This window comes from Miniopterus natalensis, chromosome 9 (assembly GCF_054644295.1).
Source record: "Miniopterus natalensis isolate mMinNat1 chromosome 9, mMinNat1.hap1, whole genome shotgun sequence".
Taxonomy (NCBI): Eukaryota; Metazoa; Chordata; class Mammalia; order Chiroptera; family Miniopteridae; genus Miniopterus; species Miniopterus natalensis.
The window spans coordinates 38,457,726-38,588,356 of NC_142089.1; the positions used below are offsets into that span (position 1 = coordinate 38,457,726).

Sequence of the window (130,631 nt, forward strand, 5' to 3'; positions counted from 1 at the left end):
CTCACACATCTGGAGGCTAGAAGTCTGAGATCAAGGTGTCGATAGGGTTGGTTTCTTCTGAGACCTCTTTCCTTGGCTTGTAGACAGTTTTCTTCTCCGTTTCTTCGTATGGCCTTTGCTCTGTGCATGGGCAGGTCTCTGTACAAATTTCTTCTTCTTATAAGGATATCAGTCATATTAGACTAGGGTCTACCCTAATGAACTCATTCAAAATGCATTTGCTGAGTATGTGTTACGGATAGGCATTGGACATTCAGAGATGATGGTACCTAATGGAAGGAAAGAGCATTTTAAGCACCAACTTTGTTAATACTGGGCCAGAAAGGAGAGACTGATACCCACTTTCACCATTTGAAGATTTTTCACATATTAATACTTCTGAAATATGTTTTACAATCATAAGTAGTTTAAGTGGTAACATTTTTTTCTTTCTTAGTGGTACATAAAATACAGGTGCTTCTTACAATTGAAAGAGCCAATTAGATTCGATGAAACATGATTTTTGGTCTGCCAAACATGGTTCTTGTTCGCAAGACACTTAACATTTATGATCGTGCAATACATTGGATTTCCCCCTACACTTGTCACCATGTAACATTCTTCATCAATTTGCCTTTTTCTTCTTCACCTTAAACATGTGTTTACTCAGGTATGGTTGTCTATTTTCCTAGGATACTGCATCCCTCATTCTCCAGCCTTCATGTCTCTATCTTCAGTTCCAACTTCTCTCCTTCCATTGATCTCTTCTTCTCTTCTAGTTCTACGATTACCATCTCAGTCCAGGCCCTTGTCTAATCATGCAGAGGCTACTGTGATGATTTCTACCTTTTCCTCCTATTCATCTTATGCATTATCACATTAAATTTTCCCTAAACTGTACCATACACTTGATTCCTTGCTAAAAGTCATTCACTGGCCTCTTACTGATCATTGAATAAATCCCAAACACTACAGCCTGGTATTTAAGGTTCTCCATAATTATTGCTCTCCAGCTCATCACCCACCATCTAAACTGGAGAAACTGTTTTGCAGTTTTTGGCTGCCACAGATTTGGCCTGAACCGTTTCCTTTGTCTAGAGTCCCATCACCGTCCTCTTTGCTTATTGTAAGCCCAGACTTTCCTTCAAATCTCAGCGAACCCTCCAGGGAGAGCACTTCCTGATAGTTTTTAGCTCACAGTGAACTCTCTTCTCTGAACTCCTGTAGTGCTTAGTGCACATACCAATAACGTGTGTTTAGCATGTGGTTTCTGTTGCTTTCTATCCTTATTGGGAAAATGTCTTCCCAATAAGAATTAACTATCTTGAGGGTAGGAACTTGTCCATATTTTCAGTGCCCATGGTCCTTTAAATAGAAAGTAAAATTTTAGAGTTTACCTAGCCCCACTCACTCATTTCACAGACGAAGAGCCCAAGATCCAGAGAGTTGATCAGACCTGCATAGTATAGAGCCATAGCCAAATATTTACTGATACTTATGGATTACAAATTAGAGGGGTGGGCTCATACAGAATGGCCAGATTCCAGAAGGGAGGAATGAGAGCATTCTCCGAAGAAAGAAGGGAATGCAGTTACTTCTGGCCGCAGGGAAAAGGTGATCCAAGCTGTCCGATGGGGACCGTGTAGCGGCTACTGGAAGCCTGGGCTGTTCTTCTGCAGAACAGGCTCTCGAGAGCGGTGGGACGTTCAGTGACGTTTCTCAGAGGAAGCGCCTTCCCAGCCTCCACCCCTCCGCGGGCAGGTAGCCTGAAGAAAGCGAAGCCGGTTGGCTTTTTGATTTCTCGAGGGCACAGGCCCGGAGGAAGCCCTGCTGCCGGGGATGAGACGCAGCCTTGGGCTCTCCGCTCCGCGGGGCGAGCCAGGCCGCGCCCCTGGCAGGAATCTGTGGACTAAGCAGCAGCTCATGCCTTGGCCACGGGCCCGGGAAAGAGGAGCGAGGGGCTTTCCACCTGCCCCGCGCGTAACCCGGGCCCGCGGCCTCTCGGATTCCAGCCGCTCGTGCCACGCCTCCTCCGCGCGCCCCGCGCGCCGCCTCCCCGCCCCGCGCGCCGCCTCCCCGCCCCGCGCGCCGCCTCCCCGCCCCGCGCGCCGACGGGCTCGCTCCCGCGCAGGGCGCCCGGGCGGGGCGAGCGGGGAAGGCGGAAGCCCCAGGGGCCCCCCGCCGCGGGCGCGAGCGCGCAGGCGGCTTCTCGGAACCCGCCGCGGGCGCGAATCTCCACGTGCGGTGGGCGGCGGGGTAAGGCCGGGCTCCCGGGTTCCCTCGGCCCGGCCCGGGGGGAGGGGCTGGGCGCCCGCGCCGCCGCGAGCCTGCGCGCCGCCGGCGGCCGGGCTCCCCGCGCCTTTCCCCCCGGCGGGGCGGCGTCCAGGCCTCCGCACGGCAGCCTGCAGCGCGCCCGGGCGCGGGGTGGGGACGCGGGCATGGTGGTGGGCCCCCTTGGCTGGAGCGGCGTGCCCCCCGCATTCCCGTGGTCCCGAGGGTCTGGCCCGCTGGAGAAAGGGGGGCGGGGAATGTCAGGAGGGGTCCCTTCTGCAAAACGAGCTCACCTGCGGTAGCAGCGCTCGCGCGGCGATGTCCGCCTGGAGGAAAGGACTTTCGGAGGAAAGGGGCACAGTCGCCCCTGGGCGGTGCGCGGCCGGCTTCTCCCGAGTGGACGCCCGCTCTCAGCGCGAAGCGGGGTGGACACCGCCGCCGGCGTGGCAACTTCCTGGCCCAGGGGGTGCGTTGGGAAGTTACTGTATTTTGCTTTACGGATGGAAAAAGTAAAAGGACCCTTTTTACTCTTCAAGGAGAAGAGTCCGCATAACATCTCAAACCGTTAAGGACTCAGTAAAACTAGGTATCTCCCCATTTCACACGTGAAGATCGACAGTCAGCAAATACAGGACCTCCTCCTATGGGATGTGGTTACATCCAGATACACTCATCGTTAAACCCATCCTAAGCTGAAAATATTACTAAGTTGAAAGTACATTTAATACACCTAAACTACCCAACATCATAGTCTGGCCTATCTTAAACTTGCTCAGAACACTTACATTGGACTAACGTTGGGCCATTATCTTGAGTTTCATCTCAAGAGTAATTGTCTTCCCCTTCCCACCCGAAGCAAGAGACAAATAGGCGGTTTTGTAGACACGATGGGACGTGGAACACAAAATCCAAGACACTGGCAACGGGCTGTGCGTTCCTTACCCTTGTGATGGTGTGGCTGCCAGGGAGCTGTGGGCCGGCTACAATGGTAGAGTTGTAGAGCCTATCACTCGCCCAGGAAAAGACTGAAATTCAAAATTCGAAGTATGGTTTCTACTGAATGGGTATTGGTTCCTCACCAGGGTGAAGCTGAACATCCTCAGTTGAACCATGGTAAATCGGGGTCGGCCTGTACCTTATGAGCACCTGCCTTCTGTAAACATTTTTCTAAGCGCAGGGAAGAAAGCACCTGAGACAGGAGGATCCCTGCTTGCATGGAGCTTATTCATATTCTAGTTGACAAAAAAAGTAATTTCCTTTTATACTTTTTTATTGGAATGTAACATGGACAAGATAATATTGTATAATACTGTACACAGATCATACGGTTAACTTGTTGATTTATCATAAACACATTTTTATTCACCACTCAAATCAGGAAACAGGACATTCAAAACTTTTTCTCAGAAGACGTCCCTGGGGACCTCTTCTAATTACCATCCCCCTTTTTCTCCCCAAAGGTAATCTCTGTCCTGATTTCTGCCACCATAGATTAGTTTTACTGATTTAAGAGGCTTTCATAGGTGAAACCAAATATATTCTTTGGGATCTAGCTTTTCTTAGAATTATGTTTGTGAGATTGTTCCATGTTGTAAGAAAATATAATTCCCGATGGTGAAAAGAATTAGGAAGAAAATTGAAGAAGGGAATGACAGTAAGGGCTGGAAACCTTCGTAGAGTGGGCAGGGATCTTTTGAGAGGATGACTTGAGGTACAAGGTAAAGAACAAAAGATTGTCCAGTGAGTTGTGTTAAGAGCATTTCAAGCAGAGGGAATAGAAATGGAAAGGAACTGAGGTGTGAATGAACCTGACAGGTTCTAGGAAGAGAGGAAATACTTGTGGGAAAGGGGAAGTGGATGGCACTGGGAAGGCAGGCAGAGGTCAGATCACAGAGCGCCTTATGGTTGGGATATTTGAATTTTATTCTAGGTTTAGCAGATGTCAGGAAGAGATGTTTTTTATTTCCTTCAGTTTCTAACATGAGCTGCTTGTGGAGGATGGGAAGGCCTATCCATTTCACTCAGAGAAGCCCTATAAATGTGGTAATATTGGGCAACTATTGGGAATTAGGAGAAACATTAACATGTTGAGAGACTAAATCTTTTTTGTATTGTCAGGATATATATTAATTCAGGCACATAATATGCCTTCAAAATCAGATTTAGAAGGCACTGTATAAATTAGTCATCTATTCTATATTCTAAAAATATTCTTGTCAAATAGTTGCTCAGTTTCTGTTTGAAACCATTAAAGAGGAACTCCTGTCTCAAAAAGAAGCCCATTTCATGTTTGGACAGCTATTATTGTTAGAAAAGATTTCCTAATAATCCAAATACTTGTAACATTGGTTATCAGTTCTGGGTCCAAACAGAGCTGATAATTATCATCTGTTATCTGTTGCCTCCCTTTCAGCTCTCATGCAGTTGATTTTTCTTGGTTTGTTTTTCACGTTTAAGTACAGGACTATTGAAGTTATTTGAATGTGTCATGATTTCTGGAGTTAGATTCAGTTCTGCATATTTGTTGTCTATGCCTCTTTGGATGTGATTGTTTAGTGCATCAGTTCTCTATCCCTTCCATCACTGTGTGATTAACAAACCCGATCAGCATGATATTGAGCGTTATGTTCTTTAAATTCATTATGATTATTAAGTGGTATTGGTAGTTTATTTTTGTTACTTAAGGTACCTGGGGAAGTACTTAAATATGATTATCTGCAACTGTGGATAATTGACTTAACTTGGTCATATTGGTGATTTAAATTTACAAGATAGAATATTAGTTAAGCTATATTTTTAAATCCAGGAATTAGCTTTTGTAAAATCAATTTTAAACATGATGTCTAAGCAAAAAGTAGAGTGTTGTATTGCAATTTTGGAATATAGTATATAATGGAAAATGTTGATAAAAGGGGCTTTTTGAATTAGACTAAGAGAGAATTTGAGTAGTTTATAATGGCCTATAACTTTGTCAAACCCAGAATCAACATCAAAAAGTGATTTAGTTTTAAATTTTCCTCTTACTTTGCCCCTGTGATAAAAGTTCCAGTGAACAGTAAAATGATCAGAGATGGTTGCAGTAGGGGGGAGGAAAGAGGGAATTTATATAACCCAAATTTAAATAATATAGTTACATAGCCTTACTAAATGCTTTGTGTCATTCTACTTACTCGAGATGCTAGACTTCATTATTCTAGAGTTGTCCCTTGCTATTTTTTTAAAATAAGTTTTTATTGATTTCAGAGAAAGGAAGTGAGAGGGGGAGAGATAGAAACATAAATGATGAGAGAGAGAGTCATTGATCAGCTGCCTCCTGCATGCCCCCTACTGGGGATTGAGCCTGAAACCCCTGCATGTGCCCTGATTGGGAATGGAACCGTGACCTCCTGGTTCATGAGTTGACGCTCAACCACTGAGCCAAGCCGGCCGGGTGTCCCTTGCTATTTTTATTTTAAGTAAGAAAATAATTTTTGCCCAATAGGTGGAATGTGCCAATTTTTCCCTAAAACTTTCAGTTGATTTATTTAATTGTATTTTAACAATATATTTAAATTAAAGTATATTCTGTGGTTAAAATGGACCACAGTTGTTTTTTTGTTTGTTTGTTTTTAGATCCTGATTTATGGGTTGAAAATATTCTTTTTACTAAAAATGGAATAGACAGTGTTGACTGGAGATGTTCAGAAGCAGGGAAGAAAGCTTTGGGAATGATCAGGGAGGTCTTTACTAAGGAAGTGAACTTAAACTGAACTTTGAAGAATGGCTAGGATTTCCATAGACAAAAGGAATTTGTTCCAAAAGTTTTCATAGAAAGGTTGCGTTTGGAGAATCAGTTTGAAGATAGGTGAAAATGTCTTAGTGATCAAGGTGCGTTAGCCTGCATTGTTTCAAAGCTAATTTTAAAAGCCCCATGGGAAAAAGTGAAAAAAATGAAATATGTAAGTGGTTAATTGCGTTTTACTGCTTTTCATTTGTTGTTGTTTTAAGAGTTGGGGCTATTCTTATGGATTCTTGCAAAGGTTCATTCTATAAGATGGAAAGTTGGTGTAGTTAATGCAGGTATACTTTGGAAGAAAAGAAGTAAAAAATCAAACTACATAAATTACTTTAGTGGAAGACTTTCTCAAACTAAATAGGAAGATAAAATTCCTCTTTCTCTCTGTACCAAAGATAAATCACCCTTTGTTTACCCTTGTGGTCTTATTTTTACCTGTAGGTGAATATGCTTTAGATAGAATCGAATGTTCTACTATCTACGTATCTCTGTTGTTTTTCTTCACTCAGAAATATTCGCTTGTAAGGGCAGATCCTTACTTTAGATATATTGAGTCCCATTTAACAGGTAGAACTACCTTTTGAGGTATATTTTCCAACTAGGGGGCTAGGGAATCAGGAACTTAAAACTGCCTCCTTTCCTCTGCCCCCCACTCCCCTAATTCTCCATCTTTCTACTTGGTTCAATGAGTTCATTATTAAAAGTACTATTGTCAGCTAAATCTTGGTATTCTTTTTTTTTCCCCTCCCTCTTGCAGGCTACTTCTTCATAGCTATAAAAAAATCAATATTTGTTTGGAAACGGAGCATCACTTAAAATCCTCTCAAACTCCTAATTCCAAAGAATTGGTAACAGTCTCTGATCAAGAAAAGAAGTGACTGACAACGTGTTAACAGTATTCTAGCACTGGTCCTGTTATTTTCCTCCCTAAACTTGAAGAAACATGGAGAAATGGTACTTGATGACAACTGTGGTCTTAATAGGACTAACAGTACGGTGGACAGTTTCTCTCAATTCTTATTCAGGTAACACATTTTTACTGTTTAAAAGACTGGTAAATATTCCTTTGAATAGTTTTTGTTTGTTTATTTGATTTTTGGTAATAGTTTACAGTTTTCTGAATGGGACAGAGAAGAATTTCAGGTTTTATTGGTGTGGTCAAGAAAATACATTTAAACATATAATTCTAATAAGAATTTGTATAAGAGCTAAATAGAGGCATGGGCTTGGAAGTGGATTCTTTCCCCGGACCTTCAGAGTCCAGAATGGTTGATATATTATTTTGGCCTTGTGAGACCCTGAGCAGAGAACTGGGTTAAGTCCACACAGACATCTGACCTACAGAACTGTGAGATTAGAAAAGAATATTGTTTAAACCTGCTAAGTTTGTATCAATTATTATACAACAATAGAAAGCTAATATGCACATATATGTCTTTCTAAAAAAATCAGGCCCTGGCCAGTTTAGTTCAGTGGTTAGAGTGTAGTCCCACTAACGGAAGGGTCCTGAGTTGGATTCCAGCCAAGGGCATGTACCTCAGTTGCAGGCTCGGCCTGGTTGGGGTGCATGTGGGAGGCAACCAATCGATGTGTCTCTCTCACATGGATGTTTCTCTCTTTCCCTCTCTCTCTCTCCGAAAAGCAATGGAAAAAATATCCTCGGGTGAGGATTTAAAAAAACCAACACATAAAAATCAAATCATTGCCCTGGTCAGTGTGGGTTAGTGGTTAGAGCATCAGCCCATTCATCAAAGGGCTGAGGGTTCGATTCCTGGTCAAGGGCATGTACCTGGGGTGCGTGCAGAAGGCAATCAGTCAGTGCAGAAACATTGATGTTTCTCTCTCTCTTTCCCCTCCTTCCCTTTCACTCTCTCTAAAAAATAGTGGAAAAATATCCTCAGGTCAGAGTTAACAAAAATAAATAAATAAAAATAAAAAAGTAAACATTATCAGATTGTCAAAGTCTAGTGAAAAACCTTGTTGAGATTTTGACTGGAATTATATTCTTCAATACTTTTGATTAATGTGAGAGGAATTGGCAATCATTACCATAGTGGGAATTCTAATTTATTTAGATGGTATATTTCTCCATTTATTTAAGTCTTCTTTAATACCTTTTAATAAAATTTTATAATTTTCTGTATAAAAGTCTTATACATCCTGGCCCGGGCCAAATAGCTCAGTTGGTTAGAGCCTTGTCCCCATACACCAAGGTTGCTGGTTTTATCTTCAGTCAAGGCACATACAAGAAGCAACCAATGAATGCATAATAAGTGGAACAACAAACCGATGTTTTTCTCTCTCTCCCTCTCTCCCACTTCCACTCCCTCTGCCTTCCTCTCTCTAAAATCACTCACTCACTCACTCACTCACTCACTCACTCTCTCTCTCTCTCACTCACTCAATCAGTCAATCAATGAAAGTCTTATATACCCTTTTTTAGATGTATTCTTAGGTATTTATATATATATATATATATATATATATATATATATATATATATATTTTCACCATTGTAGATGCTACCTTTTTAAAATTTGCTTTTCGAAATTCCTGCTGTCGGGGTATAAAAATGTGGTTGACTTCTTATGTTTGGCAACCTTTCTAAACTCTTGTAATTCTAATAACTTATCTGAAGAATCTTTTGGATTTTCTATGTAAAAAAAAATGATCTGGGACTAATGACAGTTTTATTTCTTACTATCTTCTACTTATATTTTTAGTATCTTATTTATTTTTTTATTGCTATGACCTTATTATAGTATTGAACAGAAGTAGTGGTTCAGACATCTTTATCTTGTTTCTAATTTTAATGGGTGCTTTTAATTCATGATTGAGTATGTTTTTGTTCTTTCTAGCACTGAGCCAACCTTGCATTCCTAAAATAACCATATATGTACACTAGCACCTGTTTTCCCAATCAGAAAGAAATCTGAAGATTTTTGATTTTACAAAAAAAGCTGCTTACCGTTCTAATGTAGGTCTTTTGTAAAAGCAAAGTGGGGTAACATGAACTTTTGGAAAGTGGGGGATATTCTTCACTTTATACCATTTCAGCTTATGAAAGTTTTCATAGGAATGCTCTACTTTTAGATACTGTGAAAAACCAATATTTTCTTTTTTTTTTTTTTAAGACTATTCCTAGATTTTAGCATCTATGCTCTTAAATTGTCCCATAAGAAAGTCAACAGAACAAGATTACTTTTGGATTACTATATAAGAAAAGTAGTGTTCTTACACATTAGTGGAATATTTATAGGCATCTTGTGGTTCTTTCAAAATTCTCCACTCTATTATAAAGAATATAAGATTTAGCATTCACATGTGAAGAACTTCTGTATCATGGGAGGCTGGGAGAAGTAATGAATACGTATAACATCTGTGATTCCACTTAGATTTTTTCTCTCTGTTAAATACAGTACTTTTGGGGGGTTATAATTTGTTTTTTAACATGCTTATTTTAGTTTGCTTCTTGTTTATCTAGTTTTCAGATTGTAATTAGGAAACACAGGAGTGGGGAAGCTTAGCATTAGTTTATATATCTTCTTTGGAAATCCACAGATTGGATAGGGAAACTACTTATATATATTGTAATTTAAGTTTTTCTAAAATTTATACCTCTTACATATTTACATATACCCGTTACGTAAGTGCTGCTTATGTAATTAGTTTTTATAGACACAGACATATTGAATAAATATTGCTTGTTGCTTTTCTTTATTTATTTTACTTTTGCTTGTTGCTTTTAAACAAGTCATGGGGAGGAGACAAGTTTTGATCTTAGTATTGACTGTAGAGATTCACAGTTCCTCTGTACTTAATCTATAGTGTTACCAATGTATTTAGAACAAAAAGGAGCACTTAAACCAATTTTAATAATCTTTTTTTCCAAGTTCTATTGGCTGTTTAGAAAGAGAAAGTCAGAGAAAATAATTTTTTGCAAAATATTAATTATTGTTAAAGTATGTCTCTGTTCTGTTTAGTTGGTTAGTTTCTCTCAGCTTGCCCATGGCTATTTGTAATGTTTCTTCTTACTTACCAGGAACACATAAAAGGGGATTTTATTCTGGAAAATTTTAGCTCAGTTTTCTTTTCTTAGAATGTTTAAAATTTGAATGTAAAGACAAGTAGTATGTATTGTTTTCAAAGAAACGACTTGTTTTTTAAAATTCTAACATAAAATTGAATGATTGAATGATTCAGCAGTTAATAAAATGAATATTTAAGTGGTGCTTAAGCCCGTTTTCCTGAGAATGAGACAAAAATTGAAGCTTTGTAATACACATTAATGTGTTTTCTTTATGTAATTCTGAATCCATGTAAATGAATTTGTGGAATTAATCACAGTGGAAGGAATCCTTTTTGCCCTTCCCAAGCGAAGCTCCCATAGGTACAGTTGGGTTGTCCTTCTGGGTTTCTTTAAGGGCACTTTAACAGTTTTAAAAACTTAAGTACTAATTTCATAGCCAGTGTCAGCTGAATTTATTGAAGTAGGTCAGACTCTGGATAGAAACTTGTTTCTCAACCCTAAGGAGAGTCATTATCCATTCTTCTATTTGTTAGAGAATGGTAATAAATTCTTCCACATTGACCACAGTCTAGAGCAATTTCAGAAAATCTAGAAGCTGTGTTTTTCCAGGTACAGGAAATTACTTAAGATTATCTCTGACTTTTATTATCCCAGTGAACCAAAAATAAGCAAATAAAAACAAAACAAAAATAAAAACCAACTTCTTTCCCCTATAGACAGTGGCTGTATTTCTAAAAACAGGAACACACATACACATCTATAAAATACACATGCAAAAATGTAATTAATTCAATAGGGAATTACTTTACCTTTAAAAAATAAATTGTATGTTATTCTCCCCCTACTGCTCAGTTGATTAAGGAAATTTTTAATGAAAGTGTGTACTGTCTTTCTAGCAATATGTTTCCTTTGAATGCTGGAGAATCATAGAAACTAAAATTCGTATTTGGGTAGCAATTAGGAAATAGTATAGTCATGTTACAAAATACATAATACTAAAAATACAAGTATTATGAGAAGTCATTAATTAATGATCAATATGATTTTAATTTATAAGGGAAGATTTCACCGAGAATTTGGAAATTTAAGATGATTTTTAAATGTTGGATATGAGATGTATGGGTAGGGAGTTGGCAGCATGAACAGAGGCTTGGAATTTCAATGTTAGATAGTAACTTAAAGATGTGTTTGGGCAAGAACCAATATATGGGCAAAGTAGCCATGGCATAATTAATTAGTCTGCCATCGCAAATTACTTAACGTTGCACATTCAGTAGATGGAAAATCAGGAGCTCAGATCTTTTGAACTTAAAATCTTTGCTATATCACATCGTTTATATCAGTATCCTTACTTTATCATCATTCACTGAGCATCTACCAGGTGCCATTATATCCTGAGAATACCAAAATGGACAAGACAGTACTTTTTGAGAGATAGAGGTGTGTGTGTGTGTGTGTGTGTGTGTGTGTGTGTACATACATGTGTCTATGCACTGTGGGTAATTCCTTGTGACAGTCACTCAGAGCATATGCTTTGAAGATGTTAATCTGCTTTTCCCATGATTATCTCATAGTGGGAGTATCTCCTTGGGTGGAGATGCTAGCATTTAAAGAATATTGGTATAATATAGCCATTAGATGCAAAAAAAAAAAAAAATCTACTTAATATAGTGTTTCAAAGCTGGAAAAAATCTAGGTTGGATTTCAATGAGCAGTAATATGCCATTCTCCAATATGGCACACCTTCCCTAGGGATTAATGAGTATACTTGACTATATGTGTTTTTCACTTGCTGATTTAAAAATCTGTGCTTGTACTGTACCTCTTTGGGCCTTGTCACAATTTTGCGGTCAACTGCTAGTTAAATAGTGGGTGTTTACTATTTACTAAATGGAATTACCTTTTGTCATTTTAAATGATTTTAAGATTAATAATCTACTTAGCCAAGTTGTGAGGCAATACAGAGTAGAAGCTAAGGGCATAGATATGGAACCAGTCTTCCTGGGTTCAGATCCAGACTCTGCTACTTATTACCTGGGTGACCATTGCCTTTGTTTTTCCAGCTGTAAAGTGACGATCGTAATACTTAGTTCATTGTTGTATTTGGAGTGCAGTAGGCACTATCAATTGTTAGTTATTAAAGATCCATTATCACTTCATTTGAAATTTTGAAATAAAAAAAGCTATTAAGCACCAGTTTCTATATAACTCATTGACAGCAAAGCCTGACCTATCTAGTGTCTTTGTAATATATATCTGTTCTTGGTTCTATACTTGGCTTTAAATGATTTATGTTTAGTTTATAAAAGCCCTCTTTCAAATACAGATATGTATTATTATTATTATTTTATGATACTTGTTGGATAGTATGTTGATAGTCTCATGAAATAAAAATAAACTTGGATATATTATATTAGTATTATCAACTAATTAATAACTAATTAACATTAATAACTAAGATTAACAATATTTATTGAATGTTTACTGTGTACCAGGTACTATACTGTGCACTATGGTCCTCTAGGTAGGTAGTGTTGATCCCGTCTTTAATGTGCTAAGGCTTATGGAGGTTATATAATTTGCCCAAGGCCACACGGTCACTCAGGGTGCCAGCAGTGCTGGGATTCAGACCTCATCTCGCTGACTTTTTTGGCAACTTCTGTGTTCTTTTCCTTTACCTACTCTGCCTCTATAATTTAGAAAAATTTCATAAGGGAATAAAAATCATTGATACACTAAAGTACGTTGTTGTTTTGCTCTTTTTACTTTTCCTCTTAGGTGCTGGAAAACCCCCTATGTTTGGTGATTATGAAGCTCAGAGGCACTGGCAAGAAATTACTTTTAATTTACCGATCAAACAATGGTATGGACAATTTTACCTTGATTCTATTGTTTATCATAGTCAATTAAAATAGATTATTTGAAGATATTTAAAAAGAAAATAATGCTATTTTTTTTACCTTGAGCACCCTCATCTCGCTGTGTACTGATGTCACGTCTGTTCCCTTGCATACTGTAGGCCCCTTTGGAAATACCATACCCAGGAAAGTTACCCCTATACTAGCTACCAGCTGGAATAAGGTACTGAGCTAGAACTTTGATGATAGAACATTCTATGCCTCAGAAGCTCCTCTGGACATAAACTGTGGAAGTTTATGGGCTAAAAATATTTCCTCTGGAGGTTTCGCCAAGTTTTTGTTAGAAACATATGAGATGCAGAAAAGGAGTAGCTGAGGGGTGAAAAGTGTAGTTGCTACAGTCAGACCTCCTGTGTTCAGATCCTGGCTCTACTATTTACTTACTAGCAGTGTGACCTTTGGAATTATTTAACTTTCTCTGCTACAATTTCATCACTTGTAGAATGGAAGTAATGGAATGCATCTTTCACTGGGTTATTATAAGGATTGAATAAAATAACACAGAAATTCATGCCTGTGTCATTTTTATTGAACATGTTCTGGTAATAATTGATGGCATTATTATTGATGTCATTGGATGGCTGGTAGATTATTTTATTAGAGCTTGTCTCTACAAAGCCTTCATAATGCTCTGTTGATTGCTTTGGTCACTGCTTTTCTGTAACTCCTTTATGAGAGAGTTTCATACAAGAACTTCATATTGAGCCCTCTATTAATAGGTCGGCTGTGCCCTAGTCAGAGTTTGGAGTATTTAAAATAGAAGCCAGCTAAATATTCAGTGCTAATCTTTTAAAAAAATTATTTATTGATTTTTAGAGAGAGAGAGGGAGGGAGATACACACACATCTATTTCGTTGTTCCACTTACTTATGCACTCATTGGTTGATTCTTGTATGTGCTGTGACCGGGGATTGAACCCACAACCTTAATGAATGGGGATGATGCTCTAACCAGCTGAGCGACCTGGCCGGGGCTGGCACTCATCTTTATTGTTCTATTTTGAGCATCTTTGAGATCCTCAGACATTGATTTATCAGTGACTATCACTGTTCAGATTATTAGTACATTGATAATGTTTTTGTCTTGCTTGGCTAATAGAATAAGGCAATATTTGCCACTACAAACCAGACCACTGCTTTTGAGCTTTGTAATTCTTTTCTATTCTTCTGTTATTACACAGAGAAAATAATTGTATTCTTGGCTGTTCTTTGGTAAGTAGTTCTCAACAAAGATGTTACTAGAAATTAAATGTAATATTTAGTATTTAAAGATGGGAGAAAATTGATAAATTGCAGCTTTTGGCTTAACGGCTAGATGGGGACAACATTGATTCCAGGAGTGAGAATATAGTCTTAATTCAGTAAAATGGATAGGTTACTCTAATACTGATCTACTTCAGTTTTCAGTTTTCTGTGCCAGTGGTCTCCGACTTTGGCCCAGATAGTCAAGAATTGACTATGTATACATTTTCATTCTTTTTCTTTGTTAAAAACCAGAGATGTATAACTCAAAGAGTATGATTAGGTTTTTACTATCATCTGTGAGGTTTTTTTTAAATTATGAAATGCCTGAAGTGATCTTGGTGGTAAATTTCATAGTTTTGAAATCTTTATCAAGGTATAGAATGAGAATTCTGAGTGGTCGGCTCAGAAACAGAGATATATATAGTATAAAGAAATGTGATTTATCATCAGTTGATCATGCACTACTTCAGGAAGCACATAAGAAACTTAAGAAATATGATTTACTATAATAAATGTCAGAGAACTTTTCTTTATGAGTGGCTAGACTAGAGAAACCAAAAATGTACACTTGGCAGTTATGAGAGAAAGGCATCTGTTTCAGATTCGTGTGTAAATGATTTTTTTCTTTCTAGTTTGAAGTTCAGTTTATTTGATGTATAATTTATAATGACCATCATTGTAAAAAAACATATCACAATGGCACCATATATAAAATAGAAAATATATACTTGGGACAGGCTTGCCATTATCAACACTGGATATAAATCTATATTGAAATAACATTTCTAATATTTGGGATTTTTGACTAATTTTGTCAAATCTGATTAGTTTGCTATATTGTTACCTAGTCATGTGGCTGAGGAATGATTTCTTAGTTTTTAATTTCAATTTTCCAAGCATAAAGTCTTTCTGCCTTCATCTAGAAAATTAGCTATAGTATAATTAAAAACTCTTTCAAATGACATAGTTATCTAAATATGAAATCAGCATTGATCAGGCTAACTGAAAAAATGTCAGTTTTATAATTCTGAATCAAAAGAAAACTTATTTATTCCATTTCAATATGTAGAGTGGTAAGTAATAGAGGAAAATTGATGTTTTTCTTGAATTTTATAATGAAAATTTCTAATGTGAAATCAGGAGTACTTTTAGCATCAAGTAATAAAAACCCTGAGGAATAGTAGCTTAAGAAAGAAAATAAATTATCTCAAGAAGTAAGAAGCAGGTCTTTGCAGGGCTGGTGAAGTAGCTCAGCGATAGGACTCAGGCTTTTTCTTTTTTCCCCTGTTCTTCCATCTTGGCATGTTAACTTCTCACCCCGTGGTCAGTAGGTGACTGCCAGGGCTACAACCAGTGTAACTTTTATACAATTGTATTCAAGGCAGGAATAATAGGAATACCTTCTTTTTACCTCTTTTTGTTGAGGAGCAAAATCTTTTCCACACTTAAAGCAATCATTAGTAAAAGGAAACACTGACTCAGAGCAGGCATGGTTTATATATCTGGGACTAGGGCAAGAGCCCACTTACCTTGAGCATGTTGTTGTTTTTGTTTTTTTAAATTTTATTTTATTAATTTTATTGATGAGAGAGAGAGAAACATCAATGTTAGAGAGAAATGCCAATCAGCTGCCTCTTGCTTGAGCCCCAACAGGGGATCAAACCCACAACCCGGACATGTGCTTAGATGGGAAATTGAACCTGCCACCTCTTGGTACATAGGACAGTGGCTCTGCCCAACTGAGCCACACCAGCCGGGGCACTTGAAACACTGTTAACTATCTTTTCCATGCACTTACATAAGAATAGGGAGCATAGTTGTTAACCCTGTTATTCTGTCTTCCCAGTCCAACCAGTTAGAGTATATCTGTTAATCATTTTTACTGTTAATCGTATATACTGTTAGTGTATATTTGTATGCTTACAGCTTACTGTCAGCACCTCTTTTACTTAGCTGCAGTGGATCTCAAGGTTAAAGTAAATGAAAAATAGCTCTTGCCTTGTAAGAAGCTGAAAACCAAATCAAATTGTGGTGGTCGGAATGTGACTCTTGAATTTTTTGATGGTTTTCCATTGCTCTATCCACCCAGTCGTTTTGAGGCTAATAACCAATGAGAACTATTTTGTACTCACTTTGTGGCAGATAGTAACTTAACAGCTTTAGGTGTTTAAATCCTTCGACAATTCTATGTGGTAGATATAATAAAATTTTGTGCTAATGTGCTCTGTAGTAACATGAATTTGGAAATAACACAGTTGGTGTCCGACTTCAGGCAGCCCTGTTTAGAGAAGTGGATCCTCTGGTCTCGATTGTTGGCTGGCCCAATTTCCCAGATTTAAGCTGTCAAAAGGGGCTTCAACTAATGTGGAGATTCTTGGATTCACTGCCCCTTGGCTTCAGGTCCCAGCCAGATCCAGGATCCAGGATTATTCACTGGGATGTTGCTGCTGGAGTGGACAACCGCTGCCAGATAGTACTGCACCGAAGTACCTACGCACAGATCTCTTGGCTCTCTAGCATACTTTTATCATTTTATTAATCCCAGTTCCCTTCATTTAGACCTACATTTTATGTGACTGACATTACAAAAATGAGTATTAACAGGCTTGGGATCATGATGAATGCTAACTTAAACTTTTTTAAAAAAATCCCAAAGTAAGAGATTGTGATGCTGAGAAATTGTTACCGATTTGAAACAGGCTTATGAATGACAGTTATTTGTGAGTTGTATAGTTTGTTCTCCATTATTGTAAATTCTTATGACTGAGAAAATAAATTGTATAGAAGAAGCTGACTAGTTATAAAGGATATAATTAAGAAACCTGTTTTATGTAAACTTCATTTTCATTTCTTGAGTCATAGTAATTGCGTATAGTTTCTTCCCGTTCTGGCCAACTGGAGGAGTCTATTAGTTTATGAATGTTAGATCTAGGTTTCTTCCTTAATTCACAGAATCTTGCAAAACAGGCTCTCATTACATCTTGATTGAATTGTTTTCAAAATCTTCTACCTGTTTCATGAAGTATTTCTCTTTCCATAAACTAAATCTTTATGTGTTCTTTGATACTCATTTTTTACTTTTTGAGATTGTGATTTTATATTGTATCTTTAATGTGTTAGACTATAAGAAGCAATTTATCTTTTTGCGTATTTTCTTTTATATAAGTGTTAATCATCAATTAAGCCTACTAATAGAGTAATAATAAGTTATGGTTTGTCTAGGACAATCTTGGTTTGCATCTATTGTTCTAGCTTAATTATTAGCTTCCTCTTTCACTCTTATTCTCTTGGTTTAGAGAATAAGTTATTTAGTCACTCTACTCAATAGCAACTTTTAATTGTGAATTCACAAAACTTTTTAGAAGGGGGAAAAAAACAAAAAAGTTTAGATGAATTTTTTTAACTTGTCTAACATATCTTTTAATTTTTATTAAGTTAAATGAGATGTTTAATATGTCTATGTCCTGAATATTGATTAATGGAATGGTGCTTTTTCTTTTCTTTTTTCCAGGTATTTTAACACCAGTGATAACAATTTACTGTATTGGGGATTGGATTATCCACCTCTTACAGCTTATCATAGTCTTTTATGTGCATACGTGTAAGTTTTTCTTCCTTCATGTCACTAAATATTTATGTCCTTAGCAGATATAGTAGAAACTGTGTGACCTGGCTGTGTTGAATAGAGGAGAGACTGTTTGTAGCTCCTATTGTATAGTGGTTTGTAAAGAAAGCGCTATACCTTTTTATGATCGGGTTGTAAGAAAGTTAGCTCTCAGAGTTTGAAGATTTCCATAATTCCTTTGGAGGACAGACTAGAAAAGCAAAAATTAGCTCTGTTTTGAAGCAGAATTGTTACCCATTATGCATGGACAACTGAGAAATATACCTAATATGGTGAGTTGTGCATAGGAAACCTTTTTTTCTGAAATGGCCCAAAGTAAATGAAAAATATGGGTCCAAATTGTGTTCTGACTAACCTGTCAGATTAGAAACTAGAATTCCTGTAGTGTTTCACTTGTCATTTACGGTCGGGATTGGAATTCCTTTTGCAGAAACGGAGTGGTTTACAGGTTAGCAACTTCTTTTTGGTGGAGACCCAGTTCTACTCTGTAGCATTATTCCATTTCAGACTTGAAGTGTGTCAGCAGAAATTTGAGGGACTTCTTCACAGTATCTTCCAAACTCACCTTTTTGCTTCCACTGTTTCATATTTTGTAAAAATTAGTTTCCTGGATTAAAAACGAGTTCCTGAACTACATGATAATCAATTATATTTTGCAGTGTTCAGGCTAACGTAATATGATCGAAGACCTAATTTATCTTTAACAGTTATGTTTAGTTCTGTGCAATCATTTGTGATTAATAGCTAATTATTATAGCTGATTGTTATGATAACTGAAAAGGTTATAAATTATAAAACTCTGGTCAATACTAGCATGTTGTTCTTTATAAAATAGGTGCTTAATAAGTGAAATAGGACACATCAGATTGTTTTACACTGGAAGCACGGTGAAGGTAGGGTTCTCAGTGACATGTGCAAGGCTTTGCTGGAAGGTGAGCAAGGCAGACTCTGTGTTATAGCTTCAGTCAGTCAGCTTCACATGACTAAATAAAAAGACTCAAGCTTAAACCTGGACTTGACTGCTTTGTAAGAGCAGTGGCCACTTCTCAAAGTAGATTCAGATGTCCTCAGGTGTCCTTATTGCTAAAAGTGATGGGGAATGAAGGACATGTATATGTGCTTTGATTTGCAGGGCAAAGATTATAAATCCAGACTGGATTGCTCTCCATACCTCACGTGGATATGAGAGTCAGGCCCACAAGCTCTTCATGCGTGCAACAGGTAAAAGAACGATAGGTACCGAGTGCAAAATTTGACTTTCAAACATTTTTTGGACAAACTGATAAAAGGTTCTATTATTGTTCCTACTGACTTTTAAAATTGTACAACTATACGTACACATATGTATGTAGATTGCATGACCAAGATGTATTTGTAAACTAAAAGAGGTAAAAGTAGAAAGGAATAATTCTGGGTGCTTTACATTGATTATATCACTTAATAATTTGAACACACAAATGAGTTAAATACTATTATTATCCTTATTTTAAGGTGAGGAAACTGAGGCACAGGTAAGTGAAATTAATAGCTCATTTGAGCCCGGCCGGGCGTGGCTCAGCTGTTGAGCATCGACCTAGGATCCGGAAGATCGCAGTTCGATTCCTGGTCAGGGCACATGCCTGGGTTGCGGGCTCGATCCCCAGTCGGGGGCGTGCAGGAGGCGTTGATCAATGACTCTCTCATCATTGATGTTTCTATCTCTCTCTGTCCCTCTCCCTTCCTCTCTTTGAAATCAATAAAGATATATTAAAAAAAAAAAAACCTTTAAAAAAAATAGCTCACTTGAGGTCAAATAGCTATAAATTGAAGTTTTAGTTGTTTAGACTGTTGTTTTAATATCCTAATTCCAAATCCCTTTAGCTTTTTCTTAAACTTTACAGTTGTATCTCATTCATTGTATAGCTGTTCATTGTTGCTGAATTAAATAATCCACTCATCAGATGGTTATTGAGCATTTATTGTGTTCTGTTCTAAGTGCTGAAAGTAAAGAGCTTAGATTTCTTTAAAAGCTTTACATGACTTAGATTTCAGTGTCAGCCTGGTCCTTTTGCTCAATGAGCCTAAATTTAGTAGACTTTGTTCTCTTTACTCTTCTTTCAGGCATAGGATCTCAGGCCCAAGAGATATCTGTCTAGCCTGTCTTTCCCTCTCCCACACCATCCCCCTTTCCCCACAGTGCTTTAATCTTCTCCAAACTGCATACTCACCACATGATTATTTAACTTCTGAACCAATACCTGTATCTGCAGGGAACTCACAATCTTTAGAGACTATTTTATTTTTAGACAGCCCCAATCATTAAACATTTCCTTCTTATATTGAACCTCCACTAGTTATTTTAGGGTCTCTTTCCTTGGGCTACATAGAACAGGTCTGATTCTTTATATACTTACTACCCTAAAGACATTTGAAGTCACCTTTTCCCCAGGTTAGACATCCTCAGACACTTTAGTTATTTCTCAGATGACCCATTTGTTGAATGCGATTATGATTTTGAGGCCTCTGGTTGTGCTCCCTGGAATATGTTTCAGTCTGTTAGTCAGTGTCATCTTAAATGTGGCATCCAGAGCAGAAAATAGATTGCACGCATCTAACACTGACAGTTTTCTATCATTACCTTATTCTGGATGCTGTATTTAGTGTAGTCCAGGAAGAAATAGGCTCTTTGGATAGCTAGGTTGTACTGTTGAAGAACTTAATGTACAGTATTTGTTTTTCTTCGTTCTACAAGGATTGGACATTCAGAATTATGAGTTGCTTTTTTTTAAAAAAAAAACCTTTTTTCAGTTTTCTCCTCACCTGGGCCTCTCAAGTTTTTTATGTGCATTAATTAGTAAAAGTTTGTGTATTTTTAAATAATACGTTTAAAAAGATTCTCCTGTGCATTGATCGCCACAGTTGAGGTATTCACACCAGAAAGTTTGGAGTGTACAGATATTTTTTTTTCAAAAAAAGTTGTCTTCCTTTGCTTTGAGTATTTTTAATTTTTAAGTTCGTGTCAGAGTAGAGAGAATTAATTTTAGATACATTTAATTGATTTAATATGTGAATTTGTTAGAGAAAATTAAGAGAAGAGACTGTGTAGTACCATGTCAGTTGAAATCTGGCAAAAGCCCTGGTTGGTGTTCCTCATTTGGTTGGAGTGTCCTCCCAAACACCAAAAGGCCATGGGTTCAATTCCTGGTCAGCGCATATACCTAGGTTGTGGGGTTCAGTCCCAGTTGGGGTGCAAAGGAGAGGATACCAGTCGATGTTTCTCTCTCCTCGGGTGAGGGATAAAAAAAAATTGGCGGAGGTGAAGGCAATAGAAAGGACTCACATGTAAAGGACTTGTCCAGAGTGGGTAGGAACCTGTGTTAATAGAATTCCCACTCAGGGTTGGAGGGAAGGAGACAATAAATACATTATTTTAGATCCTGATGGTCTACAATTGAAATCATTTGCTTGTTTTTTCCCCCAGTGTTAATTGCTGATTTACTGATTTACATACCTGCAGTGATTTCATACTGTTTTTGTTTAAAAGAAATATCAACTAAGAAAAAGGTAAGTTTTAAAGCAAACTGGCATCTCATCTCTGAAATATTTTATTAGCTTAAATATTGAGTATGGAGCTTAAGGAAGCCATGCTTTTGGGACTAGATACTAATAGGAAATACTAGATCTTTGTCAGTTAATTTTCATTTAAAAACATTAATGTACCTTAATTGTTTTAATGCCCACCTATAATATAAGATGCATCAAATTCTAGAAGTTATATATACACTGCTGAGTTACACAGCATGTTGAATTTATTGTTTAACTGGTAAACCTGAATTTTGAGTCAGCTTGTGAGTCTGACTAAACTGAGAGGCATTTTGAAAAGTTGCTATATAGTCTCATAGTCATGGTCGACAAATTCTCTTTTTGGTGATTTTATGTAGGTTCATCATTAAATTAACTTCTCTGATCTATATCTCTGACAAACACCCTTTAGTGATTTCCTTTTTACTGAAGTATCTTATCCATGAAGCATCACCTCCATGAAAACTGTAGTGTTTAAAGAGTTGTTTTATAAAAATGCAATTTTTTTGATAACTAGAAGGTAAGGGGGAACATTTGCTACTGTGTTAAGTGCAACTACACTTTTACCCTGTTTGATTCAAGTAACAGATTACTCTCTTAATTCACAATAGTTTTCTTTACAGGTTGCTAATGCGTTATGCATATTGCTGTATCCAGGCCTTATTCTTATCGACTATGGACACTTTCAGTATCCTTTACTAATTTAGAAATGAAGTCAGATGTATACATATTAGGAAATCTAGGCTCAATGCGTATAATGTTATCATTCAGTAATATCTTATTTGCTAGGGTACTTGCTTATATAAACTATTTTCACAATGATATATAAGAATCTCTTTATGAAGCTTTTACTTAAATGGTAAAATAAAGATTTTTTTTAAAGAATGGAATTGCTGCCTGGCCAATGTGGCTCAGTGGTTGAGCATCAACCCATGAACCAGGAGGTTGCGGTTCGATTCCCAATCAGGGCACATGCCCGGGTTTCAGGCTCGATCCCCAGTAGGGGGCGTGCGGAAGGCAGCTGATCAATGACTCTCTCATCATTGATGTTTCTATCTTTCCCTCTCCCTTCCTCTCTCTGAAATCAATAAAAACATTAAAAAAACAAACTTGAATTGCTTTTTCACACCCTTTTGGCTTGGTTACTGACTAGCTCTTCTGGAGAGCTGAAAAAAAAGTGCCCAGTACAGTTATACTCTCCTAACTGGAAAAGGTGTAACATACCTTCTGTCTTCTGTAAATGTTATCTGACACTGTCAAAGGAAAAACAATCTTGTTGTTTTTTTGAGTTTTAAAAACAAGATGTTTTTCTAACAGTGGTAGCTGGAAGCTTTAGGAAACTGAACCTGAATAATTAAAATTTACTGTGTGGATTTTGTGTGTAACTTTGATACCTAAAATAAGAAACATTCAAATAAGGAACACAGAAATCTTAGAGAAAAGTTGATAAAATCTGTACATGGCTCTCCAGTTTGTCTTCTAATGTATGAAATGTTACTCTCTGTTCTAAAAGGAAAACAAAAAGACATATTTCACAGCGACATGATTGCCTACCTAATAGCTTTTCCTTTTGGTACCAGTCCATTTTAGTTGTAATAAAATTAATATGTGTATACCTATCAAAGGACTTGCAAAAGATACTCAAATCTGTAGTTGTTTTTATCATATTTTTTAATCTGATCAGGGCTATCAGATACAAAATTCTGATATAAGGAAAAGAAAAAAAAGTTGTTTGCAAGATTTTTAAAGCTCTAGTTACTTAGAAACATAGCACCAATACAGAAAAGTGCACCAAATGTAAACATGCAGTTTGGTGAGTTGGCAAACTCTAACCTATGTGAAGAAATAGCACTTTGCCGGTGTCTCCAAACTACACCCATACACCTCCCAAGCACTCCTCCCTCCTCCTTTCCCCCCTTTCTTGAACTTTTTATAAAAGAGGCAGCACACTACGTATTCCTTTGTGGTTGGTGTTTGGGTTTCAGCGTTTTGTTTGTAAGAGTTATTCATGTAGTTGTCTGTAGCTGCAGTTTGTTCACTTACACTGCTTTATAATATTCCCCTGCAAGAATAGCATGTGCCATCACCGACGGACATTTGGATTGCCTCCAGGTTGGGCTGTGATGACTATGCGGCTATGAATATTCTTGTAAATGTCTCTGTGCACATATAAATACATTTTTTATGAGTGGAATTGCTGAGTTACAGGCTGTGCACATGTTTAATATTAGATATTCCCAAGTGGTTTTTCAGCATGGCATCCAGTGAACACTTCCACTAGCTGTGGTATAAAAGTTCTAGGTGCTCCCCTTCACCAGTTGTCATTCCTTTTCCTTTTCACCTTCTGGTAAATAGGTAGTGGCATCTCCTCTGTGATTTGAATCAAACACTTGAAGCTTTTGGGATTATGTCAGTTTATAGTGACACATTTTTTAACTATGTACTTTACTTTCCTTATTTGTAAAATGGGCATAAGAATAACCCTTGTAAACTTTTTGAGAATGGAGTGAATGAATATTTGTAAAGCATTTAAGGCAGTACCTGGGAAATACGAAATACTGTATAAGTTTTTATTGCTGTTATTACCTGTCATTGCCGCTGCTGCTACTATTACTATTTTTTATTTTTTGGGTTCTGAGATTTTACAATGATTTCTTTAGGCATAGGTGTTTTTGACAATTGTTTTGGACACTATGGGTCATTCATTTTGAAGACTCATGCTCTTCAGTTCTGGGGAATTCTCATTTCTTTGATAATTTTCTCACTTCATTCTTGAGTTTATTAGACAGATGTTAGATCTTTCATCTCCATCTTGAGCATCCCTTTGTCTTTTTATGGTTTGGAAGATTATCGTTAACTTTATCTCTAACACTTCTATTAAATTTCATTTGTTTTGTTAAGCATAACTTAACTTTCAATTCACTCTTTTTTCTCCTTACTGTTTTCTAAATTATTTCTGTTTTTCCAGGGTCAGTTTTTCCCCCTTTTCATTTTGGTCTTAGGCTTTTCTTCAATGTCTATTTGATCCAAGAGTATTCTTATTTTAGAGTAAGAAGAAAAAGCCACATGTGAGCTCTTTATTTATTTGATCCACTGTAGGTTAAGTGGGCAGGGAGCTGGCCAGTACACTGTGGGATCCTTAAATTTCAGGGTGGAGGGCTTTGCACTATAGTGTTAACTTCTCCACTAGCTGTCCCAGATGGTTTATTCCATTTCTTTGGAGAAATACTCCTTTTGTTGCTTGGGGGCAGTTAAGGATTTGGCTTCCAGATAATCTTTTCACAGGAGTGAAGTGGGGTTTGATCTCTTCATCTAGGGATTTTCAGTTAATCCTCTTGTTTTCTTTTCAAAATATTGCTCAAGCCCTCTCACCTACTTGGTGTTTCTGGAGTTCTCTAGGGGCTGGCAGGGGAGGTTGCTCTTTGCTTGCCTAAGCTTCCTCCATGCTGTGGCTCCTTCCACGATCAACTGTTCTATTTGCTACCACTTCTCTGCCCTCTTTCTGTCTTCTAGACATGTGTTGAAATCCTGATCTACTGCAACCCATCTTCCTGTTCGCTTTATGGCTGTGAATTTATACTTTTAAAAATTCTCTATCATCTTAAGGGGGTCTAGGGAAGGAGAGGAGGTAGACATGAGTGCCTAGCTCACCATTTCAGACTGAAAATTTAATTGTGATGTTGTTTTAATATAACTGTTATTAATATAACTGTTTATAATCAAGCATATATATTAATTTAAATTGATGCATATTATAGAGGAAGTATAGTGATATCAGTAAATTTTGTGTGTTTTTTTTTAACTTTTTTTTAAACCTCACCCTAGGATATGTTTATTGATTTTAGAGAGAGAGGAAGGGAGAGAGAGAGAGAAACATGGATGTGAGTGAGAAACACTGATCAGCTGCCTCCTGTACTTGCCCCGACCGGGGATTGAACCCACAACCTTTTTGGTGTAGGGGGCAGTGCTCCAGCCAGCTGAGCCACTGGCCAGGGCGTTTTTTTAAACTTCTGAAGCGTCATTTTGTTCTCTAGATTTTGCTGTTGTCATAGTGATAGGTGTGAGATAGTCTAGCAGGAACAAAGCTACCTGTTAACTATGTAGAGCTCTTTTAATGCTGAGCAAATCAGCTGCTCTGTGTAACAGTAGATTTCATGTATTTGAGGCCATTATTTATCATTTCGAACGTTTATCACTTCAGTACGTTCAACTTCTATTTAGAAATAGCTTTCATTGTATATTATTTTAAAACTGTGTAAGCAATACACTCTGTAAAGTGCAAGATCTACCTCTTTTAATCTTTGAGATAATCTCCTTGACACAGGCACAGATACAATTCTGTGAGTCTTGGCTTTGCTCTGTGGGGTGTTCTTGGAGTATCTTGTCACTGGGACCTGCTAGGATCACTGGCATTTTGCTTGGCTATAAATTATAAACAGATGGAACTCTACCACTCCTTGCCGTTTTTTTGCTTTTTACTTGGCAAATGTTTTAAAAAAGGCCTCAAAGGGAAAGGGTGAGTGGCTTTTAAAAAATTTTTAAAAATTACTTCAGAGAATTTATGTGGCATACTTACCAGGAGGAAGGTGGTCTTTCACCTAGCCCTTTGGTGATTTCTTACTAATGTGTCGGCTGTGGGGTGAGTGGGAAGAGAGATTAAGTCATGTTCTGTACTAATTTATTTTAATTCTTCCTAACTAGAAAACTATTTGGATAAATGTATATTTCCTGGAGGTGATGTGGGTTGGTTTGTTAGAGCATTGCCGTAGGCTTGCATCCCTTTAAGAGCATGTTAGATCATGTACTTACTAGAAATACATCTGATTTAACATTTGTCTTCATGGCTGCATAGGAATGGCACCTTAAGTTTAATGTTAATGAGGACGGTGATAGTTTTTTTGTTGGAGAAGTGCACATTTTAATGGTTTTGAATTTCTTAACTCTGATTTGAGGAGACCCCCCCACCTTAAACCTGTATTGGTGGCATGGACTTATCATTATTATACATTTGCATTTATAATATTTAGCGAGATTCAGATTTTCTCCAAAGTATTAACCTCTCCTTGTCTTACGGGTTACCTCTGCTTTTGTTCTAGGTTTGTGTTGCTGATTAAGCTGGCTTGCACTGTTGTAGCTTCCTTTGCTCTCTGCTGGCTGCCATTCGTTACAGAAAAGGAACAAACCCTGCAGGTTCTAAGGCGGCTCTTCCCAGTTGATCGTGGATTATTTGAGGCACGTTTACAAACTCTCCTCTCCTTTCTGTTCCCTTTTCTGTGGCCTCTGGGATTTCCCGTAGAAGACACACAGGGAATAGTAATGTCAGCTGCTCTCCCCTTGCAATCATTCCTTGCCAATTATTTAATCCAGGATAGAACCTCTAGCTCACCTGGCCTTTCTAGTACATTACATGCAAAGGTAATATTTATGCCATCATGAGATCCATAATCCACTTATACATTTTTATAGTGAAGTAGGGTCCAGAATGAAAGACAGCATGGGAAGTTGCAGCTACAAAGTTAAGAGATCTGTAATTTTTTGGTTTATATTCTCTTTTTAGTCCAAGGGAATTATTTATTAAAGTAATAATCATGTTTGCTTCAGAAAGATCTCATACTTCCTTACGAGATATATAAATGTAACCTTCATCCATAGTAATTTTTAATGAGATCTTTCATTTCATTTAATGCTAGCTTAATTACTCTTGTTAAACTTTAATTACATGGATAATTTGATGATTTAGATTTAGTAATTAAATTAAACAAACCATTTTTCTGAAACAAAAAGACCTTTTAATAAAGTTAGACAGAGACAACATATTTATAGATAATTTGCTTTTCAGTAAACATTTCTTTTAAAAAGAACTAGAAAAGCATATATATCTTTCTATTTTTCAAATATATAAATTGGATCTGGAAGGAGATGGAACCAGCATTTTGAAAGAGACTGAGTTTGGTTTTGTGAAGGAACAGGAGTGTGTGACTTGTGTGTCGATGGAGATGCTGCTGCTGCTGATACTGATAATCATAAATAACCACTATCATTACCACCACTTACCAGGTGCCAGATACCTCACATAATTTTATTTGATCCTTACAGTAGTGCTGAGGTACCTATTATACCCACTTTACAGATCAGAAAACTGAGGTCATGTAGCTAGTGCGTGGCAGTGCTGAGATTCGAATTTTGAAAATTGTGCTGCTAACTTCTTTATATTTTTCTAACCTTAACACTTACATAAGGAAAAGTTTAATTCTCTGTGTAAGCTGCCTGGTTACTTGCCTTGCCTTTCATTTCAGAAATGGTACTTATCATGATAATGATAAAAATGAACATTACATATGTTTGATGGTGCTGCTGGTCACCTCCATTCCCTTGTTGCTCCCAGGATCTGAAGAGCATTCCCTTTGATCTGACAGGAAGTAGGGTGGTACAGCTGTCAGTGATAGTTACTTTCTTGATGTTTTGCCTACACAGCTGTGTCAAGCAGCTGTGCAGAGGATGGGTTTCACGAGCAGAGAGCTGTAGTTACAAATTTAATTTTGAAAGTGATCCTAGCACAACTGCTAATGCCTTTAAATTTCTTAATTTATTAGCAATTAACTCTTGTCATTCTAGTAGCTAGAAAGTTATATTAGATAATTTCACATGTGTGATAAAACGGGTCACATAATATGCGTTCTACAAATTAGGAAAACAAAAATTTTCTAGAAAAATTTTCAAAGATGAATAACCTCATTGTTTTGGGATAGTGTGCTGTGCTTTGAAAAATATTAAGTATTTCTTGGCAGGGTCTAGAGTATGGTTGGGTAGTGATTTAGATCAACTCCCATTGCAAAAAAATGAAAAATGCTTGTCTGTGTATGTACATACTCATTACTTGGAGAGTTTAATCAACTTAGTTATAAAATTGTGAACAAAAGCTTCTCGTCTCACAAGTTTATTTAGAGGTTATGGACTGTATTTTGTGGAGTTTATTTCCATCATTCATATCAGAATGTAAAACTAACAACTCTTTTTTAAGGATAAAGTAGCCAATATTTGGTGCAGCTTAAGTGTCTTTCTGAAGATCAAGGATATTTTGCCACATCACATCCAGATAAAAATCAGGTAAGACACAGAGGTTGTATGCAGTGTTTCATGTGCTTTTCTCTAAAAGTGCTATGGTGATACCTCATTCAGCTGGCATCGTTAGGGAATGAGCTGCTCTTCGTTGTGAGTCTTCCACATAATGTAAACCTATCCCTCTATACAACAACTCTTTCATTTGAAATATTTGAAGTGCAGATCTTCCTGGGTTGTTACCTGCTTCCCTCCTCCTTAGTCAGAGAGTTTGCTCACCGTGAGTGAACATGATGCTGAAGAGCCATGGGTTTCAGTGGTGTATCAGTCAGGGCTCAACCAGAGAGGAAGCATGGGTAGGGATCGGGTGTGTGTGCGTGTGTGTGTGTGTGTGTGTGTCCCCACGTGTATGAATTTGCTATGAGGAATTGGCTTCTACAATTGTGGGGGCTGGCTAGGCAAACTGGAAGTCCACAGGGCATTCAGGAAGGAATCTTTAAGGGGAAGGAAGAGAGATTCAGACCAGCTGCTGTTAAGAATCCCTGAGCTTAGGGAAGGCCTAAGCCCTTTTACACGGCTTCCAACTGATTGCCTCAGGGGCACCCAGACTGTCTTCCTAAAGGTTAACTTAAAATCAGCTGATTAGGGACTTTTTTTAGATCTGCAAAATCTCTTCCCAGCAGCACCAAGATTCGTGCTTGAGTGACTGGGTGAGGGAGTGTGTGCTGCAGCAGGGGTGCTGCCTCCCGCCGTCCGCTTCCCATGGCACACGGAGCGGGAGTGCGGCCCAGCCACGCGGCCCCACCCCAAAGCCCCCCCAGCCGGACGTCGGTTACTGCACTGCGCTGGGGCCCTTGCTTTCAGGGCTGTTCACCATGGTGCTGCATGGCTCCGGATGGCTCTGCCGATGGGGTTCTTTTCACCTGCCCAGCCACCATCACTAGAGGCAGCTCTAGCAGCTTCTAACCTGTTGTTGTTTTAAATTTACCATGGGCTTGAAAATCAGATAATCAACTTTTGTGAAATAAGGACCAGAGAGATTCTCTTACGAGTACATTTTATGAATGTTTCTGTTACAAATACAACATTGTCTCTTTATACGTGATTATGCTTTCTTATTTTGAGTGTTTATAATTGACGTTTAGCTATCTGTCTTTGTCTTTCCTATAAATGATACTAAATAGTAAAGTAACATAAGCAACATTTACTGCTATGATGTTTTGTTCTGTGTTATACAATCATACATATATTAAAGAGCATACATATTTCAGTGTATGGATTTTATTGAAATGTTACTTAGTCTTAAATTTTAAAAATAAAAATAAACTTTAATTTGAAATCAATTTGATAAGTAATGTGATCCTTATATTTAAAAAAGTCTTTGTTTTGGCTATATACCTTTACAAAGAAAACAAATATTTTATTTTTATTCATTTTTAGCTCTTGTTTTACCTTTCTAAGCCTGCTTCCTGCATGTATAAAATTAATACTTCAGCCCTCTCCCAAAGGATTCAGATTTACTCTGGTAAGTTTTTCATTTTTTAGATACGTAATTCTTGCTGCAACTGATCTTTTAAAAATAGAGATAATTATTTTCTTGCTTTATTGGATCGGGACATTCATTTATTTGATGAACATTTATTGAGTGTCTGACATACTTAGGCGCTGTGTTGGGCACTAGGTTGAGCAATCAGAATCTTTCAGTTTAATTCAACAGTTATTGTTCTGCTTTGTATTGGTCAATGAGGGAATGCAAAGAAGAAAACAATGGCGATAGGCAGATGCTTAAATAATTCTGTGATAAAGCAGGTGGTATTAAGTTCTATTTGGTACTGATTAGGCGTTATGACTGTGGGGGAAAAGGAGATAGTACTTGGGGGGCAGATGTTGGACAGCCTCTTAGAGCAAGTGGGGTTGGAGCTAAAGTTTGACAGCTGGGCAAGATTTGGAATTGGGGTTTATACAGCAGAAGAGAATTCAAGGCAGGAGGAGGAGCTTGAAGGTAGAGAGGTGAGAAACGATAGGGGATGCTCTGGGAACAGCTATTGAACGGCGAAATTCGTGTGACGTGTGCGTGTGTGTGTGTGTGTTGAGAGGATATAGTGAGAGATAAGAGTCAAACCGGATCAGATTGTATAAGAGCTCGAATGTCGGGTTGGATAAGTTGGAGCTGGATTTGTGTGCAAGAGGAGCCAGAAAAAAACTTTTCAGATGACTTGTGTCGGTTTGAAGATGCATTGGTTCCATTTCCTACAGTTTAGGGTTTCTCCGAGTGGGTTTACAAATCCCTCCAGGTTGTATTTCTGTGGTACTTTTACAATTTTGTTCCTGTGTGCCTTGGCCTATAAAATGACATTTTAAAAATATCTTTTATTATGTCAAGAAAATTTGGTTTATGAAAACAGTAAGTCAGTGGACTTTATAAGGGGACATTTTAGGAATTAGGGTTTCAACCCTGGGACTGCCACATACTTACGTTACATTCCAAAGGCAAGCGGTGACATAGCATACCGGTGAAATACTTGCGAAGTGCCTGTCAGTACCACAGTGTACAATAGATAGTTTCATGTTCTTCTTCTCTTTTTATCGCCTTTTTATTGATGCTTTCTGCTGTTTCATTCTGTGAATGAACTCTGAGCACACTGTCATCTATGGTTAATATTCTATAAGACTTTTAGAACCGGAGGGATATGGTTAATAATGCTCTGATGTCTTCAGTGGGCCTAACTGGAAATATCGGCACGCTTATATAAGATGATGCTATTTTTCTAGGAAATAGCATGCTAAATAAAGGTAGATTTCAAAGATAATGGAATGCAATTTCAGAGTCTGAGTAAATGTGGTCGTGCTAGAGATGATTACTTTCAAGGATTATAAGCCAGAAAGAACATTTTCTCTCTCCGAGTTTCCTAATTTTATTCTGTTTTAATACAAACCGCTGTGTTTAAAAAACAAAAAACAAAAAAGACTTATATTAATGACTTTTGTTATTTTATTTTTGTTGGTAATGTTTTGAATTCTTACTGAGTACCTCTGAGAGCTTTAAAAACATTTCTCATTTTAATTAAAGTGTTTTCCTTTCCATGAAGATTGAATTACTCTCAATTCAATGCTCAATGTAAGTCTATGATTGAGGTAATTGGTAGTATGAACACTAATATATTTATAGCAGCAGAGTACTTGATATTTAATTTATTCGAGTACTAACTATTGAGTGCTCTCTAATGTGTCAGGCCCTTTTCTAGGTACGGGCATGTAAGTGAATGGCAGCTGACATCCCTGCTTTCTTAATTGGGGCCTTTCATGCTCAAGGCAGAAGAATTACAATAAACAAAATAAACCAGTTAAGAAGAAAATATCTGGGAGTAATGAGGGCTATGAAGGAAATAGTGTTAGCCCGGCCGGCATGGCTCAGCGGTTGAGCGTCAACCTAAGACCCAGGAGTTCGTGGTTCGGTTCCCCGTCAGGGCACATGCCCAGGTTGCAGCTCCATCCCCAGTCGGGGGCGTGCAGGAGGCAGCCGATCAATGACTCTCATCATTGATGTTTCTCTCTCTCCCTCTCGCTTCCTCTCTCTGAAATCAATAAAGATATATTTAAAAAAGAAAATAGTGTTATATGAAAAGACTGCTGGTGGGCTTGGTTAGGGGGCACTACTTTAGATTGAGGAAGGGAAGGCCTTTCTAGGGAAGTGACATTGAGCCTAGAACTGAAGGGCCAACAAGAAAGAGCCAATCACAAGATCTGGGCTCTGACTTGATAAAAGCAAGTTTTTCCCTAAGGCAGGAACACGTTTGGCATGTTGAGGCATAAAGGCACCGGTGTGAGCGCTCGTGTGCGATGAGTGAGGGAGACAGTATTGGACAGGACCCAGACAGCACAGGAGTGCGGATTTTATTCTAAGTGAAGTGACAAGGGCCTCTGTGTGATCTGACATGGTGGCTGAGTGGAGAATGGATTGGAAGGAGGCAAGTGTTACCAATTAGGAGGTTACGGCAGTAGTTCAGGAGAAAGGGGGTGGCTCAGAGCACCCTTCCACCACCGTCAGCAGAGGGGAAGGACAGAAGCGGGGGAACATTATTTAGGAGGCGGTGTAGGTAGGAATTGCCAATGGATTGGATGTGTAGCACGTACAAGGTAGTGACCCACGTTTTTTGCTTGAACTAGATTGGATGTATATAGATGTCTAAGACTCAGAATATAAACTTCTGAAAATGGAGCTATTTAATTTTTTATTTAAAACCCCAAATGGCAAATAATTACTTTATAAAACATTTAGTATATTTTATTGAAGTGCACGTTTTCTTTTTCTTTTTCTTTTAAAATTAAATGTATTGGGGTAGCATTGATTAATAACATAATTTTCAGGTGGACAAGATTATAATTCAACATTTTACTTTATTGTGTGCTCACCACCTGAAGTCTGGTGTGCGTCCGTCACCATATATTTGACCCCTTTACCCAGTTCCCCCTCCCCCAGCCCTCTTCCCCTCTGTAACCACCACTCTGTTGTCTGTGTCTATGAGTTTGTTTTTGTTTGTTTCATTAGTTCATTTGTTACTTTTTGTTTTATATTCCACATATGGGTGAAATTATATGAAATTATAAAATTTAACATATTTTATTGAAAGGCATGTTTTAAAAACGCTGAAATAGATTGTTTTGCCAGTTTTAGATTTTGACCTTGTCTTTCATGCTTTTTAATTTAAATTGTCAGAGATCCCAAGGGAAGGTGAAGGTGTGATTGTTGTGTCTGAAGTATTTAGTAGTTTTGTTTATTAATAACTGAGTCTCAATGAACTTATTTTACATGGTTAGTATAGTATTATAATCAGCTTTTAAAAAATATTTTGATTATATATTTGAATAAAATATGCATATTAGTGTTATGTATATATTTTCTTTCTAGATGGAAGCCACATTAAACTTTAAAGTTTTATTTGAAATGATTTTTATTCAGGTTCATAATGAAATTGCAATCATACTTTATAAGTTGTTATATCTCATTTTCCCTCTCTTTCCCTTAAAGGTTACCTGTGCACTGTCATTCTTTTTATTTTCTTTCCAAGTACATGAGAAGTCCATTCTCTTAGTATCATTGTAAGTAAAATATTTTAGTGTTTTATTTACTTATTTACTGTTATGCACTTATAACATATAAGTTTATTACTTACATATAATTACCTAAGTGCAAAACACAGCTATGCAGGTGTTATATAGTTGCATAAAATTATTTCATAAAATTATATATTTTTCAGAATGATGATCTTTTACAGTTTTACTTTATATTTTAAACTGAAAGAAGTCATAGAATTATTACCAAAATACTTATTTCTTCCTGTTTCTTCCTATATATTTTCTATATGCTAATAAAAAATGTCTCCCAAAGAGGCCTTCCTCAGATTGGAGTCTGTGATCTTTGCCTTTTTCATTTCCATGTCTATTCGGTAGCCTTTTTCACCCCTTTAGGGGCTTTCATACGTTGCCTCATTTCTCTTTATCAAAACCTTTGGCTAGACCCTATTGGCAGTCTCTAACCAGACTACTTTGTTTTAGGAGCATTACATTTTCCCCCCTGGTCTCCATAGAAATTGGATGACTGTTGGGGGTATATTATCCCAATATTAAAATAGTATTTGCCTAGAACACACTGGAATACTTGAATCTCAACCCACAAGGTTCCTGTGGAAGATACTGTACAGAGTGACCAATGGCAAATGGGAGGTGGAACTTTGGACTAAAACTGCAGTTCGTAGCTTTATAGCTGGGCTGGCCTATGTGGAAGGCTTCTTTGCTCTGAACAAAATAGTCTCATATCATTGCAGCCTGAGAGGACAGCTTGATTTCACCCTCCAAAGTCTAAACCTGAGTCATCACTATTATATTTTATGAGGCTAGGCTGACCCTGCACAAATACCTAATGTGAGGGGGACAGAACTGTGGAGAGGTATTGCTTTCAAACATGTATATGTTCCCCAGAATTTCTACCCCATAGAAAGCAGCCCATTCAGTGACCTGTAATCTGACCATTCAGGTTAGCTCTAGGGCCCTGAATAGTAGATAATACTTGTGTTTTTCAACTACTTAACAATACAGGATATTATTATTTTTTCAATTACACCTAAGAAAAAAGGTTAAATCAATCATTATTCAAGGACATATGGTAAGTAAGTGGCAGAAACAAGACTGGGACTCAGGTCTTCTGGCTTAGCCCCTTTCTTGAGCATTACTGCCACAGTTGAATCCAGAAGGTAGTGGGACTAGGCGTTGGTGTTAAGGTCAGAATTTGCACTTGTGACCCTAAACAGCTCCTAGGTAAAGTCAGTGGCTCCATTTATTGGCATTGCACTTCCTGTTCCGATACTATTGCTCTTCTCATGTAGCTTCTTCCTATTGATTCTTTCCTCTTTTCTTTTACTCTACCATCGTAAATGTTTCTCTTTGTAGTTCTTTGCCTCTGTTGTCCTCTCTTCAGTGGCAGGTGATGATCCTATCTGTTACAACTTTAGCTGGTTAACTAAGCTGAGTAATACGTAACATGCGGGATCATAAAAAAGAAAATTGAAAACCGCTATACTGGGAATTCATTTCATATTTACCAAGTATGGTGAAATATGTATATATGAAGCAGCTCTCTTTCTCTGTTTAGATCTGTTATATGATTCTTTTTTTAAGCTATTGTATGACAGAAGAAATATTCCATTGGGGGATTGAATTCTGGAAGCAGCACTGGAAAGTTATTTTGAGGAGTTGACACCTCCTCTGTGTTTACTCACTTAGTTTGGATTGATATATATATATATATATGAATCAGTAGTCCATATGAAGACCTTGCTGGCTGTTTTACGTGTTTTTTTTTTTAGCTACCCTGACAATAAGACATAAAATGTTTATATTTTTTTACAAGTAAGTGTTGAAATTATATTCTATAAGATTAAAGATTTTTTTGTTTTGTTTTGTTTTGATCATTTTAGACCCGTCTGCTTAGTTTTAAGTGAAATTCCTTTTATGTCTACTTGGTTTTTACTTGTGTCAACATTTAGGTGAGTCAAACCAATTTCCATATAATATTTTCAGTGTAGTTCCTATAAACTCATGTAAAACGTTTTTACAAAGTGATTATGGTTTGTTTTCCCTTACAGTATGCTACCTCTTCTGTTGAAGGATGGCCTCCTAATGCCCACAGTTGTGACAGTGATGGCATTTTTTATAGCTTGTGCAACTTCCTTTTCAATATTTGAAAAGACTTCGGAAGAAGATCTACAGTTGAAATCCTTTTCCGTTTCTGTTAGGAAATATCTTCCATGTTTTACATTTCTTCCCAGAGTTATACAGCATTTGGTAAGTGGGTCAGTTTTTAGGGAGTGATGCTTAGCTTATGCTGGTACCACACTGTCTCAATGACTGTAGCTTTGTAGTTAGTTTTAAAATTGAAAACGAGTCCTCCAATTTTGTTCTTTTTCAAGATTGTTTTAGCTTTCTGCATTCCTATTCTATTTCCACATTATTTTTAGGACTAACTCATTAATTTCTAACAAAAACCACATTAACTGTGATGTTAACTGTGGGTTTTTTATAGATGGCCTTTATTTGGTTAGGAAGGCCTTCCAGTCCTAATTCATTGAGTGTTTTTGCCATGAAAAGGTATTGGGTATCATCTGTCCTAGGTAACTTTCTTCAGTGCCCGGGTGGTATGAAGTATAAGACAGGGGTTCTCAGGCTTTTGTTACATACAGGAATCACTCAGAGAACTTTAAAAAATACTGAGGCCTAGTCCAGAAACTCATTTAATTGGTCTTGGGTGTAGTGTGGGCATTGAGATATATAACCGTAACTGATTCTAACTTGCAGCCTAGATTGAGAGCCACCATGAAGAGATTGTACCGCCCCCAATTCTCCCTCCTTCCGCTTCAGTTCTGCTGATTTACAGCTGTAAATCAGTGTGACCAGTACATTTAAAATTTCTTTTATGTTATTTAATACTTCTTTCCTGGCCAGCGTGCCTCAGTGGTTGAGCATCCACCTATGATCCAGTAGATCACAGTTTGATTCCTGCTTCGGGCATGTACCTGGGCTGCGATTGATGATTCTCTCATCATTGATGTTTCTATCTCTCTCTCTGAAATCAATAAAATCATATTAAAAAAATAATACTTCTTTTTCCTCCTTACAGTTTCATATGTCAGTAATCACTATGGTCCTCCTGACACTGATGACTGTAACACTGGATCCTCCTCAGAAATACCCGGACTTGTTTTCTGTATTGGTGTGTTTTGTGTCCTGCTTAAAATTCCTGTTCTTCTTGGTATACTTTAACATTATAGTCATGTGGGATTCAAAAAGTGCAAGAAATCAGAAGAAAATCGACTAGCTGTATCCACAAATGTGAAAACGTTAACAGTGCTAAAAGGTTTGGTGAATTTTTTGCGGTGTGTAAATGAAATGATCGTTTGAGTGTTATGGAATTATAGGGGAGGAGGTGGTGGTGGTCATTGTTCTCTACACAAATAAAAGTATTTGGGCCAGTATGGCTCAGCAGTTGAGCATTGACCCAGGAACCAAGAGTTCCCTGGTTCAATTCCCAGTCAGGGCACATGCCCAGGTTGTGGGCTCGATCCCCACTAGGGGGCGTGCAAGAGGCAGCCGATCGATGATGTTTCTCTCTCATCGATGTTTTTATCTCCGTCTCTCTTCCTTCCTCTCTCTAAAAACCAATAAAAAGATATTTTTAAAAAAAGTATTTGGGGACCAAAGCCCAACGGAGGTTTTTATTTTCTAACTATTGACTGGCCAAGACATTGGAGTTTTGTTAATATGCAGTTATTCAAGTGGGAAAACAAAAAGTGTCCTTCATCCCAGTATTTACTTAGGAAATGTACTCCATTATTTGTCGTCTTGAAACAATCTGCAAATACGGTGAGTTTAATGGGGGAACTTAGCCCCTTATTTTTAAAGGAAATTACTAATTTTGGTATTTAAATGTTTTCTTGCCCTGGCTGGGTAGCTCAGTTGGTTAGAGCGTCATTTCGAAACACCAAGGTTGTAGGTTTGATTCCCAGACAGGGCACATACAAGAATCAATAGGTAATGCATAAATAAGTGGGACAATAAATTGATGTTTCTCTCTCTCCCTTCTCTCTCTAAAATCAATCAATAAAAAATATTTTAAAAATGTCGTTTTCTTACATTTTAGAATGGAAGTAATATGTACTCCATTCTTTAGAAATTATATCTCCGGTATTAAACTTGTGATCATCTTTTAAATTACTATGAGAAGGCAATTTAAACTGCTTGAAGTTTTAACATGCCTTATTATATGTGCAAATTTGAATTTTTTTAACAAGGCAGAGACTAAACTGTGTTTTTTCCAAGAATGCCGATTTACTTGACTGTAATTAAACAATGAATTTTCCTGAATTTAAGTCTAAGTGGTATGAGTGAAGTCTCTTTATTACTCATGAGCACTAGGTTCTAAACTTCCAGGATCACTTTAAGTTAAATTCCCTTATGCAGGATGTCATCCTTCTTTTATATTCTAGGATGGTTCAAGGTTACCAGCGCCATGAGACTTGCATCACGCCTCATGTTAACTTGGCCCTGTTAATCCTGGACCACTCTATCTTAGCAGAAGCCCATCTTTACTCTATAATTCAAATGGTAAAAATAATGTATTATACCAGTGCTATAGTTTCTCATGGGAAGATGTGCTTTCTGTAGTCTGTGATAAAAATAAAACAGTCATTGTCCCATCAACATATATTTTTAACGAATATATTTCTTTTCTAAGACAGCCATTAAAGCAAATTAAGTGGTGGTGTATTTTTAAAAAAGGCAAGCCAAACACATACATACAAAGAAAATCTGGTTTTAGACATGGACAGCCACAGGCCGATGCAAGAAGGTATGTGTTTCTCAGTCTGAGAAAGGGAGAGGGCTTAGACAAAGCGAAAATCAAGAAGTATTTCTTTTTCCAAGTAAATGTGCATAAAGACTCAAAGGCCAGGTCCGCAGAGAAAAGCAGCCTTGAATCACTGCCGAATCAGCAGGAACATCGCTGTCCATGGTCACCATCTGTAATCAGTGTGCCCAAATGTCAGCCTCTTGGCTGGCTGGTGGGGTCTTATTTTTTTTATTTTTTGTATTAGTATAGTTCTGTTTAGCACAGGATGTTGATTTAAATCAATGATAAGGAAGTTCTAACTCCTGAATAACTGTAACAGAGAAATGTTACTTGAAAATAAAAGTATTATATAAACATTAATAAAAAAGAATGCACCCATATTCAAGGAATCTTACAGGTAAGTCCTGTAAATAAAGTATTTTCCAGAGGATTTAATCTAATATTGTTGAGTTACATTGTAGTTTTTATGGAGACTCATAGCAATTATCTTAAGTATTGCTTATATCTGTTAGAAACCAGTTTAAGAAGAGTCCACGTAGAACTTTGAGAGATTAAGTTCCAAAATATTGAAAATGTCGAGTGAGGAATTAAGATCACAGAAACAGGCAATTCTGTCAGCTCTACCCAGGACTATTGGGATGTTTTAATACAAAATATTTAGGTTTTATAAAAATTTTGAAGATTTCTCACTTTCTTCACTAATATACCTGTCAAAAATGAACCCTTCTAAGTTATTTTCAAGTTCATTTTAGAGGGAAGGATTGTTTCTGAAATGCAGTTTTCTCTGTTGCCAATAAACTTAGGTTTGCTTCTTAAAATGAAGAGAATAGGGTGTATGTTCATGTATCAAATATGAGGTTCTGAAGTCATTTTCCCTTGAGCCCTTAGGGAGGGGAGAAAAATCCCCGATGTAGCATTCTGTCCAAATGATAAACCACAACTAAGTGAGTGAAACATTTACAAAAGTCAAGGCAGCCCAAGGAGCCTCTCTGTTCAATAGAAAGAGAGTAAGAGATGGATAGGATGTAACTAAATAATGGTTGGAGTAACACAATGGTTTCAAGTCTCAATTGGTCTTTCTTCTGTTATGTTCACTGGAAAATCAGGGCCAAGTGTATCCACCCCCTACCCCATATAAACATTAGTTTTGTGTGTGGATCTTTCTGCTTTGTCCTTCATGTGGCCTCCAAGGGTGATAAACCGAGAGTCATCTGATCTACAATGAAGAGAACTGAGAAATGATTCTTAGCAGCCCCAGCTGTTCTGAAAGGCAAAAGCTTAGTATATCAAGAGGTCAAATATACAGTAACTGATTTAATAGCATTAAGCACATACCTACATAACTTGGATTACATATGAAACAAATCTTCTTAACCCTTTATTTCCTTACTAATGTAGGTTTCTTTAGATGTTTTGACTTACATTCTAAGGTTTTCAGTGCTAAGGACACAAAGGAATTATCCTTTTTGGTACATTTTAGGTAATGTTCTATTATGAGGGCTGTATCACAAAGTGTTCTTAATATTTAGTAGATTATCTCAAAAATCTTATTTAAATAGTACCAATAAAATCATCAGAGAAGGCAATTAGATTTAATAGTTAATTGGGCTACTGTTTAGTATCTATGTCACTTAATAGTTTTTAAAAAATAACTTATTTTCATTTTAAGAGGTGAATTTTAAATTTCTCTAAATGGAAATTGTTATTTTCAACCTTAATTTATTAAATTTTGTTTCAGATTTTCAAATAGTATTTTTATTTTTGTGATACACTGAATTAAGTGACCTGGTAATATCTTATATAAATTTTAAGACTTAGAGCAAGTACTAAGGAGTAACATTTATTCCCTATAGAAAAACAATGTTATCAAGTTATAACACATTCTGTGATTCTCTCTTCCCCTTTATTTTGTGACAGCACCAACAGATGATATAAAACAACACCATAGTAAAACAGAAATCTAAATTAGTGCTTTAAAATAATTTGGAGGGAATTACACACTGTCCCATAAGAAAAATTCTCTTCTTTAAATTCAGTAATCTGTGTAGTTCAGTTTAAAAACAATTTAAGGGGAGGGGGGCGGGAAGAGATTAACTAAAGAATTTATATGCACATATGCATAACCCATGGACACAGACAATAGTGTGGTGAAGGCCAGGGGAGGGAGTGAGGAGGAGGGGTTTTATGGGGGGAAAAAAGGGGGACATCTGTAATACTTTCAACAATAAAGATAAATTTTAAAAAAACTATTTTAATATCTTAATGCATCCCAGTATTTTATGAAAGGGGTAAAAATTTTAAAACTTTGAAAATATTCTCTACAATAGAAATAACTAGAGTATAATAAAAATTCATCCCTGAGATAGTAGCTACAAAATAAAATTCTAGATAAATTTTTAAAGTTTTTAACAAATCTAATTAATACACATCTGGGGCTTTAAATGGAAAAACTGGTACCGAATTCCACTCACCATTAGATTTAATGAGTTTTAAAATATATAGCTTTACCAAAGGTGCCATTTTCATAAATGCTTTATTAAGTCTATCCACAAATGCTACAAGTATACAGAAGTATACATGATATAGAATATAAGTCAAGATCCTTGTCTACATGTTGGCTTATTCATTAAAGGGTCAAGAAGAAATGTATTATTTACATTGAGATTATCTACTGGTGTGTGTAGAAAGTTTAAATTAGCTGCAAGAAATTTTATCTAGACATGCACCTGCCTAGTGCTGTGATCTGGTATTTACTGGGCAGATTAATTACAAACATTTCTTCTGTTCCTTTAAATATGATCAGGCAGATGCAGAGGTTGGTGGTCATAGTGCATTTCTTCTGAATGCCTAGAGGATATAAAAGATGATGATTATTAAATCATCAAGAATTAGTTTCCAAATTAACATGCATCTCATACATAAGAAATGATTTAAACACCCATTTGCCGTGTCATTTCATACCTTGTTTAGATACTGGTAATCTCATTTGCTTGTTTTTGAGTCTTCTAAGCAAGATTCACCTTCAGAAATAATTGTCAGTATGACTACTCTGACATAGCACTCCTCACTTTATGTGAATATGGATTTTGACATACTTCTGAGAGTGTTCTAAAACTACAACAGGACCTACTGAAAATACCAAAATCTACATGCCTTTTGTCTATGAGCCTTAAGGGCCATTCAGCAGGTGTTTCCTCCAACAGCTGCCCCCCAAAAAAGACAGTATTTACTGACATTCCTATCACAGTGTGTCCCTCTGGGGACTCCTAGTGGTGGTAGAAGCTCTTATCTGTTTGGCCTTAGGACCCTTGTGTGAAAGGAAGGTTTTAAAGAAAGCAGTCATTGGCAACTGATGGCACATATTCCCCTAGGGCATGTGGACCATTCACTTCTGAAATACCCTTTCCTTGGCTACATCGGAGTTCTGAAGAAGTAATGCATGATGGCCTGCTATTCTTGAGTCTACATATATTCTTATCCTATAAGACAGGTTGCCAACTAGACTTGCCAATCAACTTCCACTAACTCTAGTTTGAGTCTGGTCTGAACCTCCATAGGAATTTTAAGCACTCTAGTGTTCACTTAATATCCTTGTAAGTTACTGATACACAGTTATAAGAACTAATGATAATATTATAGAAGAAAGGAAGACTGATTTATTAGTTACTATGGGGGAGGCACTAATTATTTTGTACCATCCCACAGGTAAATGTTATCGGTCCCATTTTTTAATCAAGGTTTAAGGGAATTAAGTATCTTGTTTAAGGCCACACAGCTAAGTAAGTAATATAGCTGGTGCTGTTTGAAAGTTAAATGGGGTATATCTAAAGCACTTATAACAGTGCCTGGCATACTGAAAGTGCTCAATAAATGTTAGCTGTTATTATAAGCTATTATTTTGTGTGTGCAACAGAACAAACATTTTAATGAATGAAGTGACATGATTTTCTATATAAGATGCTTTGCAGATATTTTAAGAAGAGCTAGTTTGTTAGGAAGCTGATATTAATCACTTAAGGACACCATTTCTAAAGAAATGTATTTTCAGGATAGAACAGAATTCTTCCATTTTGCATTATTTCTAAGAGATAGCAGATAACATCTGGTTAGCTTCTAAGAGGATGAATACTGATGCCACTAAGTTTCGGATAATGTTGGTTCTTCATGTGGCCCTTCAGTTACAGGTACCGTAAACACTAACATCACATCATGACTCATACTGCTTCTAGCTAGCTAAGTTATAATAAGGTGTTTATAAATATATCATATTTTACTTGTATTGCCAAATGCACAGGAACTGTTTTGAAGAACAACTATTAATATATAATTATTTAATCAATTTAGCACATTTGCAAATTCATAGACTTGTATCTTGCTCAGTCAGAGGTGCCCTCTAACCCACCTCAGTATCTAATTAGCTATTTACACTAAAGGTGGTCAATTAAGGGTCCTCTTTACACTTACGTATAAATATGCTCCCTCTGACTTTGTCTTAATCTTCACCCGAGGATATTTTTTCCATTGCTTTTCACCGAGAGTCGAAGGGAGGGAGAGAAACGTTGATGTGAGAGAGACACATCGATTGGTTGCCTCCTGCACACACCCTGACCGGTGCCGGGATGGAGCCAGCAACTGAGGTATGTGCCCTTGACCGGAACCGAACCCGAGACCCTTCAGTCCACTGGCCGACACTCTAACCACTGAGCAGCCAGCTGGGGCCCGCTGACTTTTAAAGCTAGCCTAGTCAGTTCAACAGTGTTCTTTTTAATCAGTCTCTAACAGATTTTGTCAGACTGCCCTCCTATTATTTATAAGAACAGATTAAATATAATCAACTAAAGCTCCAAAGCACAAGGCCTATTTTCTTTGTAGACAGAACCAAATTTGATAATATAAGTAAAATGTTTCCACCTGAACAAGACAGTGAAATTTAACAAGGCTATACTCAATTAGAAAGGTGAAGCATTACCTCAATTTAAAATGGCTTGAAGGAATTCATAGCTGTCAAGATGACGTAACTCTATATGAAAGAAAAAAAAATTTATTTTTTCAGAAAACAGTTCAGCATAAGTTGTCACAGTATATGATACAGAATAAATGCTGAATCAAAATGAAATTAAAGACCCCAAACATAAAGTTTTACTTTATAATTAGCAGCTTTGGGGCTATAAATTCTCATTTCAATAGCCTACTGATTCACCTGATTCTGTTTCAGAATGTATATTTAAAAATTTAGGATGAAAACTGCCAAGAGATTTATTATAAGGTATGGTTATGGTTTATTATAATTACTTGTCTTTTGTGCCAGATTCTGTGATCCCTGTCTTGTTCATTAGTGTATCCCCAATGCTGGAACAGTGCCTGGCTCATAGTAGGTATTCAATAAATGTTAAATGAATGAGGCATTAAGAAGACAGCAATTTGTAAGTATTTGAACATATTTCAGTAATTTAAAAATTCTTAGAGTGACCATTTGTTTTTATTCATTCACTGAACATGCATGTGGACCTTCTATCTGGGCTTTATAGTAGGTTGTGGGGCTACAATATAGAGATGACTTTTTGTAACCAGACAATCACAATACACTACAACACTGCAACATGATACATTTATAAACATTCAGACAAGTGTAGAAGTCTAGAAGATGAAGCAATTTAGCTTTACCTAGGTGAGCTGGGGAGAGTCTCACAGAGGATGTGACATCTGAGACTGGCTTTAAAGAATGAGCAGAAGTTTACTAGACAGAGAAGAAAGAAAGAGCAATCCAGGTAGAGAAAGAAGCAGTAGAGAGGCCTGGAGTCCCAAAAGAGAGATTCTAGCATATGGTGGGAATAGTATGAATTGAAATGATTACTTTCCTCCTATGTGAGGTCTGAGCTAAAGGGAAATCACTTAACATTTACTTATTATACAGGTCCTGCTTTAAACTATATATATAGTTAGCTATATTAACACTATACATATCTACTTTATTATTATGTATGTATTTAAAATATATGAACCACTTAGAAAATTTAATTAACTCTTTTTTTGAAGAGCTTTTCTCACTAAGAGTTAAAATGGAAAAAAAAAAAAGTGTTCACCTGTCAGGTAACATAAAACCAATTTCTACTAAATGTGCCAGAAGAATTTTTCTCCACCTCAAGAACAGTTAGTCTTCAGTCTGTTCATTACTGTCTTTTTATAGTATTTTTATTTAATAAAACCTATTAAGACTACCATACAAATCTCTTTACTTATGCTTTTATCTTTTAGCTGATCAATTTTTATATTGCTGACATCCCTTCTTCACCATTTGCTCATTTAAAAATTCATAGTATGTGAGATATGTCTCTGGAGAAAATGTCTATAAAATTTGTTACAGCTGGCAAATGTGTATGAGTCAGTGATAGCACATGACTAAATGCTTCACAGAAAATAAAATTTGTTTCTGTAGTAAGCAGAACTGTTTAAATGTTATTTATTTTTATGTTTCAAAGAAAATATATTGTGAAGTGCTGCATTGATTTAATACGCAACAATGTCTGTGTACACGCTGTAGAAAGAAAATTTATGAAACCTTTGCACAACTCCTTTAATTGAATTTTCCAAATCTCTCACCACACACAAATAATCAATATCTTCTGCAGAGAAAACCAGTCAGAATTATTACAGTCTTTCGTTTCAATTTTGTTGTCATCAGCACATACAGAGCACCTGGATATTTGTAATGTCTGATAGCAGGTTATTTATACCTCTTAAACACATAATTGCTATTAAATGAGTTCAAGTCTATGGTTTAATTTTTTTTTTCACTGCTTACTTAAAAGATAAAAATTATCATACTTCTAAATCATGGAAAAAAATTCCTTAAAAGGCTGTGAAAAGTAATAAAGCAGTTTGTTTTTCCTTAAATCCTAGGCAAATGTCAAGTAAGCAGTAGAAACGTACCCCCAAAACTGATGAATAATGTAAAAAGGAGCATTAACATTATAAAGAGGAAAGGTCTGACCCACGCACAGCTTACATGACAGCTGAACCCTTACAAAGAGCTGAGGACCACAGTTGTACGTACATTAATGTATATTTGTGACCAAAACTATTATCTTTTTAAAAAAATCTCCATATAAACTTAGAATGTTAAAGCACAGAGGGAATTTTTGTTGTTTCTCTTAATGTCTAAACTTTAAACCTCAGTACTTTTAAAACTGAAGTATTTGTTTGAAAAATCATATTGTTTAATGTTAAGATATAATAGAAAAAGCTAAAAGGGTAGTAATCTTTTAAGAGTAAAATTATTTAGCTGATTTTTTCAAGACTGAGTGGGAGAAAGAACAACATATTTTTAAGTTGAAAAATACTTCAGTGGGTGGTTAGAATGAAAAGGCAATATCAAACTATTTTATAGTCTTAGAACAGAAGAAGTTTAAAATTTGTCCTGTAGTCCAAAAATTTGAAAACTTTAAAATCTTATAACCAAGATGAATTTTACAATGTAAGAAGACAGTAAGTTAGCTGAAGAAAACAGAATATAGTCTGTGCTTTTCTTTTTAAGGCTAGAGATAGAAATTCTGAAATATTTTGTATTACAAACAGCTGAAACAAGCAACTTTTTTGAACAATGTAAAGTTCAGATGGTTAACATTTCATTTAAAATATGCATACTACAACCTACACAATTATTCTCAAAAATGATAAAATATGTTTTGGACTGAAGCTAAGTGTCTAGATTTCATATCTTGGCAACTGCTCTACAATTTGCTTACATTCTTTTCAAAAACATTTTGTTTACTGGAAGTACTAGCCACAGACAAACAATGATGGTATTTTCTAATATCTCCAGAAAAAATGAAAATACTTAGTACCACATAATGCCATCTATTGACTTAGGAATATTTGTATCAAGTTGTTTTAAGTTGAGGTTGATTATGTAAAGTAAATTTCATGCCTTACCATGTGATGATACTGTGACATTCCATCTCTATCAAACCATTGAATGGTCATATGTTTTAAATGTTCAGCATAACAAATTAAAAATAATTATGAAAATTCACATCCAAATGTAATAGAAAAAGAACCTTTCATTTCATTATTTTTCTAATAGTCATAAAGCCAATATTATCAAGGAAAGTGAAGTTAGGCTTACTTCCTAAGTAACTTAAAAAAGAAAGAAGCGTTCCTTTGTTTAAAATCTGCAGTTGGCAGAGGAGATCCTCTTTTACTTACACTATGAAGGCATTCCCTGATTTGCAAGGTCCAGTTCTTCTGAAAATGATAAAAATCTCAGTGTACCATTAAAAATTTTTTTGAATAAGTCATAAAAAGCCTTAAGAATGTGTGTCAGATGTGTATTTATTTAAAACACTAGAGTGTTATTTTTACAAGTATACTCTTCTGCCGTAATAAAGACTGCAACTGATGCTAACCAAGCTAGCACTGAAACTGAAAAACTATACATCTAGGGGACCAATTTGAAGGGGGAACTATAGCAAAAGTGTTGGAATGCTCCTGGTATTGTCTACTTTAACTATTCTAGGAAAATTTATAAGAATTTGAAGGACATTCTTTTGATAGTGAAACAAGTAATTTGTTTATTCTCATTTCATAATTACCTAATAAAAGAAATCCAATACATATTATAGGGCTGATTTTTATATTACATATTTCCTAACTATGTAACTTTTAATATTATGACGATTCCCAAAACATTTTTAAATTTAGACAATTCTGGGTAACAGCAAACTAAAAGAAAAGAGTAAAGTAGAAATTTCTATAAAAAGTTGAAGGCCAGATCCCCAAATAAGAAACATATAAAGCAAACTAGTTTGAGATGTTGAAAGAAAACTAACAAAGTCCTCTAAAGGTGAATGTATAAATAGGATGGGTTTAAAGTTATTAACTCAGAAAAAAGTCTACACATATATGTGCATATATTGCCATACATCATTTTTAACCAAAAATAAAAAAAAAATGCCACCAAAAAAAAATACACATAATATTAGGAACCAGAGTAAGAAGAAAAGCACCCAGTAAAAATATATAGCTCAGCTCTACCCCATTAGTTCAGTTGGTTAGAGCGTCATTCTGATATGCCAATGTAGCGGGTCCATTCTCAGTCAGGGCAAATCAATCAATGAACGCATAAATAAGTGGGACAACAAATCAATGTTTCTCTCAATAAAAAATTAAAAAATGTATATATATATAGCTCAACCTCCAATTAAAAAGAAAATAAGCTTCAATCTATTTTTCAGGCACTACTTCAAAATAGTTAAAAAGTTAAAGAAGGTTTGAATACCTTAGCAAATATAAAGAGCTAGTGTAGCTCTTGCCAAGAAACAGAAAGGGAAAATGATATATATGCTAGTATACACAATATACACATGATATATAACATATATATAATATATACATAACATGTTACATACTATATATTAACTCAGTTTTCATTTAAACCATAACAAATAATCAATGCTTATTAGAAATTTAAAAACATAATATAATAATATAATCTCTCTGCACAAAGAAATACTTAGTCCTTCGGGGAAATGTCATAATGGGCAAGTCAGTTTTGTGTTTTTTTAAAATATGTTTTTATTGATTTTAGAGAAAGAAGAAGGGAGAGGGAGAAATGGAAACATCAGTGAGAGAGAAACATCTATCGGCTGCCTCCTACATGCCCCCAACTGGGGATTGAGCCCGAAACCTGGGCATGCGCCCTAACTGGGAATCAAACCCATGACCTCTTGGTGCATGGGTCAATCACTGAGCAGCACCGGCCAGGCTGGGCAAGTCAGTTTTAATGCCTAAAACATTAGAAAATAGATTTAAGATTGATCATCATAAACGCACAAAGAATCAGTATATACTGTTTAACTGAAAGGTGAGAACTGTTTTAACACATGGAAATAACTTTAATGTCTTCAATGTTTAGGGAAGGAAACAACTGATTTGGAAATTTTTCTCCATTAATTTTTAGCAGCGACAATTCACTGATTTGTTCTACAACTTTCCCTACCTCAGTTCTCAAAACTGTTGGCAGAAGCCAACTATATAAAGTCTAATTCTAATTAGTTCCAGGAAATTACAGATTTAAAAGAAAATCACACAACTGGCAGAATATATAGACTCAAGATTTCCTCTAACTGGAAAATAAGAAACTTTACAATGTCCTATTAGAAACTTCTCAAGTTTGGAGAGATTGAAACCACTGAAACCCATATGTGAAGTTCTACAGCATTGGATAAAAGGAATCTCAAGCCTATTCTAAGAAAGGGCTACCTTCATGTTCTTCAATTCTTGGGATCACAACAGAAGTTAGCTGCTTGACTGAATGGCTCACGAAGCCTGCTCAGCTCCCTTCCCACATGAGTTCTGGAGGAGACTTGACATGGCTGCTGGCCTGCCATGACTTAGTTGGCTTTTGGAACTGACCAGCAGGGAATCCTAGTACTTTCCATTGCAAACTCATCACCAGCTGTTAAAGATCCTAAACCACAGTCTAACATAATACCTAGATTGGCTGAACCAGTTTCAGTTATGCCTCATGTTTGAATATGAAAGGTGGGATGACTGGATGATTTGACTTGTTTTAGGAAGAGGCAATAGGGAATAATGAGAAGATCATACTTTCTAAGATCAGACTGGTCTTTAGTTGGAATCCCTTCTCTGAGACTTAAGTAGCAGTTTCTTTAGGCAAGTTATTTAACATTTTCTATGTTCTTGTTCCTTATCTATAATGGCAATAATAACAGCTATCTTGCAGAGTTGCTGTGAAGATCTGCTGATCCCAGTAATAATCATAGCAATTATTGGTCCTCAATAAATGGCAGTCATTGGTACTCAAAAATGGCAGACTAAAACATGGCTACTCATTTCAAGGCCTGCCTCTGCAGAGACTGCTAACTGCCATTCATGTCATAATATTAAAATGATGCCAGTTAAGTTGGTTAAAGGTTTTAATATTTAACAGTCCATGGTTATTTTGCTTACTGAGGTGTGGCTGTGCATGTGTTATGGGAACTTAAAACCTACTAATTTCATAACCCATACTTTGAAATGCTCAGAGGCCTGAGTTAATAGTAGATCCAACATCATTAATGATATGAGTTTTTAGAACACTGGTTCCAAAGTAACTCTATGCTTTGTGTCTCCTTCTAATTCACCATTTAAAGCTGCTGTATATTAATGCATTGTTGCCCTATTTGTCTGGATTCTTGAAAACAACTTTTAATAAAACTACAAAAATTAAATCTTAAACTGAAACTTTTATTTTAAAAGATATTTTAAAAGTTCAGTCATCAAGGAAGTTGAGCTCATCAGACATGGTCTTCTGCTAAATGCAATATAAAATTTTTCAAATGAGATTCCTGGTCTTTTAAGAGTATACTAAAAGACTCATAATGATTGGTTTTAAATGGAAAAATGAGATGAGAGGATCTCTTTTATATAATAAATTGAAACACAACTTTTTACCTTTGTTAGAAAGTTCTGAACTCTTCTTTTCAAACAGTTTTTGTATTATTACTTTTGTCACTAGAAGAAAAACAATCTCATGTTAAGAATGAACGTGGAACATGAATAATTTCTCATCTTGGAAGAAACTTCATGAAAAAAATAATTCAGAGCAATACATATGCATAGGTATCAAGTACAAAATGCAATACCTTGTTATACCTTATTTTAAGAATAAGCACTACATAAAAAAGCCCAATTCCAGTTGTGAAGGTACATTCTTTCTCTTTACATTCAAGAGGAATCTCTGAAATAACATATCCTGGTAAAAGATACGTGGCTTCTTATTCTTTAAATAATACTTCTATCACATGTCCAGTAGTGAGATATATAAAGAAGTCTGTCAAATTTAAATTTGGGAAAAATTGATAGGCTTATCTTTAAAGTTGAAAATATTTATCTAAGTATGCAAACAAGGAATGGAAAGACACCACTGTAAACTCATAAAGTCTTACATAGTTCTTTTGTTTTCTTCAACTCTCTTTTTAAGAAACATGGTCCATAGGAGATACCAATTAGATTTTCAAGCTTCCTACTGTTTTCCAAAGCCTAAAAGAAAGTAATTTAAAATGAGTTACGTAAGTTCTCTTCAAATATAGTATTACTAACAAATCTAATGAAAATACTGTTTCCTTCATCTGAAAAACTTAAACTCTACGGTAGGAAATTTAACAATTTTTGGTAGGTTAACTATTATGAGCTTTAAAATGTCTGAATAAAAATGACTTATTAACTAAAAAGACTAAACATAATCTACAAATTTACTTTTAAATGTGAAAAAGCCAAATATTACTAAAATATAATGAATTATTAATTTTTATAAAAGAAAAGAAATTCCCATGAAAAGTAAATTAAACATATCTCCTGCAAACTGTTTCCTGAATTGGATTCTTTAATCTGGGGCTTCTCTCTTATTCTACATTTTCAAATGGGGTAGAAATACAAAATATTATATATGCCATATATGCCAAAAAATTGGATAATATGGACTAAAAGGAAAATTCCTAGAAACATGCAATCTTCTAAAACTGAAGCAGGAAGAACCAGAGAATCTAAATAGACAGATTACAACTAGTGAAATTGAAGCAGTAATAAAAAATTCCCAACAAACCAAAGTCGTGGATAGGATGGCCTCATAGAAGAATTTTACCAAACATTCAAAGAACTAATACCTACCATTTTCAAATTATTCCACAAAATTCAAGAGGAAGGAAGACTCCTAAGCTCTTTTCTGAGGACAGCATTATCCTAATTCCAAAACCAGATACTGACACTGCACTTAGCATAATATTCTTCAGGTACATCCATGCTCTCACAAAGGATACATTTTTCTTTCTTTTATGGCCAAGTAGTATTTCACTGTGTAAATGTACCACAGCTGTTTATCCATTCATCTACTGATGGACACTTGGGCTGCTTTCAAATCTTGGCTATTGTAAATAACACTGTAATTAACACAGGGTTGCACATATTCTTTCAAATTAGTGGTTTGGGTTTCTTCTGATAAATTCCCAGAAGAAAAACAGCTGGGTTCATAAGGCAGTTCCATTTAAAATTTTTTGAGATAACTCCATATTGCTTTCCACAGTAGCTGTACCAATCTGCATTCCCACCAACAGTAAGAAAAAGAAAAAAAAAGACACTACAAAGAAAGAAAATTATAAGCCAATATCCCTGATGAACACAGATGCTAAAATCCTCAACAAAATATTAGCAGTACCTGCAAATCAATAAACGTGATCACCACATAAACAAAATGAAGTATAAAAATCACATGATCATATCAATAGATGCAGAAAAATCATTTGATAAAATCCAGCACTCGTTTATGACAAAAACTCTCAGCAAAGTGGGAATAGAGGGGACATATGTCAACACAATAAAGGCCACATACTACAAACCTACAGTCAACATCACATTCAATGAGCAAAAACTAAAAGCATTTCCCTTAAGACGGGAACAAGGCAGGAATGTCCTCCTCTCTCACCACTCTTACTCAACATAGTACTGGAAGTCTGAGTCACAGCAGTGAGACAAGAAGAAGAGATAAGAGGCATCCAAAGTGGAAAAGCAGTAATCTTGTCATTATTCACAAATAACATGATATTATATGTAGAGAACCCTAAAGATTCCACCAAAAAACTACTAGAACTGAGAAATGATTTCAGTAAAGTAGCAGAATACAAAATAAATATCCAGAAATCAATTGCATTTCTATACACCAATAATGAACTATCAGAAAGGGAAACTAAGAAAACAATCCCATTTACAATTACATCAAAAAATATATAAGATGCCAAAAGAAAAGCAAACCTGTGTAATACTTAAACTTTGAATTATTTTCACGATTTCCTCTGATGATTTCTCAACTTTAGATAGCAACACCATTAATCTGTGAATAAAAAAATATATATTTAGCAAGATTAAGCATTTAAACACAAGTCATTTTCAGAGCTTTAATTCTTTTTAAAGAATTTTACATTCAGTTTTTATTCCTTTTCTTTACATTTTCAAAGTGGTTACAGATGTAAACACTCCTTCATTCTTTCATTCCTTTACAAGGTAATATATTATCAACCACCCTGTCTTTTGGAGTTTCACTTTTTCTCATTCCCACTGAGCAGTAGGAGAAAAGATTGCAGACCTAAGAAATGTCCAAGCCTGTAGAGGATTTTTATTAAAAGTTTATTTGAGGCAAACTGGCAACATGTTGGAAAGCATGATCTCAACTGCTCCTGGAGAATGACAGTTTGCTGTTTCTTTTACACATTTGGAATTAAGGAGAGAACATAAAAAGATTATATGAAGGTGGAAGAAAGCAAAGTACAGAATAGTTAACAAGATTATGTTCTCTCTTTTGGGTGGTCACACCTTCAAGGGGTCTGGGAGGGAGGATTGCTTCTGACAGTTCAAAGGTGTGTTAGCCTAGATACACAAGAATAACAGACAGGGCTTAAGTTATAGTCCTGTGGCATGAAAATCCACTGTGACCTGCCCAGTTATGAATTTATGATCAGATCAACCTGTGAGGTTAATTTCAGTTAGATTTATTACAGAGTCCCCTTTTCATCCATAAGATATAGTTGGCTTATTTCTTTTCCCACAATACCAAGTTTGAAATCATTAATAGACCATTGTCTCCTTATTTACCTAGATCTAAGTCTATGAATCACTGTTACCCAGTGATTTCTTTTAAAATAAAAAAGTAAGTTTTTGGCTTTAATCTATTACAGTGTTAAAAAGATACAAAGGCACTCTCAAATTTGAAAACAAAGGAAACTTCACTTGTAATCCTAATTCCTGAACATATCTCTAGTTAGCATTCTGGAAAAATTTCTTAGTTTTTTTTTTTTTTTTAAACATTTCTGTAACTTTATATAATACTTTCTTTGCTTAATATAACATTACACACACACACACACACACACACACATATATATGGCACATCATCCATAATATTGTACCTAGTAAACATACCAAAGATGATTTAATCATTCCCTCATTGCTGCAATTTTAATTTCTTTTCCAATTTTAAAATCTCATAGCTATATATGATAATCTACGCCAGTGCAGTTTAATAGAATTAATATTCCACTGTGTGTGTAAATATATATATACTGCATTTCCTTTATCCTTTCATCCATTAATAGACATGCTGTTTTCGTATCTTGACTATTGTCAATAATGCTGTTGTGAACAGAGGTGAGTGCATATATGTTTTCAAGTTAGTGTTTTCTTTTTCTTTCAAGTTTATTCTTCTGCATGTAGAAATCCTGTTGTTTCAGATCGATTGGCCATAGATGTATGGGTTTATTTTTGGACTCTCAATTCTACTCCATTGATCTATATATATGACTATTCTTATGCCAGTACCATACTGATTTAATTATAGTAGGTTTGTAGTGAATTTTGAAATCAGGAAGTGTGAACCCTCTGACTTTTTCTTTTTCAAGATTGTTTGGGTTATTTGGGGTCACTTACAGTTGTGGGTTTTTTCCCCCCAAATTGAAATATATTTAACATATTGTGTAAATTTAAAGTATAAAACATGTTAATTTGCTAAATTTTTATGTTGTGGTATGACTGCCACTGTAGTGATAATTAGCACCTCTGTCATGTTATGTAATTATCATTTCTTCTTAGTGGATGGAATACTACGTTCTAGTCTTAGCAAATTTGAAGATTATAATAACAAATACTGTTGTCTACATTCACTATGCATTAGATCTTTAGGACTTATTTGTTACTTGTTGCAAGTTTTGTATGCTTAAACATCTGTTCTATCCCCCATGCCCCATCCCCTAGCAAACACTATTTTACTCTGTTTTTAGGAGTTTGTTTTTTTTAAGATTCTACAGATAAGTGATATCATTTAGTATTTGTCTTTCTCCATCTGACTTATGTCACACAGCATAATGTCCTTAATCTTCACCCATACCATTTTATATGAATTTGAGGACAGGCTTTTCTATTTAAATGATGGAATTTGATAGGGATCACAATAAATCTGTAGATCATGTTGGGTGGAGGTATTAACATCTTAATAATATTAAATGTTCCTACCCATGAACAAAAAATGTCTTTCCATTTATTTAAATCTGTAATTTCTCTCAGCAATGCTTTGTAATTTCAAGTGCACAAGTCTTTCACCTCTTTAGTTACATTTATACTAGGTATTTTAGATGCTACGTAAATGAAACTGCTTCCTTAATTTCCTTTTCAAACTGTTCTGCAGGTGCATAGAAACACAACTGATTTTTATGTGTTGATCTTGTACCCTATAATTTTGCTTTATTATCTCTAGTAGCTTCATGTGCATTCTTTGGGATTTCCTATATATAGGATTGTGTCCTCTGCAAATACAAATAGTTTTTTATTTCTTCCTTTCCAATTGCTACTTGAAAGCTCATTGATATTTTTTTTTAGCTTTAATGTTTGAAATTTATTTCAATTTTTGTGCAACTATACAAAATTACATCAAGTGGCATTCATAGAAGCTCAGTAAAACATTAGGTACTGAAGAATACTTATCATCAGACCAAATAAGCTTTTAAAAAAATTGCACTTAAGTTACAAAAGCTGAAAATATAAAACACTGCAAAGAAGTGGCAATCTATTAATTGGGTAAATAAAAAAGAAGGGAAACAATGTCAACAATCAATCATTTATTTAACACGGTAGATTTCTAAATTAAAGGAGTATCTATCAGAGTGTGAGGAGGCTGGCTTTGGTGGCAGCTTGAAACTACACAGCTCAGACATGACCCTTTAACAAAGGAGCTTCTAACTTAGGATATTTAGGAAATTCACATGTGGCTTGTGGAACTAGCTGAGTTGAGATTCAGTCTTGTCTCTGGATATATAGTCAATTTAAACCTGGAAATATCTTCCCAGGATCCTTACTTAAGTGAGGTCATGCCAAACACAACCTTCCCAGCACGAGTTTTCAGAAAATAGCTCACAAAAGAGCTAATTTTTAAAAATCTGTAGCTGTAAGGAAATTGATGGGTTGAGAAGAATAAATAAGGGAAAAAATCATAAAAAGTTAGAATAGCTTAAGTGGAGCTGATTCAGGGGGAAAGCAACAGATAAGTCTAGCTTGCTTATTCTTGCTCCAAAACATTTCCTCCTTCATTGCTTACTTTCACTTCTAAGTTTGTAATACTTCATATAGCTGTATCAGATATTCATTTGATTTAGCAGGTATCTGCTTTCAAATACAAGATTATATATGATCCAAAAACTGTTACTTGCAATTTGCTTTCATTACATGTCCTTTTGTACAATTTGAAGGTTTTTTTTTTTTTACTATGTACATATATTATTTTAAAATAAGTTAAACAAAAACGCTTATATTTTTATTTTAAGATACAATAAGTTAAACAAAAACACTTTCCTCGTAATATCTAGTTGAGATAGGTATCATTGAGGAAATGGGAACTTTGATTAGTGGGAGGAAGGAGCAGTAATTTATAACAAAAGTATTTTGGGATAGGGCACATGAAAAATATTTGGAGCTGGGGGGAGCATGGCTGGGGAAAGTAGCTAAGAAGAGCAGATAAAGGGGTATAGTGATAAATGCAGGAGATGTCAAACAAGGAGACTTCTTTGAGGAACTCTTCCCTGTAACCCTAGTGTACTCTAAATGGCACTCATTTTCTATCTTTTAATACATTATGAAAGTTCAGCTACATTATGAAAAAAATTGACTTGTGGCCCTCACCTGGGGGTATAACTACAAATTACAACACTATTTATATGAAAAATTCATTCTGAGTTCCACCCAAATGATTTAAAAACATTTTGAAACATTACCCACAACCCATTTCTAAAGTGAGGAAGGGATATTAACATAAGACCATAAGCTCACAATGGGTAGAAACTTCATTTTTCTCATATCTACCCATTCATCATATTGTGCGGCACACAGAAGATATACAGTTAAAAGGGTAAATGAGCTGAACATATGAACTATTTTGAAAATTTAATCCCTGTTCTCCTTAATTCAGTTTTCCCGGCCTCAGTGAATAAATATTCTTTCCAGAATACACAGGCGGCTTTCTACAGGTCATCCAAGGCACTATGGGCAGTCCAATATGAAAACGGTTGGTTGCAGGCATGTAGCCTTCTAGGTTCCTCTAGATCCCTTACTCTGCTGGTTTCACCGTGTTCTTAGCTTTTGAACCAGCTATTTGTTAGGCATTATGTTCCCAGACAACATATTACCTCTCTATCCATGTAAATCTGACAAGTGTTCCTCAGTTCTACCCTAAGCTGGTCTCGTATGTATTAGCTTGGGGAAACTGGGCTCAATGAGTATTAAAATTAAGGTATCATATATCACCATCATCTGAACACTGTAAAACACATCACAAATAAAGTATTTTACTTCTTTAAGAAAGAATACTTCAACTCAGGTATAACTATTTACTGATTTCTGCAAAGAAAATATTTCTTAAATTATCACTAACAAATATGACCTTTTCTTTTAAGACGCATTTATATTATTTCAAAAACAACAAACTTACTGATCGTTTTCTGCTGTAGATGCCTTTCTTTTGGTTACACTGGGATGATCCGATTTTCCCCTCTTTCCTGTATGTGTACAATAAAAAGAAAAACATAGGGGGAAAATTGCCAATTTTAAATAAAATTTAGATCACCAAATTTTAAATAGAAAATAAAAGGGTAGATAAATGAAAGTAGAAAAAGAAAAAGTATCCTGAAATTTGTTATGAGAAAAGAATTTCACTATTATGGGTAACTTTTCAATAGCTATTTTATTTTTTTCATTTCCTATTCTATTTTTTATTCATGATGAAGGACATTATATAGAAAAACCAATCTTTTAAAAAAATTTTCACTGGGGCTCAGTATAATAAAGAGAAAACTAGAGAAACTAAGTTATCCTGCATATGTGTGCAGGAAGTTTGACTTCATAGCTCTAGTAGAACGTGATGTTTACACTTACCACTGGCCAAGTAAACAACTATTTTATGAACTAACCATTTAGTTGTTTGTTCTATAGTATTTTATAGTACAATATAGATTCCATGCTTTAAACATATTTGACATATAGTAAGTATTTGAGGATACATTAGCATACTTAAAGGTTCTCAGTGTCTTACATATGTGGCCTTTGATAACTGTTGATTGAACGAATAAACAAGCGAACGGATAATCCAAATTCCTTACTACTCATTAATGACAAACAGTAAAGTGAAATTATTTTTTTAAATGTATAAATGATAACACACACCCCCCCCCCCGCACTACTACATATTTTTATGTAATTCCATTTGTTCAACAACTGGCACAGGAAATATTATTTACTCAATTATTATTTTCTCATTATTTTTCTAAAAAACTGTTTGGTACAATGTATCATGAAAAACTATCTGACTATCCAACAGAAATAAAATGTGAGCCACTTAATGTAATTCAAAATCTTCTACTAGCAAAATTTTTAAAAAGGAAAAATTGGTGAAATAAATATAATATTTCACTTACTCTAACATACCCCAAATATTACAACTTTAAGAATATAGAATATAAAATTATTATTGAGATAATTTTCTTTTCTCACACTAAATCTTTGATATGTAGTATATATTTTACACTTATGGCACATCTCAATTCAGATGAGCCACATTCCAAGCGCTCCATATCTACATATATTGAAGAGTATAGCTGTAGGATAATGCTGCAGGAGGATCCAATACTTTCAGATAAAGTCAAATGTATAGATAAAGTAAATGCAATTCCTTTAAATTTTCAAATGTAATTTATTAACGTATTAAGAAAAATATTGTCCGGAATTGACTTTCCCACGCTGGTTTACAATTTTTTCTTCATTTAATTTTTATTCCACTAATCTTACTTGTTTCTATTACTAGGGGAAAATCTTACTTAAAATATATTTTCTATGCTCTGGTATTTATAATTTTAATAAGTTGGTTCACAAACTGATTAATAATAATTTCCACATTGTTACTTTGAACATTATGCCTTCTCTCAAAAAAAATACCATAAATAAGTTGTCATCTCAAAATAGACAATGCCAAAAAAGAAAAACTTGTGATTTAGAAATTTTAATAAAGTACTAGTTATCTTTCTTGTTTAACTTTTCATTACTTGACTTGTCTGTATCCTTAATTCCAAACAGAATAAACTAATATGGTTAAGAATTTATTTAATGAAGGATAGAAGGGTAAAAAGGTAACATTTGGATTTGGGGGAACTTTGAGGACATAAGTCTATAAAATCTGTCTCTCTAAAGAAAATAATCAAGCTGGAAATGTTTGTTTTGTAGAAACTCACAAATGAAAACCCATGGTACACATTAAACCTTTATTTCAGAAAATTAGTATTAGCTAAGTTCCTAAATTTTGTACTATGCTGACTGCATTCAATAAAGCTCCCCAACTAAATATTAAAATTACTCTGTTCTTGCCCTGCCTAGGTACCTCACTTGGTCTGAATACTGTCCCAGTACGGCAAGGCTGAGGGTTTGATCCCGGGTCAGGGCACACACAAGAATCAGTTAATGACTGCATAAATAAGTGGAACAACAAATCGATGTTTTTCTCTCTCTCAAATCAATAAATAAAAATTAAATTAAAATAAAATTACCTGGTTCTTTTAACTAATTAATTTTCACATTTTAGCACCTCCGCAATGTTAGGTGAGAAATAGTAAAAGAAAGTTTTATTTGAATTTTCACCAGTTGTTCAGCACATTTCTAAACATTTATTATTGTAATAGGATTAGTCAAATATCATACTATAAAATGTAATCAATAGCATTAATCTCAATCTTTTCATGGAAGGACTTACGTTTTTAATATATATTTCCAACTGTTAAAGAGGAGGAATTTTAATGTTTCTAAGAATAACATCTGGATCAGTTATCAAAGACTGTTGAGCAGACTCTAATACATCATTAAAAGTCTTCCAGTTACTTAATAATTACTTTCCTTTATTTCATTCTATTCTATTAGCAATTAACATATGCTAAAGGGCTATGGATTCTATATGGCCTTTTTCTCACTAGGTAATAAACAGTTGTGTACTTGACTCCCTTTAAATGCAGTTTTGCAAAACACTGGTAATGAATGTACCATCACTAAATCTAGATGACATTCAAAATTGTATTTGGACTTTCCAGTAAGGCTCCAGAGAGCCCTTCCCTAACTAATGAAGATAGCTTTCAACAGATCATGACATTTAGAAGTACAACTAATGATGATGATGATGATAATGCCTAATACTTATACAGTATTTTTAGGGCTAGGCACTGTTTTATATGTTACATATATTAACTAGTTAATCTGCGCAACTCTGAGGTAGTCACTCTTATTCTCATTTTACAGATGAGGAAATAAAAGAATAGAATGGCTACATAATTTATCCAAGGTCCTAAAGCTAGTAGGAGGCAGTCAGGATCTAAACCCAGCCACCTGGCTGCAAAGACTGTACTCTTAACCATGGTGCTATGTTTATTTATTAACAGATTAATCGAAAGTTCAAACAGGTTTAGACTAGTATCATGTTGCTACTAGATACATATACTTTATAGCTGACACACATCTCAGGCATCATCTGATCCCAAACTGAAAGTTAGGACTTGAGGAAAACCTCGATTGACCCAGAGAGATTCAAATTATTTGTGTAAGGTGTCATGTACTAGTTAGTAACTTTTTTTAAAAACAGTTTGCCAGATCAAGTTGGAACTTGCAGGCTATGAGGCAAATGGAATCCTGTTATTCTTTTAATTAACCAAATTACTATTAGTAAAGAAGTGTGGAGAGTGAAGAACCTCTTTAGAGGATTAGTTCATGAAAAATAACAATGTTAGTGGCACTTTTTAAATTCAAAATACCTTTACTGCAACCTATGGAAGAAAATACAATATTCTTAAAATATTACCTATATTATTGAATAGAAAGGTATCAATGAGAAAATTGGAACTGCTTTTTATCTGCTAAAACATTAATATTTGAGAAGCAGCAACAGAACGATAAGTTTTAAGATCTTTTATCCAAATTAGATTGTGGACCACATTAAGAAGCATTTGGCTCACATATCTCAAACTGCTTATCATATATTTAAACTGATATGTTTATCAGCTCTTTTGAAATACATATCATCTGTTCCTTCTTCCATTAAAAAAACACAAAAGTCTTGCCAGAGCTTACCATTTGATCAGTCTTTTCAAAGAAACTGCTTTTAATTTTGTTGCTTTTCTTTATTATTGCCTTTTTTTCTATTTAATAATTTCTGTTCATATCTTTCATTACTTCCTTTGTCCTGATTTTTCAGGTTTATTCTTTTGTTCTTTTTCTGTGATTGGCTCATTATTTTAAATTATTCTTCCTTTTTAAATATATGTATTGTAAGTATAAATTTTCCACTAAAAACTGTTTTGATATAATGCAGTATTTAGGTATAAATTTTTCCTCTAAGTGCTGACATGTTTTCATTATCATTCAGTGTCTAAATATTTTATACTTTCCGTTATGATTTTTCTGATCAGTGAATTATTTACAAGTTTCTTGGTTTCCAAACACGTGTGCTAAAATTTTTAGAGGGTTGCCTTTTTATTATTGATTCCTAATTGCATGAAATTTTGGTCAGAGAATGTGATCTGAATAACAGAAATTTTTAGTATGATGAGACTTCTTTGTGACTCCAAACTGGTTGTATTTTTGTTAAATTTCTGTGTGCTTTATTATATGTGGGTATTACCCTTGTTTGACTGGAGCTCATTAGATCAAGATTGCTAGTTGTGTTCAAATTGTCTATATCCTTCCTAACTTTATCCATTCCGTCAGTTTTTGAAAGAGGTAGCTTAAAATCTCCTACTACGGTTAGGAATTTGTGAATCTCTGTTTGTAAGGCTGCGCTATTTCATCATGTTTTGTTTCAGTTTTTGTTTTACATGCACAGAGGTTCAGGCACTAAATCTTTCTCTAATTATGTAAAGATTCCTATTGTCTTCAATAAAGCCCTTTTGCCTTAAAGTCTGTTTTGGTCTGTATTAATATTAATATTCTTATAACAACTATTAGCTTCTTTTAAAAGCTAATATTTGCTTTGTTTTCTTTTTCTGTCCCATTACATTTAATTGTCCCATCTTAAAGCCTAAATAATAATGATGTTAATAAAAATAGCTAAAATATATATTGAATCTTACTGTATGCCAGGCACTATGCGTTTTTTATATTAACTCATTTAATTATCACAATAATCCTGAGGTAGATATTACTGTTTTCCCACTTTATGGGGAAGCAAACAAAAACACAATTAAAAAGTCATTTTACAGATTTTCCACCTGCTCTCTGAAAATTACAAGGACCTTAAATCACTAACTCTTTTTTGCTCTCTCATCTGTCTTCTATGACGTTATGGTCTATTATTTGTTTTTAACACACACCCCCGCCTCAAATTTTTTGCTTTTTGCTTTACAGTCAGCAAATTTGTAATAACATTTTTGTCATTAAATTTATAATTAATTTACCAACTTGTTTGCTAATTAATTTTTCACCATTGTGCCTTGCACTCCATTCCTTTACTTGAGGCTTGGTTTGCTTCCTATAGAAGTACATTCTTTTTTTCCACTGCTTTTCAGAGAGAGTGGAAGGGGGAGAAAGACAGAGAGAGAGAAACATCAATGTGGGAGAGACACATTGGTTGCCCCCACACGCAGCCAGGGCCAGGGATTGAGCCTGCAACCGAGGCATGTGCCCTTGGCTGGAATTGAACCCGGGACACTTCAATCCTTGGGCTGACGCTCTAACCACTGAGCCAAACCGGCTAAGGCAGAAGTACATTCTTTAGTAGTCCTTTCGAGGGAGTATTTGTTAATGGTAAATTCTTAGACTTTATCTGAATATACTTTTATTTCATCTTCACTTGCTGAATAAAAAATTCAGCTGGGGGTGGTGGTGGAGAGATTGAGCAAAAAAGGAAAAAAAGAGAGAAAGATCATGAAAATGGACAACAATGTGGTGGTTTTGGAGGGGGGCAGATGGAGGTGAAAGAGGGCATAGAGGGGATAAGTGGTTGGAAAAACTAAAAACTAAAATAAAAATAAAAAATTCATTTGTGATTTTAGGTTGGTATTATTATTCCATTTCCTGCTGTAATGGCAAATTGTAATGATGAGAAATCTACTATATGTTTTTTGTTCTCTTGTAGGTAATGTGTCTTGTCTTTGGTTGCTTTTAAAATTTTCTCTTTGTCTTTAACACTGTAGAGTTTAACATGCTATGATTAGGTGTGGATTTGTTTTCATTTATGCTGCTCAATAAGCATCCTACTCTAATCTGGAAATTCCTCTTTCTATAATTATGAAAAACTGATAGTCTTTATATCTTAGAATACTGCCTCTGTCCCATTCTCTCTACTGCCTCCTATGGAAGTAGACATAGGTGGGAGCTTCTTCTATCACTTTTCTTCATTGTTTTATCATTTTCTCTTTATATCTCTGTGATGTTACACTGCTGCAGTCTCGGTGATTTCTACAGATCTACTGTCTAATATTTAAGTACTCACTTTAACTATGCAAATTTGTTGCTTATCCTTCTACCTTAATTATTTAAAAATAAGTTTGACGTATTCTTGGGAGTAAAGGAGAGAAAAAAATGTACCATTCTTCCTCTCCTCTGAAAAGCATAATAGTTTGGAGAAATTTGCTAAGGGGTAGAAGAGGGCAGCAATATAATGACACACACAAATATATATAATGTACGTATATAATGATAAATAAATGAATATGCATGTGTGTTTATATGTATACATATATCTCTTAAATGTATGAGATGGAATCAGTCACCCCATTTTTGGCCCATGCAGAGTCTAAGTAGAGGGGAGATTTAGAATCAGATTTTTCTTCTTTTTATAACTACAAATGGATTTAAGTTTAATATTAAGTGATCTGTTCACATACTACGTGGTTCAGATGTATATATAATGTACATATAAATACCTGGAGAGAGGGTATTACAGATTGAGGGAACTGCAAGTACAATGGCCTTGTGGTGGAAAGGGACTCAGCATGATTAACGAATAACAAGAAACAACGGCTAACGCAGTGTAAACCTGGGAAGGGTAGAGAAAATGAGGCAGGTGGTATGCTCAGGTATTAGATGAGGAACGGCCTTAAAAGTCATGATAAGGTTTTGAATTATATCCCAAGTATGATGGGAAGTGAGTAGTACCTCAAATGTCCTTGAAAATGTTAGATAAAAGTGCTTATTAAAATTGTACCTTATGTTTTGTACAATATTTAAAAAGTGAAGATTGTTAATAGAAGTTATAACTTTGTTTGGAACTTAAATTACTTCATAGGAGTCAGGCTTTCTTATTTCTAAAACATGTATAAAATGACACACTCTTATATAAGAGCCTAGACAGAATTCTCCTACTTTGAGAATTCTGTGAGATACATATATCAAAGAGTATATAAAGCATATTATGTACAGTTTAATGAATAATTATAGAGTGAACCAGTGTAACCACAATATAGGCAAAGAAATAGAATATTACCAGCTCCCCAGGAACCTTTGCTATATGACTTTTAAAAAAAGAGCTTACTTAGTACTATAATCTGTGATAATTATTCACTTAAAGGTCAACTAGAATCATGTGACCAGTCATTTTATGGGCAAAAGGAATGTTCCCTTAAGTCCATATTTAATTTCAATATGGAAACTGAGTTCATATCTACTTAAAATCTATTCATATTTCAGTACAGAGATATGCCATCTTTAAGGCACTAATTTTTATTTTTAAACATAAGATATATCAAGTGTATAAAAAACAGAACTATAGAACTTGAAGAAAATGTATACATCTTCATATTTTTGTGAAAGCAAATTAATAGCAATAGCTTTAAGATAAAAAGCATTTGATTAAAGTAAAATAAAAGTCATTCAAAAGTTTAAGATCTCATTATGGGTTTCATTACAACAAATTAGGTAAAATGAGAAGACGTCTTTGTTTCTGTGTAGCTTCTAGTAATGCTTAGCACTCAATAAATGTGAAACAATAAAATATGAATTAGGCTAATCACAGCATATCTAAAATATATTTTATTAAATTTGAGCCTACTGAAAATTTTATATTATAGAAACTTGACATGTCACTGATTCATAACCTTTTCCAGTATTAAAAATTAAACTTATGAAATCTAGATTTCTATATCTTTTAAATAAACATTTTAGCAATAAACTACCAGAGAAGAAGAAATATGTATGGTAAAATTTAAACTAACAATATTTTAAAATAAAAAATTTCATATTAAATTAGGTTTTTCTCTTATGGAAAATTGTACAAATCTTTTGCAAATGCATTTAAAACATAAAAAAATGAAGGGAATGAAATATAACAAATAAAAGCAGCTATATAAAGATACACAAAGTGTGGATAAAACTAAATGGACAACATGTATAAAAATAACATTTAGAAGTATCATTCTTAAACTGTATAGTGTAGCAGTACCTGAATTATGTGCCCTTTAATTTATGCACATGATGGATAGCTTGTTAAGAGGCGTATCTGTAACCATTATAATTGATAGTAGCTGAAGGCAGTCAGGCCATAATTTCTACTTAATGGATGGGATAGTAAGGGAACAAAGTCTGCAGTAGCATTTTAAAATAAGTGCCTAGAAAGTTTACATTTATGTCCAACGTAATACCTATATTCTAGCCTTTTCTATGTTGAATTCTTTAAGAAGAGAAAAATCAGTTGCAGCAATATTCATATATTATTAAATAAAAATTGTGATTAAACCAATAACTAGGAAAATATTACAATAAGTGGAAAAGAATGTTTAACTAACCATTTGATGGTCCATTTTTGTGCTCTTGTTCTTTAGAGCTTGTGGAAGAAGCAAATAGGCTCAACTGACAAGTTCCAGTTGTTGGAGAATAATTTGTAATACTTTTCTTCCTTGTGCGTTTTGAAGGCTCAAGTGACTGAAAATAAACATTAATTTGGGACAAAAATACTTATGCTTAGTTATAGATTTTGAAAATACCTTTGAAAACACACAAAACTTAATACTTTTTCTGTTCTTTCTTTTGGATTTTAAGTATACTCAATGATTACCTTCAAAGTATACACTATTTTTTCAAGTTATGGATATATTTTAGGTCTCCACACTAACCAGGGCATCTCAATTGGATATTTAGAAAAATTTTAACATTAAAGGGTTACTACCTTCTGAGACAGTACATCCAAACAGACTAGAGATGGCTGACTCTCACAATTATATTGACTTTTGCTGTCAGCTGAACCTGAAGTATAATTATGGGGCCAGGCCAGGGAAACTCTCTGATCTCATATTAAATCCCACAAGGAAATACTAGGAAGGATCGGTACTGTGCTGAACCTTCACAAAGTTGCTCTGTCACGGGATCTTGTCTTATTGATAACCAAAACAAATGTTCAAACAATTGAGTATGGGATTTAAGGTCTTTGAAAATTTGGCCTATCCTACACAAATCCTCTCTGCAGCTTCCTCCTCTGTGTTCTCATAGACCTCGTGCATATTTCCTATTCGAGCTAGCAAATTTTTACATTTCTGTCTGTCCCACTAAAATTTGAGTTCCTGAAAAGAAATATCATTTCTTCATCTTTGTCCCCCAGAGCTCAAAAATGTGTGATAAATAAATGACTTAAAAGGAATAGTCCAACAATATACAGATGATGTAGTACAGAATTATACACTGAAAACCTATACAATTTTGTTAACCAATATTACCCCAATAAATTCAATAAAAAAAGAGAACAGTCCAATAAATTTGGCCAAGCCACTCTACACATCCATTTCTTAGTTCACTCATCCAATATTAAATGGCATTTGTAGTACCAGTATCTAGGCTAAATATATATTTGGGCCTTAGCACTCTCGTTCTTATCTTTCCTGGGATCTAGTCTTCGTTTGGTTCAGGTCCCTATCATGATCCACCTTCTTCCAAACACCCATTACCACACTATTAATTGCTTGTTCTTCTGAATTCCCTTTAAACTTGTTTTCTATAATGCTTACTAAGCACCCAGCACTTGCTAACTAATGTGTAAAAGAAAGAGTACAAATTGTTCTGGCCTCAGATACAGCAGAGAAGAGGTCTTAAGGTAGTATGTGTGCTAAAGAAATTAAGGGGAGAGAGAAAATCAAAGTGGGCTGCAGAAACCTCAGAGAATGATTCTTATGAGGGTGAAAGGTGAGTCTTAGAGAAGTGAAAAGAAAAGGTATGAAAAACTTTAAATCTAGATGTAAAACAGACATCATAGGGTGGATTTGGGGGATAAAGGAAAGGTCTGAAGGCTCATGATATGTTGTCAACATTGTAGAATTGAACTTAGCTTGGTAGCTGTCTTGAAATAGTTATATAATTCTCCATTGTCAACTATTTTTAAGGCACCATGGCAGAAATAGTGACTGTGTCACAGTTTTCAATAATCTTGGTATTAGTTCCTGAATCTATAGCATCAACTTGTTTTTACAGTTAAGATTTTAAATGATAAATACTTCTTTGTAATGAGGGAACAAAAGCATTCCATTCTTTATTTTATGTACCCACAGTAGCCACAAATATAACCAATATCTTTAAAAAAAATCAAACTATGATATCAAGTTATAACTCTAACACAATCTTTTTTGTAGGGTGAAAGGGTTTTAAGTCTCTTTATCAGGTGGTTATTATTACCTCTCCATCTTGAGTTTTTACCTGTTTATATGTATTCAGTCATAAACTATGACACTTATCCAATCCTACTCTACTTTTCCAAGAATTTATTGCCCAAAACTATTTCACTGTGTATGTACAAGAAATGAAAGTCACTACCCTAATGCACATTTATGTCAATCTGTTTTTCTATTTTCACCAAAAAATTATTTTTTCCAATTGCCAAATATCTAAACATTGTAACCATAGATCATAGATTTCTCCTTGAAAACAATTTTCTAGCTTTCATAAAATAAGTCTTCGTGTGTGCACGTAGTGTGTGTGTGTGTGTGTGTGTGTGTGTGTACATATTTTTCTTCCCTCACTTTAAAAATACTGGAGTCTCTTTTGCTTGCTTTCTTTTTTGGTCATCTGTGTTGGTTAAAAGGAAAAATGTCTGTCTACAATTACATAGAGTAATACATACTATTCTACTAAATATTCTTCAGTAAATAAAGAATTTTTATATATCTACCTACTGATACACACAAAGGCATAATCTTATTTCTCGAAGTTTTTCCCCCCTGAAAGTTGTATCAAGATCCTCTAACTTTCATACCTTAAAGATGCTTAAAAGTGACCCTAAAATTGATCTGAGAATTTCCATTCTGCCAACCCCCGCAAAATGTTGAAGGACTTGGCCTACTGATTAGTCCCACAACAGGAAGAGTTAAGAAGGTTGGGGTTTGTAGGCTGTTTCCAGTGGCTTTTCCATACAAACTACTTGTCTTGGCTTATGCTGCAGACTTACCCAAAATCTCTTAAACAAGCAGCATCTGGCCTTGGTGAGCCTCGTACCTCTTGCTAAGAGGCCCCAGGCCCCGCACTAGTGGCAGCCTGCCTTGGTTCATAGCTTGGCCTCTCCCAGGCACTTCCAAGCCAGCACAAGCAGCAGCCACCTGCAGATAGCTTTATAGCCCGACAGGGCACATTCAGTGACTGATCTTGGCCTGCATCTACTGGGAGGCCCCAGAGCCAGTGCACATGGTGGACTGCTTCAGACCACACTGAAGAACCATCCAACTACCACAAGCAACACACTCAAGGGGCAGACTCAGGGAGCATCTGAGATCTTGCTCCCTGGCATGTGTCATTGATTTGGCTCAAATAAACTCTTATAAAAATTCTCCACAGGTTTGACGTCGACATTTACTTGGTAGCTGGCACTAATCCAAAGAAGCCCAACCAGGACCACCCTATGGACCTTGACCTGGTGCTAGGTACAATCAAGGTCCCATTGTGCCCCACTGGCTCCTTAGTTAGCATCAGGTGAATTTAGCGAGCTCCAGGGAGACAAAGACTTTATGGATTATTGACTGCCATCTGGAGATGTTGTTCATTGGAAAGGACATCTAATAAAAGACACACTCCAACCTCGTTGGAAAGGGTTTTATGAGGCACCTAACCATGAGTGGACATCCATCCCTGTCTGTAGACGTTAAAGACTCCTTGAGGATGAGGATCCAGTGACACCAAAGGTAGACAGCTATGCCAGGAAATCAGCAAGGCCTGTATATCTACAGGTTGATACTGAACTCTGAGTCCATTTTGTTTGACTGTCTTTACCTGTCTCCTAATGATTATTAGTCATAATAATAGTTATACTTGTTCTTTGGGTTTTTCCATATAGTCCAACTGTTTACGATTACCCAACTAAAAGGCTGGTCATCAATGCATCCTTCAGACTGATTTCTGACCAAAAGAGGGAACCATGGAGGAAAAAAAAAAGGTTCTATGAAAAGTAGTTTCACAGGGTGATCTGATCACAAATTCCTTACTGGGCAAGTCATGGTGGGTAGTCAAAACCCCGGCCTAGAACTTCTTTAGTGAAAGGTTTTAAGGCAGCCCTGCCCATTATTCTTGTACATCTACATTAACACACCTTTAAAATGCCAGAAGAGGGGTATTAACCCTCAAGAGAGCACATAACCTTGCTAACTATCATATAATCCAATCCCCCTGCCTCACTTTCTCTAATCTTCCTTACATTCCCTCCTTAATTTCAAGTGCATAAAAGAAGCTGCAAAACTGTTATTTTCAGAAACATTTGAGATCTTGTTCCATGGCTTGTGTCATCAGTTTGGCTCAAATAAACTCTTATTAAAAAAAAAAAAGGGGGGGGGGCAGACTCAGTGGGCATTTCAGACTCACTGAAATGAGTCTTGCTCCGTGAAGTTGGTCTCTACAAAGCAGATCCTCCACGGTGGTCATGGCCAGTCCTCATAACAGATTCGCCTGGGGATAAATCCATCCTTATTGATGTGCCCACAGCAGTCAAGGCTCAACTACAACAGAAGGGTTCATACAGGCCACAAGGGGTGCATATCTGGACTTCCCAGCTTGGGTGACCGGGGAGGCTGTGCCACTGGGCCCTACAGGACACCTACTATATAAGGCCACTCTATCAAGACCAGGAGACATTGCTGCTCTACCTAATACACAGAAGCCAACACAGGGAGGCTGCCAAAATGAGGAGACAAAGAAACAAGTCCCAAATGAAAAAACAGAACTCCAGAAAAAGAACTGAACAAAATGGAGACAAGCAATCTGCCAGATGTAGAGTTCAAAACAGATCATAATAAGGAAGGTCAACATAGGGGAAGAGTAAATGTACTTAGTGAGAACTTCAACAAATGGATAGAAAATATAAAAATGGAGATAGGAAACATACAAAAGAACCAGTCAGAAATGAAAAATACAATGACTAAAATGATGAATACATTACAGGGAATCATCAGTTGAGTTGATGAAGTGGAGGGTCAAATCAGAGATTTCAATGACAAGGAAGCAGAAAACAACCAATCAGAACAGCAAAAAGAATCCAAAAAAATGAGAATAGTATAGGGAACCTCTGGGACAATTTCAAATGTGCCAACAATCGCATCATGGAGGTGCTAGAAGGAGTAGAGAGAAAGAGCAAAAAATTGAAAACCTATGTGAAAAAATAACAGGAAACTTATCTAACCTGGTGAAGGAAATCGACATATAAGTTGAGGAAACACAGAGAGTTCTGAACAAGATGAATTCAAAGAGGCCCACACCAAGACACATCATAATTACAATGCAAAAGGTTAAAGACAAAGAGACTTTTAAAAGCAGCAAGAGAAAAGCAGTTAGTTACCAACAAGGAAGCTCCCATAAGATTGTCGGCTGATTTCTCAACAGAAACTTTGCAGGCCAGAAAGGACTGGCAAGAAATTTTCAAAGTGATGAAAAGCAAGGATCTACAATCAAGATTACTCTACTCAGCAAAGCTATCATTCAGAATTGAATGACAAAGAGCTTCCCAGACAAGAAAAAGCTAAAGGAGTTCACCATCACCAAACCAGTATTATAAGAAATGTTAAAGGGTCTTCTTGAAGAAGAAGAAAAAGATAAAAATATGAATAGTATGGCAATGAATACATATCTATCAACAATTACTTTAAATGAAAATGCATTAAATGCTCCAATCAAAAGACTTATGATAGCTGAATGGATAACAAAAGGCCTTACACATGCTGTCTACAAGAGACTCACTTCAGACCAAAAGACATACACAGACTGAAAATAAAGGGATAGAACAAGATACTTCATGAAAATGGAAACAAACAAGCAAGCAAAAAAAGCTGGAATAGCAATACTTATACCAGACAAAATAGACTTTAAAACAAAGGCTATCCAAGAGACAAAGAAGGACCCAGGAATGCCACTTCTATTTATCTGAAGAAACCCAAAACACTAAATAGAAAAGACGTATCCATCCATATGTTTGGCAACACTATTTACAACAGCCAAGATATGGAAGCAACCTAAGTGTCCATCAATAGATAAATGGATAAAGTGGTGTATATGTAATGGAAAACGACTCAGCCATAAAAATAAGAATGAAATCGTATTATCTGCAACAACATGAATGGTACCCAGAGGGTACTGTGCTGAGTGAAATAAGTCACATAGAGAAAAACAAATACCAGATTTCACTTATATGTGGAATCTAAAAAACAAAATAAATGAGCAAACAGACCAGAAATACATACATAGAGAGAACATTTTAACAGCTGCCAGATGGGAGGGGATATGTCTTTTCTATTCAGGGGTTGGGTGAAAAGGTGAAGGGATTAAGAAAGACAAATTGGTAGTTACAGCATAGTTATGGGGATGTTAAGTGATTTATTGGGCTGATCACTTTGTAAGTTATATAGATTCTATGATCAGCCCAAAAGCCACTATACTTTTTGTAAGGTCAAATCTTGTACAGTCACAAAACTAAGGTTTGGGCATTGATTTTTCTGTCTTTAAAAAAAAAAAATTTTCTCTACATAATTTCAAATATATATAACGTCCTCTTTCAATATCTTTCACAAATTGTAGCTTGCTTCGTCACCTTGTTTAAAGCATTTTCTACCAAAAAGATGGCTGAATTTTATTGATTTTTATCTATTATAAACAGTGTAGAAAGTACTAACTAAGGGTTCTTTCAGTATGAATTATGGAATATTAAGGATCCGCTACTATTATGAACTACCAGCCCATGCTATCACTGAAATATTTAAGACACAGGTACTATGTTTTTGGACAATTAGAAACAAAAGAAAAGTTAGGGCAGCCAAATGGAGATAAATTCTTCATAAACTTATACCGGTTTAATTGGATTATCTCACCTAAGATATTATTATGCATTATGAGTACTAACTATGGAGTTTATATTAGAAAACTCTAAATACTAGCTGTTTCAGAAACTTCACAATTTGGTCTAGAGTTCCTAGAAGAGTCCTAGATATCAACTAATTTCCGATCAGCTGCCACAATTATCATCCTTAATGGTTCTAATAATGTTGGGGCTCTGTTATTATTTTTAATGGTAGTTATGGAGAATAAAAGCATTTTGCACTTACCTCAGTGATCTTACTGGGACAGCAAGGAAAAAATATAACCAATATATGAAATTTGTGGTGATGGAAATGTTCTTTGGCAACATGGGAATTCATGAAATTATTTTCTCTACTTTTGTGTATGTTTGAAAAATTTCATAATAAAAAGGTAAAAAAGTAAGGAAGGGGAGGGAGGGAGAGAAGAAAGAAGTAGATTTGAGCCGATCAGTAAGTAAACCTGCAGAATGTAAGTTATAAAAGTCCCTAATGCCCAGAAGCCCTGTCTTAGAGAGCGAACACAAGCTTAGGCCATGGGAATAACCTGACTTAGAAGTGTCCTACCAATAGCAATGCAATAATCTATGTCCAAAACAGCAAACCTCTCTCAAAACCTGAACTGTCATTCCAGACTTCTAGCACCATGCCTACTGAGTTTGTCTTAGCAGGAAGTACGCCCTCTCCCTTCCCATCTGCTTCTTTCATTCCTTTTCTGAGATGGCCTGAAAGAGATTAGGTCAAATTGACTAGGTCTATGACCAGGTAGCCAGTTGTCCCTATAAATTCACCTGGACTGGTAATGGCAGCAGCTTATAATAAATAATTCATTTTTGCTCATGAAAATTCAAGAAACAGTGCTTGGAGGGCAATAACTTGAGCAGGCCAAATACAGTAGGTGGTGATAAATTGAAACTTTCAGGACTCTTCACTAACCCCCAACAATTTGGAAGGTTCAGTAAGTAGTGGTACTTGAAGTATACACTCTGTATTAAAGGAAGTCACAAAGGATGATCCATACCTCTGCTTCCCCGATTAGGAGAATTATTTAAAAAAATGACTTTTGCAGACTTGCCCTGACATTATGGAGCATTAATCTCCATGAAGGTCTGTAACTGTATTGGCAACACTGGGATATGAAAGTTTCCAACATCTATGAAAGAGGAAACAGGAAACAGCAGTAGATTAGGATAAACAGGCTCCGCTTTAAACAACTGACAAATAAGGGCAATCTCCTCTCCTTGGACACCAAAGCCTTCTTCCTTCAGCATCATATTGGTAAGGCAAAATGACCGAAAGTTACTATTAGTTCCTCTGTAGCATCACAGCGATTACGTACTCTTAAAAGTATAGCTCTATGTTTTGAATGTCTGATTTTCCTTTGCATGGGGTAAGGCAGCCTCAATGGGATCACTGGCATGTGGGTAGATTCCTGGGAGCCTGGCTGTTCCAGGGCTAAGTTGTTTCTGGAGTAGATGGAAGGATAAATGCAGCTGAGGAGAGAAGCCTAGACTTAACAGAGCGCAAAAGCCATCAGACATAAGATGTGAATATAAAGCTGCTAACAAATGAATAGGTAGAGTACAAAAGCTGAATATATCAGAAACAGATCAGAAAATAGAAATGTTGGAGGCCCAGGCTAGGATGCTGAAAACTAGTGTTTGGCAGGTGGTGGCCAAGCTAAGTCAATTGGTTTAAAGGGTACAGAATTGGGCCAAACATAACAATGTATTTTCCTAATGTAGGATATTAGCTGTGGTACTGGTTACCTTGATACATCCTAATTTAAAAAAAAAAAAAGGACCGAAAGCCTACCATGACGACAATTGTACTTCACAAAGAGGATAATTTCCTAAACGGCCATTCTTTTCCATTCGAATAATGTTACCATCTCCCAAAGAACAGTTTTGGGGCAGGAAAAAACAGTATTCCATTTCAAGCTGGACTACTCATCTACCAAAATACCATTCTGACCAAAGAAACAGATGCAGAATTACAGTCACAGCTGCATTCTGTACAGAGCAAGTTGGATAATGGTACTCTAAACTGCTAATTACACTGCTAATGATTTTTTTAGTGGCACTGCAGTATTTTGCCACCTTTGTTTAAATTTTTTAAAAAAGCACCTAGGAACTTTTTAAAATGGTAAACTGTTAAATACCAGTGAGTCTTCCAAAAAAGAATTCCATATAAAACTATTTATTGAAATGGCATTCTCATATGGGATTTGGTAGTAGCCTATTGATTGACTAGCTATTAGTTTTAATTTACTTTCTCACCAATTTACTTGCACTTAAGATTACGGAGGCCATCAGTAACTCAGTATTAGTGTTTGTATCTAGATCCATATTGGTATGAAAAGATAATAAACTAACATATGTCATGATATGCTGGCATTGGAAATGTGCTATGACTAGATTTACAAAAAGTAATAGCAACAGTACAATTTTATTTTTATTGTGACAACCATGATGAAATTTATTACAGTGTTAGTATTTTATTGTTTAATCATGCCAGCGTAGCTGAAAAAGGTAATTACATTTTTGATATAAAAATGCTGTTAATGTTTTTATTTCAGATACTACAGAAGATTACAGAATGTAGATTAAAACATTGCCATGTCCCATATTGTTTCTTGTGCATTTAAGTGGCAGAATTTTTTTCTACAAATAGTGAATTAATTTCTACTAAATTATTTCATAACATTTCTAAATAATTTGCTTCTTAAATGAAAACCTCAAGCTGGCCGGGAACTTCCACACATTATTTACAAAAAAATATTATATGCAAAAAATGATGTACCAATCACAATGATGTCACAATGTTTTTTGATGATTTTTATATTTAGTAAGGTAAGTTAGCTGTTAAAAAAATAAGAACACAATTTTACTAAGCAATTACAAACTCATAAGTAAATACTTACATTTGCCTCTAACGGATCATCCAATTTCAGTGATCTTTTAACACTGCAAACAAAATATTTAAAGAAATCTTAGATTTGATATGCTTTAAGTAGTCAAATATTTAAGGGTAATATATATAAAGATTCTAAATTACTTTCACCAAGTAAAGTAAAATGGCATAAGAAAGCAATTTTCACAGGGATAAAACTTTTTAAAATAGCATATTTCAAGATGGAATCATAATTAAATACTTAAATGGATTGTTTTATGCATATGTGGTTTTACATATGCACCATCATACAATTCAATCATTAAAGTCATATTATAAAATAATCTTAGTAAAAGTTACTATTTGTGTGTGTTTAAAATACCACTAATAAAAATTATAAAGAAGAGCAAAATAATTTACATACCTTCAATGGAGATACTGAAAGTATATTTGCACGAATAATGCACTAGTTATTAAAATAAAGGTATGAGCAAGGTGAAAAAGTTTTCCACATTTTTGTAGCTTTAAACATGATTCAGTGCCACCAGACTATGACTTAACTGAGGAACAGATGCTCTATGTCTTTATAAGTCCCCAATCCATATAAAACTATTTTTTGTCTCCTTCACTAAACTGATTCAGGAACATGCCAGGCTCTCTCTGTGCAAAATCTGTTCTGCTAAACTAGATGCCCAGCTGTTGGTGACAATGCTTAGAAAGGAAAGCTGAATATTTATAATACTTTATTTCATACAGCTGTCTTCTAAAGAGCAGTCATCAACATTTATTGAATGCAGACTAAATGCTCCAAGGAGAAAAAGGTCAATATAAATTAAAATAAGTTTTCCCAATAACAAATACAGAGTTATAAGTACTTTCATGATCCCTGAAAAATTGAAATTGTTATTTCAAATATTAGAGAATTTGTGCATTAGGCAAAAAAAAAAAAAAAAAAGATAGTATTATAAATCAAGGTTGCAGTATAGAAAACAAAAAACTTACACATTCTAGAAATGACTATTCATAAATGACTACTGACTTTCAAACAAGTGACAGGAGTGAGGAAAAAAAAAGGGATGGACAATTTACAGAAATTACTGCATAGTAAGTATTAAATACAAAAATTTTATCTAAAAAAAGTTCACTTAAATTCGCTATAACATCTACATTAGCCTATCACTTAACATTATTTCTTGAGATTAAACAGGTTTAAAGGATTAATTACATCTTTTAGAAGTCTACTTGAAATTAATTTAAGGTGAATTCTCAATGAAGCAATAAGTGAATAAAGAACAGATTAAAAAAAAGTATTTGTATTCAGCTTTGGAATATATATACTCTACTCAGGTGTGTAAGATGTTTTGACATTTAACCAAATTTCAAAAGTAGAAATAAAAAACTAAAAGTGTGCAGTATGGAATTTTTTTATCCTTTGTTTTCAAATGCTGTTAAGATGCAATACAACCTTTCAGAAGGGAAAAAAACCCCACCGTATTATTAACTATTCAAAATATTTTTGCTTTATTATTGGTTAATTCCTAGAGAAAGAAACTAAATGTCCGGATTTAAAGGTTCCTAGTTTAAGGTCCTAGGCTGATCTAAGAAGTCCAAGGAAATATGTAAAAGTAAACAAGAAAGTAAGCAGTAAGTCTGTTAACTCCCGGTTTAATAGTTTAGTGAGAATCTAAAAACATAATTTATTGGGGGAAATGTAGTTTTCAGATAATTCACATATCCAATAATCAAAAGCTGAAAATATTTACAAGAATCATAAACAAATTTAATAGAGAAAATTAGGAGAAATCAAAGAAATCACTTAGTTCATCCAATAGAGACAGGTTGGTGTGACCTGACCACTGTCATACAGCTCAAGTGAGAGAAACTCAGATCTCAGGTCCTGTGCATAATAAATCTTTGTTAAATTGAAGGGGAGGGGGCTAAAGAAGAGGTAAGGAAGAGCAAACCTATTAGAGGAATTTATCACCATTTATTTTTACTGTTCTATTAGAACTGGGCCCATTGTAAAGATACTAATTACTAAATAAAGCACCTACTAAATGCTTTTACATGTGTTTTGTTTTAAAACCCACTCTTTATCCAGACACAATTGTAATACAAGCATGAGATGATGTCAAGCAGATTAGGATAATGTTAATAGGAATGAAAAGGAAGAGATGGATGAAACATATTACAAAGGAAGAACAGACAAAATTTGATTAGATATATGGGCTATTTTCCTAAAGTATTCACTCACTTGCTACCAGTCGATCAGTTAGCAATTAAAAGTGATAGATCTCTGGTAGTTCTGTAAAGTTATAAGCAGCTCTTGTGGCTACTGCCTTGGTTTAAAAAAAATGGGCACTCAAAAATAGGCAAAGAACTCAAATAGTCATCTCTCCAAAAATACACAAATGACCAATAAACATATGAAAAAATGCCCAACATCAATGATATTAAGAGCAGCACTAGTATTTAGGAAATGCAAATCAGAACCACAATGAGACACCATTTTACAACCATTAGGATGGCTACTATTAAAAAAAAAACACCCAGAAAATAAATGTTGGCCAGGATGCTGAGAAAGTGGAACTCTTACATTGTGAGTAGTACTATAGAATCATACAGTTGCTATGGAAAACATATAGGAAGTTCCTCAAAAAATTAAACAGAATTACCATATAATCCAGCAATTCCACTTCTGGGGATATACCACAAAGAACTGAAAGCAGGGACATGAACAGATATTTGTACACCCATGTACACAGCAGTATTATTTACAATAGCCAAAAAGTAAAAGTAATGCAAATGTTCATCAACAGATAAATAAACAAAATAGTATTATACACACATACATACAAAAATAGAATACTATTAAACCTTGAAAAGGAAGGACATTCTGCCCTTGCTGGGTGGCTCAGTTGGTTGGAGCATTGTCCTGTACACCAAAAGGTTGTGGGTTTGATTCCAGGTCAAGGCACATACTAGGTTTTGGGTTCCATCCCCCATCGGGGCATGTATGAGAGGCAGCCAATCGATGTTTCTCTTACATAGATGTTTCTCTCTCTCTCTCAAATCAGTAAAAAAACATATCCTCAGGTGAGGATAAAATTTTTTTTTAAAAAAAATTCAACATTCATCTAATATTCTTAAAATGTAAAATGTATATACAGTTATTCTACTGGGTGTTAAATAGTATTTCAACATAGTTTTAATTTTCATTTCCCTGATGTTTAACAAAATGCTTATTTGCCATTCATATAACTTTTTATTAGGTATTGGTTCAAATCTTTGAGCCATTATTTTAACAAGGTTTTTGTCTTTATACTGTTGAGTTGTAAGAATCCTTGTGATACCGTTGTAATTAGCTAATTATTAATAACAGGAAAGGAGCAAAGGGAAGGCCAGACATTATATAGGCATGTTCCAGCAAATAACTGGGGAAGGGGACTGGACAAAGGGAAGAGACACATACTCAGTAAAGTTGGGGTGACAGGGAAGGTCCTTGCTGTCAGTCACACCTGGGAACAGAGGTCACTGGCCAGAATGGGCGCAACCACTGTAAACCCACACAGAAATTTGGGATATATAATCTCCTGAACAAAGAAGTTTGCTCTCTTGGTTTCTCTTGGCACGATTGGCCCAAGCTTGGCTTCCTGGCATTCTCCCGTGTGGCCCACAGTCATGGGGACCCCCCTCACATAATGGACTAATGGACTGCTTCTAGCCTGATGCTGTTTCCAACATAGAAAGGAAACTCTTGACACTGGCTTTGCTTCTAGCTTTATTGAAACCCCATCTACACTTCTATGACTGGACTGATGGAAATTGGACTTCAGAAACTCGGGACTGTTAATTCCATGGAAATAAAGCTTTCTACCATATCTCATCCTCTTGTGGGGGCCTCTGGAAATGCCTATTCCAGTGGTACCCCAAGAATCCCACTCTCACTAGCATCAAGGAAAGCTGAGGCACGTTTTTCTCCAATAGCCCTAGCAGCTTCACAAAAGTGCTATTTTTTGGTTTTTTTTTTTTTTTTTAATAGTGCAACAAAAGGGAGATAAGTCTTCCTGCTTAATTTTGGGGAGAGGAAAACCTCTTCAATAATCCTAACCTTTAAGGATATAAGTGAAACACACTTATTGAAACTTGTGTATAGGACACCATATTAAGTGCTGAGTTTCCTTATCTGGAAATGAGAGATAATAGTAGCTTCTACCTCCCAAGGTCCTTTTTTAGGATTCAATGAGAAAATGTAGGTAAACCGCTAAACCTGTACCAAATCATAAAGATTCAGTAAGTGTAGGTTATTACTGCTTTACATCTTTCCACTTTCATATCAATTCCTATTTGATACAAATATTTCCCCCGTTGAGTTACTTTGCATGTGGTTCAACCCTGAAAATAACGGAGGAATAAGTTACTCTAGAAATGCACAGAAGGGGGTACCTAAGACAACCTGGAGACAAGGGACAGCCAGAGAATTTCCCGTGTTAGATAGCAATCCCTCCACCCCAAAGAAAAACTTCCTTACTGAACTTTAAAAAGTTTCGACAGAGCAGCAATAAGGACCCTGACGCCAGAACTGGATACGCTTTCCCGTTTCAGTGCTGGGACCGGGGTCTCTTGAGACCCAGTTCTTGAGTTGTCCCCCAAGTTTATACGAACTTAGCACACTAACGTAGGCACCAACGGGCGTTACCCAATTACACGCGCGTCTCAATCGCCTCTATCCCATTCTCGGGATGTTAACCATATCTGAAGTTATTTCAAGCCCTCAAATCCATCACTAACTACCGCCCACAGCCTATGAAATCAGTGAAAAGCCTTGGGGAATCAGAGTTAAAGACAAAGACTACCGGGTAACTACGGCGGGAAGATGGGCAGAGGTGGGTACAGAGCACCAAGCAAGCCAGGAGCTGTCGACGGAGGAGACAAGTTCATAGAAAAGTAGAAAAACAAAAGAGGTTATTGGGCCACATATGTACTCTTCTTGCTCACAGAGGGGCCCGGCAAACAGCAACATCTGGGGAGCAGGTACCTACGGCATTTCCACATTCAAGGATGGACCACGACCGCCGGATGAAAGTAACCGGGCAACCTCTTCGGTCAACAGAACCTTCCGAAGGAAACACAGCAGCCTGAAAAGCGCGGGCGAGCGAGCGCTCGACGCTGTGTCACACTCCACGTAGCCCGCCGGAAACACCGTCTCCGCGGCAACGGATCCGGCCGGCTGCGGGGAAAGGAGGAAGGGACTGACCGTCCAGGACCGCGTCCAGTCCCTCGCAGCGCGGCGCGGGACCCTCGCTCACGGCTCTGGCCATGACAGCCCCGGAGAGAGGAGCGACGGGACCGTCTCTCTGATCACTGTGGATTAACGACCCCCTTGAGTTCGAGCCCGACCGCTTGGGGAGGTGCTCTGTATCTTATTTCCGGTGGCGGTGAGGGGCAGTTGCCATGGTAATTAAAGGAAGGCCGAGGGCCGTGGGGCTCCGGTGAGCGGCCTGCGGAATCCGTGCCGAGCCCTGGCCGCGCTCCTCGTCCAGCGGGAATTAGGTAGCAATCGGCTCGTCGTCTCTCTCTGCGCGTTGTGTCCCTTACTGTTCGGCTTTTCTCCCACCTGCTTCCTTTACTTCTCTGTCATACGAACACTTCGGTCCATATGCGGACCTGAAATGTACCTAGAGATGCAGTTTTAGGCTCAGGGAAATACAAAAACAGATGTTGCCTGAGACCGGCTGTGAACGTAGGGACGGTGTGGCTGGCTCTCTGTTTTCACTTGGCCCTAGGCGCTTGTTAGTTTATTTTTCTTGCTATTGTGTGGCTGGTTATTTATGGAGCCGTTTGCTGCAATGTACTCTCTAGGCCCCCGTCTGAGTCTCGGGCTGGAGTTTCAAATGAAGGAGGTTTCCAAGCCTGAGGGGGTACAATTATATATTTATTTAAGCTTAGTGTAGTCTCTCCACACAGAAAGGGAAAGAATAGAATTCTGGAACATTTCTGCCGTGGGATTTCCACGTGAGGGAGTCATCTTATTTGGAAAGAGTATTCGAGGACAATCCAAAAAAAAAAAAAAAAAAAGCACCTTACATGTTAAAATTGCTTGCTGCAAAAGGAACGTTCTCTCTTCCTTATTGGAACGGTTTTCTTGCACATCTTTGAGGACATGCGTGCACGCATATGTGTTTAAAACTCTGATGCTTAATTATAGTGATACCAATTTGCAGTAACCAGACTGTGACACCACATCCCTATGGGGTCCTTCTAAATCTGGTGTAATATGAAAGTGTCAGGCAGGCGGTCTGTGTATTATAAATAGGGTACTTCATCCATGATAAGCGATTATTATCTTTCTTTCCCAAGTGTAAAAGACCTATATAATTCAAGAAGGTGCGAGTGATTTAGGCCTCTTGAGTAAGAATCCAATGAGTCCTGAAGGGGACCCTACCTGTGACGTCTTATTGTTGAACTTGAAATATTCAATTTATTAGGCTGGAATGTATTTTTAAAAGTCAAAGCTGGGTAAAATAATGTTGGAAGCTGTTAGATCACCAGCACAATTTAGTGCCTATTGTACAAGAAGCCTTCATTCACATTAGTAAAGAAAAAACTGTTCGGAAATTTACTGACTTTTGCTACTTGCTCTCAATTGGCTACGCCGAGTCCCTCAATTTCCTTATCTGTAAAATGGACCAAAAATGCCAGACCACTGTAGTAGGGATAAATCATGATGTATGACATTTCTTTAAGCTCTTATGAGCAGAGGTGCTATATAAGCCCCAAACATTATTAGTAATGTAACACAGTAAAATTTCATGCTAACACTATAAATGGGATTTTAAAAATCCAGTCATTTAAAATGTGGGGCTGCATTATTGAGGTGTTAGTGAAATGACCTGCTGTGGAGATGAATGCCAATCACATTATACCCACATTCTTATTACTATGGAGTTCCCCTCTATCTACCGTTTATTTAGCACTTAATTTGTGCCAAGCACTGTTCTGTATGCTTCACATATATTAACTTATTTAATCCTCATGACAGTCCTATGAATAGTCTCTATTATTTTGAAAGAATAGATGTGGGTTTTTCCTTTGCTATGATTCTTCTTTTATATTTATGTTCCGTCTTTGTTCTTTTGGCATATACATATATATTAATAAAGAAGAAACTGTTTATATATATTCATGTTTAGAAGGCAACTGTCAAAAGGCTTGTTCTAGTTTAACATAGAATGCAACCTTATGCATATTATAATGTTCATCTTTTTTTCCCACAACTAAAAATTTTATGTCTTGATCTCCCCTCCCCCATTTGAAAGGCAAGGTGACATTTTCAGTTTAGGGGATCAACACTGACTAAACCAATTTTTAAAATTATTTTCTAATAGAATGGCCATCAGCCCAGGAAGTGATGCGGCCTTCTCCAGTCAGAAATCATCGCTTTCCGAGAGTCCTCGAACAAAGAAATTTCCACTAACTGAAGAGGAGATATTTTATATGAACTGTAGAGCTGCCTACTTAACTGTTTTCAAAAGCAGCTTAGAAAACATTATTTCTAAAGATCAACTTTACTTAGGTAAAAAAAAAAAATTTTTTTAATTTAAGTATTTTGCCTTATTTGTTGAAAGTTCATAGGTCAGAAAGACTGGAATTAGAATTACATTGTTGAATCGTCCAAATTTTAGTGGTTTGAGCATTGGAACTACTACATGATGCTATTGTGTCATTTTATATAGTTCCATATTGTAGGATCTTCAAAATAAAACTTTCAATGTTTATACAGGATAGAATAGTATTTTTAAACCTTCTATCAATTATTTGCTTAAAAATATTTTTTAAATTCTCATTTTGGTACTTTAAGATTTACAATAGAATTAAAACACTTTTGGCATCTGAACCACTACTTTGAATTTGACCTATATTAATGAAAATGTAAAGGATATATAAAAATGGTTATAAAAGAGAAGTATTAGGAAATAAGTGAAATTTTAAGAGTTCTGGGTTTGGTTTGGGTTTGGTTTAGTTTTGTGTGTGGGGAATAAGGGGGGTTGGTCTTCTTTTGCTTCTCTCCATTATATCTTGAATTCCTCTGGTTGCGAATATCCCCCAAAACAATGAATTTAGTCCTTGCTAGGTGTATCAAACAGCTTGGAGGCCTTTAGTTTTAAGAGAGTGGTATACAACAACACTGAATACACGTTATTTTCATCAAGGCTAATAACTTTATGAGTAGAGAAATTAAGTTCTTTTGCCAACTTTAGAAGTACTTTCCTTAAATAAAAAATCTGACATATTTTTGCAACGTCTTGGATTTGTACTAGTAAGATCTCTATTTGAGGAAATCCATTTTGGTGAATACGAAATAGTTTACATTTTACTATAAATTATAGTTTTAGTTTTTTCTCTTTATTCTTTTGCAAATAGGCCAAGATCACAAAAGTTTAAGTATAACATTCCTTCTGCTACTATGGCATTTAGTTTGTGACTCAATGAGTATGTATCACTATGGTGCTAATCAGCTTTACAGAATTATCTGGGAGGATAATAATGTAGTGTTTGTCTCTTCAATGCTATATACACTTTTGGTTTTATGGTGGAATACTCTTTGTAACATTGTAATGATTGATTTCACTTAATCTAGATTTTTAAGAAGTGGTAATGTGAACCAGGGATGTCTCTTTCTTGTTACTATGTCTTTCACCTATATCCTTCTGCCAGTGCTGCCCATAACCTGTGTTTTGACTTTCCATTTCAAGGTCAGATAGGGCAGTGCCAGTACCCAAACTTTAGAATTCCTTTTCCTCTCCATCTTATAAATAATACAGGTATTATAGACTCATGTCAAAGATTAAAGTAAGCCCTGGCTAAAGATCAGTATCTTGGTGTAAACCTTTAAACATCTGCAGTTACATAATGTTTTTACTGTTATCAGACTTAATAATGGGCTCCAACTGATGCTTAAATTGGAGGTTAAAGTTAGGCTAGAAGTTACTAAATTATATCTATTTCTTAAATATGGGAATATCTACTTACTGAGTACATCTTTTGGACATAATGAATTTTAGCTGTTCTGTAATTAACAGTATCTTTTAAAGATGTTTTGTTATTGAGGCTAGCAACAGGCATATGCTGAGCTATTACTTGTGGGAAAGAGTTCTCAAAACTGAACGAAATACCATTTTCTTTTACATGGGCTTTTGACTTCAAATCACAACTTCATTTAGGTCCTACTTGTATTCCTGGCTTTTAAAGGGTAAACGTTGGCTGGAGATGGAATGCTAAAACGTTTATCTTTATTCTCTTGATAGATGAATTAAGGAATTGTCCATTTATAAACTAGGCAAAGTACTTATCTTTATTCCTAGGGCAGCATGGTAATCAGGGTTTTTGTCTACTTCCAGAATAAACCTATGGAAATAAAGAACTTATATTATCTCACTTTTACTGATTTCCACAAAGGCTTTCTAGATGAACGGAAGATTTCAATTACCACAACTACACCTTTTGTTAGTTCTGAAAGTCACTTCTAGATGATGATCTTGTTTCTGTGCCAAAGTTTTATCTAGGATGATGCACTGGCATAATCTGGAGGATGGGAGCATTTCTCTTGGCCTATGGGCTTCTAATATGTTATTAACCATAAAGCATGACCACAGGTAGCAATTTTACCCTTCAGGTGTGGACTTTCTATTTAGATCGTTATACTTAGGAACCAAGAAGCTTGTATCTCTGGAAAAAAAAAATCACCCTGTATTATGCTTGTGCACAGTGAATGCTCAATATAATGGACTCAGATGTGTCTATTTATTACCCTGATCTGATTCCTATTTCCTTGAGGATACTTCTGCATATAGGGTGCCCCCAAAAATATATACACACTTTGAATGATTATAAAGTCAGTGTTTATTAACATATAGTTCAATATTCAAAATTTAAAAGAATCTGCAGAAATGAATAATTTTTTTTATCAATGCCTGTTTTCAAACTGATGACCATACTGTCCAGGCACTGCTGATAACTTGAAGCAGTGGAATCACAAACATCAAGAATCATTTCGTTTGGTATTTGTGTGCCCTCAATTTGTCAGCTGTTGCCAGTTTTGTACCATAAACTTTATCTTTTATGTATCCCATAAAAAAAGGTCTAGTGGCACTTTAGGATAAATTTTCTTTGTTCAAAGCTTAGTCTGTCTTCACCCATTATTTCAAATCCTTTAAACCTGAAAAAGAGTGAAAATTAAGTGAGTTATCTGTTGTTAAAGTGTGTATACATTTTTTGCACACCCTGTATATATGTGTGTGTATATATATATATTTTGACAGGCATACATTGATATCATTAATTATCAAAACCAAAGGTAATATATTGGTATGTGTGTACTTTTGTGTAATATTGTAATATATAATGATTTAAAGAAAAAATATACTTAAATACCAATTCCAAATGTTACTATAAAAAATAATACTTGTTTTATTGCACAGCTCTTCAGCATGCAGGAAGAAATCCATCCCAAAAGACTATTGACAAATATTGGACTCCTCAAACTGCCAAACTGAATTTTGATGATTTTTGTATAATTTTAAGAAAGGAAAAACCTACTTCAAAAGCAGAACTGCTAAAATCATTTAAGCAATTAGATGTAAATGATAATGGCTCTATTTTACACACTGACCTTTATAAACTTCTAACAAAGGTAAGAACTGCGAAACTGTTTTATAATATGTGTATTTTGCAAAACAACTTGGAATCCACCTTTGGCAACCAAAGTCTACATTTAAAATAACTGGTTCATTGGCAGGTGAAATGAATGTATGTTGTCTATAAAGTACTTAAGGATCCTTCTGGATGAAAGGTGCTTTGTAAATAAAAGATAAAGTATAAAATTGAGCCCATGTTGCAATCCCCTGATGTTTCCTTGCAATTCTTTCCTGCTCAGAACTCTGTAAGAGCCCATGTTGCAATCCCCTGATGTTTCCTTGCAATTCTTTCCTGCTCAGAACTCTGTAAATCAGTGATTCATATGTGATAAGTAAAAGAGAAACAAAGTATTAATGAGATTCAGAATCCACTCTCTTTCTTGGTACAATGTGAGAAAGTATCATTATTGTAATTTTAATAGTAGTTATTAGCGGATCTATGTTACACATTGTTCAAATTTAGTAAACTGAAATTCAGCACACGTTTACAAAACTTAATAAAATTGTGAAATTTTATTTTATATAACAGTTTCATTCTTGATATAATACTTATTCTGAGATTTATAATGAAACCATATATTCAAACTCATAGAAAAGATTGAAATGAATTTCCAGTTTCCACTCTACCCATGCATAGCAAAATAATAGTCATGTTGCTTTAAAATAAATCTTGTTTTTTCAGAGAGGTGAGAAGATGACTCGAGAAGAAGTAAATGCTGTAATAAATTTGGCCGATGTAAATGCTGATGGCAAATTTGACTACATCAAGGTACATAAGCTCACACTGATATAAATTTGCTTACTATGTAGAAGTATTTTTAAAGGAGCACATCTTTTTAATGTTGGCAATAATATACTTATATATCGTGTACCGATTGTACTTGAAATTTAATCTCTCCCATCCCACAATTGTAACCTGATGACTACATTAAAATAATATAACCAAGTTATGTTATTACGTGCATATCCACACAAATACCCACATACACAAACAGAGACTCTCCTCAGGACTATGCCTTTTCTGGGGTGGAAGAATCATAAAATTATTTAGAACAACTGCAAGTCTACATGTGTTGTAAAAAAATAATAATAAACCACCTCTCTTTGTGTAACATTTTATTTTCACTCAGAGTATGACTTCCTCAATGAATCATGGCTACATTTCACTAGGTCACTTGAGGGTGGTCAGTCTGACTCAAGAAAATAAAATGAGTACCCTAGTTCAATAGGAAACATATTCCATCTATCAGTCTATTTCTTGCCTACTAATGTGTGTATGCTTTCTCCTCCCAAATGTATGATTGAATATTTTACCGGCTGGACTACTTTTTTATTTCCTGTAGTTTTGTAAATTATATGTGACAACCAATGAGCAATGTCTCAAAACTACTCTAGAAAAACTGGAGGTTGACAGTAAACTGAGGCGTCAACAGTTTGGAAGCCACATCGAAGGGTTTCCTGAAAGGGGACCATCGCCTAGAATCATAAAAAAAACTGATCAGGAAACATCCTCAAATAAAGGTATTTACTTTTTTTTTTTTTTTAACTTTATTTTAATTGTTGACACTATTACAGATGTCCCCATTCCCCACCCCCTTTACCCACCTCCACCTCCCCCCAGTCCCCGTCCCCTCTTCCCTCTGGGCATTACCTCGTTGTTGTCTGTGTCTATGGGTTATGCATATATGTTCTTTAGCTAATCTCTTCACCTTCTTTCATCCCCCCCAACTCCATTCCTCTTTGACAGCCGTCAGACTGTTCCATGCATCCATGCCTCTGGTTTTATTTTGTCAGTTTATTTTGTTCATTAGATTCCACATATGAGTGAGATCATGTGATACTTGTCTGTTTCTGACTGGCTTATTTAACTTAGCATAATGATCTCCAGGTTCATCCATGCTGTCGTAAAAGGTAAAGAATTCCTTCTTTTTTACAGCCATGTACCCCAGCTTTCTTATTTACTCATCTACTGATGGGCACTTGGGCTGTTTTCAAGTCTTGGCTATTGTCAATAATGCTGCTGTGAACTAAGAATTTCTTGCTCAAGAATGGAGGTTCAGCCTGGCCTGTGTGGCTCAGTGGTTGAGCATCAAGCCATGAACCATGAGGTCACGGTTCCATTCCCTGTCAGGGCACATGCCCTAGTTGTGGGCTTGATCCCCAGTAGAGGGTGTGCAGGAAGCAGTCCATCAATGACTCTCTCTCATCATTGATATTTCTATCTCCCTCTTCCTCTCCTTTCCTCTCTCTGAAATCAATAATTAAAAAAAAAGAATGGAGAGTTATATTCAGATAAATTTTTCCTTATCAATGATAAAACAAATGAGAATCCAACTTTTGTCAGCTATCATTTCTAGACTCTCTTAGTTGTAAAAATGTATTGAAACATTTTATAATGGAACTTGATTTGGCTGTGCACATTATATTTTATTAAAACTAAAATTCAAGCTAAAAAGTGACATATTGAAACAAAATCTTATTAGTAAATAATTTGGGGGCCACCGAAGTCTGATAAACTATAAAACTTCTGACTTTATTTCAATAGGAAGAACAAAGAGAACAAAATTAATACACAACCCTTTTATATACTACATTGTATTTAGAAACAAACTTTCTATTGACAGCTTTTCATAATGGGAGACCAAATAACTATTACTTGTTGCAGGTGACACCAGGAGTTCTTTACTGGCAACTAGCAGAAAGTTCAAAACATCAGTTTCTTTCACAATTACCATGGGCGCTAATAGTAACCGAAACTCAAAGTTAACTGAGCCAAGCTCAATAAAGGTATAGTATTTTAAATTAATAGGTAAGACTTTTTCTGAAAAAAAAATTGACATGAAGTTTATTAATAACTATTTGGTGTCTACAGAGAACCAGTAAAGTTTGTGAAATAAATCTTTGAGGTTTTTCTGTGGATTGCAGCATTTCTACTTATAAACCGGTTCTAATATTTTAAAGTGAAAGTGATGAATAGGAATATATTGACTCTTCAGTTTTTGAACTTGATGAATAGATTATCTAATTATGTACTTTGCCAAGCAATTTTTTTTGTTTGATCAAATACTTTTCATAGGTGTTTCTTATAAAGAAATCATTCATTCAATATCAATTCCTTTGAGAGAAAGACAACAAAATCACTTTGCTAAGTCAATATTTGTAGAGTGTTAATATTGATCTTCTTCCTTTGTTTTCCCTTTCTAGATTCAACCTTTACTAGTTTTCTTTCAACAGAAAATAATAGCTACAAAAATATAAAACATTAACTGGAAACTGCTAGGATACATTAAAAATGTGTACCTAGAGGCCTCTGTAAAAGGGGGAAAAATGGTTATGACCACATACTATAACTGCTGTTAGAAAACTGAACTGATTGTTCTCAAGAGCTACATTTTTGTTTCAAATAACAACTCTGTATTTGTAATTGAACTCTGAAGTCCCTTATATCTTTAAATTGCTAGACAGTGACATTTGTTCTATATTAAAATTTTAAAACATTATCTCCAAGGAATTTTGTCCAGACTGTTTAGGAATCTGTACACCCTAAGCAATTTGGCGTGTATGTCCAACATGTTCACATACAATATTTTGTGTTCCAGCAATATTACTTTTCATCAATGGAAGCTTTTTGTATTTTGAAACTAAATTGAATGTTAATAAAGTTAACTTAGTTAAATAATTGTTGTTTACCTAGTTCAAAGTATAAATAATTTTAGCTAGTGTAAAGAGAGATATAAGTAAATATTACTATGGATTATGTTAAAGCCATAATAAGACTTTTTCTCTGTATCATGCTCTTATTAATCGGTCCCATACCAATACAATTCCTTTCATTTCATTTTACTCAACAGATATTTACTAAAAGGGTAGTGTATGCTACCTATTTTGTTTAGTTATAAAATATGGGCCTTGAATTTAAAATATGAAAAATTTCATTTGATTATTAATATCATCAAGGTAATATAGCATAGTATTTTATTTATTCACTAATTTATTTAAGAGATATTTATTGAGTGGCTACTCTGTGCCAAGCACTATTGTAAGTGCTGGTGTAAGAGCTTTGGATAGAAACAGACTTGTACTTGAATCTTAGCTTTGTCAATTAATAACTGTGTTACCTTTGGCAAGTTAGTCAGCAGTCTTTCTGAGTCTCAGTTTCCTAATCTATAAATTGGGGATAATTATATTTAGAGTGGTTTTTGAAAGATTAAATCATCTAACATATATAAAGCATTTAGCCCAGTACCAGGGACATAGTATTCACTCTAATAGATAATGGTGTTAATATTATTACAGAACTAAGAAATGACTGTAGTTCTTTATAAAGGAGTAACATGATAAAAGTGTAATTTAAGAAAAGTTATTCTGTTGTATACTGTGTACAGAGAACTCAACTTAAGGAGACTATCTGAGTCTGATAGAGTTATCCAGATATAAAGTAATGATTGTTAGGAGACTTGACTTGGGGTGGTGAACACACGATATAGATGATGTACTATAGAATTATACACCTGAAACCTATATAACTTTATTAACCAATGTTAACCCAATAGATTCAATAAAAAAGAAATAAAAGAGAAAAAAATAAAACAAAGTAATGATAGTTAGACCTATCATGATAGTTAGGGAAGTACCTGAACATAGTAAGGAAGGGACAGATCTAATAGACAATGCCAAAATTAGTATGTAGGCTACAGTGACTGCATAACAAAAGACTATTTAAGTTTTGCATCTAAGACATCAAGAGCAAGGAATGGTGTTGATAACGATAATTAGGAATTAGGTAAAAGGTACTAGGAGAATTTAATGATTAAAAGAAGATGGAATATTGTCAACGTTTAAACCACTGTTTACTATCTGATATTTCCTGCATGAGCTAAAATAATTTTTTAAAACATCCGTGACTCTTTTGTTATTCAGCAGGATTCAGTTCTTTGTTTGCATTTTACTTCAGAGTTACTTTATAAATTTTATATATTTCTTAAGTTTCATAACAAACTCTGAGAAGCACTTGGTTATGAGTATAGTTAATGTATAATTTGTTTTCTTTGAGATTGATAGAATAAGTTACTAAAAGAATTGTTAAATCATATTAATTTTTTCAAATACTTTAAATCCATTTTAAACAAGTTTGAGCGCCTCAATTTCATGTGGAGTGGAGAAGTATGCAATTGGGAGAAGGATCTTTTGATAAATGAGAAAATTGTTGTAATGGGGTACACATAAGCCAGTTTTTAAACCGTAAAGCAACACAATTGGTAAGGGACTTGAATTACAGGAGGAAAATGAGACCCTTATAGGGACTATGCATGTATTACTTTCTATAGGCCATGCATAGGTACTGTATCACTATTCTTTTTTTAATACTGAATTCTATTCATTTGCTTAGGATTTACAATGTGCAAGGAGTGTCATGAATATTTCTTTGACAGAGGAATAGCTTCAATTGCCTTTCATGACTGGAATTAGAGAAAGCCCCAAAAGATGAGTGATAAACTTCAGAGATGCAAAACTTCCTATATCGGACTCCTAATTAAGACTGTACCTACATATATATTTTACATATATATATGTATGTACATATATGTGTTGTATAACACATGCTATATATCTCTCTATATAAAACAATACAAATATAAACATTTTAAATTTGAAATTGTCTAATTTCTATGAAGGCTCAAAATAATTTTGTTAAGAGAAGTTACTCATATTTTTAAAATGTGGATCGATTAGGGGGCAATTCCTATCAATTTTTCCCTTTATAAATCATTTATTTAACCTTTGTTTTAAAGTCTGTACAGTTTATAATTCTTTAATAACAAGAAGTTCAATAACTACCTATTTGTCTTAATGAAAACAAATAGCTTTCTAATAAGTATGTGGCATAGGGTATCTTTATAAAAAACAACAGTAATGATGATGGTGATGACTGGTTAATCATTCTACCTCACCTTAAATTTTAATAGTAATACAAAATTTTATGTCAAAACAAATCATGTTCTCTAAGGTATTCTAAGAAAAATGTAGCTTTGCTGACATATTTTTTATGCTAGAATTTTCAACTTTAATATTTTTAATTTGTGCTTTTCAGCATTTTCTTATATGTTGTGAATGAAAAGAAGTAAAATTTGTATATGACAAATGAATTAGCAGTTCTTTTTCCTTTTATGTGAATTTACCTGAATTGGTAGAATGTAGCACCACCTTATGCCCTGTATAAGAATTACAAGCTGTTTTATTTTTGCTTTATGTTGTCAAAAAACAACATTGTACGTGGAATTTCTTAATCTATCATTCTAAGTTTGTTTGTTTTTTAAAACTAAACCTTTTTCATTTTTTTCTCACAATATTCACTTTTAATTTTTTTTTTAAATTTTTTAAATATCTTTACTGATTTCAGAGAGAGGAAAGAAGAGGGAGAGAGAGAGATAGAAACATCAATGATGAGTCATTGATTGATCCCACAACCCGGGCATGTGCCCTGACCGGGAATCGAACCCCGATCGTCTGGATCCTAGGTCGATGCTCAACTGATGAGCCACGCCCCACTGGGCTCACTTTTAATTCTTTAATGGAGAATTCTTTCAAATTAATTTATTTGAATGAGCCAGCCAACTTGTAAGTACTTTTTTCTTTCAATCCAATAATATTATAGTCTAGGTCCTAGAGAAAAATTCTTGGGTGATTGAAAGTCTGTTTGTTTTAAAGGAAATTTAAATAATTCTGGCAGATCTTAAGAATTTGAATGCTTCCTTTTAAACAGGAGAGCTACAAATTTTCCTAGTAGTGTTATTTAGTATTAAAAATAACCTGATTATTACTTGAAGTTTGGTTGATATAAATAATGTGGCATTTGTCTTATTTCTATTTTATAATAGCTGTTGTCCTAAAAATTTCCAGCCTATTAACCATGTATTGTAATATGCAGTTTGACTATCTTTCCAAAGAAACTTATAAATTCCCTTTTACCTATACCTTTTCTAGAATAGGAAGTTAGGAAAGATCTCTAACAAAAATATTTAACTCACTTCCCACCTGAATTTTATAAAGATTATTCCTGTCAGCTCATGGCACTGCCCCCAGAAGTACAATAGGAAAAATTCTTCCATCTTTGAGTTTCCCACATGCCAGAAATTATGTTCGCTACCAGTGTACCTGGCCAAAGTGCATTACTTTTTAGATTTATTTAAACATTTCTTAAATGAGGTGGGGGCTTGCTATACCCATGGTTGCAATACAAATTTAAGAAATTTTTTCAGTTACTAAAATCTACATTTTTTAGTAGAAAACTAAATAATTTATGTTTATCTTAATGTTTCAATATATGGATAATTCCTTAATGATAATGCTTTATCATACTTAATTATAATAATTCATAAACATGAAGTTTCTTTAAATTCTAGCTTTTAAAAATATCATGGCAGATACTTAAGTGTGAAAAAGAACAGAATTTTGAGTACAGCTTGTAGTTTGGAGAGAAAGTAAGGAGACTTGGGTTCCAGCCCTGGTTCTGCAGTTAACGAGAACTGTATGTAACTCAAGCATATCACTTTATTTTTCAGTTTTTCATCAATCAAAAGAGAAATCACTGAATTGCTTTTTAGTCTTCTTTTACTTTTAATATTCTGTAATTCTAAATGAGTATTCCTTACCATTCCAGATGGGTAAATATAAAGATATATTTATAAAATATATTAGATGAAATTCCACCTGGTAATGCTATACTCAAAATTAATTGAAAGGAAAACATTTTAGATGTTTTCCATTTGATGTCAGAATCTTAGTTCAAACTGTCTCAAAGAGTAACCTATCTAAAAGCAATATGAGTCTATTTTTCCTTTCTTCTCTGTAGCAGTCTTCATCCATCCAAGGTCATGTTGATTTTATTAAGGCCAATTGGCTCTGAGGTAATGTCAGCATCCGTTGTTAGTCCATAATATATTCCCATCCAAGAGATTTACAGGGAGGCTAAATGAAGTCTGTACATACTCTTACTCATCATTAATAGTTGAACTCGAACTTTTGGCTCAAGCCCAAGTTTGAACCTCATTGTGTTATAAAATATTTGAATTTAGTACTCCGAGTATATTTTCTTTTAGAAACATGATCTAATAGTAAAAGCATTGATCCAAAAGTCTTAGAATATAGACTTGATATTTCTACAAACTCCTTGTAAAAGCCTGAACCAATATAACCTCTGGGTACATCAGTTTCTCTGTTTATTAAAATGTCTAATTTATATCTACCCCATATTGCCTCATAGGGGTATTGTTGAAATATCATATATAATGACTTGTTTCTGCCATGAGCAATATACTTATGAAGATGAATTACAATAACTTAAGGTCACATTTTAATTTCTCAGAATTAAAAGTACACATGTCTTTTATACCCCAAAGATGTGACGGTGCATGTGATTAATTACTGACTGAAAACTTGAGTAATAGTTCAGCAATAATAGTAATTTCTTAAAATTCAGTTTAAGAAGAAATTTCCAAAGAAAAGGTAAATATAAAAATGTATAACTTACATAAATTGAAAAATAACCAAAACTAAAATAAAAGGAAATAGAGAAAATACATGCATTAAAGCTTTTAATGGGTAGTTAATATCTAAAATAGTCAAAAAGAATTTATTAAAATATGTAAGAAAAATACCAAGTGTGTAATATAGCTATGAGAATAAGGGATGGATAGATAGTTCATACAAAAGGAGACACAAATAATAAACATGGGGAAATGTTCAGCTTTGCTAGCAATCAGAGGAACTCAAATTAATGCAAAAATTATTACAATACCATTTTTATCATTTTGTTGCATTAATATAAATTAATGCAAAAATCATTGTAGCACCATACATGTAAATATACAGAATGCTATAATGAATATTTTATGTACCCACACCTTACTTAAGAAGTCATCTCCCACCACCAGCCAATTTTTTTTTTTTAATTATAATGCTACTGATTAAGTTATGGTAATGGTAAAATTATTACGTTATACACTGTTGGTGGCATAAAATTAGTATCCCTGTTTTACAAAGCAATATGGGAACACGTCATTAGCCTTAAAAATACACATACTTTTTGTCTGGAAGTTTATCTGAAGTTCATCTATATTATTAGAAGAAAAACATTTAGATAAAATAGTATTTATTTTAGCATTGTCTGTGCTGATGAGAAATTGGAAATTATCTAAATGGTCAACATTTTAGAAATAGTAAGTAATGGTATACCAACTCAATGGGTAATTATAGACCCAGTTAAATTGAAATTTTGAATATTGCTTAGCAAAATTGTTTTTTAAAGAGACAAGGTTAGCTTTAATTAATTAATTAACTTATTTATTTTTAGTCCTCACCTGAGGATATGTTGTTGTTGTTTGTTGATTTTTTTTGGCGGGGGAGAGAGAGAGAAACATCAATGTGAGAGAAAAACATCAGTTGGTTGCCTCCTGTATGCCCCAACTTGGGAATGAACCCACAGCCTAGGTACGTGCCCTGACCAGGAATCAAACTTGCTACCTTTTGGTGTGTGGGACAACAGCCCAACCAACTGAGCCACCCAGCCAGGGCTGTTCTTGTCTTTTAAGTGCCATGTAAGTCTTTTTATACTACATTAGTAATATTTTTATATTATTGTTATACAGCAAATGCACACCTTTTTTGTAGTTATCTTAATATTATTAAAGCCTTGAGCTTATTTTTTAAATATTCTTGCAGGTAATTTTTCAAAATCATTCTTTGTAAAGTAACTTCAAAACCTCATTAATATTCTTGGAAGTCATTAGGAGTAGAATAGATATGTGTTACATTATAGGTAGGCAAGTCTACTCATGATAAAGTGAAAAGCATTTTGGCACACACCTATGGTAATGCACAATTTTTTATACCTTCAATAGAGAATCCTTTACTTTCTGCATAAGGAGCCATCTTCAGGTTATACTTAATTGTAGTTATGAGAACCCATGTAGACATTAGTTTGGACTTCAAGGGATTTGGCTAAACAGAGATAGTAGAGTCAGTATTATAGGAAGGTCTTCCTCAAAACTGATATTTATCAGTATTTTGCTATAGCTGTGAAATTTATTCCATGTTCTTTTAGTATGTAGACTTGAAACAATTATTTTCATCGTCATATACTTTATCTTTTAAATACAAAGTCCTATCACTTTTTCTTCCAAAATATCAGTTTTAGCGTTCCTTACTTCTTTATTCCTACTATACTCCCCTGATTGTCGTGGCATGTTTATTTATTACTTTGTTTCAGTACTTCTCCCATTCTCATGAACTTTATTTATTTATTTTTCTTCTCTTCATTATGTTTTCCCGTAACTTTTCATTATCTAACTTCTGCTGATCCTTCAAGATACAGTTTATGAATTGCTCTCTCAGTTTATATTGCTGTCACCCCCCTCCCCTCCTCCCCCCCAACAGAAAAACCTTGATTGAGCACCTACACTGTGTCGGGCACTATTTTAGGAACTGGAGTTATAATATTATTTTGCATATATAATTCTTTTTTTGTTTTAACCATATACTACTATCAGTTATAATCGGATTGTGTCTTGTCTTTTTTTGCCTCTCAGTGACAGTTGCAAATTCCTGGAGATCAATACTCTACAATTCTTTCGTATCCTCAGATTTCTCCTCATTGCTATGCATACTGGAAACATTTAGTAAACATAATTTGAAAAAAATTTTTTTCTTTATTTCAGGAGTGGCAATGTGTACAATCAAAAGGTTGCTTTTTCTTAGAAGAAGATGGTGAAATCATTAGTCACCTATACAGGATGCACATAGCTCAGAGATCCATGGTGTATTTAACAATTAAGCCATTAAATCTGAGCCAAGTTGAAGGCAAGTTTAAAATTTTTACATATTCTTTAAAATATTAATTTATGCCCTCTTTAAAAATTCTTATGTAAGTATGTGATAGTCCTATTTCGTGAAGAAAATAATCTAAGAAACATGTGGTTACATACATTTAAAGAAAGAGTTTATACATTGACTGTTAACATATTTTGCAAAGCAAGTATGCTTTTTGTATGTGCTTAAAGCATGCTTTATTTTAATTCATTTAAAAATCTTATGACATAGAATTAACTTTCCATTTGTTAATTAATCCTTAGCTTTGCCACTTACCAATTTTTAAAAGAGAACTTCTGTAGAAACGTAACTTAAGACAATATGAACTGCAAGTATTTTTTAATAACTTCAAAGTCCTATATCATATGACTTAGACAATTCTTATTAATAATTTTTGCATTCATGGCAATATTCTTTTTTGTACACAAATGCTAGATAAAAATTAGTAATTTCCTAATGTCTGAAATGTTTATTATGTAATTTTTAATTAGTGGAAGATGTCTATAAGGGTGCTTTCCCTAGAGATTCTTTCAATGGTGGTTGTTCTCAATATCAATGTTTTCTTCCATTGTGTTTACATGTAAACCTTTCCTAAAGGGAGGGATCGTCTCCATTCTCATTCTTTTTTCCCCCTAAAGTAGAGGTTCTGTAAGTGTTCACTGTATATCTTGTAATACTTACAACAGTTGGTAGTTGATGCTTCTAAATAGCAATTACAGTAGTCATTTTTAAGATAAACATATCAAAATAGGCCTGCAAATTCAATGTAGTTGTTAATTCTCCATATTCTTACAAAAAATATTGCTTTATTCATTTATTTCTCAAATATTTATTGAGGGCCCCTCTACTAGTAGCATTTTAGGTGCTTAGGATACATCAGAATATAAAAAAGACAAAAATCCCTGCCCTTATGAACTTACATTCTAGTGGGGGAAATAACAATAAATAAAAAACAATAAATGACATGGTATGTTAGAAGGTGGCAAGTGCTACAGGGGAAACAGATGGAAAGTGGCAGTGTGACTGCTGAGGGCAGATGGGTTGCCACTGAAATGCAGGGGTTAGTGCATGCTTCATTAAGAAGCTGATATTTGAGCAAGGACTTGAAAGATGTATATCGATTGTCAACTGCTACATAACTAATCTATCCTAAAAGTGGCTTAAAACACTTAAACATTTGTTTGCCCATGAGCTGATCTTCTGGATAGTTGTTTTGGTCTGAGTTAGGGTTGGCCTTTCTCTGTAGGGCTCACTCGTGCATCTGTTGTCCCCTGCTGGTTAGCTGTTGCCAGGCTTTACTGATCTTGGCTGGGCTCTCTATTCTGTATTGGGGTCTCAGTTGGGACAGCTTGACTCTGCCTCATACAATCGCACATCCTCTAGTAAGTTAGCCTGGACTTGTTCTCATGGTGTAACAGGGATCTGAGAGAAACCAGAAGCATCATGAGGCCTCAGAGGCCTGGGCTCAGAAATGGCACATTACTTCTGTTACATTTTGTTGTTCACAGCAAGTCACAAGTCCAGACTTGTGAAGTGAAGAAATAGACTTGACTTCTTGATGAAGGAGCTGTGAAGTTGCCTTGCAAAGGGCTGTAGATACAGATAGGGACAGCCATTTTTGCGGTCTTCCGTAGAAGACAAGGGATGAGTTTTATGGGTGTAGGAGTGGGGGAAAGGGTGGGTGAAGAGTGGAGGAGGTGAGAGTGTGCCTGGTCTAGGAGAGCAAGGTGGCTAGAGTGGCTAGAATGAGGTAAGGAGAGAGTAGTAGATGAAGACTATGCAGAACAAGGACAAATTAGGTAGAGGTTTTTCTGGGTTTTGCCATAATGAAGACTTGGTCTTTAATCTGAGGGAAATGAGGAACCCTTAGGAGGATATTTCCCATGGCTGTCATCAAGATTTTCTTTTTATCTTTTTTCCCCCCAACAGTCTGAATATGTGTTTAGGTGTTTTTGTGTGTGTGTTTGTTGATATTGTTTGCTTTGGGTTTGGTGGTGGTTTTTTGTTTGGGGGTTTTTGTTTGTTTGTTTTTTATTTATCCTGCTTAGGGCTCTCTGAGCATTTTGGATTTATGGCTTATGGCTTGTTGTCTTTCATAGTTTTTATAAAAATTTCCGCCTTTATTTCTTCAAATATTTCTCTGCTCTCTCTTCTTTTTCCACTTGTATGGTGCCTGACATCTTGTCCTCCTCTGTTTACCACAAATAAGCCTTGGAAAAGTCTGTCGTTCCTTGAATTTTAGGCTACTTGGTTGCCCTGTGACCTCAGTTCTGATGGGTTCAAGAAAAGTTATGATTTTGTAGTTCATGCACTTTTCCTTATTGCTAGGGTATGAGCAACATTTTTCCAACTCTTAATTTCCTGAGAAGATTTTAAGTAGAGACAGGACATAATTAGACTTATATTTTATCAAGAGCAGTCAGGTTGCCATATTGAGAATAGACTGAAGAATGCCCAGGAGAAAGCAAGGAGAGCAGCTAGTATGCTATTGCAGAATTCTAGGTGAGGACTGATAATGCTTTGAACTGGGATGTACAAAGGATCAGAAGTAGAAATTTTGGATATATTTTCAAGTTTGAACCACAAGGTTTCCTGAAGATTGGTTGTGATGCGTGAGAAAAGAAAAAAGTTAAAGATGATTCCAAGATTTCTGACTTGAGCAACTGAAAGGAAAGAATTACTATTAACTGAGATAGAGAAGAGTATAGATGGACAGTTTTTAAAAAGGGGTTTTAGGCATAGAAATCCAAGTGAAATAGGAAATAGGCAGTTGTGAAATAGGCAGTTGTTTATATGGAAATAGGCAGTTGTGAAATAGGCAGTTGTTTATATGGGTCTAATGTTCAGAGGTAAGATTCTAGCTGGAGATACAAATTTTGAAGTTGTCAGCACATAGATGGTGTCTGACAACTCTTTCCCCTCCTGTGTTCCTTCACAGGTAAGCCAGTGCTTATAGCCCATCTCTCCTTAAAAGGGTTTGCTTTTCTTTGGATTTCAGGCTTTTTGGTTACCTTGCAACCTCTGATGAGTTCAAGAAGTTATGCTTTTTAGAAAGTGTGTATGTGGAGAATGTTTCTAACAAGCTTACTGTATATAAGTATGTGTCTTACTGTAAATGCTGTGATGTTTTCATATAAAAGTAGAATGTAATTCTAAAAAAGAAATCCAAAGGGGAAGGAAACCACTAACGTCTTTTTTAAATAGGAGAGTAAGTAGTGATTGCTTATTTTAAGATTTTGGTTTCTTTGTTTATAGGAAAACCATCACCTTGGTTGTCAGTTGATACTGCCTTGTATATTCTTAAGGAAAATGAGAATCAAGCAAACCTACAGCTCATCTGTTTTACTGAACTACGAAGTAGAGAAGTATACATATTTATTTTCTAATGTTTAATTAAAAAGTGTAGTATGAACTCAAGTTTGGGTACAACAGTAGTTTTTCTGTATTTTTTTTAACTTTTGTATTTTTTCTTCCAATTAAGGTATATATAGTACTTAAATACTATACATATTACATATGCTTTATTAATTGTGAAGGACTTTTTCTTGCCGAGATTTAAGAATTGAGGCTTGATTGGCAGTCTTAGCTTCACAACTTAAAAGTTGTGTGACATTGTACTTCACTTTCCTCTTTTCTAAATGCCCTGATGCCTCACATGTGAACATTTTTTTGTTATACTCAATAAAAATGGTTGATACCAGTGGACTTTCTTCCCCTAAATACAAGCAATTCAAGACTTTGGAAAAGTTGCTTTAGATGTTTATCTTACTTATACTACTACTGCAAAAGAAAAACTTCAAGATTACTATCCTCAGGCTTGACCCATAGTACAAGGTTGAAAAATAGATTGATCTGAAGAAATGCTTTTAAATGAGTTTATATGTTGCCCATAGGGTTTCTCTGATCTTTTCTAATTATATATTTACTCAGAGGCCAAATCTGTGAGGCAGATACATAAATGTGGCTATTTATTTTATGAGAACTACAAAATACATCTGCTACACAACAACAGGAATAATACTATTCAAGGGCTTACTGCAATATCATATTTAATCTTTATATAGGTCCAACGACAGACAAACATTTCCCTGATGGAATGTTATATAAAAGTCTTTATTGTAGGCTTCCTAACAGACAAGGATAGTTATAGGCAAGAAACAAATAAAATGACAGAAGTTAATGTTTTGACTAAACTCCTCTTCAGAGCTGACTGCAAAGTTAAGTTCAAGATAAAGCATTGTCTAAAACAATAGCTTTTCCCATTTTTGCTTTGGATAAAATTACTTTCTTATGAGATTGCATGTGTAAAAATGTTAGTACATAGCAAGCCTGTAATAAAGTTTGAATGAGTTTCTATTTACCTCTTTACTATATAGGCTTCTGGTTATCTGTAATATGTCATATTTATAAAGGACTTTTCATTTTTAGTTTTAGTTTCACAATTATTTTCTTTAAGAAGAGTTTTGTGCCCATGAAAAACTTTTCATTTGCCATCCACAGTGGCAATTCAAGGTTATATGTGGAGATAAGGGAGGTTCATGGGATAACATATATTAGGAAGCAGCAAGAACTGTTTTTCACTCCTGGTTATCAGTCTGCATCTGGCCAGTCTAAAAGATTTTGGCTTTGAAAGGATGGTTTTGGTCCATCTTTAGTCTTCAAAATGACCCTCAGTTTTATTCGATTGCTTCTTGCATTAAAATAGGGTATGGTCACTTTAAGATGATTGCGGTTCCTCTGATTTGTGAGGGCAGAAATAGGGCTGATCCTAGATTCAGATGAGCAGCTTTATTTGGGATATGAATACCCAGGATGGCCTAAAATATACCTGGGTTTTGAAAGTTTTTTAACACAACATCAGACAGAAATCCCTAGGACTCTTCTGTGCTGACGGGCAAATAGCTGACAGAAAATGCTTAGATGTAATTTATTTGACAGAGGCAACCCCTAGGTTTTATAGGAAGACATTGGGCTTCAGAAAGCACCTAGAAGGTCCATAGAGAGATTCCATTTTGCTTTCTTTTATAGAACAAGAGAATAAAATGTTTTCCTATACAAATATCCTGGCACTCTTTGTAAATACCCTGTGATGGAAAATAATTTTGCATGAGGTAGGTTTATCTGGGATTCTGCCATCTTGTTTTATAGGCCATGTTACATAATAGTAAAATTCTAGTGTGTTTGTCTACATAATTAGATTCTTACAAATATGGCTAATTTATATAAATAGTTAACTCTTTAAAATGTGTTTAATTTTTATTTTATATCGTTGAAATCTGACTTACAAATCATATATTTGTATTTGAATCATATTAGGGGATTGTAACCTGGAAAATTTATTCTAAGATCTTTGTGCTTCCTGTTGAAGATACATGTATCATAATCATTTTTGAAAATTATTGGGGAAGACTTAGAAATTATGTGATTTCTTACCTGTTATTGTTTTGAGCATTTAAAAAAAATATATAGAACCACAAAGAACTATATCTAATGGACTTATACTAGGGTTACCATTGAAAAAAGATTTTGAAGCCTGTAAAAGATTGATAGAACCATAATAGAATTGGTGAATATTGATTAAAAATGATTTCTAATGCTTCTTTTTCAGAAGGAAGATTAAAAGTCATTTATAAAGAAGTTCATTAAGATTTATGGTGGTGTTGTTTTTTAATTCTTTTCAAAAAAGGTTTTTGGATGGACTGGTGAACTAGGACCTGGAATTTACTGGTTAATTCCTTCCACAACTGGCTGTAGGCTGAGGAAAGAAATAAAACCAATAACAGAAGAAGCCCAGCTTGTGTATAGAGATGAAACAGGGGAATTATTTCTTACAAAGGAATTTAGGTAGGTCTTGTTTCTTAAAGTTAGAACTATAATGTTTAGACTGGACATATATATATATATTAATAGCTTGTCTTTCATCTTTTCCATTTGCCAGCTGCCACCCCCACACCATGATTCTAATTCTAGAATTTAGCTCTTTCACGAGGCATCTGAAAGTGACCTGCCATTCACAGGTCTGGGATTGCTATTTATTTCTGGGTTCCACACATTTAGTAAGTCAGCATTAGCCATACATCTACCAATTTCTCCTCCAGTAGACACTGCCTTGGAACTAGACCCTTCTAATTGCACTGTTGACCTCGATAACTGTCAAATGTAAAATCCAAGCACTTAGGTGGTTCTCCTAGGCCTAGATATACACAACAACACCTGGTAGAAAGGAAGGAGAAAGTAGATTGGAGAAAGGAGAAAAGAAGGGAACTACTATTGAGGTCCTACTATGTGTGGAGATACTATGATTGCTTTAGAAGCTTCTTTATTTCGTATAATACTAGGCTGAGTAAAAATATATATTTGAATACATTATCTTTATAGTTCACAAAAACTGTTCAATGCCTTGATATTCCTTCTGAAATTTATCTTTATAGAAAGCTTCAGTCAAGTTGCCTTGGAGACAAGAAATAATTTGCTATTTTAATAATTTTAGGTCAACTTTATCAGATATATTTGAAATAATTGACTTAGATGGAAATGGTCTTCTTAGCCTTGAAGAATATAATTTTTTTGAGTTGAGAACAAGTGGTGAGAAATGTGATGAAGATGCTTGGGCTGTTTGCAGAGGTAAGCACTTTCTTTTTCTTAATGGATGTGTAAAAATCTCCCCTTTCACTCTTAAGAAGTAAAATGTCAGACTTCTGCATGGAATATTATTATAGCAATTAGGACAGTTTAAAAGTAGTAGCATTGTTTGTAGACCATAAAAACATAAACATTTATTTTACTAAAACTGATAGTTGGTGTAGTACTCAAAGAAAATATGAATTACAGTACTTAATTGTAATTTTATTTTTAGCCTATGCTCTTTGGAGCTTAGAGTAGTGGTCAAGAGCCCCAAACTGTGCCCAGGAGAGGGCAGCAAAGAGCTGATAGAGTTTAATAAAAATTAAGAGGTTTTCAGGAAGTTGTTTATACCTATTAAGAATTCTTTAGTTTTTTGTATTCGAGTAGAATTAAGAAAGTGCAGTGATGGAAGTATGGAAACCAAAAATACCAAAGAAAAATACTGAGAATGAGGCAAAAGCAATAGTCACCTAGGAGGAGTGTGGGAATTCAGTAGGACTTTGTGTTTAAGACAAGAACTGAAAGGTCAAAGGAGAAAGCCAAAAGCCACAGAACAAGAAGTTTGACGAGGCGCAAATGCAGTTAAGAAAGAGATTAGCTTACATATTTCTATCACTGAGGTAGTACTGTGTCCTACTCCTCTGGTTCTTAAAATAGCCTAAGCTTGGCAAAGTCAGTGAGCCATATGGGAGTCTGATAAATCTGTTTACCTAAACAGTAATTAAGGAAATATTAATATAAAGGTTTTAAAAAATATATTTTTAAACTGAAAGTTTACATAGTATAATCAGTAACAAGAAATGCATATTGGTTTATAATATTAAATTTTGATTAACAAGATTGATGATACACATAAGAGTGTATTATTTTTAGAATGATGTGATTATCTTGTAACTTTAATGATGCAATCTTTTGATTCTCTATTGTTGGCACTAGAGCATATTCCATAAGAGTGATTCATAATTAGGATTTTCTTATGGTAAAGTTGTTGATAAATAAAATTTGTTTAACAATTTAATTACATTGGTAGAGTTGATAATTAACATTTTTTGAGAACTTACCACATACCAGGTGGAAGCACTTCTACACATCAACTCTCTGAGTTATGTGCTAATATTCTCATTTTACAAATAAGGAAACAGAATCAAAGAGTTAGGTAAGTCACTTGACCATGGTTACACCGCAAAAAACTCCATAGCTGAATTTCAAATCTAGGCAGTTAGTCTCCAGAACCTTAAGCACTATGCTATACAAAAATCCCCAAGAATGGATGAATTAAAAAATGATTTGGGGGGAATGTCTTCTTTACCAACATTGCTAATACTGCAATGAAACGGGCTTTTTAGGTTCTGAAATATCTGTAGTCATACATAATATTAATTTTTATCATTTTTTTTTTTTTTTTAATTCTTATAACCTCACTGAAGAGGAGAAAATGCTGACTTAGGTGAATTTTTGTGTGTGTATATATATATCTTTACTGATTTCAGAGAGAGGAGGGAGAGGGAGAGAGAAATAGAAACATCAGTGATGAGAGAGTCATTGATCCGCTGCAGCCCGCAACCCGGGCATGTGCCCTGACCGGGAATTGAACCCCGACTGCCTGGATCCTAGGTTGACTCTCAACCGCTGAGCCACATCCGGCCGGGCACTTTGCAGTTTCTTAATGAAATGTGACATCGAGCATCTTTTTTTTTTTTTTTTTTTAAATATGTCTGTATTGATTTCAGAGAGAGGAAGGGAGTGGGAGAGAGAGAGAAACATCAATGATGAGAGAGTCATTGACTGGCTGCCCTCTGCATGCTCCCCACTGGGGTCAAGCCTGCAACCTGGGCGTGTGCCCTGATCAGGTATCGAACCGCGATCTGGATCAGAGGTCAATGCTCAACAGCTGAGCCACACACCCCCCGGGCTCGAGCATCTTTTCATATGCTCCTTTGCCATCTGTATATCTTCTTTGGTGAGGTGTCTGTTCAGATCTTTTACCCATTTTTTATTAAGGTATTTGTTTTCTTATTGTTGAGTTCTTAGTATATATTGGATACAAGTCTTTATTAGATATGTGCTCAAAGTATTTTCTCCCAGTCTGTGGCATGTCTTTTCGTTCTTTTAATAGTGTCTTTCACAGGGCAGAAGATTTTAATTTTAATAAAGTCCCACTTACCAATTTTTTCTTTCATGGATCATGCATTTGGTGTTGTATCTAAAAACTCATAGACATACACAGGCTCATTGAGATTTTTTTCCTGTTATCTTGAAATTTTATAGATTTGTGTTTTGGGTCTATGACCCTTTTGGATCTGACCCTTTTTAGTTAATTTTAGTTAATTTTAGTTAACTGTGACCCATTTTAGTTAATTTTTGTGAAAGAGGTAAGGTCCTTGTCTAGATTTATTTTTTTGCAATAGATGTCTAGTTGTTTCAACACCACTTTTTGAGAAGACTATCCTTTGAACTGACTTTGCTTCTTTATCAAATATGAACTGCACATATTTGTATGGGTCTATTTCTGAGATCTCTATTCCAGTCCACTGATCCTTTTATCTAATCTTTTGCCAGTATCACACTGTCTTGATTATTATAGCTTTATAGTAAGTCTTGAAGTTGGGTATGTTAATAAATTTTTTAAAAATTAATGGAGGATTGAGAATTTTAAGTTTTAAAAGTAGATTAGTTGTTACTAGTCTTTAAAGTACAGTATCTAGATATAGTTTTTGAAAGTAATAATTTCTTTGGTTTACATATCAAATATTAATATTCTTTATTTTGCTTTACTGCATAAGTAGCTCCAGCCTCCATTTTAGTGGCTACCATTTCTATGATCAAATTTAATCTTCATTTATTTATTTTTTCTTGCAAAAGTTGAGTCACTTTCCAAACTCTAAATATATTTTTAAAAAATATATCTTTAGTGATTTCAGAGAGAGGAAAGGAGAGGGAGAGAGAGAGATAGAAACATCAATGATGAGGGAGTCATTGATCGGCTGCCTCCTGCATGCCCCCGACTGGGGATCGAGCCCACAACCCAGGCATGTGCCCTGACCAGGACTCGAACCCCGATCACCTGGATTCTAGGTCGACACTCAACTGCTGAGCCACACCCGGCCAGGCCAAACTCTAAATATTTTAAACTATTATTCAGTCAACCAGTTTTAAACAGTCATGTCTCTGCTGTTTTTCTTACTGTAATGCATATAAAAGAGATATCTCAAATAAGAGTACCCCTTCGCCTTGGTATATTACAGGCAGGAGTTGGAAAATAGAATATTTCTTGTTGTTAGATCAGTTAACAGAATATAATCCATAATGAGTAACTGTTTATTATCTATATTATAGATAAATTCAGAAAATATACATATTTAGTTACTTCTAAGTGAATTTAGTTTTGCTTGCAAATAATATTTAAGTGGACATACTTATATTTGTCTGGGACATTCATGAACTCCAAAGTGTTTCCTATTATATAACAATTTTTTAAGGACCAGGGGACAATTCAGTTAAAATTAGAGTAATTAGACATATAGCAATCTTCTCAAATTTGGCACCATCCCCATCTCCCTTTTTGAAACACCAGTAGTTTAGGGAGTATTACATAAAATTCATCCAAGTTCTGCTGGCTTTAAGTGACAAATATATAAGAAGCATTTCAATTTTTGTCTACTACTATCTACTCTACATGAGCAGGCAGGTTAGAATTTACCCAATATTATAATCTCTTTCTATTTTGTAATATATTTGGATTATTTATAACTTTAGATTTTGTTTAAAAACTAAATCATGCATTGTGATGATTATTATGCTGAGTTGTAGGAAATTAGAATGGTATCTTTCAAACATCTAGTTTTTTTAAATGTTCCCTCCATCCTTCCCTCTGTCCCTTCCAGAGACAGAGAGAGAGAGAGAGAGAGAGGGAGAGAAACGTTGATTTGCTGTCCCTCTTACTTATGCACTCATTGGTTGATTCCCGCCTGTGCCCTGACAGAGTCAGACCTGCAACCTCAGCCAGTCTGGACGCTCTGACCACCTGAGCCACCGGCCGGGGCTCCAGCGCAGTTTGCGTCATTCTTATCCCACGTTTACGTGGCTTACAGGCTCATAAACATTTATGGATAACAAAAAATAGACATTTTATTAAATGTATGAATTTTATATTATATACGAAAGAACTTTGGTTGCTTTGACAGAGAATTTTGATACAAAGAAGAATGAACTAACGAGACAGGGCTTTATGGATCTGAATCTAATGGAAGCTAATGATCGTGAAGGAGATCCTCGAGACCTTTGGGTGACTCTGCTCTCGATGGGCTACAATAAAGCTCTGGAATTAATAGAGGTAAAGTAATCTGAAAGTTTTGGAATGGGTTTAATTTACATAACATTTTACCCTGAGAACATTTTCCTGACTTGACTTTTGAATTGGGCACACAAATTCTTGAAGTTTAGCATATGAATGAATCCTGGGTGCAACAACATGTTTTTGCTAGTTTATGTAAATTCCTTTTTTGAACTGAAATTTAGTTACTACAGACATTTAAATAATTCAGGAACAAAAGAGTTTGAATATATGATATGCAGGAAAAAATTGTAATCTAAAAAAATTATATTTCTTAATTGGTGGTGATTATTTGCGTTGCTAAACTGTTATTTCTATGGGGAAACTAACTCTTTGTCCTAATAGAATAAAGGCTCTCTTAGAATAAGGGGAATGTGTCTGTATGAAAACTGGAATTCTGATTTTTGGACAAAGAATACTCCTTGGGTTAGGATTTGTAAAATACTTGGGGCAGTGCTTAACTTGTTTAAAGAACTGTGTGTGTATTAGCTATCATTACTATTATTTATTAACATGATAGATATAGAAGTTGAATAAGACTTGTAATCCAAAGGAATAATAAAAATTAAGCATTACTTCTTAAATTCTATACTTTTGTGTCAGGTTTAAAATAAAGAATTTAACAGTTTCAGGCCACACATTAGATAACAATACATTTGTTTATATTCTTAAAATTAAAAATAGTATTGGTTCTTTCTATAAATAAATCAACTTAGAAGAGTAACACTAGCACCAACAAATTTTAAGTGTATTGAGACTTTGGTTTAATTCCTAGTTTTGATGTCATTCAAAATCCATCATAATCCTGTTTTCTGAAAAGTTTTCTATAATTTTTTGCTATTATTAGTAATAGTCACTTTTATATTCTACTTTAACCTAACATTCACTGAACCCCACATTTTAACCACAGTGTCTAATCTATGAATAATATTACATCTGCTATACATGTTTTCACTTAGTTCTAATTAGAAATTAGTTTAAGAGTAATTTAAAACATTTTATAGCATTTACTGATGTCATTGACCTTTGAAACCATAGGCAAGAGGATTTCTGAGATAAAACTTTAAAAACATTTTATTGATTGATTGATTTGAGAGAGAGATCTACTTGTTGTTCCACTTATTCATGCAATCATTGGTTGTCTCTTTTATGTGCCCTGACCAGGGATTGAACTTGCAACCTTTGTGTATTGAGATGATGCTCTAACCAACTGAGCTACCTGGCCAGCGCTCTGAGATAAAACTTTTTAAATTTAAAGTTTATTCAGTTATTGAATATATAATATATTCACATCATTGAAAATCCAAAAGGTAAAAAAATACACAGTGGAAATGTCAAAAGATAATGAGATCACCACTCAGTAACTGAAATACAAAGATAAAACTGAATGGATTGCTTACTGTAAGGGAGAGCTATGCTGGTTGGTTGCATTCACTCCACGCAGAGAACTCTCATTTTATTTATTTAGGATTTGGGGGAAGCATGGTTACTCGGGTGAGACTGTTGATTGATTGGCACTCAGCAGTGTATTTATTGACATGAATCTGTCCCTGACTGCTTGACTTTCAAAACTGAGGAGCTGACAACTGGTTGGCTTACAAAACTGTGTTCATTGAGATGAGTTGTTGCAGATCAGTTGAATAGGTTTAAACCAGTTCTGGTGACTACTCGTAACAATGACAACACAATAATTGTTTTTTTGACACGTTTGTAGGAACTTTTTTGATCCCAGCCTCCCTTTTTGATTTTCATCCAGCTAACGCTATGGAAAAAACTATCAAACATTCACTCTACCACTGTTGTTGATTCTCTTTGAAGTGATTTCATCTGTGGGGATCTGATTTACAGTTTGTACATTTATCATGATTTATTCTGTTTTTGTCTTTAAGTTATGAATTGGGACAATGAGTGTACAGAAGCTTATTAAGACCCTGGACATTTAAACTCTGAGACAAACAAGTATAACTAGGAGTATTGTAAGAAGGGACTGGAGGGCACTCCAAAATCATAACCCTAGATTTTCCAAGCTTGGCCAAGAGAAGTTCCAAAGACCCCCAAAGTCTTCTTTGTATAACATTTTATAGTTAGCTCTTTTAATTAATCGTAGGTGTTTTTACTTACAGTGTTATCCAAGTACATGTAGTATTAGCATTGATATAGACTCTTCCCTGGTTGGTCAAGAGAAAATCAAGTGTTTTTTATTATCTATAACTGATTTAGTTAAATAATTTAAACTGGTTCGTTGTGCCCCTAGGACTTAGACTATATTAATTACTAACCAACATGTCAACCAACATGAAGGAACAATTTTTTTTATGACTACCTGGAGTGGTGTAACTGCTATGAATGGGATCACTATATTCAACAGTCTTTTTCCAGAAAAAGTGTTATTCTTTTGGAGTGTATGTAAGGAAAGGTAACTCATTGAGGGTGTTGGGGAGTCATACCCTTGGGATGGCCTAACTAAAAGCTATACAAAATAATTAAATTTGGTTCAGGGTTGGCATTAAATAGTCTGATTTCCACATAGAAGCTTCTCAGGAGATTTAATTATCCTTAATGGAACTGTGGGTGTGTTGTTTTGTGGTGTTGTGACAGCTAGTTACATTTTGTATTTCTCATAATTCGAACATGTTTTCCTTAAAACCTAGGTTTAGACAAGTTATTGTTACTAATAAGGAGAACATGATAGGCCACAGCCAGACATGTACACTGTTAAATCAGTAAAGAGTAAAACCTATGGAAACACCTTGTTCCAATGGTCTTGAGAGGAAGCTGCTTATGTATGATCATGTGCTTGTTCAAGAGTCCTAGGTTAATTCTGTGGACCGTGTGCTTCTAGAGGCTCTGTGGAGAACCTCACTTTAGGATAGTTAAAGGATGTACCTTTCCAGTGGCCCTTTTTATTTTTCTAGAAGTTTGGGAATGATAAAGACAAAAAATATTTTTGAGTAAGAAGCAAACCCTTACATAATCAAAATTCATGAATAATTATTCCAGTTAAATGTGTCCCTCATCACAGAACCAGTAATTTGGAATGTCCTAGGCAGTGATGATGGTGTGGCTTTTCAACAGGGAAATATTTTGACCCACTTTGAAAATAAATGTACTGTTGTTAGTAGTACATATTCATAAACCATAGAGGGAGAACCTACTATATAAAATCAATTTGGAAATGCTCAGGGAGTCTTTCAGAGCATATTTTCAATTCATGTACCACAGTTTTTCCAGGTAATTTATTTATAGATAAAGCATCCTCCATTATCCTAGGAAAGTTTCCTCAGTGTTTAATATTATAGCCTATTTATCTTTATTGGAATGAGTTGTTTCATGGAGGATTCTATCTAGTGTCCAGATGGCCATTCTGGTTTTGTCAGATCTCACCCCCATGTGTATTAAAATCTGATGGTACTCAGTGTTTCTTTTCAGAATTTGGCAGACCATGCTTTGTGTATCTATGATGGAATCCTTGAACTTCTCCATAGATTTGTTTTATTTTTTTGTTGCTTTATATCAGGACTTTAGTCAAAGTAGTCTGTTTAGTATTGTCAGCAAAACAATGTCCAGCCTATAGAAGAGTCGTATAAGAGTTTATTGGAGCCAAATTTTGAGGACATGCCTAGAAGCAAAATTTCAATGGTTTGAGAAAATGCTCTGGAGAATGGTGGTTTGCAGCTTATTTTATACACTAGACTCAAAGGAGGCGTCATAAGGAGGGTTACATGAAATCCTTAGGTAAGTAGACTAAGGGTGCAGGAGAAAGCAAAGCAGGAAATCTCTAGGATTTGATAAAAAGCAAAACAGAGAGGCACATACTTCTTTTATGTTGGTGGGGACGCACCAGTTAATAATTAGCATTTATAGGTTGTAGAGATGGTATTCGGGAAACAAGATCACAGAGAAGGGTTTTGTGGTCTCGTGCTCTGGTGGTCCTGTGTGCTGGGGCCTGTGGTTTTGCCTTCAAGGGGTCTAGGAAAGAAAATTACTCTGACATTTCACAGGTATGTTATCCTAGATGCATAAGAACAATGGACAGAGCTCATTCAAGGTAAAGTAAGGAAGCTGTAGGCCTGGGACATGATTACCTGCTATGACCTGCCCAGTTAAGAATTTGTGGTCTCATGTGGTTACTTTCAGTCATTGAGCTTGTCAGGCCTGCCATGTGGCCCCTCAGCTTGTCAGGTTATTTCATAGCCCTTTTTCGTTCATAGTATAGTAACCTGTGAAAAGTACTTTTATAGTATTTCTGAAGTGCTTTTATAGTATTTTTCATACAGTACTTTTAAAGTATTCCTATATTTTTTGTAATATATAGTATATTAGCATCAACAGACCTTTTACTTTGAGTCTTCTTGTTGTATGCTTCCTATATTCACTTAGTAGGATCAAGAGAATAGATAAATAAAAGATTAAGCCCATAACAGACAAAAATAATGTATTATAGGGCAACTTTTTTAGAGTAGATATGATTTCATTTTTAAAACTTTAGAGAACATTTCTTTAACAAAGACCTTTTAAGATTTTTATTTTCAGTGAATCTTTTGTTGATACTCTTTGGTTGAATAAAACTGATAACCAAGACTTGGAAATGGCAAAATAATACCAGAATCTGTTTAGTAATAATAATAATAATAATAATAAACCTTTAAAATTTCACATTCATTTTTATAATTATTATAGATAATCTTTTTTCTGAATTCTACATTGTGAAATATTTTCATACTATCACTTATTAGGTAGTTGCAACAACCCTTGGCAGAATATATCCAGTTTAATCCCACTTTTTAAATGAAGAAACTGTTACAGAAATTAAGTGACTTCCTCAGGTCATATTGCTAGTAAATGATAAAATTCTATTGCAAACCCAGATCTGCTTTTTAATCCAATGAATTTTATTTTTAAATTTTTTTGGTTAATCTTCATCCGAGGATATTTTGATATTTTTTCCATTGATTTTTAGAGAGAACCAGTGATTTTTTTTTTTTTATTGTCTTGTCTTTCTTTAAAAAGCTGAGTTTATTATTTGTAAAGGTTGGAATCATTAAGATATATATTTTTAAAATTTTAATAAAAATGTGTGTCAGTGCTCTACTAACTTCAGACTTTTACCTTTTGTCCCCCAAATAAAAAGATGACCATCAATGTGTATAAAGTCACTTACTTATTCAACAAATATTTATTGGATGCCTATATGTGGTAAACCTGTAATAAAAAGGCACTGAGAATACAATCATGAATAAAATAGTAAAAATTCCTGCCCTCAAGGAGAATGATTAATTAAATAGAAAAAAAAATCATTTCAAAAGTGTTTTGAAAAAAATAAGCCAGAGGTCAAGGTAGAGAACAGTGGGGGAATGAAGGAAATTGGGAGCCAAGAGCAGCTCTCTGCAGGGGCGACTCTTAAACTTTAACCTGAAGGAGGGGGTACCCATGTAAAAAGTGAAAGAACCGTCCAAGCAGAGTGAACGCTACATACAGGGTGGGGCAAAAGTAGGTTTACAGTTGTTCATATGGAAACTAATGCAATAATTAATAAATAATAATACAAGAATAAACTCCGTGTTTCACGTACTCACAACTGTAAACCTACTTTGCCCCACCCTGTCTGAAGGCTGTGACCTAGGAAAGAGCTTCATTTGTTCATCTAGGGTATGAAAGATCGGAATAGCTGCCATATAGTGAGGCAGGAGACTGGTTGGATGGAGAGGCAAAGGCTGCCATGTGCAGCACCTTGTGGGCTCTAGTAAAGACTAAAAGGCAGCCTGGCTGGGCATGGCTCAGTGGTTGAGCATCGACCTAGGATCCTAGGCGATCAGGGTTCGATTCCCAGTCAGGGCACATGCCTGGGTTGTGGGATCAGTGACTTTCTCATCATTGATGTTTCTATCTCTCTCTCCCTCTCCTTTCCTCTCTCTGAAATCAATAAAGATATATTTAAAAAAAAAAAAAAAGACTAAAAGGCAGACATTATAAAAATCCATTTCCAAATACAAAAATCTTTTTAGGTCTCAGACTTTAAATGTTCTTTTACACTAACTTTGAACTGTTTATCTATAGCTATACATTTAGTTCTTTTCAGTACTGTATATCCACCCATTAAGTTTTATTTGTAAACGTAGTAATTCCTTTAGATCCCTTTGATGAGTTCTTTCCGTACCCTTATAGTTAGAAAAGGGATTTAAATAACTAATATGACACGAGTTAGCTCTAAAATAGAGTGGTACAGTGGCTTAAAGGAGGTGTTACTGATTTTTTATCACTCAATTTATAGTACTAAAATTTTCTTCTAAAAGTGTACAGAAGGACAAGGTAGAAAGTGCAGTGCATCTTCTTAAATCATATGATAAACATATTAATAATAAATAATTTATTTTAAATTCTGTCAACAGGCTAAAATAAGGTTTGCTTTTTCTTTCATATCAGGCATGCCCATTTGTCATCGATATCTATGCAGACAAATGCAAGCCAAGAATTAAAGCTGTCCATATGGAGCCGTGCAGTGGACAACTCGAGAAGGCCATTTGTAAATCTGTCCTTAACAAAGGTGACGCCAAAGTAATGGATGGCTATGAAAATATTATTGTACATACTCATAAGCGTGACACCTGGATAACTTCTGTTATTGAAAACAAGGTATCGATTATAAAGTGGTTCTCATAACTGCAATGTTTACTAATATTTTTCATCTTCTTTCTCACTCTATTCTTGCACAGTAATTAAATATCCCATTACATTAATAATATTTATAGTAGGCAGTTATTCTTTCTCCTTAGATTTCTAACTCAAACTGTGCAAGATAATTTATATATATAATTTTTAAAAAATAGAAGGTCTCTTTTATTAGTGCATCATACAGACTACAAAATAAGAACAGTGAATGACAGAGAACAGAGGATCTGTCTGAATTTTAAAAGGAAAATTAAGCATGATGATTTGCCCATCTATCACAGTAAAAATGTTATTTTAGCAAAGCAATGGAGACAATGACCTTATTTTCATGCAAAACCCAGAGTGAGTTACTTTGTAAATTCAGTCAGCTCCACTAACAGCAACAACTACAAAAAGTGGGAAAATATATTCAGCAAGCTTCTTAAAGCTGACTGATCTATCTTATACATAAACAGTGTATTTGGTTTGGAAGGATTACATGTATTTTGTATGGATACAAGGACAGAACAGAAGCAGTTTTGTTTTTTTAATTCATCTTGAGGTCAACCTTTTCAATTGCCATTTTATGTATGTTTTACAATATCAATAATAGATTAGAATAATATGTGTATATAAATTAAAATACATATACATTTTAGGTTTATGTCAAAATTTTGTTATTACCCTATATATTCTTAAAATACTTTTTTATTTTTAAATTACAGTTAACATACAATACTCCATTAGTTTCAAGTGTACAACCCAGTGATCAATCACCATATAACTAAGTTAACACCCTGGTAAATCTAGTACCCATCTGATACCATACACAGTTATCACAATATTATTGACTATATTTCCTATGCTGTACTTTATATCCCTGTGACTATTCTGCAACTATTTGTACTTCATAATCCCTTTACCTTTTTCGTATATTCCCCCAAGCCCCGCTCAAATCTTAAAGAAGACCCTTTAACATTTCTTGTAATACTGGTTTGGTGGTGATGAACTCCTTTAGCTTTTTCTTGTCTGGGAAGCTCTTTATTAGTCCTTCCATTCTAAATGATAGCTTTGCTAGGTAGAGTAATCATGGTTGTAGGTCCTTACTTTTCATCACTTTGAATATTTCTTGCCAGTCTCTTCCAGCCTGCAAAGTTTGTGTTGAGGAATCAGCTGACAGTCTATGGGTGCTCCCCTGTGGATAACTGCTTTTCTCTCACTACTTTTAAGATTCTCTCTTTGTCTTTAACCTTGTGCATTGTAATTATGATGTGTCTTGGTGTGAGCCTCTTTAGGTTCATCTTGTTTGGGACTCTCTACACTTCCTGGACTTGTATATCTATTTCCTTTACCAGGTTAGGGATGTTTTCTGCCATTTTTTATGTAGGTTTTCAATTCCTTGCTCTCTTTCTTCTCCTTCTATCCCCACCCCCACCCCGTGATGTGAATGTTGAAGTTGTGAAGTGCGCTTGAAGCTGTCCCAGGGGCTGCTTATACTATCCTCATTATTTTGGGCTCTTTTTTCTGTTCTGGTTGGGGGTTTTTCCTTCCTTATCGTCCAAATATCTGATTTGACCCTCTACTTATCCACTCCACTGTTGATTCCCTGTAATGTATTCTTCATTTCAGTTAATGTATTCTTCATTTCTGACTGGTTCTTTTTTATGTTTTCTAGTTCCATTTTTTATGTTTCCTACGTTTTTGTTGATGTTCTCACTAAGTTCATCTACTGTTCCCCCAAGTTCATTGAGCATCCTTATAACCAGTGTTTTGAACTCTGCATCTGGTAGATTGCTTGTCTCCATTTTGTTCAGTTCTTTTTCTGGAGTTTTGTTCTGTCCTTTCACTTGGGACATGTTTCTTTGTCTCCTCATTTTGGCAGCCTCCCTGTGTTGGCTTCTATGTATTAGGTAGAGCTGCTGTGTCTCCCAGGCTTGGTAGAGTGGCTTTGTGTAGTAGGTGTTCTGTAAGGTCTAGTGGCACAGCCTCCCTCCGCAGTCACTGGAACTGAGCACTCCAAGTGTGCCCCCTGTGTCAGCTGTGTACACCTTCCTGTGGTAGTTGAGCCCTGGTTGCTGTTGGCACGTCAATTGGAGGGATTTACCCTTGGCTGATTGGCTGCAAAGACTGGTTGGAACCAAGATGGAGGATCAGCTCTGCAGGGGCCCAACCAAAAGAGCAGGACTTCAGCAGGACTCTGGTACCCACTGAGCTTGTCCCTTGAGTGTGTCACTTGTGGAGGTGGCTCTGAGGCCTCCTGGGAGGTGCAGGTCAAGATCAACCACCACCTGTGTGCTGCCCGGGGCCACCAGGCATGAGCTACAGTGTGGTCTGCAGATGGCTGTTACTTGTGCTGGGCTTGGAGGTGCCCAGGAGAGGCCAAGCTGCAGACCAAGGCCAGCTGCTGCTAGTGCTGGGCCTGGGGCCACTTAGCAAGAGGTTCAGGGCACTCCAAGGCCGATGCTGCTTGTTTGAGAGATTTTAGTAGAGTCTGAAGCATGAGCCAAAAGAAGCTGTTTGTATGGAAAAGCCACTGGAAACAGCTTGGGTGAGCCTGCAAATTGGTTGGGGCGGGGTCTCAGGGAACCACCACCAGGGTTGGGTTAACAGTGATAGCCAAGTTGATGGAGACTCAGATATGGCACCCTCCTGCTGGCTCTATGGAGGGATGGCTCAGGAAAGGAACAGTGACCTCTGGGAGAAAGCTACCCCTCCAGCTCTCTCCCTGATACTGGAGAATTCAGTTCCTCCCTGTATGTCTCTGGTGCCTTTCTAGCTGCTGTCCCGCCAGGGCTCAGAGGGAGTGAGTCCGAGTAAGTCCATGCATGGGCCCTTTAAGAGGAATGCCTGGGACTCCAGCAGCCCCTCTGTCTTCTCTATAATCCCTGCTGGTTTTTACAGCTAGAAGTTATGGGACTTGTCTTCCTGGCACGGGAACCCTGGGCTGGGTGGCCTGGTGTGGGGCTGGGACCCCTTGCTCCCCATGGGGGAACTCTGCAGCTGACATATCTCTCCAGATTTTTATCTGCCACATGTGGGTGTGGGACTAGCAGGTTCCACATCTCCATCCCTGCTACTAGTCTCCATGTGGCTTCTTCTCTATATTCTTAGATGTAGGACTTTTGTTCAGCTAGATTTCAAGCACCTGAATGATGGTGGTTCTGTAGTTCAGTTGTAATTTTGATATGGTTGTGGGAGGATTCAAGTACCACTTTTAGCTACGCTACCATCTTGATTGGAACCTCCTTATATGTATATATTTTAAAGGCTCGAGATAATTGTTTTTCTTTTAATATGAAATTAAATGTTTGGATATCTGTAAGATAGAGCATCATCTGGGTACAAAATATTTTATTTAGTTTGTTAATAAAAGTCTTCACACAAACATAACTATTTAAAATAATAGACATCATGTTTTGAAGCAATACAAAGAAAAAAATTTAGCCCAACTTTTTACACAAACTTTTTAATATCAGAAATTCTATAGACTATCACTTTATCTAATTAAGTATATTCCACTGTCCAGATCCTATTTTATCATGCCAGTTATTTCTAGCTTTGGACATCTTCCCTGCTACTATTGATATGGCAGGTCAAGAGAATACATGCATAAATTCTTAGAGTCAGAGATACCCAGTTTTCTAGAAAAAATAAGTTTTCATGAAACCTTACTTAATATAGCTGGGTTTCTTAAAGTACTGTTGGTGTCTTCCTCTTAGTTCCTGGGTGATATTTTCATTATTTTTATGCCTGCCATAAATTTGTTAAGGTGTTTAAGATTTGGCTGAGCACTGAGTCAGTGTGAGTATGTGTTAGGTAACTAACTCTCCTAGTCAATTAAGGGCCACCAGAAAGTGCAACATGGCCTCTGCTTTCAAGGAGTTTATGGGCTAGTTGAAAACATAAAATTAATACTCTCAAAAGAGACCTGAGAATAATTAAATGTTAAATAATGCAATACTTTTGTAGGTACAATAGTTGTACTATATTCGTATCTCTTGTAATTGATGTCTTTTGGACTGTAGAAGTTGGGAAGGATTTGTGATATGGGGAAGGGGGCTCTGATGGATTTGAGCATTTGGTGTGGGATTTGAAGGATAACTAGGATTTAGATATGCAGAGAGACATCTTGGGAAACAGTTGTAAGGAGAAACAGGAGAAAGTGTTAACATGAAGTGTAGAGGAAAGAGGGAGAAATTTTCTAGGAAGAGTATTCAGGAGATAAACAACAGGTAGAATGGGTCCAGATTATACAGGGTGGGCAAAGTAGGTTTACAGTCAACAGAGTTTATTTTTTTGTATTATTATTTATTATTTTCCATACAAACAATTGTAAACCTACTTTTGCCCCACTCTGTAATCTTGAAAAAGAAATAAAGGAATTTGGACTTGATGAAATAAGCTAGCGTCCCCAGCTAGTAAGTTGCTATCTTCAAATGGATCATAAAGTTTTGGAGGGTGATTCCTAAAATCCAGCATGTTTCTGTTTCTGCCCTCTGTGTTTTATTAGGATTACCCCAGTCCCTCTGCTCTGCTATAACATATTATTTCTCAATCCTCCGTCTCCTTTCTTTCCCTAAATTAAAGTTAAACTTTCTTCACCAAAATGAAGTAATAATAGTGTAGAGCTTACAATGTGCCAGGCACTTTACATATATTAACACATTTACTTCTCACAACAACCCAATGGGGTAAATACTATCCCAATTTTACGCAAAAGGAAACTGAAGCACAGGGATGTTAATTTGCAAAAGTCCACACAGCTAAGTAGTAGAGGAGCTGAGAAATGAATTTAGGTTGTCTAATGTTATTCTACCCCTTCGTAGCCATTAGGGAGTGGTTGCAAATTCCGTAGCTGGGGAATACTTTGACTCTCGCATTTCTCTCATTTCTTAGCTCCATTCTGCTTTCTCTTGCTTCCCATCCAACCTAGAGGCTATCACCTATTATCTCAGGTAGAAGTGTCTTCCATAAGGTCTTCCATGATACCCCAGCCTCACCTAATGCTTCTGTATTTCTATAGAGTCTTCTGTGTTTCAATGGAACCCTGTGAATACCTCTATCACAAGACTTACAGATGTCTTATAATTACCATTTTCTTTGCCTGTATTTATTAAAGACAGAAATAACAACTTATGAAATCTTTTTTTATAGTCAGATAATAAAGTGATTATTCACATCAACAATGAGCTAAGTAAAAACTGCATAAACAACAGAGGACTCAACATATTTGCAGTAGAAGTGGCGCCCAAATCTACAATGGTAATGCATTGTTTCCTAATTGAAGCCTTTTGTTTTGTCAGTTTGAAAAAAACTTTTTTGCTATTAATGCTACAAATAAATATATGTATTAAATAAAGTAGAACATTATTTTAAGTCTGATATTTGTATTAGTATCATCCTATACTAGGAGGTAGGAGACTTAGTTCTAATCCAGTTCTCACTATTCGATTCAGCTAGTGTGACACATTCACTTAACCTCTCTGCTCCAGTCTCTTTAAGTGTAAAATTAACATATCACCAGCTCCAGGCACTTCACAAGGTTAATGTAAAGATAAAATCATGTACATGAAGCACTTTCAAACATCATATAGAAATACAAAGTAGTATTAATAGTAATAGGAATTTTGATAATCCAAAACACTTTTATGTACATTATTTAGATTTTCTAAGGCAACCTGGAAGAGAAAGTGCCCGAGTTTTAGATAACTAGCTAACTCAAGTCAGGAACAGCTGTGGTTCTGGTGTTAGCAGAACTCTGGGTTTCTGGTTTGGCCAGGAGTCCACAGGACAGATCAGTAGACTAGTCTAGTGAAGGGGAAGAGGAAGAACCTTTCCATTCTTACCCTTTCTTTCTCCATACTGTCCATGAAATCCTAGAACAAGATAAAGAAAGATTATCTTTTCTGTTATCCAGTGAGGATTTTAGAAAATGTGGTGGGTAAGGAGGAAAAGGTATTTACTCCCATCCCTCTTTATCCGCCTTCACAAGCACCAAGTACCGGCTTTTATATCAGGGTAGAATTTAGGCTGTATTACCCTGTTGGACATCAGGTCATAGATTGTAGGTCTCTGCTAAGGATAAATATTGTAGAATTTTATATGAACAGGGATATTTTTTACATAGGGTCTAGAAATGTCCTGTTGAAAAATTAGCCCAAAATAGCAATATATAAAAGGAAATTAAAAGCTCTCTGTTTTTATATGCAGGTTTGTCAGCATGTAATGCCTCTGAATGAACAAGAAGAATGGATATATAATTGTGTGTATTCCCTTATATCTTAAATACTGATTTTAGGAAGTAATTCGACCTGAGACTCAGACTAAGAATTATCATCTCAGGTTTAGTCTGTTATTTGTTGATCAACTAAATGCTAATCAATTTGACTGATATACGTAAATAATCTATCTGCATGCACTTACATTTCCTGCTATATTATATATTTTATTATTAAAATATAAATAACTTTTTAAATGTGTGGCCTTATTTAATGGGGAATCTGGGCACATTTTATTTATAGATAGTAAATCAAAATGAAATTATAGGTAAGCTTTTAAGAAGTAATAGTGAATCCTATAAAGTCCTGTCCACTTAATTTATTCATCAGAAAACAAAACAGAGCAAAAGGCTAAAAGAAAGTGTAAATCGACCAGCCTCAGCAAGTGCCCCATGTGACCTCCTCAGCTGTCCCATGTCCTGTCCGGGGAGCTTCGTCCAGGACTCCTGTCTGCGCCTATGTGGTCGCAGGCATGTGGCTGTGGAAGGACTAAGGGGACTTCTGGGCCCCTCCTCCTTCCTGCTGCTGCTGCTGGTGACACGCAGTCCCTGCAATTTCTGCCTCTTCACCGGTAGCCTCCACCTCCTCCCGCAGGGCCCTGCAGGTGCTCAAGCCTTGGGACCACGTTCTGCTATAACCACAAAAACATCTATGTGTTTCAAATCTCTCCTTAGTGTTCCCATTAAAGCTCCCTGTGAGTGAGTTCCATCTATAAACACTCCCTCTATGCTGCCTTTCCCCGTTGTTATTTACACATTATAGACTTTTTACCTTTAAGAAACCTCTCATTCCCCATCTCCCTCTATCATTATTTCCATTGTCCACATTTGCTGTGCCCACTTTCTTGACCACCATTCTTTCCATTTAATTCCACTAGCAGCTATTCCCCCATGGGTTCCAATAACTTCCAAGTGCCAGTGGGTATTTTAAAGCCTCCTCTCCAGGTTAGACATTGTTGATCTTTCTGGGGCACCACATTCTTCAGCTTTTCTTCCCACCTGGGACCCTTCCTTTTCATACTTCTTTCAACCATACTTCCGTAGCTTCTCCCAATTTCCACATTCTCTCTCACCTCAGGCCCTTTGGATGGAATGTTTCCTCCTTGCCTACAGGATAATTCTTCCTTCCCACTTCCCTCTTCTTGCTTCAGGTCTCAGAAAATACGTCACCTTTCCCAAGGGTCCTTTCCTGATCACTCCCCCCACCAAGACTACTTTGATGGCCCTCATAGTTTGTGCCCACTCTCTGTTGTCACACTCCTTACAGTATCCTGGAGTTACTCTTTATTTGTTCTCTCCATGAGGCTGAAAGCAGGCACAGTTATAATTCCAGCATGTGCCATAGAAACCATAATGGATATGTAATACGTATTTGTTGGATGGTTGAAGAAAGTGGGCAGAAAATTAAAATAAACTTACATGTGGTATGAATTTTTCCTAATTCTTAGGGCTATTTGTAAATTTAAAGAAATGGAAACATAAGAAAAAATGTCTCATTACTATTTAATCCCATGTGTGCAGTCTTTGTTTTTTATGTAGTTAACAGGTTAAAAACAAAATGAAATAAAAATTTAATTTTTTTCACTGATTCTCTAACATGCAGTTTTAAATGGGAGAGGAATAGACTAGTAATTCCTTTCCACTTTAAAATTCTACAGTTCTAATATTTTAAAACCGAATTAGTGTTAAGTATCAAATGCTGTCATAGCAATTCTTAAATTAGTATATTTAATAATTTTGTTGATTTTCCTTCAGATATTGTAGTAGACCTACTTCTGCTTTGTTTTTTAAGCCAGTAGCCTTCTTTTAGATCTATTTTTGGCGTAGGTTAAATATGAAGCAGAAATTTAATATACCGCACTAATCCTATTTTGAATATAATCCAAGAAAATGGAAGTGTATTTCTGATTTTGGCCACCAGAGGGTGAGCATATCATTTTATTATTCATTAGGGAGAGAGATGCTGATTGATAATATCTCTCAGCACTGGGTTAAGTCTTTTATGGCTTCTGAGATTGCTCTGTTGAAATATATTGTGTACTGTGAATACATCCATACACAGGCATGTACACCCATTCTTAGAGAACATATAAAAATTATTTCTAACTTGTAAAGTGGATACTAAGTCTTCTTCTCTTAAGAGGGTACTTTCACTTTGTTAAAATCAAAAAACAAACAGCAACCAGGCTTGAAAATTCACTGAGTAGACAAAACCAGTTTAGTCATATGGATAAACCTTAATTTAGCTTATTTTGCACGACTAGCTTGACTTCAGTTGTTTCTTGCTTATGCCTCTGGAAGTCACAAGCAAAACTTGAATAGTTTCCCAAGGTTGATAGAAAGTAGCCACTGAAAATTCTGTCATTATAACCAACCAATGTGAAGAATAAACAGTCCCCTTTTTTGCTATAGAATCTGCTTTGTAACAATATACCCCCGAGTCTCACTCCATGTTTTGGTTTGAGTGCTCCCGGTTTGCAAACTGCCTTTTTGGTGAGTGCCCAGTAAATTTTTACTAATTACCACTTTGGCGATTCACTGGTTTTACTTCTGTTCTGTCTGAACCTTTAACAACTTCCTCAGGAAGTTACAAAGAAGCATAAGGGCATGTAGAGATAGCCCTGCAGTTTTACATGGGATTGTAAAGCTAATCTTTGCTACTTAGCCTTCATTTGAGGAGAAATACGGTAAATAGTAGAACTGGGTCAGGGAAAGTAGATGAGATTCACGTGGAGCAACAGTTTAGGCGCCAGGAACTAGGGTTGGTTGCTTTGAAGTGTGTGCTTATTAACTATTGTCTAAGGAAGATGAACAGTCATCTCAGTTCTTACAGATAATTCACAAACTGCCTGTATTTGTGATATTTGACCACAGTGACTTTGTATGTTAAAGATGGGTACTCTATTGTTTTACATAATACATTACTGAAGATATAAATGAATGTTAAAAAGAAGACCTACATATTATAAAGGGGTTAGAAGTATGCTTTCAGTTTCTTCTAGACACAATAAATACCCAACATTTTATACACATTCTTAGTTTTATTCTTTACAGTTTAGCACAAAGGTCAACCAACGTAAATTCAAGACCAGCTTAAGTTCAATCATCTGAAGGAGGCTAATGTCAACATATAATGTAAATACAATAGTTCCAGTTACAGAATTCTAGCCTTGTAAGCTTTCTGGCAACTCAGAGATGAATACGTAAAACTACTGAAAAGTAAATTTTTCTGTGCCTTTACTAAACATCTGTTGTCAAAATTTCCAGATTTAGCCTTTGAGAGAATTGTTTTCTTCTTAGCAGATCAGTAGCAATTAGAAGAGACAAGTGGCTGGTGAATGGTGCACAGGGACATACAATAAGTACCTGTTACATCCTGCAGTAATTATAATAGAGAAGCCGTAGACATCTCTCAGGAAAAGAAAGGGCTGAGGAAATCAATTATGTATCAGCCTATTAAGGAATAATACGAAGTCTTAAGTTAATAAACAGTGGTTATTAAGCATAAACTAGTGTCAGAAGAGGGAGGAAAGGCTGTCCCAATTTGGGGAAGTGTAGGGATGGGAGATAAAATTATCTTGGAAGCTTGAAGGAATGAATGAGATGTAGTTTGAAACTAAGCAGTGTTTCAATTTATTTTTAGTCATGTAATACAATGTACTTACAATATTAACTATAAAAGAGGCACATTTTAATAACAAGGGAGATGATTCATAGGCTTTAAACTATTAAGTACTATACTTATTAGACTAAGTTTGATAGAACAAGTTTGGAAAAGTTGGAAAGATTAGTGTGGGCTGGGAGAATCAGGGCACAACCTAGAACTTTAACTGACCTTAAAGGGATAAGAGAGATTTTAAAAGGGGTGAGGGGAGGAAATTTTAGGCATTTTCTCATGTTTTTTTACTTTTCTAGGACTTGCTGTATTGTATTTCTGCCTGTTAATATCATAGCCAATAGGTCAATTGATCATGTACTTCCTGAGTATATATATGTATGTGTAGAGTGTATGTATGCATATATAGCACTGCTTTGTGTACTGCACATACAGAGGTTAACAAGCTAGGCATTGATCCTGCTCTCATGTATAGTCTATCAGAAAAGATAGATTGTGAGTATTACACATTGTACCTTTAACATACATTTTTTAAATGCCTCATCCTTCATGAAGCCTTTAATCTTTTCCCCAATCCAGAAGAAATGATTTCACTTCTTGGGCTCTATTTTAAAACGAATACTTTTGTCATGCTTTTATTTCATATTAAAAAATTATCACAATAAATTTGACCTTATTTTGGGGGGGGGGCAAGGTTGTATAGTTCTATTAACACATATATAGATCCATTTAAACACCACCGCAATCAGGATACAGAGCAGTTCCATCACCAAAAACTCCCTGTCCTATGCCTTACAGTCACATCCGTGTCCTGTGACACCCCCCTGCCCCCGCCCCTGCCCCCTTCGTAGCCCCTGGCAATCACTGATCTGTTTTCCATAGCTATGGTTTTCTCTTTTTGAGAATGTCATAGAAATGGGATCATGCAGTATATAACCTTTGGAGATTGGATTTTTTCACTCAGTATAGTGCCTTTGAGAGTCCTCCAAGTTGTATGTATCAATGATTTGTTTGTTAAGGTAGAAGCTTAGATTATTGATTTGAGACCTTTTTATTATAATAATAGCTATAAAAATAAATACTTTTGTGGCTTATACTTTATTTCTTATATCTTATTAACCTGTATACATACCTGGACTCTCCTATTTCGAATTCCTCTAGTTCAGGGATTTTATCTTAGGTGACTAATCTGAGCCTACCTAAGGAAAGTAAGTGAAGGCAATGCGTACAAATTATTTCAAAGATATCTTCAAAATAAAGAAAAATATATAACAGGAGCTACAAGAGTCAATAATGTCAAGGGAAGGAGACAGAACAATTCACGCACGAGGAAAATCGCCAACACCTATCTAAGCTCCTGATGGGGAGTGCTCGGAAGCTCAAAGTGGTATACGGAACACTCCCAGTATGCTGCGGCCAATTCTCCAGAGCGGATGAAACATAGAACTCGATTTCCTAGATAACTCTAGCAAAAATTAATTTAATTTGCTTAGATAATGTAAGCAAAATAATAATTTGGAAATATTTACCTCCGTGATTTTCTTGATTCTATTTTTTACTGTGCTAAACCCGATACACTTTCCTTTGTTGTTTTTTCATTGGCAAGCCTTAGGATAGCCTACTTTGTCTTATTCTGTCTCTTGCTGACTATTTGAAGTCACACTAGGTCTCTAGAGGATCAGGCTATGAGTTGACTGGCTCATACTCCTTCATAAAATTAAAGCATCTGCGTTAGTTTCCTAATTAGTTGCCACAAAAAAATACCACAAATGGTGAATTAAAACCACTTTTACAGTAGATTCCAAAAAAATTCTGAGGTGTTGTCAGGGTTGTGCTCTCTCCAGAGGTTCTAGAGGAGAATGATTTCTCGCCTCTTCCAGCTTTTGGTGGCTGCTGGCATTCCTTGGTTTGTGGCTGTATCACTCCAATCTCTGCCTCTGTGGTCATGTTGTCTTAAACTCTTCTGTGGCCAAATCTCCCACTTACAAAGACACTTGTGATTGCATTTAGAGCTCACCTTGGTTATATCTGCAAAGTCCCTTTTTGCCACATATAATGACATTCACAGGTTCCAGGGTTTAGGACATGGGTATCTTTCCGGGAGCTGTTAGCCTATCCCAGCATCCTGATTCCTTAATCAAGAACACTGATGAAATGAGATAACAGAAGATATTCATCTCTTTAAAAATGTCCTTCATAATCTGTATTTTAAAAATCTTATCTTTTTGCCATTTAAAATATTAATATTTGCATATCAAATATTCATATAAATTAATGTAGCTGATATCCTTTATAGTGGATTCCAAAAATGAATTCTAAGAAAAAAAGCCCAACTTATCATATGTCAATCTTTTTAAAATATAGCTTCATGAATAATCATTTGACACTGAAACATGAGTTCAGAAACTATTATTATTTTGGCACAGGAACAAACTTAATTTCAGAATGACAGACTCCAGATATCCATTAACTTTCATTCAAATAAAAGTTTTAAGCACCTGGATAACTTATGGATACAAATAGGATAGATAGGAAGTGGTTTCATATTGCTTCCGTATGTAGGAAGTGGTCATTTCAGCAAACTACAAATAGACCAGAATTTCACATAATGAGCTAGACCTGCAGCCACAAAGAACCCATGATTTAGGTTTAACGAATGAACTAAAATGACATCTGCAAGCGTTGTTCAGAATGAATGTGTGTGGATTCATGTGGAATCACCGATTAGTTATTTGCCAGCTACAAACAATGGAAAATTCTCATAGGAGATTGTCTGCAGCGTCCCTGTTCCTTCAGAATGCTCTTCCTGAGAGACTGCCATTCAGGCCTAGTAGAAGCCTTGGTGGGAGACAGGTTGGGGTGGCCATTCGAGGCCTAACCTGAAGACTGTCTCAATAGTCTTCAACATGTATTGTTCCACCATTGCTTATACCCCCGGACAGGAGGTTGAGTGGACACAAATAGAGTTGTGTTTCTAACAATAATGTGATACGTGCTTTCATTGTATGTTGTACAGGTGCTTTCTAAGACTTTGTCTACGTGTTAATGAATTACTTTGCAGTATTTTTTATGTTGATAATCAGTTTCTTTGTGAGCCGTGTAATAGCTGTTAAATCACCCACTTCACCATCCAGTGTTTCCAGGATAAATTCTGTACATGTCTTTTTCATGACAAATTCCACATGCCTAACCATTTGTTATTTGTTGCAGTCATCAAAGTTTGATATCCTATGGTAAACACATTTCTTGAAATCATTATAATTGGATTGCAAATGAGGACTTGTGAAGAGTGAAGGTAAAGCTGTCTTCAGTGAACACTGTATTTGGAAATGGGATTTGACCAACTGTTGTACATTGACCTGGCCAGGGTTTAGTCTACCTTCCATTCATACGTATTTGGATATGTAGGCAGAGAAATCATTCAAGACTTTCACAGAATTGCCAACTGCTTGATCCTTGATCTAGATCAAATCTAACAAAATTCTGGATAATTTGGCTTGTAGGAAGGCTCCCAAATGGCATATTAATAACTTACTTAAGAGGTAAATCTTTTTTGCCTTCAAATGTAACCTAATAGATTTAAAGTCGGAAGGCTGGATGACATATAGAAGAAACACCTAAATCATCTTTGTGCTGGATTGAGGTTTCTAAACAAATTCTCTTTCAAATGTAGAAAAACCTAACTTTTCCACACTGTAGTTCCTAGACTTTAAATGTTGGGGTTTCTTAGAACTTAGTGTTACCTTTTTTTCCCCCTGTACTCTAAATTCTCCTGCTAGGTGGTCTCATTCACTCTCATGTTTTCAAATGCTATCTACATGCTAATGGATTATAAATTCACCTCCTGGCCAGGTCTCCTTTCTAAGCCCTAGACTTGTGTATGTAGCACCTTGTTCTGTACCTCTCTTGGATGCATGCCAGGCGCCTCAAACCTTACATGTTTAAAACAAAATTCACGGAGCATACTCTACTACCCTCCACCCCCACGCTTTTTACCATAGCCCCAGCCCCAGATTGCTAGGAGGCTCAACTCCTTTTCACTCACCCTATGCAAATAATCTATCAGCAAGTCTTGTTGACTCTACTTCCTGAAAACATCTTGAGTCTGTTCACTTCTATCCATCTCCGTTGACTTCAACCTACTACAATACACCAGTTTTCTACCTGGCCTTCTGATTTCTCACCCACTTTCCCCCTTTCATTAATTCACACAGCAGCCAGAGTGAGCTCTTAAAAATGCTATTATGATCACAGCATTCCTGTTTAAAACACTCTGGCATGCTACAACAGTATGAAACTTAAAGGCATTATGCTAAGTGAAATAAGCAAGACACAAAAGGACAAATATAGCATGATTCCACTTATATGAGAATATAATAGTCAAATTCATAGACAAGAGAATGGTGGTTACCAGTGGCTAAGGGAGGGAGGAATTGGTGGGTTAGTGTTTAATGGCACAGAGTTTCAGTTTGGGCTGAGGAGACATTTCTGGAGAGAGAGAGTGGTCATGGTTGCACAACAGTGTGAATGTACTTAGTGCCACTGAATATACCTTTAAAATGGTTGAAGTGGTAATTTTTATATTACATATATTACCATAATAAAAAAACCCACACAACCCTTTGGTTGTCCATTGCTGTTATGATAAAGACTGCAATGTTTGACACCATGCAGAAGGCCTGACATGATCAGTTACACTAGCTGCCTTCGCTAAATTTTATTATTTCAAACCTTACTTCTTGAAGTTCCCTCACCTGGCCAACTACTACTCATCCTTCCAGTCCTCAGCTTAGGCATCACCTTCTCCACAATCTTTTCCTTGACTCCCTCCAGTGATAGATCCTCCTATTTACATTCTTGCAGCAACTATACTTCTTTGCAGCACTATCACAATTATGATTTATTATTCAGTATCTACCGCCTCCAACACATAGCAAGCTCTGTGAGACCGAAGACCATTCTGACCTGTTAACCTAACACCTTTTAAAAGGTTGGTGCTCTGTAGAAGTTCAGAACATAATTGTAGAGTGAATGTGAATGAATCAGTACATGAATGAATGAAAAACATCTAAAGGGTGAAGGATAGCTCAATGAAATTAGAATTACTACTTAAAAGAAGTACTAAACAAAATATTTTTTGTATTTTTATTTTACAAACAATACAGATTCCCTTTAGAAAACATGGAAAATCCAGATAAAGCATAAAGAAGAAAATAAAAATTACCCTATTTCACAAACCAGAGGTGGTGGTTGTTATATATCTTGATACATTTCTTTTTAGGCCTTTGTGTGTGTGTGTGTGTGTGTGTGTGTGTGTGTGTTTCATAAAAATAAACACTTGAGTGGGATAATACTATAAACATAATTGTTCTTTTATTCATGTTATACTATTTAATTAAGTCCATGTTATACGTAATTCTGAGTTAGAGTATATTTTGATAAATCTTTGACTACATCTTGGATTTTTATTAGGATTAATTAATAAAAGTAGATAAACTATATGAACATAAAGAAAATATGAATTGGATAACAGGTGAAAGATCCTCACCCAAGGATATTTTTTCCATTGCTTTTTCAGAGAAAGTGGAAGGGGGAGAGAGAAACATCGTTGTGAAAGCTCTAACCACTGGGCCAAACCGGCTAGGGCAACAACTTTATTTATTACAACTTAATGCTTTCAGAACTCCCTTCTGCTCTGGTAGCAGAGACTTAGATTTCCAAGAGCAGATATACATCTCAGTCCACAGTTAGGGAGTCAGGAAATCATATTAATTTTTCTAGAATTCATCCTGTTTTCTATTTCATTTGGCTGAGATAGTCCATCTGTAGCTATCATTGGGTACAGTTAGTTCATATAGTGCCAAAGCATAGGAAAAAAAGAATACCTGTCCTTTGGTACCAAATGTGTATGGAGGCACACAGCCATCCTGTCTCATTGTTGGTCTACACTGTCAAGAATTCTCATTTCTCTTTCTATGGGCTCTTCAGATCCAATGTCTTTTCCTACTTCGGTGTCACTCATGAGGGAACAGGAATCATTCTGCTGCTTTTCTCAACACTACAACTCCGAAATCTCTGAAGTCAGCCTTGAGTGCAGGTGGAACCTGTGAACATGGTGAGAGCTCATTCCCACAATTGTTACATTACATGGCAAAAGGGAGCTATTCCAGGTGTATCTTATCTAAGTACGTAAGAGTTTTCTCTGGCTGATGGCAACACTGGGAGTCAGAGGTTGCAGTCATAAGGACTTGATGTAGGTGGCCTCTAGCAGCAGAGAGTGGACCCAGGTTGACAGCCAGCAAGGAAACAAGGACCTCTGGCCTACAACTGCAAGGAAATGGGTCCTGCCAACAAACTGGATGAGCTTGGGAGTAGATGCTTCCCAGAGCCCAGCCTAGCTGACACCTTGATTTCAGCCTTATTTTATATATATATATATATATATATATATATAGAGAGAGAGAGAGAGAGAGAGAGAGAGAGAGAGAGAATTCCAAGTAAATGTGTACACACTTTGAATAATTACAAAGGCAATGTCCATTAAAATACATTTCATTTTCAAAATTGAGCGATCAACTGTTAAAGTCTGTAAACGCTTTTTTTTGGGACACCCTGTATATACTCTGAGCATTCAACCCAGCCAAATACACTCACACTTCTGGTCTACAGAACTGTGATAATCAGAGGGTGTTCTTTCAGCCACCGAGTCTGTGGTAATTTGTTACACATCAAGAAAATTCAAACAAGGAGATTGTGTGAAGGCCTGGTTACCCAGAGACAAGGATCATGGGGACCACTTGCCACAGGAGCGCAGCCAAGACCAGCAGACCGGCCCAGTTAACTCATAAAATCATGAACAATAATAAATGGTGATTGTCTTAAGCCACTAAATTTAAGAGTGGTTTGTTATGTGAAGCTAATTGTTACAACTTCTGAGGTGAGAGAAGCATGGAACAATT

The 130,631-nt window shown here is 35.5% G+C and overlaps 3 protein-coding genes across 6 annotated transcripts; 2 read left to right on the forward strand and 1 right to left on the reverse strand.

The window, feature by feature from the left end:
* The first annotated feature begins 2,161 nt into the window (after positions 1-2,161).
* On the forward strand, positions 2,162-37,890 carry ALG6 (ALG6 alpha-1,3-glucosyltransferase). 3 transcript variants are annotated; one of them, XM_087820493.1, is made up of 15 exons: positions 2,162-2,235; positions 6,783-7,050; positions 12,834-12,918; positions 17,729-17,818; positions 18,975-19,063; positions 21,303-21,385; positions 22,027-22,091; positions 25,734-25,919; positions 26,500-26,635; positions 28,425-28,510; positions 29,903-29,987; positions 33,492-33,562; positions 35,437-35,505; positions 35,605-35,803; positions 36,636-37,890. In XM_087820493.1, exons 2-15 carry the CDS (start codon positions 6,969-6,971, stop codon positions 36,831-36,833), a joined length of 1,524 nt encoding a protein of 507 aa, XP_087676619.1. In that variant the 5' UTR covers positions 2,162-2,235; positions 6,783-6,968; the 3' UTR covers positions 36,834-37,890. The 3 variants fall into 3 exon arrangements, with proteins under 3 accessions (XP_087676619.1, XP_016063977.2, XP_016063971.2); XM_016208491.2 differs by lacking the exon at positions 2,162-2,235 and adding an exon at positions 2,619-2,716; XM_016208485.2 differs by lacking the exon at positions 2,162-2,235 and adding an exon at positions 2,765-3,363.
* Positions 37,891-39,657: 1,767 nt separating this feature from the next.
* ITGB3BP (integrin subunit beta 3 binding protein) lies at positions 39,658-65,911 on the reverse strand. The gene is made up of 8 exons (XM_087820714.1): positions 65,861-65,911; positions 65,201-65,336; positions 56,884-56,950; positions 52,170-52,248; positions 50,312-50,405; positions 49,818-49,877; positions 43,333-43,383; positions 39,658-41,210 (listed from the first exon to the last, which is right to left on the reverse strand). Exons 1-7 carry the CDS (start codon positions 65,909-65,911, stop codon positions 43,334-43,336), a joined length of 537 nt encoding a protein of 178 aa, XP_087676840.1. The 3' UTR covers positions 39,658-41,210; position 43,333.
* Positions 65,912-79,889: 13,978 nt separating this feature from the next.
* On the forward strand, positions 79,890-120,254 carry EFCAB7 (EF-hand calcium binding domain 7). Of its 2 annotated transcripts, none has more exons than XM_016208448.2 (14): positions 79,890-80,164; positions 82,000-82,187; positions 85,093-85,304; positions 85,991-86,077; positions 86,652-86,829; positions 87,974-88,095; positions 96,024-96,165; positions 99,430-99,539; positions 101,861-102,018; positions 102,665-102,798; positions 106,983-107,131; positions 113,555-113,764; positions 118,934-119,041; positions 119,990-120,254. In XM_016208448.2, exons 2-14 carry the CDS (start codon positions 82,001-82,003, stop codon positions 120,062-120,064), a joined length of 1,872 nt encoding a protein of 623 aa, XP_016063934.1. In that variant the 5' UTR covers positions 79,890-80,164; position 82,000; the 3' UTR covers positions 120,065-120,254. The 2 variants fall into 2 exon arrangements, with proteins under 2 accessions (XP_016063934.1, XP_016063939.1); XM_016208453.2 differs by having other exon boundaries at positions 79,890-80,022.
* The last annotated feature ends 10,377 nt before the right edge of the window (positions 120,255-130,631 follow it).

Excerpts from the sequence above, each read along its gene's own strand:
- ALG6 (XM_087820493.1), top strand. The coding sequence starts at position 6,969 with ATGGAGAAATGGTACTTGATGACAACTGTGGTCTTAATAGGACTAACA. Across the intron at positions 22,092-25,733 it reads ATCGACTATGGACACTTTCA|ATACAATTCTGTGAGTCTTG; the intron begins GTATCCTTTACT and ends ACACAGGCACAG. Across the intron at positions 35,506-35,604 it reads TTACTTGTGTCAACATTTAG|TATGCTACCTCTTCTGTTGA; the intron begins GTGAGTCAAACC and ends TTTCCCTTACAG.
- EFCAB7 (XM_016208448.2), top strand. The coding sequence starts at position 82,001 with ATGGCCATCAGCCCAGGAAGTGATGCGGCCTTCTCCAGTCAGAAATCA. Across the intron at positions 86,830-87,973 it reads GGAAACATCCTCAAATAAAG|GTGACACCAGGAGTTCTTTA; the intron begins GTATTTACTTTT and ends TACTTGTTGCAG. Across the intron at positions 119,042-119,989 it reads TGGCGCCCAAATCTACAATG|GTTTGTCAGCATGTAATGCC; the intron begins GTAATGCATTGT and ends TTTTATATGCAG.
- ITGB3BP (XM_087820714.1), bottom strand. The coding sequence starts at position 65,911 with ATGCACGAGGTCTATGAGAACACAGAGGAGGAAGCTGCAGAGAGGATT. Across the intron at positions 56,951-65,200 it reads CAAAAATGGACCATCAAATG|GAAAGAGGGGAAAATCGGAT; the intron begins GTTAGTTAAACA and ends GTACACATACAG. Across the intron at positions 52,249-56,883 it reads TCTACAGCAGAAAACGATCA|ATTAATGGTGTTGCTATCTA; the intron begins GTAAGTTTGTTG and ends TTTTATTCACAG.